The sequence below is a fragment of the Falco cherrug genome, chromosome 1 (genome assembly GCF_023634085.1).
Source record: "Falco cherrug isolate bFalChe1 chromosome 1, bFalChe1.pri, whole genome shotgun sequence".
Classification (NCBI taxonomy): domain Eukaryota; kingdom Metazoa; phylum Chordata; class Aves; order Falconiformes; family Falconidae; genus Falco; species Falco cherrug.
The window spans coordinates 91,509,564-91,652,716 of NC_073697.1; the positions used below are offsets into that span (position 1 = coordinate 91,509,564).

Here is a 143,153-nt window from a genome sequence, read left to right on the forward strand (position 1 = left end):
GGCGAGGGTTTTTCCATCTCCACCCTGCTATGGACAAGTGTGAGACCACTGGGAGCTTCCCACTGCCCTTCCCCACCAGTGCTTTGGGGGAAACATCACCATGAAGTGAGAGATGGATGCGTCCCCGACAGCCATCCTCCACCGTGCTCCTGTTCCTCCAGCAGCCAAAGCAGGCAACACGGCCATTCTATAGGGAAAACACAGATAAAGTGGCAGTGAAATCAAGGTGGGAGGAAGAGAACATCCCACCCAGCACCATGCAGGTCCTGCACTCCCCTGCCTCCGTCAGTGAGCTGTGCCGACAGGGGAATCAAATCCCAAATAGCGGCTGGTGAAAGCTCACAGGAAGGAAAAAAAAAAAAAAAAAAAAAGAGGCAAGAGCAGCTCTGTCTCTTTCAAAATAAATAAATAGATAAAGACTAAAAAAATGCAATAAGTATATGCAAATGTGTTGAGCCGAACATCGCTGTCTGTGAAACAGATGAGGGAGAAAGTGCTTGAAGCTAGAGAGGAATGAGGCAGCCAGTGCTGACCTCGGGGTTAATAATTTTTACTTCTCCATCTCATTCCCTCCATAAAAAAAATAACGAGGGGGGAGGGAGGGAAGAGGCGTCATGGGAGGGAAGGGCTGGGGCTGGGGAGTTGTGCCAGCAAGGGGAGCCAACAGTGCCCAGGGCTGGTCCCACCCATGGGCACAGCTGGCAGCACCCATGGGTGGGATCAGAGGGACTGGGGGAAGGAGCTGATGCGGTGTGGGGCTGAGGCCTGGTGCTGAACGAGTGGTTTGCAAGAGGCATCTCACAAGGAGGCACGAAAAGCATTGGAGATCCAGGCTCCAGCTCCCCTCCAGGTGAGGGTGGCCATCGGGAATGAAACATCCCATTGAGTCCTCCAAACGTTGTGACTTTACCAAAGCTGCTGTGCCCCCGTGGCTTACTTCAGCCTTGCAAAGACGACAGCGGACAGTGGGCGACAACGGAGGGGAAATGCTGCAGCATCCAACCCAACACTACACTTTTTAAGGAGCCGGCAAAACCCCTCTGCTGGGAAATGTTTCTTTTCCCTCAAATCAACAATTCTCCATGGAAAAGCCATCTGGTGCCAAATTTCCACCAGCTTCAGCATCTTGCATCCTGTGGTTCCTGCTGGACTTTCACATGCTGCACCCAAAGGTGGCTTCAAAAGTGGATGCACCAAAGAGGATAAAGCCTCAACATATTTATGGATATAAATATTTCTCAGACCCCTTTGTATTCCCAAAACAACTGATCAGCCTTAAATTTTGCTGTGATACCTGGGCAGACGAGGCTGCAGCGCAGCACCCGAGATGGCACTGCCACATTTGCTGATCTGCAAGCGGCTGAGCACATTAATCAAACCAACATTTCTGGTTTCTTTTTGACCCAGGCTGGTTTTTAGCTACAAAACCCCTAAAAATCCTCCCTGGGTGCAGGTGGATTCCCCATATTATTATTTCTAAGCTCTGCAGTGTGCAGAGCTGTCTAGCAGTCATCATGTCTCCAGGTTTTTGGAAGTATGCACTCTTTTCTTCTTGCTTTTCTACATGAAATACAACACTACTCCCCAAATACTGAATTAAAAGACAGGCCCTCTCATACCCTGAATAACCCCAAAACCTCACCTGCTGCTGCAGATGGGAGTGGGAGACCTGGCACCGGAGCAACCCTTGCTGCTCTCCACCCACAGCCCCCCAAACACATCTCCCCCTTCCCATCTCGGGGCAGACCCTGCTGGAAGGTTGAGCCCCACGGGGCCGCGGGGTGCCCAGGGTCTCGCCGGCTTTTGTGGGTCCTCCCAAAGCTCAAGTCATTGGGATGGTGAAACCCAGACCTTCTTCTCTGCAGTGCTCCCCACACCCTGTGTCCCCCTTAACTCCCCCCAGGATGGGATAATGGGAACAAGGGGAGCCCCACAGTGTGCCAGTGGTTGGGGCAGCCTTCACTCACCTCCATCCCTGAGGGAGCTGGTGCTGCGCAGGAACAACTGCAGGCCTTGAGAAACTGCAGAGAGGAAACCCAGCTCTGCTCAACCCTTCCTCCAGCCAGTCTCACCAGCAAGCCCCAGCAGCTGCCTTTCGCCAGGGGAGCATCCTGGTGGAAGGATGGAGCCCGAACCTTCCTGAGCTGGGCTGCCTGCCTGGCCAAAATCAGCAGCCATAGCAGGAAAGATGCTGCTTGGCTCTGACTTGGCTGTCCCCTGCCTCTGCAGCCCTCTCACCAGCCTTGCTCGCCTGCCTGCCAAGGGCAGCATCCGCGCTGCAACCTGGCATCCTGTGCAAGCCTGCAACCTGCCTGCATCCTTCATACACAAGCCTGCATCCCTCCCATTGCAAACTTGCATCCCTTCCTGCATCCATCCCCATGCAAGCCTGCATCCCTCCCTGCATCCCTCTCCACGCAAGCCTGAACCTCCCCTCCCCAGGCACCCCCATGTCCCACCATTTTGCATCCTCCCAAACCTCAGTCTGATCCAGACCAAGCCCCTCACAGCCCACTCCCCCCCACCCCACCATCACCATCCCCCTCGGCTGAGCCTGTGACCCTGCGACCATCACCGAGGCGTCGCACCAGTGATGCTTGGGGCCACGCTGAGGAAGCGCCTCCTCCACCCCCACGCTCGGGCGCTAAATGGAAGCGGCAGATCGATCCCAAGTGTGCCAAACTGACACGGAGGCTCATTAGGGGTTAGTTTTCATCCTCCTGCTCCCTGGCAGCCTTCACATTATCCCATAAAATTTATTTACTATTTCATGAATACATAAGCAGCAGGCAAACGCCGGCTTTTTATATATTTACACTGTATATATTTCACGGGAGAGTTATGTATGTCTCTGAGGCAGAGTGGAGGGAGCGAGAGGGGAGCAGGAGCAGAAGGAGAAAGCAGCTGTGAGGGAAGGAGGAAAGAAAGCTGTGGGGGAGGATGGGGATGGAGCATGCTCAGCCACCACCGGGCGGGAGAGGTGGCACGAGGTGGGAAGCAGCTCGGAGCATCCTTCACCCCAGCCCACGTACCTGTCTGGAAGCCCCCTGCAGCTGGGGAGCCCCAGGATTTGAGATGCAGGGCACAAGGACTGTGCGCTGTGGTTGCGTGATGCCAGGGCAACTTTGGGGATGCTTCCCCAGCCCCAAAACCCCATTTACCCCAGCAATGGAATGGGACTTATACCTGTGCCTGCTGTGGAACTGGGCTGGAGCATCACCCCACAGTGATTCCCAAACCAACCCCGAGGCCATGGTGAGAGGCTCACACGTGTACTGGGCTCCATCACACAAAAGCCCTGCAGCTGACAGAGGGCTTGGGGGGCAGCTGCCCCCTCCGGTACGATGCCCCAGCCCAGCAGCACCAGGCACAGCTTCTGCCCCATGCTCTGAGCTGCAGTGAGGCAGCGCTGGATTAACAGGCTGGAGTTTACTTCAACAGCTGGCTCCCGCCTACCGCTGTCTCCTAAACACGCTCCATACTCAGGAATCACTTAATTTTGAGTGTATTAAAATATTGTGGCTGTGAAGCCGCTCTATTTGTTGGGGCAAGGGGGAGAAGAAAGAAATGGCAGGGAGGGGACTTAATTGATAAAGCTTTGGCTTGGCAATGCTATGTATTTCTTTACAATCCAGCTGTGATGTTTCTATTAACCCCACAGATTACAAAAGGATTGATTGCAATCTCATTTGGTTTTCCCTCATTTGCTCCATGTTCAGCCTGGCCAGAGGAGGAAGATCTGTCACGTTCCCACATGGTTTGGGGCAGGCTGGCTCCAGGGTGCTCTGCTGTTGGGATGCTTGGGTTGCCAGCGCAGCAGAAAAATAGTTCAAAAAGGGGGGAATAACCTTTTCTTTTGCCTGAAGTTTGTCAGTTTAACTTCTGAGGAATAAACTCTGAGGAACCCAGCTGCATTAATTAATTCCTAATCCATCTGTAATGTGTGGATATGGATTTATATAGTGCAGGTAAAGTTCAGGGCCACAGCAACGTGTGTCAGCATCCATCACACCCCAGGGATGGTTTCAAGCTGCAAACCCCATCCTATCTCCACTGAAGCACATGTGATCCTGCAGCCCAGCCAGGAGTCACATTTCAGGGCCACCCTGTGCTCCCAGGACCAGTACAGAACTTACCCTGGTTCCCATCGCAAGTCCAGAAGAGCACAACCTCCTGCAGAAGGTGGGAGCAGAACTCGGCCATCTCCATCCCAGCAGGATGGAACGTGGGGGATTTCAAGCCAAAGCGAGGAAAGCACTAGAAGCACAACACAATAAGTGGGATCCACACAAATCCTTGCCCGGTGCCTCAAAATTTGATTTCCCCTATCTGCATGAGCAGAAGAGCCAGGTCCTCCAGCCACAGGAGTGGTGGTCACCCATCCCCACCGCTGCTCCCCCAGCAGAAGCAGTCACTTTGCTTCTCCTAGAGTTTTATTCTGTGAAGACATGAAAGGATCTTCTGCACATGCTTGCCACCCCCAAAGGCAGGGGAGCACCCCATTTTAAGGCCTCTCCCCATTCACTGAATTTGGTTGATGTTTGGTCAATGGGCTTAGCAGGGGACAGAGGGAAGGGGACAGACCCCAAGCTCTGGGAACCCAGCTAGAGAAGAGCAAAGATCCCTATTTCCAGAGTGAATGTAGGGGAGGGGGGGGGGGGGTGTGCAGAAGAAAAAAAAAAAAAAAGGAAAAAAGAAAAAAAGCTTGATGGTGTTCATTTTAACTGTTCAGCCACTTGTAGCCTGATACTGTTAGAGAAAATAAATAAACAAGAGCCACTCGAATGGTACGTGCAAAGAGGAGATGGGAACAGAGACAAAACAAGTGCTGGAAGACAGAAGGAGGCACTATGGCTTTGAAGAAAAGCAAAGAGCTGGAGCGATGCTGATGCTGCCTCAGCTGCCTGCCCCGCTCCCGTGGGGCTCTGCAAAGTTGGCAGCAGCTGCCCTAAAACTCCCTTTAAAAGGCTGTGTGCCATGAAGCCCCTTGCTACGCTGCCCAGCCTCCATCCACCTGTGTCCTGCGTGGACCCGTCACCCTCATCACCTTCTGGCTGCTGTGGCAGGGAGGGAGGCAGGCAGAGCCCTGGGCCAGATCCTGCCACTATCAAAGCATCCCTGAGCTCTTCACACTTGATGCCGGTGCCGTCCCTGGCTGGGTGATGGACGATGGAGGGTGTGTGTGTGACACAGCCAGCACCTTCTCTGCAAATGCCGCTCGATACCTCCTAGAGCACGGCCATTTATACACGGTGATAGATGCCGCCATCAAGGGGGAGCAGCCGCGGCTCCTGCCCCCCCCCCTTTGCTGGGAACGGGTGTAAATTTGGCAAAACAGCTTCACTAACCTTTGGTTGTTTATTATCGCCGGGCTTCCTGGATCCTCTGCAGCCCTGCGCCAGGCATGCTGGCTGTGGCATGATCTCAGCCCCTGTGCCCAGGGAAAACCAGGTGGGAGATGCTGAGGGGTGTTCCTCAACTGGAAGAGAGCTGGGAAGCATAGAGCAGTAGCAAAGCATGGCTATCCAAACATACTTTGGCGTGGGTGGGTGGGTGTGGGTTTTTTGGTGTTTGTTTTTTTTGGTTTTGTTGTTTGGTTGGGGTTTTTTTGTTTGGTGGTTTTTTTTGGTTTTTTTTTTTTGGGGGGGGTGTTTTTTTTTTTTTTTGAGATCTTCTGTTCCCCTGGCACAACCAAGCAGCCAGAACCCCTCTGTGCCACCCCCCCAGGTCCCCATCACCCACAGCAGAGGGGCAGCAGGATTAGTGCCTGGCAGACTGCTGAGCTCCAGGTTATCTTCCTGCAGACCCTGCTGAAGAAATCAGTGTTTGGTCCCACCTCTGTATGCCCCTACCAGCTGTGGGCCCTCACACACCCCGAGCCCCCCCAGTCTCACACCTCCTCACACACACAGCTGTCTCAGCAGGACCCAACAGCTCTGCTGCTGAGGCAGCAGCAACATGGAGCCATCTTCTGGTTTCCCACAGAGAAATGAAGGTATTTCTCCTCTCAAGCTGTAGACAATTGCATAAGTGGGTTTTCTTGGCAAGACACCCACTTTCTTCCTCCTCTCCACCCTGTACCACCTTTCACCCCAGCTCACTGCATCCCCAAGTCAATCACCGCTATGCTCTGCTATTGCATGATGCTCCTCAAGCACCAGCTAGCCCAAACCTGGGCTCCCACGCTAAATATTGAAGAGCAAGGGGGAGATGGAGCAAAAGGCACAGAGCTGGGCCAGCCAGGGCTGCAGCTGTGCACAGAGGGGAGATGTTACAGGAGAAAAGGGGAAAATGGGGAAGAACTGCAGGAAGGATACAGTGCCAGAGGGTCAGAGCAAGCAGCACAAGGCGAGGGTGGGGAAAGCCCCATCTGGACTGAGAGGCACTGACCGGCTGAGGCTGTTGCTGGCGAGGGGTGATGGAAGAGGACTGGCCCCATCTGCTCCCCATGTCACGCTGTCCCTCCTCCCAGTGCTCTCCGGCAGGCATGTGCTCCTGACAGGCTGCAGAGCTATTGATGCCATTTGCCTCTGCCCTGGAGGCTTTTTGGTGATGGAAGATGCCTCCATTAATACAAGGGAAAGCAGCAAATGTCTGGAGATAAAAAAAAAAAAATAAAAAATCAGGAGGGTTCAGGAGATAGATTTGACAGCCACTGTCGCTTTGCTGCTGAGGGTGTGGAAAGGGTTAACCGGAGGTTCATTTTGGGAAAAGGACATCAGATGAAAGCCATACTGGGAGCAGAAGAGCTTCATTCAGTTCAGCAGCCGGTAAGAGGAACGACACAGCAAAGCCCATCCACTTGGTCCCTGACTGTCCCAGGCATCCCGGCGTCCAGCATCGCCTCCCTCCCTGCCATCAGTCATTTCTGCGCTGCTGCTCGCTGGAGCCACAGCTGTGAGGAGCCGAACAAAGGGGGAAGATGGCTGTTCCTCCTCCTGGAGACGTCACGGGCAAGAAGGATCAAAGTCTTGGTGGGAGGTCACAGGCTCTGGCACTTTGCAAACCCAAGCTGAGAAGGTCCAGGGAGATGCAGAGGCTGCCAGCCGCTGGCTCCAGCAGCGGCTCCCGGCTCCCTGTGCTTTGATCGAAGCCTTCCTGGAAGCAGAGCTGGGACCTCTCCTCTCTGCAAAGGTGGTTTGCAGATCGGAGGAGCACAGAGCCACTTCCCCAGCTGCAGTAGGACCATGTGCTATAACCGAGCAAACCCTCTCCCACGGCGCATCCCCACCAGCCTCCAACGTGCTTCCTCTACCACTGCCAGCTCCCCCCACAAGCCAAGCTGGAGGCTACCCTTTTTCTAGCCCACCAGGTCCTCTCCCCAGCACTTGTGCTGGATTTGGCCCCGCTGTGCCCAAGCGGAGGCAGTTCTCCAAGATAGAAAGCTTCTTTGAAGTCGTGATGCTGGGAAAGCTGCGGTGTAACACGGTTACACCAGTGCAACAGCATCATCTCCCAGCATCTGTGGCAGTTGCCAAGGATCAGTTTTTTCTACAGCCAGCCCACCACAACCAGCAGCTTCCCTTCCCAAAGTCAAGAGGTTTGCATTAAAAACCAAGCTGCTGATCCCTCCAGCTCCCTGCATGGTTGTTTTCCCCTTGGGAAAGCCCTCTCCGCAGCCAGCCCAGCCTTAGCAGACACTTCAAACGATAGCTGGGGTGCAAATGCAGCTCTTCCCCCGCTGCGCCCATGTGGCCAGCAAGGAAAGAGGGGAGCAGCTGGTGTTACAGGGCAGAGGGAGGTGACAAGGGCTGCCTCTCCCCATCCTTGTTCCCAGCCCCAGGTGGCGTCTCCCATGGAGGGATAACCAGACATGGGTGGGCATTTTAAATATCAAACTGAAGATCTAAAAGGAAAAAAAAAATATTTCAATGAGTGCTGAAGTGGCTCCTGTGACAGTCCTGCTGGAACATTAATATTTGCCAAAAATAATTAGATTTAATCAGATGCAGCAATATATTTAGTTTTACGTCCATTCTGTATCTATCTTTATTACCTCGGGCCACTTCAGCTCAGGAAGCTGCTACTTGATGCTCTACCAGGGACCAACACCCCAGGAGGATACAGGGGCTGGTGTAGGTGGTACTCCAGGGAAACATTTCCAGGGACCCTGTGCTGTAGGGGTGGGATGAGCTGAAAGCAAGGTGCTGCAAGATAAAAAAACCCCAAACCCCAAACCCACAAACCCAAATCCTCAAACAAATAATAAAAAAAAAAAAAATGTTTGGCATTTTTGTCAAGTGACTTAAAGCTTGGTGGGGGATTTGTTGCAGATGATGTTCAGTTCATTTCTGATCCGAACCAGTTACTTTTTCCTCCTGGCCCCACCAAAAAGCAACTGTTTTGGTAAGAGGAGTTCCCAGGGAAAGCTGGGGGCTTGCAAGGCCAGCATCGGGGACCAGAAAGGACACCTTTCCTGGAGAATTTCATCATGACTTCCCATAGGAAGATTGCTGCATTTTGGGCAATACACAACCAAGAGCTTTATCAAAGCTACCAAAGCCACTTCTGACACACTTGCCATGCCGACCCCTGGGGACACAGGTTGAAGTCTTCCTCATCAGCACATGGACCTGCCCCGTGGCAGGGGGGCTGCAAATTCCAGAGGAGCGTCCTGGGCCCCACCAGCATAGGGGAGCATCAATGAACAGAAACATACCTCTCCCCACTGAGGGGTCTCACATCCTGCAGGGAGGGCAGGAAGGCTCTAGGCCTCCAAGGGAAATAGAGCAGGAGCCAGGCTAGAAATCTTGCATTTCAAGTGTTTGCATGAAGCAGGCTGAATGCTGTAGGAGGAGCCCCCTAAAGCAGCCTGGAGATGCTCTACTAGGGCAGAGCACGGCCTGAGACCATGTGCAGCCACTGACTCTCTCCTGTCTCTCCCTTTCTCTCCCACACTCCCACCCAGCAGGTTTCACAGCCCTCTGCACAGGATGGAGAGCGGGAGATGTGCAGGAGAACAAGGAGACATCATGGCTTGTATCCCTCGGCTGAGGGCACAGCCCTGAACCAGCAAACCACCCCATGGTTTGGTCACACAAGGCAGTGGAATTCCAGGAGCCGGAGGGTGCAGAAGAGCATCCCTGTGTTGCAGAGCATCCCTGGCCTGTGCCAGCCACCACATCCACTGCAGGACCTCTGGGACCAGGGCAGGAGCCTGCCTGTCCCCCAGCACAGGGCTGGGGCTTGTCCCCCTACCCAGTCTGGCTGCAGGGGGAAGGAAAAGCAAAATGCCTCCAGTGATATTCCAGGAGCGCTGGGGGTGGGAAGCAACCTGCACCAGCACTAACAAAAGGGGCAGGAGAAATTACCATAACGAGGAGCTCCGATGGCATGATTGAATTGAAATACCACGACTGAAATACCACAATTAACCGAGTCCCATCCAGCTGCAGGGCAAGCTGCCTGTGATTAACCCTTATTCACTGCCCAGCCAAGTGGTTTGATTTGGAGGGAGGGAGGTGTTTCCAAACACTGTCAAAGGGAATCTCAAGATTTAATTGCCAGGCTGTTTCCCCAGGAGGACTGATGGGTGACTCTTGCCCTTGCTCAGAGGAGGGAACAGCTCTCCGTGGAGCAGCACATCTGTAGCCAGCTGGGCAGACCTGCCCAGGACACGGTGGCAGAGGACTTCAATGTATAGTGCATTTAAAACTGCCATGCCACCACTCCAGCTGAGCCTAACAGCTCAGGACAACACAGGTGGAAGGCAGCAGGGTAAGCATATTGGTGACAGAAGGGGCTTCATCTAAAGGTGGGGTGGCGAACTGGGGACTGCAGCTTTAAGTGAGCACCCAGAGGGGCCTTGCAATGGGAACCCACAGTGGTTTGAGTTGTCTCTGCATCCTTCACCGAGCTGCAAGTCTGCTGAGAAGGGTCATCTCCTCTCCTGGGTTCCTTGTGCCTGGTGCTGCTCCTGGTGAGGGAGCACCCAGGTTGCCTGATCAGCCCTGGGCAGCACACAGCCGCCCACAGCAGGGGAACAGGGATGCAGGAGGCATTTCTGAGCCTACAGAGCATCAGAATAGCCCCCAAGAGGAGAGGCAGGGCCTGAGCATCCTTCCCCCGCCACCATGGTGGACCCAAACCCTTGGACTGAGCGCTCAAACCAGAGGCAGGTTACCCTGCCTGTCCTGATGCTCCTGCTCTGTGTGGAGGCACTGACTGCAAAGTGAGCCTCAGGATCCCCGTTTTACAGCCAGTCCCTATTAAAACCCACCCACCCCATGCTCCACAAGCCTCCAAGGGCTGGACATCAGCAAAGCCCATTCCAGAGCCCTGCACATCTCCACCTGGGCAATGCAAGAGGACAGCCAGCCTTCTGGGTGCTGGTTGCCACTCAGAGCTACCCTATTACAAACCCAATCAATCCAGTGCTAATTTAAAAAGCAACACATTTGTCCAGCCTCCACCCTCAGCATGCTCAGATCAGCCTGCTGGAGCCAGTGATGGTCCAGCAAGCGAAGGGCAGGTGCTGGGCTCCTGCACACCACAACACTGACTTTTCTGCTGACCGCCTCCACCATCGGGTCTGGAGATGTGCAGCAGCTCTAACCCAGTGTGCACAGGGTGACACAGGCATGCAGAGCTGCAGGACACCTTCCCACCCAGCACGGCGGGCACAGACCTGCCGATGACAAGCCCGTTCCTGTAACGGGTTTGCACTTGCAGCATATGTGCCAATTACAGGGGTCTCGCTGCCAGCACCGCAGCTGGGGCCCAGAGCTGGCCCTGCACAGCATCTCCTGCTCACATGCCTCCCAGCACCGCACGTCACCTGCCTGCAAAGCCAAACCAGCCCCTCTTCCCAAGCAGGGGGTGCACAAATGCCAGAGGATGGGCTGGAGGAGGAAAATCGAACCCCAAGAGCCCCTTGGTGCCAGCCCTCTGGACCCTGCCAGAGCCTCGGCAAGCACCAGGGTGGCTGTGCTGCCACCCACCCAGGTGTCCTCCCAGAAGAGATGCTCCAAAGCTGAGCAAAGCAGCTATTAATTAAAATAATGCTCCCACCCAGTGAGGAGCAGCACCACTCTGCCCCTCAAGGAAGCAAGCAGGAGCCTTGCCCAGCAAGCCTCTGGCTTCCCAAGCCCATTCCATTTGCAGAGGCAGAGCCATGAGGGGGATGACTCCAGCTGACTGGGTTTCTTGTGGTCCTGGTCTGACCCACCTGCCCCCCCATGGCTACGCTGGCTCCGTGGCTGTGCACAAACACAGGACCAGTGATTTTGCTGCTGGCAAAGCTCCCAGCTTGCTCGTGTAATTTGGGGAGCAGCCCAAACACCACACTGCCTGGATGAGAGCTGTGCTGCGCGTTTAAGGAATACCTCAACACCACTGTGACTAGAATATTTACCGACTAAGCCAGCGACCCAACAACTCAGTACAATGCCACAGACTTCACTGGAGACACCGTAGATGCTCATCAGTGATTTTATAATTGCAGTGAGGATCACCAAAACCACCCAGAGGTGTCAAGGAGCATCTCCCAGCCACCAAGCTGAGCCCTGCGCATCCCTCACCCTGGCTAACACAAAAGAAACCTGCAGATCTGAAACCCGATTCACTCTGCAACGTTTTTCCTCCCACCCAGCTCATCCTGCAGACATTCAGAGAGTCCATCCGAGACGAAAGACTGTCAGAAAATGGAAAGCCCACACCAAAGCTCAGAGCTTGCACGCAAGACCCATGCTCCCCTCGGCTGAATTCTTTGCCCAAACCAATGGGCAACTGTAGTTCGATTTATAGGGTGATCACAACCCAGAAACAAGACTTGGAGTTAGAATATTCATGACCAAGCCGCACAATTAGAGCGGTCAGGAAAGGTTTGTTGAATACATTCAGATAATTAATACATATGAGAACATTGCAATTCCCTCTTTGCTGGTCCACAAACAGAAAGAAGTTAAATTCATTAGATTAATATTTGTTGAGACTTATTAGTTTAGCTCTAATTTCATGATCAGATGGCATTTTCGGGAAGTTGAAAAGCAAGCTCTAAAGATTCATTGAACCTAAACCATGGCATTAAAGCGCAAGCTATTTAAAAATTTTCTGAGAAGAAAGTCTATGCCCAGTTGCTGGGGTGCTTTTAACGCCATTCCCCCACCGACTGGGAAACCAGCCGCTTTTCTTCCTCCCTCAGTCTCAGGCCAGGGCTCAGTCTTGTTTATATTAAAGCAAACACATGGCTTCTCCTGCAGGATGCTCGGTGGAAGGAGTTAATACTGGGTTCCTCCTCGAGGACGGCTGGCAAAGCATCTTGGTCAGGCTCAGAGTGATGGAGCTCCCATGCCCAGCTAATGGAGCGTTTCCCAGCCTCCAATACCTGAACCAGCAACTGTTGTTCAAGAAGCCCCCACCCAATGCACCCAAGGCATCTCCTGTGGGTAGGCACCAAGAGCATGGCAGCACAGGAGCCTTCTCCAAGGAGCCAGCCTTCCTGAAATAGGGTTGCCTCCTGGCTTTGATGGTGGCCATCCCTGCACACCACTCACCTCAGAAGAAGGTCCAGATGCTTTTATGTCATCTTCTAATGGAACTGGATGAGCAAGACTGGTTTAATCTGAGTGGAGTCCTTGGCAGCTGACAACCAGAGCGAACCACAACCCCTTTGCACCAGGAGGCTGCAGCAAAGACCTTGCACCCGAGCTGACTTTCCTGCATTTCATTACCACCACCTGGAGACCTCCTTCAATAAACCCGGTTACTGCGGTTTTGGCATGACAGGAACATAAACCACGGCTGCTGACCCAGTCTCAATCTCCGTTGCTCCATGCGTGAAGTCCTCCAAGCCACTGGAGCCAGAAAAAAATACTTCATCACATGGGAGAGTTTGTACAGCAAAAAGGACTTCGCTACATGCATCAAGGAGCTGGAAAGAGCAAGAAATGTCTAGTGTACAGTTGTCCAGCGAGATTCCTGCCCCAAACAGCTCCTCTAAACAGGGCTGAATGCTGGAGAGCTTACCTGGGCCATGGCCTGCGGGTGGTGGGGAGAACCTGGACCCATCCCTGAAGGCAACCTGGGCCCTCCTGGGGCGGTCACTCCACTTGGATGTAATAACATGCTTCATTCCTTGCTCCTTAAGGAAACTTTTAGGGAGGCAGAATTGATTCTGAAATGTTTTTATCTTAATTAGAGCACTGAAAAAGCCAAGGGCCAGGTTCTCAGCTGGTGGAAGCCATGGGAGGATCTTGGTGGCTTAGCACCAGCTGGGGAAAAAAAGCAGAACTCAGGTGACGCTGTCGAGATGCCAGCTCCCTTCCCAGGGCTCGGATGCAGCATCTTCCTCCCCCGCCATGTTTAGTTTGGCCTCAAGCTCCCTTTTCTCCTGGCTGGAAAGGTCAGCACCCCCCCAGCAGAGGGAAGGGCAGGAGTAATGCCCCCCCCAGGCGACCCCTCGCCCCAGTCCCCACGCTGCCCGGGGCTGACGCGCGCCCAGCCAGCTGCTGGGTGGCTGACCCCCGTGGGTCCCCGCGCTGACAAAAGGCCTATCTTCTCTCCGCCTAAATGATTTAAATTCTAATCAAACATCATTTATAGCACATCTCGGAGCCGTCTCCCGGGAGCTGGTCCCACGTGAGCCGTTGCCAGGGCAACCGGGGGGTCTCATTTCAGAAATGTCAGATTGCATTATTGTCTTCACACTTCTCTGATAACCCGGTGTCTCTCCCTCTCCTGCCATCCCCCCCCACCCCCCCAGCCGTCCCCCCCTCCTCACCGCTCCACTCCCCGGAGGAAATCGCCAGCTCAGTTTCATGCCTTGCCCTGCCAGCACCACCCTCCCAACGCAGGGGACCCTTTGGGCTCTGCTGCCTGGCCGGTGTCATCTTATTTTTGATGGAGAGGAAGAGGAGAGTGTGGTTTGTGTTGACTGTGCTGCAGTGGAGGGGGAGATGCTCCCATTGTTGTGTCTGCCCCCCCCCCTCCCCCCCCCCCCCCCCCGTACCGCATCCCCTGCCTTGGCATGGTGGTACCCAGCATGCCAGGGTGCCATGGAGCTGTACAGGGCTACTGGCTGTCTTCCAAAAAAAAAAAAAAAAAAAAAAACCCAAACAAAAAACCAACAAACAAACAACAGGACAAGGATGGACAGAGTTCAGAGCAAGCTTTTGTATCTGCCCACTTTTCTGTAGCCTTCACAGGGGACCTTCCCTCCCCAGGGCATCTCCCAGTACATATAAAGCAGGATGTCCTGCAGGATCCCGCACTGCAGGAGGACCCAGCGGCTTCTCCTGCCAGGGCTTCACAGCCTACCCCAGGGCAGGGGGGAGCATTTGGGTCCATGGACACTTTTGGGAGCGTGGCTGCTCCTCTACCCCGTGGTATTCCCCATGGGGAGGCTCACCTTGATGGTGGGAGCTCAAAGCCATCGCCCTGCCCTGCAAGAGCTGCCCATGGGTCCACAGGAGGACAACCAGCAGCACATGGAGGAAGAACACTTTTGCACAGAGAAACCTCTGGCCTAGGGAACCTTCCCCCTCCAGTTAGGCTGGCCCACGAGTGGAGCTCCTGAGCCAGCTCCACAGCTACATGATGAGCCTGGCCAGCTTCTCCCAACCAGCCCTGCTTCCAGCAAAGCTACAGAGCCCAGGTCAGCTCCGTTACTTCCCTACTGCCTTGTAAAATGACACACAAGAGCCACATGATAATGATCTACCAACTACTCAGCCAAGGAGACCCCCCAGCCCCTTGCCCAGTACCAAGTGGGAGCTGATGAAACAGACATCAAGTCATAGACAATATTCACAAAGGCCACAACCGCGTTGAGCCAAGCACCCATCTGACACAGCCAGGGGAAACAGCCACCAGCAGGCAAGGAGAAGAGTCACCAGAAGAAGAGCACTGACACCTCACCCAGCAAAAGCTGGATCCCAGCCCCCACCTATGCACAAAGCCTTCAGGCCCATGCATCTCTCCCCAGCTCAGCACCTTCTCCTTGACACAGTGGTCACTCCGCTTACTCTTGTTGCTGCCATCATGACCAGGACACGCCACTTCTCCTTGGAGCACCAACAGACCAGCTCAATCCCAGGAGCCACATCTCACTGCCTCCCCTCGAGAGGAGCCTTTATCAGCCTCAGGTTCCACTCATTCCCACATCTTCTTAAGGTATCACAGGCTCATTGCAGCCAGCTGTGCTGCTCTGGCCCTCCTCCAAGCTGTGCCTACCAGCAAGGTCCACCTCCCCAGAGGTCCTTGCCTCTGGCTCTCAAAGGCCAGGCTGGTGCATCAACACCATGGTTGGCTGATGAACCCTCAGTGAGGTCCTGCACAACTCTGAGCTGCCAAAACCCAGCCGAGCCTCGTCCAGCACAGCTGTGGTTCTCACAGGCCAGCAAGGACTGCCCGCTGAGCTGCTGGGATAGCATCCTGGGGGACAACAGTCCTGTTTCCACAGCCCAGGGCTGTTTCCATGACCCCAGGGCAAAACTGGGGTGTTTTAATGATTATTCTGCCACAATTTAGGGCGGGTAATCTGGCTGGATTTCAGGCTGTTTCCTACAGGAGCTGATGTGATGGCATGCACTATGCCTGCCCATCTCTCACGCTATCCCAACAGTTCCCAGTCACCTATTTTTAACCCCATTTCCCTGCATCCCGCCGGAAAGTGATGGGGGGTGGCTCCAACGAGATGGGGCGGTGGCAGTGCCACCCCTGTGGTCTCCAGGCACTGACGTGAGCCCACGTGTGCTGTCCTGCATCCCTCCCTCCCTCCATCTGCTGGGTGCCTTGGCTGCCTGATAAACCCCTAATGAACCTCCCAACACTGCCTCTTCCCAAAGAATAAACCAGCCCTGGCCCAGGCGGTTAATATTTAACTGAATAAGGGCCATAAATATGGAAAATGGGACTTTTAATTAAATAAGCAGCTTTTAAAAGGGCCCTTGGGCCGAACAGGCTTTTGTTTAAATATGATTGATTTGACATGTCCTTTCCCTCCCGCTTTCTCTCGCTCTCTCCCTCTCCTGCTCGGTGGAAGGACGGGAAGCAGGCTGGTGCGTCGCGGTCCTGCCATGGGACCCAGTGCCCTGCCTGCACCCAGCCAAGCTGCTGTTCCCCTGCCTGCTCCCCGAAAACCTGGCTGTAACCTCAGGCACACACGTTTGGGAGCGTGGGAGCACCTGGGTGGTGCCCGAGCAGGGAGAGCCATTCTGCTTATTACAGCTCATCTGATTTTTAGGATCCAAATCAGAGTAAAAGGTTTCCCCTGGCTGCCGAGCTGCTCTGACACACCTCAGCCAGTGATACCCTGCCTTGCATCCCCCGGGGCAGGATCTGGCCTCTCCCATCCACACAACTGTGTGGTTTTCCCCACGTAGGGCACAGCGGATCCCTTACAGAGCTGATGGAGGGGAAACTGAGGCAGGGAGCAGGTTGTCAGCAGCACAGCCAAGGGAAGGGCCTTAGCCCAGTGCTTCGGGGCTGGATTCATCCCCCCCAAATTTCAGCGCACACACGGAGACTTCAGTGGCAAAGGCGCAGTAAAAACAGGTCTTAATAGCTTTGCTGTTCTTTGACATTTGGGTATTACTTGCCGTAGCAAGCGGCACTAATTACTTCTTAGTTACCCAGGCGTCGCAGTGCAATGGGAGCAGGGGTTTTATGGAGTGCCACGGGTTGCTGGTGGGCACTGGGATGTTTCCAGGCTTGGGAAGACGCTGGGCAGGTGTTGGGGCCGGGTGGCCCTGCCTGGACCAGCAGCATCACCCCATGCAGCAGGCGGCTGAACCGCCGGTGGTGACCCACTAGTTTTCCCCCCCCCCCCCCGACCACTGGGAGCATCTCCAAGCTATCAGACTTGGCCCTGTAAGAAACAGGAGTGGGGTGAAGTAATAGAAAGCTGAAGGTCAGAAATTACTGGGAAAAGCTGGGAAGACTGGGAAAAGAACCAAGAAGGATCATTGCTATGTCACGGTATAAACCAGAGCTGTGTCCACATCTGCAGGAGGGGATGCAGTGCGTGTCCCCAGCTCGAACGGGGCACAGAGAAGCTGGAAAAGGCACCGAGAACAGAAAAGGATGCCCCTAAAACTGAGTGGCCTTGAGCTGAGGGATAATTACAGACTGGGAGAAGCGGCAGCCTGGGCTGGTGGCTCATCCCAACCTGGGCAAACGCTGCAGCGATGGTCGCTCTCAGCTGGCTCCTTCTGAGCATTTTCCACCCGTGGTTCTCCCCCATCCATCCCCCACCCATGCCGCAGGCCTCAGGCTCCCTTCACTCCGTGCAGCTCTGGCAGGTTTCAGCTGAGAGAGCACACAGTTAATTATCTCCACAAACAACTCGAGGAGAGCAAGTATTCCCTGGACCTGGACCTGTTGCTTCAATGGGATTTCATGAGTGAAGATGTGGAGGTGGTGAAAGGAGAACACTAACCTGGAGCAGAGCCGCTTAGGCTTCACAGCGCTTCTTGGTGTCCTCAGGCATGAAAATGCCCAACCCACCAGGTGCCCAGAAGGATGGTGTCCTCAGTCTGTAGTCAAACTGTGCTACTGGTGAGACCTTCTCTCCCAGAAACGGCAGGGAAAACCCCTCTGATCAGGCGGATCTGGTGGGATCACCAACGCTTGAGGTAACCACAGCTTCTCCCTGGGTCTAAGCATCCCCAGTGGTGACACAACTCATGGATGGTGCTTGGCTCCAAAGTCTGCTCAACGCTGGGGTCACCAGCAGCCTTAGGAAGCAGGCTGTGCTAGCTAGCATCCATCAGTGGTGGCAATGAGCTGCTTGCACTGTGGGGCCCTTCCAGGCACCCTGCTGTGACCCCGGGTTTTCTGGGACACATGAAACCCCACGCAAAAGGACAGGCTTCTGCTTTCGGTTTGCTTGGAGGTAAAATCGAACCCTGAGTCTTAACCTCATGCGGTCAGCAGGTCACACATCCCCATGGCATCTAGTCTGGGTTCCCGTCTCAGATGACATTCCCCAGCTAACATTCCTCCTGGAGGACAGCTTTCTCCTGAGCCGCCTTCCATCTACAGTGACATACCCCACTTCTTCACACAGATCACTAAACATCTTCTATTTTCCTTTAAAGCATGCAAGGCACTGCCCAGATTAGTTAGTGAGGAGCACGCACACTGCACCCCTCCCGTGGCACGGTGCAGAGTATCTCCTCTCCTCCAAAGCACCCTCCAGCTCTGGCTGCCCTCTCTAAGACTGCACAGAGTCCTAATTTTTCTCCCTCTGAAATCCGGGCATATCTTAGCCCTGGTATGTACCTTTTGAACAGTGAATCCTGGCATTCTCTTGATCCTTGATGCCTAAAAATCACCTTCTCTGGGGCCAGTGCTGCCTTCCTGCTGCTGGGAGGACAAGGGACATTTCTGGAAGGAGCAGCCCAGGAGATGGAGCCAGGGAACAGACACCCTCCTTACCGAGCAGGAAAAGGCTCTGCCCCTCTCCCACTAGAGCCAGCTGAGGTTTTAAGGTTTTGCTTTTAACACCTGAACAACCTGCTTGGAAAGCAGAGCCCCCACCCCTCCCAGCTGGCTCCATTAGAGGAGATGGCAGAAATCTATGGCCCATGTTTGGGTTGGAAAGGGGTGTCCTGGATGTCCCCAAGCCACCAAGTCCATCACACACAGTCCCCTGCTGCAGCTGCCAGTGTGAACCTTGGCTCTCAGTCCTCAGCAGCATGAGGGCATCGTTCCTCTGAGTCCTGCTGATCTCCATGGATGCTGAGGATGCTGATACTGAGGGGTCCCAAAAATCCCACCCCAGACCACAGCCAAAACCCCAGGCCAGACCAGCTGAAGCACTCAGCCAGCCCTGACAGAATCAGCAGCATTTTTGCAGGTTCAGGCTCAAATTAAGTTCACATGAGAAAAACAATTTGGACACACAACCCAGAGGGAGGCATCATCCCGGGAGGTCTGATGCCACAAGCAGATCTGAACACGGGGCTGTTCCTGGGGACACAAGGCAAAAGGCAGAGCTCGCCATGGCAGTGCAGAGATAGAGATTTTTTTTTTTTTTAAGGTATGCAGTTCTCAAAAAGAAAAAAAAAGGGAAAAAAAAGGCCCTGTGTTTGCAGCCAACACGTGTAATCTGTTGCAGCCCTTGTCAGACAAAACAGTTTTGCCGTAAGACAGCGATTCCCAGAGGGGAAAGGGGCGAAGTGAAAATACTTTATCAGCTGCGTACATATGTAAAGCGGTACCCTGGTTGAAAAGCAAAGCCTCTTTCCCTTTGAAAGCTGGGAAGGGAGAGACGGGAGGCAATTGCCTGAGAGTGGGGACAGAAATGACACGGGCACAAAGCCGAAAGCAGCAAACCCCAGGCCTCCCTCCTAAAATATGCTTATCTCCCTATCAGACCAAAATAACTACCTAGCTGGGGCGAATATGTATTAAACAAACAAATTCAAACAAACCTGAGATGTGACTCAGGTTGGAAAACTCTTAAAATATACTCTTGGCTTTTAATGTACAGAAATTATCATTTAACTCAGGCATTAAAAGCAGGTTCTGCCAGAGTCCCTGGGGTCAGCAGGGGAAGTGTCCATCTCCCCGGGTTTCTGTGGCACCAGGTTGGGCGGTTTCTGAGATGAGGGGAATTGCATCCTTGCCTGGATTTAAGAAGCAATCCTCGGGCAGGAGCTGCTGGCAGACAAGGGCTCTTCCTCCTGCTCCAAATTCAAGGTCTGTTTAAAAGGCTGGGAATACTGAGACCTGGGCACATGGCATAAATCAGCTGTCGGGTTCACAGGACGAGTGGACTCTGCTGGCAACAAGTGTGCTGGCTGCCGGGTCCCCAGCAGAGGCTTCTCCCTCTCCATCCATCAGCGAGAGACCTGAGAAGATGGAAAAAAAAATATTAATGCCACGTAGCAGCTCCCTGCCACCGCCGGTGAGACAGCGAGGGGGACTCGAGCACGCTGCTGCTGGGCTGGGGGACACACAAGTGCCCAACTCCGTACCCGGCACAGCCGGCTCCTCCAGCGGGATGGAGAGCCCGGGCAGGGGATGAGATGCTGGGTCACTTCCCGTGAATACAGAGGCACACAGGCAGGAGGGAGGTAAGAAATGGGATGCGGGGAGAAACCGGAGAAAAGAAAGGAGAGAATGAGGAGAAGAAAGGGAAGGAGAAGAGGCAGTGGGGGGAAAGGGAAGGAGCACGCACGCGTGCCCATCTGGGCAATGCATCACATTGAAATTGTCCCGCATTAAAAATTCACCAGCCAGTGAATTTTCAAGGGATTTGTAGTAATTAGATGACAAAATGCTGGCAAATCTCAGGCTTGCCAAAGATGTTACTCAGGGGTCAAAGACTCGACACTTTTGGCTGGGTAATTTGTAAGTGTCAATCACACTCAGCCATCAGAGAGAAAGGAGAGATCTAACGGCTGAATCCTAACGAAGTCCAAGGCCCCTGCCTGCCGTCGCCTTGCCTGCCATCGCCCCCGCTGCCCCCCTCCCGCCTCGCGCAGCCGCACTCGCTGCCGGGCACATGGGGCTCCAGGCACACCGGCTGGAACACACAGTGGGTTTCTTTTTTAAAAAAAAAAATTAAAAAACAACTTTTATCCTGCTGGGGGTGGGGGGGCAGGGGGGATGGTGAGCTGCGAGCCCCCCAGGGTGACCCCTCCACAGTCCTGTATCACTTCTGACATGTGGTTAAAATTGCTCCTGGGATGGTCCATCCTCCTGTTTCCCAGGGCTCGCTTAGCCCAGGCTGACACACTGGGCTGCATTCAGCTGAAAATGAAATTAAAACAGCTCCTGCCTGCGATCTGCCCGTTTCTGCCTCTCCATCAGGCATTACGGAGCCACCAGCACCACCACAGGGTCTGTCTCTGTGGAAATAACCTGGGTTACTTTAGACACCAGCGGGATGCTCCTGGCCACGGGCAGTGGCAGCGGAGTGCCGGAGGGGGGTCCTGCTTCGGGGTGGCAGCTCGTGTCACACACCCACCCGGAGCCTGGGGGAGAAAGGACATGAGAAGGTTTTCTACTTCATCAGCTTAGAAATCAGACCACAAAGTGCTAAATTAAAGCTTTACCCCACATGCCATGAGAGATCCCTGCCCCGGCCATACACGAGGTCTCTGGTGTGGGGCTCAACTTTGCTGAGGCTCGGCAGGAGGGATGTGCTGAGGTTAAACCCGGCCTTTGCTGCCGGGTTCTTGGGACAGGGTGGACCCCACAAAGGCAGGGTATGGCCCCATGGGGCCGGCTGCCTGGAAACTGAAGTGTATTTTTGCAATTTCTGGTCAGATTTCTAAGCTGATGAAACAGAAAATCTCTGGACTGATCCGAGGGCAGCACCCAGGAACTTCTGCAGCCCCATAAGCATCAGTGGGATGGCTGCTAACATGGGCTACACTTAACTCCGAAAAGATTTTAGGTCACCAAATGCAGGAGAGGCAGGAACATGATTTCCTCTCCATCTCTGGTGGCTTATAAAGCTGTCCTCATTACACCTGCTAAATCCCACCTCCGGTTTTGGGCCGTGAGGGATGGTTTAAGCTGTAGGGAAGGGATGAAGGGATGCTGGGGGGTCCAGACACCAGCTCTGTGCTGCTGCAGCTGCTGGGGCATCAAAAGCATCCATCACACCCCAAGGGAAACCACTCTGCACACCCAAACCCCGCTTTCTGATGCACTTAAATAAGCCAAGTCACAGGGCACAAGAGAAAAAAAGGTTTGTTTGCTCCACGCCATGCAGTGTGCTAAATATTGTGAGCATCCTCAATCCAGCGGCACAGGGAGAGGAGAGGTGGGGAACGGGTGTGGAAGGGTGGGAGGAAAATCGCCTTTGGACAGAGTTGCTGCGGTTTATTTTGAATCCATTGCAATTCCTTGCTGTAGGACAGCGGGACTGTAATATCTGGTAACTCAGCCAAGCAGCAGCGTGGTGCTCTCCAGCCACTGCGCTGCCCTATATAAGGGAGCTAAGGGGACTGTAAAAGTGGCTATAGGTTTCTCCTCAATTTAAAAAGTCATTTAGCAGCTGCAAAACACCGCCTGGCAACAGCTGGCCCTCAGAGGGGCATCCTTCCTTCAGCTACTCATCAGCTGCATTTTGAGCTTCTATTCTGTGTATTTAAATAGCCTGAATCACAGGCTCAGATCTGCAGAGGTGCTTTTCCATTTTTTCCTTTATCTTAACTTTATCTAACGTCATCTTAAGATGCTGCTAGAAGAACATTTGTTGGGAAGCAGCAGCTGATCTGCATAGGGAAGGACTCTGTGACCTCCTCAGCACCCACTGCTGCTGCTCTGTCGGGTGTCCGGAGCTGTCTCCCATGGTGCCCATGGGGCAGTGCCTCCTCCCCACTGGAGCCTGCTGCCAGCAGATGAAGACCAATAGTCCACCTCACTGCGCCCGAGCGCAACTCCTACCACTGCCTCGCTCGCTGTTGCAGGAGAAAATTAACCACCAAACAAAGCAAAACCTGAATTTTAGTTGCGTGAACACAAAGAAAAATGTTTTTCCCCCCAGATCACCTCTCCTGACACATGCTACAGACCTCCCTCTTACCTTCCTACTCTTATTCCCCTTGACAGGCAGCACTGCGTGCAACCGCTGTCCCAGCAGCTTTGCTAAGCCCTGAGCTGGGGATGTCACACGTGGGGATGTGATGACACCGGTGCTGTACCACCCGGTCCACGTGGGCTGCAGGGCAGAAGCGCTGGCGGGATGCACAAGCTGGGCACACTGAGGCCCGTCAGCCCAGCACGGTCCTGCGGCTGGAAGGGAGAGCTGCGCCTAATTATGTGGCACTAATTACAGACTGTGGAACGTAGGGCTCGAGCTCATGCAGGTCTGAGCCTGGCCACCGCTGCCCCGCGGCAGGGGAGGCTGGATGCCGTCCCTTCTCTGGGGATCTCCCCTGCTGCTGCTGCTGCTCTCCCCTCTCTTGCTGGCATTGGTTTCTCTGTTTCACCGATTCACATCACACCGTGTGCACACCCGCCTCAGCCAACGTCTGTTCGTATTCTCTCTGCCTTTCTTCCTAGCTCCAGTTTGGGGTGAAAGCCTCCCTTATTAGCCAATTTGGATACCTATTTACTGTGAATTACTGAGCCTGATTATTATTCATGAATGGCTAAGTCTGAAATCTCAAGCCCTGCCATGCGATTTCTCTCCCTCTCCAATGCATATATTTAGGGAAAACAGGAGGCAGTGTGTCTCAGTCACACGCAGACACACTCCGGAGAAAGGAAAGCTGCATGCTCACTCTCCTGTTTTATTTCCCATCAAGGAAGGTGCTGGTGGAAGCTGGAAGGTGCTGGTGGAAGCTGGAAGGCAGTGGTGCTGAACACTGGTTATGGTGCGACCCAGGGTAAGGTCCAGACATGCTGTAACATGACAGGGAAGCTTGTGCTCCCCAGATCTGCAGCCAGCATCCCAGCCAACTGTCCCTGCAGGTGGCTGCAGCCTGGGGCGATGCCAGTTTGCTGCTGCCCCCTCTCATAATGGGGTCCAGGTACTGGGAGTCACCTTGGCTGTGGCTGAGCCCGGCTGACCTGTGGCAATCAGTTACCCAGCGGTGACTTGTCTGATCCCTTAGACACAATCAGAATATTTTAATGCTGGCTGCAGGGAAGGAAAGGAGGTTTCTGTGAGAGGTGGGGAAAAGATGGGGCAGCATCAGCAGCATCCCTTGGCTAATCCTCCACCAAAGGAGAAGCAAATGGGGTTTGCAATTGCAAAAGGCTGGTGGAAGGGAGACGATTAGGAGCTGAAGAACAAGCCCTGACTGTCAGTTAAAGCAGGAGTTTGTAGCAAACCTGCATGCCTGGCAGGGAGTAGGGCTGCTCCTGGCAGGGATACAGCAGTGGGCACAGCACACAGCTGCTTCCACCTGCAGACCTGTCCTGTGCTTTGCAAATGGGGAAACCAAGGCAGTGAGGGAAAGTCTCCACGGGAAAGCATCGCTCCACCAGCAGCACGCACGCCTTCATACTACTTCTTCTATCTCAAGGGAGCAGCAACCAAAGCACTGGTTTTTTCCAAGCCCAAACCCTTCCTGTGTGTTTCCTGCCACATCTTGCTCAGGAAGACAACTCTGAGCATGCACAGACACCTCACTTACTGCCTCTGCCAGCAGACAAGCAAAGCTGGTAGAGTTGCTGGGGAGAAGGGGGTGGCTGCCAACACCAACAGGCAGTCAGGAAGGCTTGAGATCCCAGAGCTCCCGCCTGGAGCCGGCAGTGGGGCTGGAAAGCAGCAAGCACAATGCAGCGGGATGCAAGCTCTTCCTGCAGCCCTGGCAAAGGGCTGGTGAATGGCACCTGCGGTACTTGCTGTGAAGAGACAGGCTTGCTCGGCCCTCCAGCGCTTGCGGGGCACACTGGGGAGGAAGACTTTGCAAAGGCAAGATGGAATTAAGGGGATGAGAAGAGCTGAAATTTGTGATCCAGTGCTGTAGGCAGGACCAGTGCAACAGTGATGAAAAGAAACCACTTGTGGAGGGGGCAAAGGGATGGGGGCACGTTCTAAGCAGCAACATTTCAAGCCCACAGCTCAGGAAAAGAGCAGCTCGCAGAGTGAGATGCTACCTGCCTGTCTATGTCGATGCTGAGTCCCCCTCCTCCTTCCAAGGGACAGTGGGAAAAACAACACAGATTGTGGTCAAGAGTTTTCCAAAGGTGATGAGTCGCTTTGAGCAATGAAAGAGGGCACAGCAGCACCGCCTGGCTCCGAGGGCAGCGGGAAGCATCACTCAGCCAAGACACCCAGCCCTGGGAGCAGAGGAGCTCGCAGCACCCAGCCCGACCCCAGCCCGGTGGATATCCTCTGCGCATTGACTTGCTTGCTGTCCCCTTAAGTAGATAACAGCCCACACAGGCCTCTGGCAACAGGCAGCAATAAAGTAAAGCTAGTTTTACATTAAAACCCGTTAACCCTCTAATTCAGTAAAAAGGCTGCATTTGAATAATATCCTAATCCAATTGCGGAGCCGGCCCTGGGGAGGGGGATACAGAGGGTGCCCGGGGAGCAGCCGCAGCTGTCACAGCTCCAGCTGCCATCCAGCTCACCGGGGTCTCGCCCTGGACAAAGCCATCACAATCTGGCGAAAGCCCCCCTGGCAGGGCAGTGGTCTTCAACCTGGGGTCTGCAGACCCCACAGGGACCCTGTACCATATCCTGGGGCTTGCAGAAGACAGGACCGAGTGTAAACTACTGGTTTCAGTAATCCGATGGGGAAAGCATGTGCCAAGCACCAGCCCAGAGAGACTTCCCCAAGCCCATCTGCCAGAGCCTGAAATAACCCCTGCAGCCCCACGATGGCCACATCTGCAGCTCCTGCCCAGGGCAAGGGGTGATGGCTTGGCCAGGAGCAGGGGCTTGCAGCGGGCTGCTCCTCCTCTCTGCCACCAGCACAGCCTGGATGCAATGCACACCACCCCCCTCCCCAAAAGGACACCGAGAGCAGATGGGCATCGCACCCTCAACATGCCCAGGTCTCCCCAGGGAGCACAGGGCAGCTGAGGGGTGACCAGCGCACACGGTGACCCCAGCCCTGCGGTGTCAAGAGCCAGCAAAACAAGGGGACCAGGGCCACAGCTCATCATAGCCCAATTACAACAATTAGCGTGTAATCATTTGTTATAGATACAACCTTTCTGAATAATAGTTACTGCTAAAAGAAACTATTATCACTCTTGAACAAAATAAGCATATTGTGATAATGTTCAACTAGCGAAGTACCGCCAGGGTTAAGGACCAGCGGGAGGCTATTTCCCAGGTTTAACTACACGGACAGTTAAAAGAGTTTGCATTATTTTATCATTAGGATTGTTTCACATCGGACTAAAAAAAAAAAAAAAAAAAAAAGGGGCAGCAGGGAGTGATGAATTTCCTGCAAACCTACTTAGGCATTCATTTTAATTCAGGGTAATTAGCAGGTATATGCTCATTTTCAGAAAACTCCCGTTAAACCCACTGTAATTTTAGGGGTGCAATGTGTGGGATTCTCAATACGTAACAAAGAAGTCGAGTCTTTGCTTGTGGAGTAGACATTAACTCAAACTGTTCTCCAGAGCTGCAATCAGCACTTTCATAATTAATGTACAGGCATACGTATCTGTATACACATACACAGCCCCCCCCTGCACACATCAAACAGATTTCCTTGATACCAAATTGCCTGAAAAATTAACCAATGTCAAACTGCTCAACAAGATAAGTATCATTAAGGGAAAAAGAAAATCTTCATTATGTTTGAAGGTACGGAAAAGAAAAACCACCCTCATGAATGTTTTCTAGCCTGCTTCCAGACTGGGAAATATGTTTTAAAACATATCAAAGGGTTAAATTAATTTTCATTAAAATTTAAATTTGAGAAGGCTCCTTCTCCTCTTTCCTCCCTCCTCCCCCTTTGAACGTTTGACTGGCAACCATTTCATATTTCAATCTCGGCAGAACAAATTGAATTAGATGTTGAAACCAAACTCTGCTCTGTTCTCTAAAGCCTACATGCTCTGCTTGCGCTAATCCTTTTCGTCGCCACTGCAGACCTCAGAGACACTCAGCAAGAAACCTGCCCCACCACAAAAGACAATGAAGGGAGAGAGGGAAAAAAAAACCACAACAGGAAAAAAAAACCCTCAGGAAAATCCAACCCCAACCTGCAACGCTGCAGAGCTTCACTTAAATCATGTGCTGGGTGATACATGTGCCTGGAAGGGACCCTGCCCAGCTCCTCTGTCCTCCGTGCGGGTTGGTCCTTCACCCCCCCTGGATGTTAATGTCCTGTTTCCCTGTAGTGACCCCCCAGTGCGGGGCTGCCCCAGCACCACTGAGGGGTCCTGCTGCTGCTGCCCCCTGCACCGGCACAGATGGCAAAGGCAGTGGGGAGCCACGGAGGGAGTGGGGATGGGAATGCCACTCATCAACGCTGAGCAAAAAAAGGAAAAAAAAAAATGCTTGTCACCATTTGGCTGACGCAGTGACACCCCCTTTGACAGTGCGGCTCTGACACCCGTGACTCAGTTTACCCACCTGTCCACTGAGCACGAATGCCTGTCTGCTGCAGGGCAGGGTAGATGTGCTGGAGCTGCCATAAGGGATCCATGTTCTACACCACAGCCCTGAGGAGGGGGACACCCCTGAATTTTGGGGGTCTGACCCTAAGCCAGCAGCCCCAGGTTCTGACAGCAGGGAAGCCAGTGCAGGGGGCTGGGAAGCCGCTCGGAGGCAGCAGCAGGCTCCCGAGCTGCAGCGTGGTTTAGGGGACTGGCACAGGGTGTTACAGGTCTGGGTGCTGAGCCATAGCACTCAGCCTCCTCCCTGGGGACTGCATGAAGAGCCAGGGACCCTCCAAGCCCACTGGTCTGTAAGCACAGGGCTTGTCCGGGCTCTGAGCAACACTGCATGTCCTGCCCCTCCTGTGCTGCTCCATCCCTCCCCACTTCCATCATTCCCCAGCTCCATCCCTCCCCACTTCCATCATTCCCTGGCTCAGTCCTCAGGCTGGCTGTTGGAGGTGTTAACAGCACGTACACCTGGAGGCATCCTTAAATCAGAGCGGTTCCAAGGGAACAAATGTTATCTCGAAGCCCCGGCACTTACTGCAGACGCACCGCATGAAGCAGGCAGTTATTTAACCCAACTCGGATTACTCCTGCGGTCACGTAAGCACCTTCCCTTTCATCAGGAGGGCCCCGGCGCTGTGCTCGTGCCTGACACTTGCTGCAGCCCGGGAAGGCAGATGTATTAGCAGGGTTATTGGTCGGCTCCAGGCCCAGATGCGCTCGCTATTCAGGCGGCCAGCGGTGTTGTGGGTTGAACAAAAGTCTGGTAATAAGTAAGGTTATGAGCATCCCACTGCTAGGTGTATTGGGTACCACCTCGCAGCAATAGGCAGATATTGCTGAGAGGAAAACAGCTTCTCCGGCAGTAATGTGCAACACACACACAAACACACACCAGCAAGCGTGGGGAGGCTTCCTGGTGCTGATAGACAGCCCCAGGTTCACCCCAGCACAGTGGGCTCAGTGCCGCTTCAGACATGTGCAGCATGCGGCCCTAGCAGCACCCCAAAAACCAGGCTGGCCCTGGGCCACTTGGATGAGATTTAGGAACTGGTGTCACTTCTTTGGTTGTAAAAATGGGAGCCAGAACATGTCAAAAATCACTCCTTCGGTTGTGTTGAGCGAACACAGCGCTGCTGGAGAAAGCCCTGCAGGGAATTTCTCCCCAGCGTGAAGGATTCGTCAATCCAGTACCCAGAGCCACCTCCCTACGGGCAGCGCACCAGTGCGATGCACTTCATCTCTCTTGGCCCTGCATGAGTTTCTCGGCACCGGATGGGGTTTCATCACCGTGGAGGTGGGCAGCGAGTTCCTCAGTGGATGGAAAAAGGGGGGCAGAGTGCAGTTCAAAGGGACCTGGGAGCCTCCCTGGTGATTTTATTGCACTTCTCCGGATGCTGTGGCTGGGGAACAGGCTTCCTACCAGCAATCCGGTTTCCACCACGGCCACAAACACGCACAAAGGAGATCCACAAGCCTGTCTCACCTCTCTTGAACCCACAGAGGGTTCGCTAAGCAGTCTCAAAAGGAGGTGGGGAGCTGGCTGAACTGCACATAGTTTGACCACAGGGAGCTATTTAATCCTGGCTCCCTCCAGCAAACCTCTGCCGTCCCACACTCTCCAGCCTCAAGATGCTACTCCAAGGAAGACACATGCTAAGGAGGAGCGAGGCCAGCCAGGACTCAAGACAGCATGAACTAGACTGTGGGGCTGCGTGGTGCCCTTGGAGGGAATGAAGACATGGAGGCTGCGGGTGCTAGCAGGGAAAAGGCCTTTGCCAAACTGTTTCATGGTGGCAGCTGCAGGTTGGTCTCCAAACAGGCGCTTTTTTTCTGGCAGCCCATCTGTTCTCCCCCAGCCCCAGTGAGGGCCAATTCACAACTCAACAGTGATTTCTGCTGCAGCAGCAATTCTGCTGGCTTCCCGTGTAGGAAAGCAAACACACTGGGGAGCATGCAGAAGCACAAACAGTGCATGCACTCACTTCAATGCAGAGCCTAAACCGAGCCCAAATCTGGGCTGTACCTTTTGAGACCATGGCTATGAGCCTTCGGGGTGACAGGGAGGAAAGGCAGCGGATGGGATCCTGGCTCGGAGGCTGATGAGCCTTTGCAATGCCGCCTTCTCCTCCTCCTGGCACTGCTGACACTGCAGCAGCCCAAGGCATTTGACCTTTAGGGCCAGCTGTGCCCGCCACAGCCCCACTGCCCTGGTACCCACCTCACCAGATGCCAGGCAGCTGTTAGATGGCCTCGTCTTTGTTGCTCTCCTCCTCTTCCAGATGCTCCAGGATTTCATTCAAAACCTCTGATCGTTTTCTCTTGTTTGGGGAGTCTGTCCAGACCCGAGTGGTAGTGAAGGGCATGCAAAAGAAGAAAAGCAAAGATTATAACCTGGGGCCCATGCACAACCGCCTCCACTTTGTGCTACCTCCAGCACCCCTCATCCTCCTCAGTTGTTACTGCAGCTAAGGTAAAGCCCCTCAACTATCATTTACTCTTCCTCACCAGGCAGGTCCTGGCAGGGCACCACAGCTGCTGGTGTGACCCCACACCTACCCCCATACTTTAGTTCACACGCTTTGGTGGAAGCAAACAGCCTCAGCATCCAAACAGGCTCACTGGTGATGCCAACCCTTCCCATTGAGCCCAGTTCACCCATTCCCTGTCCAAGAATGGTCACCCTACCAACCTAGACACCAGCCTTGGTTCAACAAGGCTTGTGGCAGGACACAGACCCACCAACATCTTTGCTGAGACATACGATCTCGGTGCCTGGCCCCGCAGCCCAGCCCACATCTCCCACATCGGCTGGCAATGGGTAAAGGTGAGGGGCTGGCTCTTCCCTGACAGCTGGGGCAGTGATGTCCCCACCTTGCTTTACCTGCCCCACACCGACAGCACTGTCCCGTGACCCACAAGGCATCATCATGCTCCCAAAACCACTGTGGGGTGCAACACCATGCCTGCATCCATCGTCAGGGATGTCAGAGTCTGCAGGAGGGCGAGAAACCCCCGGGGGGCTGCCAGGACCCGGCATCAGCACCCGGGTGACAAAAGCCATTTGGCCCCTGTGCTGAGGCTGAGGGCGGCGCTGCCTGCTCTCCGCTGGGCAAGAAATGCCCTCCCAGCAGGAGCCGTGGTGCAGCCCCTTCTCCCCCCGCTCGCTCCCCAGCCAGCGGCTCTCACTTGCGAGCAGCACATGGAGAACAGCTGTTTAAATCCTGCTTTCAGACATCAAAAGCCTCGCTGGGTTTCTCAAACAAACAAACATACCATAGGACTAAAGAAAAGGTGTAAAATAAATAAATGGAACAAGCTGTGCATTTTCTTTTAGTATTACAGCTGCTGTGGGAGATAAACAACAAGTAAATGTCACAAAACATCAATACAGAAGAAATTAACCTCACAAAAGCTCACATCCCCCCCTCCGCCTCCCCCCCAACTCCCAACAATTTTGCATTTCTGGAGTTCCCATCTAATGATTTTATTTTTCAATTAATTCCTTGACAGAGCGCCAGAACCTGCCTCCTTCCCCGCTAGTGGCTGCGGGGATGGGCAGGGGGACGGGGGTGCCAGCAGCCCCAACTCGCCTCCTGGCACCCATGCCGCTGAGCTCAGGGGAGGCAAAGGGGCTGCAAGGTGCCACCCCAAGACCCTGGAGCGACTCTTCCCAGCTCAACCATCCAAAAGCAAAAGGCACAACCCACCTGGGAGGAAGGTGCCAGCTCAGTGGATCTCCCTCCCCTTTACTCTGCCCTCCCAGCTCCTGCAGCCCTAGCCAGGCTCATGCTTGGGGCTCAGAAATGGCACCAAATGTGGTCTCAGCTCCCAAATCCATAGCAAGGAAGAGTGTGTCCCCCACCTGCCACCCCTTCCCCACCAGCCCCTGATGTGCCCCATGAGGAGACCCTACACAGAGGTGATGATGGGGGTTGCACGGCGGAGGAGATGCTGGATGTGGGGTGCTGGGTGCTAAGGGAGCAGCCCTAAGCAGTGCAGTGCAGCCAGAGGATCTGCTGTGGTGTGGGCAGGGGGCTGGTAGGGCAAATGACCCCCGCCGTGTGTGCTCCAGATTCACCAGCTCCCCAGCCACAGCACTGTTGGGGAGCACCAAAGCATCCCTCAGCACCACCTAACAAGGAGGAAAAGGGGGGTAAAAAACCCCAGGAGGGTGGGGAAGTGAATTGGTTCAACTTCAGTTCAGCCACTCCAAGCTGGTTAAGGTTTGCCCGCTAACGATCCCATTTGCTTCCTTTAAACAATAGCCAAAGCCGGCGGGGGTGGGCCGAGAGGGGGATTACCACGGGATTAGAACGTGGCAGGGTTGCGAATGCCACGCTAATCCTGCAGGGTTTTACTCTCCGGCTACGGCATGTGTTTGCATTAGTTACAGATGCTCTCTCTAAAAAAAAATATCTAAAAAAAAAAAAAAAAAAATAGAAGAAAGGACTAAAAAGGAAGCCCAAAAGGCTGGGAGGTGAGGGCAGGCGTGGTGGGTCTGTAATGCAGCCGAGAGGTAAAAGAAGCAGCGTGGGGGTCTGCAGCCAAAGGAGGAGCAACCTGGGAAAGATGACAGGGATGGAGAAGAATCTTCCCACCCTGCTGGGGAGGGCAGGAGGATCAGGTCCTGAGCAGAGCATGCCTTCCTCTGCAAACACTCTACTTCCAGCAAACAACTGTAAATAATCAAGGGCAAGCCACGCTGGGGCTCCACCGCTTTGCACGCACCCACAGCCCTCTGCTGAGACCGGGGGCCTTGCTGGAAACGCTCTCACAACTACAATACAAGCCAGACCCCCTCCTCACACACCTCTCTCATTTGCCTGCCCTGCAGCCTCCACACCCCCTCTTTCCAGCCCAACCTTCCTATAACCCCCCCCCCGCACAAGTCATTCCTTCCCCTTCCCACGTCTTACGTAAAATTCCCCATCTGTCAATTTAATTCTTTGATCGATGGGAAAGAGCAGGAAAAAACGGCCCAGCACAGCTGGCTTCCCAAGTTAGCCCTGGCAGGATACCGCCAGCCCCGCTGGTGACGGCTGAGTGCAATGTTTGTGAAGCGCAGAGAACACAAGTCAATAGTAATTTAACTGGATTGGGAGCGAGTACCTTCCCTGCACGGACTGCGAGCTCCTGGGAGAGAGGGAGCACACGCACGCTGAGGGTATCACTGCCTTGCTCACCAATCTTCCCCCAGTGAGGTTTCCCAGGATGGAGCTGTGCCGGCAACCGTGGTCCTGTGCCAGGCGAGCAAAGGAAGGGGGATCGAGCTGTTACAGACTCTTTGTGGGCTGCAGTGATGTGACTGTGGGGATACAGGAGATGCGCAGGTCTGCAGTGGGGCTCTGGATGTGACCCTGGACTGCATACCTCCAGATCTGCCTCTCACCCCAGGGCTGGCAAATTCAGCTGCAGGGCTTTGGGATCCCTTCATCACTATTTTGGCACAGCCAAAATATTCTCTCTGCTGGTTTCAAAGGCATCAGTGATCCTTGTCTGCCAAAGGGAAGATCCACCTGCCGAAATGAGGGCCAAGATGCTGCTGGTGGCAGAGTCTGTGCATCCCTCGCTGCTCTGATGTAGCGCTTGCCACGACCCTGCTCCACGTTATGGGCTGGATTAGAGGCCCTAAGGCCAACCTTCCCATGGCTTCTCCTTACCTCACTACAGTAGATAAGTCTCTTTATCCACAGTAGCATCAAATCCTCCCCTGTAGCTGGCCAAGCTCTCAGGCTCTCCAGCCACCTTGCAGCAGTGGGTCCCACAGATTAACAATGCATGGTGGGGTGCAATTAAAGCTCAAAGAAAGCTTCTTTTTTGTCCCTAACATAAGACACTGCCTCACGATGAAAAGAAGGTGCACTCAGAAATGAGCAAAAAGACTTAAACCTCTTACAGACGGCTCAGAGGCAGGAAAGCAAGCGCAGGGTGTAGTGCCTCTGTCCCAGCCGTCAGGGCTAGGCTGCGGCTTCACTCCTGATAGCATTACAGAAACCATCTCTGGCAGCTGATGACCACTTCTGGGCTCCTCACTTTCTCCTGGAGCATTACAAAGACTTAGAATAAGCCATGAAGAATAACCTGAAAACTACACAAAATGGGAAGGAAGCCTATTCCATTTTATTGCATCTATTAGACCTATTGAAAAGATGGCTCAGAAATGGCTTGATTGCCACTACAAATGCTTGCACAGAGAAAAGACTTAGGAGACCAGACCTCTCTTTAACCTAACAAATAACAGCAGAGTGAGACCTGGGAACTGGAAGCCAAATCTCTATAAATGGTGTCTAGAAATATGGCGCATAATTGTAGCACAGAGAAGTCAGTGGTAGGACGTGTGTCCCGCAGCCCAGGTCTAGGCTTTACGAAGTATTTCCTTCCTAAGACAAAAATGGCAGGGATGACACTGGCACTGCTGGGTGAGGGGTCTTGGGTGGTGCTACCCAAGACACCAGCCTGAAAGATCGAGGTTGCTCTTTCAAAGCTGGCAATGCAGAAATCTGCTGTGATGGCAGCGAGACGGAGCAGGATGAGCTCATGGCTCAAGTCAAACTCACCACCCAACCCAGGGGAGTGCAGGTCAATGTGTTGTCCCACTGGACCTGGGTGACAGCAACCCCCCAGGCCTTAGAGCAATCTTCTCACCCTCTGTTAGCACTCTGCAGCCTCTCCTACATGCAGATACACCATGTGCTAACTGTGGAAACATCTGTGCATCACTGTTGTGCCCACAGCAAACCAGAAACTGCACAGAAAAGAGGAAATAAAAGAAGAAAAAGAAGAAGCTTTTCAAAACACTTAAATTCCCATTGCATAAAACTTGGGAGAAATGTGTCTGAAAGCCCCGTGAGATGGACAGTCTCAGTCCCTTGTCCTGCTTTAACACTTTCACCTCTTCTGGTATGTGCAAAGTCCTTGGCATGCTCCCTGGTTGCTTTTACTTCTGTGGAATAACCAGGAAAAGGGCCAGAAGCAGCAGAGGCCATGCATCACCCTGTACTGATGGCACAGCACTGCCAACACGGCTTGATACAAACACACAACGCTGCTACAGCAAGACCAGCCTCTCCAAACAGCACGGGTGGCTTGTGGTGTTGTAGGCCTCCAGGTCCAAAAGGATCACAAAAGGCTTTCAGAGAAAGGAAAAAAAGAAAAAGATTCTCCCGTGGGATGGCAATGCTATAAATGCAATAAAAAGAAATTTAGGGCAGGAAAAAAGGAATAAGCTGAGTTAGGTGGTCGGATAAGACCCACTCCATCCACCACTGCACCTTTTGATAGCATCTGCCTCCACGTCCTGCTTCTCAGACGCTGCTGGCTGGGCTTGGCTTGGGGAGCAACACAAGGACTGCAGCAGCAGCGGCTTTTGGTGGTAAAAAGCAGCTGAAGACACCAAAGACCTCAGGGTCTCAACTCTTTCCTGAGCCTTGAAGACACAAAATTATTTTTTCTCTCCCATTCCCAGCCTGGTCCCTTCCTACCTGACAATAAGGGACCACAAGTGCCTGACCACTGAAGCCTGCAAAGCTGTGGGAAGACCCTCACACAACATCCACACTGGGGAGGGAGAAGAAAATTCATGGGGACACCCATGAACAGTGCAGGGATGTCTGAACTGCTCCTGTGCCTTGTGGGGAGAGAAGGAAAGTGGGTGGGTGGGAAATGGGTATTGGTAGGAAAAAATTAGCTTGGTTTCTGGTTAAGAGAATCCAGTCTGCAGCACCAGTGCAATGAGATGTGCGGTTTCAGCCCAGCTGTTCAGCTGGCTGCAGGGATGAGGAGGATTCAAGGCAGGGCAGCAGTGCCGTGTGTGCTCTGTATCCTCTGCCCTGGCTCCACGTGGGAAAACCAGCCTCCAGCTATGTTGGGGAAGAAATATGAAGGAGCATCCCACGGGGGCCGAAGTCTGGTAGCTGCAGTTTTCCCCTCTTTATCACTATCGCTTTCTGCACACCCACAGCAAAAGGGACAGAGCCTGGCTCCCTCCCCTCCTCAGGGCCGCTGGGCATCACTGCCAGAAACCCTGCCGCAAGCCTGTCTTGAAACCAGGAGAGGGCACTTCCCAAAGAAAGAAAATCCCACTCATGAAACTCCAGCCTGCCAGTGCGGTGCAGAATGAGACCCGGTCCCAGGCACCAGACAGCGCCGGGTGCCCGCTGGCTGCCCCAGATGGGCTTTGTTATTGAGAAACGCTTCTGGCAGATCCCGCTCTGCCGCAGGATTAGCTACCAGCAGTTTTGCAGTGGAGGACGCGCCTGTGCACCAGACAGGGCTGAAGTCATTGGATGTTATTTCTCTCTCCTCGAGATGGGCTGAAGCACAGCAATGACGGCCGCCTTCAATCACATTTTCAGTCCCTAAAGATGGGGAGTGATAACCTTGCTCCTGTTTTTCAGCCAAGCCCCTGGGGCCACTGCAGCTCCAAGGCTGCATCTCCCCTGGGATGTGAAAACACTCTTCCTGCCGCTCTCCCAGAGTCCCCCACCTCCACGAGGAAGACCCCAGAGAGGGGGGCTGGAGCAAACACAAACAGAAATCAGGAGGCAAGCTGAGCCTGGGGGAGATGGGAGGTGACAGCTCGAAGGCAGCAGCCAGCATCTGCTGCAAGTCTGCAACTACCGTAAAGCCAAGACTATTCCCCCCACCTCCAGATTCAGCAGAGTAGAAAGGGAGAAAGGAGATCCCGAATATAAAATGGGATGCATGAACCATCACATCTTCTGCCTTCTCCACCCAGGTGGAGACTCACATCACTATGATAAAGTATGATCTGTCCCGCTTCCAGTGGTGGGTTCTGGGTGGGCACATGCACCCCTCAGCTGCGCCCATCCTCCCTGCTGCCTCACGTGTGCCCCCAGCAGCACAGCTCCATGCCCAGGCTGTTACACATCCCTGGACACTGCCGTGCTCCTTTTGGTTTCCTTTTTGCCACCCCGTTGGAGATCAGCCTGTGGATCCCAGCACATCCCACTTTGCTCCCCGCCTCCCCGGCTGTACCCACCCTCAGCCCTTGCACCACCAAACTGCAGCTTCCCCAGCCTGTAACAACCAGCACTGCACACACGACTCCACGAACGCGAGGCCACGTCCCGCTGGAGTCAAGCTTGCTAAATAAGAAGCCTTGCTGCTCTCCCATCGCTGGGGATTGCAACATGCAGCCCCACAACTGCTTATGCCAACACCCCAGGCAATGGGCACGTGCGTGATGGAGAGGGGAAGCTGGGAGGGGATGCAGGAGGAAGAGCATTGATCTTCAGCTTAGCCCTCCAGCCCAGGGGAGCCCTTCCTACATAAATATTTGCCAAGCAATGCATTTGTGCCTGTCGATGGCTGTCAATAGGAGCCTGCAGTGCTGTTATCTGCGGAGCTGTCATTCTCGGGAACCTGGTCCAAACAACCCTCTCTGCATCTCAACCAACGGCCAAATTACTTTGTCCTTTTTAATCTGCGTGCTGCGTGCACAGAGCCTGTCCCTACATACAGAGCACCCTGGGGTGCAGGCGGACGGAGCAAAACCACTGCAGCTGGCAGGTGCCACTGAGGCGCCTCGGCAGTGCCAGCACATGGAGAGTTAACCGGCTCACATGCACACAGAGCTGTCAGACAAAGCCCTGGCCTGGATGCCTCCTGCTTCCCCCTGTGCTTGCATTGTCAGGCTTCAGCATCTACCTGCCAGCTCCAGCAAGCCGGCAGCAGTGGGGAAAGGGCTGGCGTGGGCAGGCAGCATGTGCCAGATGGGACGGTGCCAGCCAGGGCTGTATCAACAGGCCAGAAGGATGCTGCTACGTTACCGTGGAAATGGTCTGCCGTTTTCCGTCTCAGGGCCTCCACCGTCTCCTCCGTGTCTGCCCACTCCAAGACCAGCCTCCGACCGTACAAATGTGTGCTGTGGCACAGGGCGTTGAATGCTTTCTGCAGAATTAAGAGAAGAAAAAAAATTAATAAGGGAAAAAATAAAACCAGGCTCACATGAGGAAAAGCAAAAATGTCCCTCCCTCTGCCCTGAATCCAAAAGGTCACCAGAGAACATCCTACTTTGAGCACTTTGCTCTGATGGGGCAGGATTCATCTCCATCAGTAGCTTTGACTTGATCATTTATCTTCTACATAGTTGCAGCTGAGCAAATACCCATCGCCATTCCTGCAGGCTGCTGCTGCTCCCTAGGGAGCAGGCTGAAATCCAGCAGAGCAAGCACCTCAAGGTTGGCTGCAGCCTTGCATCACCCCGGGACCACACCTGAGCCAGGAAAGCTGCCGCCTGGGAAGGCTGCCGAGAACCGGGGCAGTGCTGGGTGGGCTGGCTGCAAACCAGGACCCTCACAGGCAGTGCAGCACCACTGGGTTGGCACAGGCAGAGCAACCTCACAGCTCTCCACCTAACTGTTCTCTGCTGGCACACAGTAAAGCACAGCTCCAGCATGAGTAGGGAGGTTGCTTTCTGCTCAGGGGCACAAGTTTGAAGAAGTACAAGCCCGCCAGGGAAAGCTGCTTTCCTCTCACCAGCCGTGTTGGTGCTGTCAGCCATGGTGGCAGCAAATGTAGCAAAGCCAGAAGCCAATGCAGAAGTCCTCTTCTCTTTTTGCCTATGGTGGTTTGCTACGTTACAGAAATCCACAGGTTTCCTCATTGTTAGATGCTGCTTAATAACATCCGTACAGCTATAATCTCTCGCTGATGTTTAATACAAGAACGTGAGCCAGCACAGTAGCTCAGACGGCTTTCTGTGCCTGTACGCAACCAGCTGAAGCATTCAGGAAAGAAACTGACTTGATCCAGGGAAGGTTGATTTTGTCTTTATTTCCTACATAATACTTTCAAGGAAATTTAGGACTGAGCAGGATTTGGTCCATAATGCAAATACACAAACACACTGGTCCAATATTTTCATCCCCAACAGGGCTACAGAAAAGGGGCCCAAAATGTTCTTTTAAAATTCCCAGCTAAGGCTGGGATTATGTCAGGTTATAGGCTCTGCAAACATGCATCCCTGGAACAAATATGGCACCTAGAGGACCACAGAATCACATCTCACTGTCCAACAGGGATGTGTTCTCCCACATGGAGGCCCCCAAATCAGCACCAGTCCTACAGAATATCAGACCTCTCCACTGAGTTGTCCACTAAATGGTAATTTTGAACCACTGTGGCTGTCCGCAGACGTCATGCCTCTGGGCAGAGGGGCAAATCCTGCAAGAGCCTTTGGCTGCCCACGACCACTCTGCAACAGCCAGGACCCTGCCTGAGCTGCTGGTTACAAAACTCAAAAACCTCCCCCATTTCCAGTAATCAGCACTCAGTAACCTGGGTCTTTCCCTCCTTCTGACTCCCTTTCACTCATATAATTCTCATTCATTATAAAAAAAGAGAAAGGAGAAGCACCAGTTCCACCTGCTCTGGAGCATTGCTGGGATTCCCCACCTTCAGCTGCTGGCTCCCCAGGGCTGGCCCTGGCAGGGTGGCATGCCTCCTTTTTGGGGAATCTGTTACTTTCTGAAGGGCTGCAAGCCTGGCTGGTGCTTTTGCAGCTATAGCTGGTTTTATTTGCTGCTGCTGCTGTTTTAAAAGCCTATCTTCCAATTAGCAAAGCAATGTGTTGGCTTAAATAAACACTCGGGGGGAGGTGGCAGTAGGGAGTTGTGATGGCTGTTTACGTTGGCACAAAGAGCCATTTCCAAAGCCTGGCAAACAACTACAGCTCTAATCACTGGGTCTCATTTGTTATACTTTCTAATTTCTCACTTCCTGAAGCACAAGGAAGAGGAAGGTGGGAAGACAGCAGACAGCCCCAGCAACCTCACTGCACTCTGTAGCAGGTCATGGGAGGAGGGCAGATCATGCCGAAACGTGTCCACGATCACAGTGCAACGTGCGGTGCTTGGTGGGCTCTCATCCTCCAAGCCACTTGCTCTGCCACATCCTCCTTGTTGCAGGATTGCTTCCACGCCCTGCCAGGCACACGCATCTGCTCAGCCCAGTCCGGGATGAGGCATCCTCTAGTTTTGCAGGCAGCACTGGGAAAGGTCATGGAGCAAGAGGGAAGGCAGATGCTGCCATCAAGTTGCATTGCATGAAAGAAACCCACTGGGACAGATGTGTCTGCCAGCAGTCTGATGACACTGGTCCTTCCCAGCCAAATGCACTCTCAAAATGAGCTCTTTTGCACCCAGGACGAAGCAAAGCTCAGCCCACCACTGCTCCAGCCCATGCAGGAAAGGGCGTGCTTGGAACCCTGCTCCCCACAGTCCCATCTTCCAGATGGGTTCCCAGAGATGGGGCTGCAGAAGAGAAGCCATGCATTTCAGGTGAGAAACACTTGAGTGTCACTTCCTTCGGAAATAAGCTAAAAAATAAAACTTAGTTCTTCATGGCTGAGAGGAATGAAAACTTTTCCAGAGGGGAAAAAAAAAAGAGAAACCACTGATGATTTAAAAGACAAAGGGATGAAGAGGACAAATGCCATCCTCATAGATCCATATTGCTGGAAACCTTCCAGCGAGAAGAAGAAATTTGCCACTGCTGCTATTCCAAATGAAAAGACAGGTAGGGAAAAAATCTATTCTAATTACATGAGAAATATGAAATGAGGACAAGAAGGCTGACTTTCAAAGAAAGTGGGGCTGGAGGCAGGAACTATCCTCAGGGCGCAGCTCCTCCACTCGAGTGTCTGCCTTCCCAGAACATCTCCTTTGAAGACCAAAGCATTGGCCAGAGGTTTGTTTAGCTGTAACCAAACTAAGGATTAAGAGAAGTGTGGTGTCCGCTCATCCGAGAGAGAGTGAGACTCACCTGAAAAGACCTCTAATTACCACAGCTTCGTGCCAGCCTACACACTTAAGAAAAGGAGAGCCTCCACCATGCAAGGCTTGCTATCCTTAAATGTCAAAAAGAGATTTCATTAAAGCTGCCACATTTGGCAATACACCCACTGCCAGGTAACACCAAAAGCTGAAGAGCTTTGGCAAACCTCCTCGCAGGTCTCTTTTGCTTGCCAAATACTTTAGGGGTTGCATGAAAACCCTAACGGCCTTCTCCCCCTAGAAAATAGGATTTGAGTATGTTTAAAAATGTCATTTCTGAGCTCTCCTGAATATGATTTTGCTGAGTTTGGTTCAAGCTTAACGTTATGGCTCAGCGCGGCACAATTTTTGTTGCTAGCTCCGAGTACAGCTTGGGCAGAGCTGGAGCCCAGGCAGAGGATGGAGAGGCAAACAGAGCAGGGAAAAGCAAAGAGAGAGGAAGGGGAGAGGCTGGAACAGCAGCTTAAAAGCGTTTGTGGGATTCAGAAAGGGAATTTTAAAATTAAGGGGTGGCTGATAAACTGACATGAAGCCCTGACTGCTGGGACAAGATAGACACTGCTTTGGAGCACAGCCTGCTGTGCTGGGGCACTGGAAAGACAGAGATCAAGAGACTGAACCATTGCGTCTGTCACCCCTGAGTGCTATGGCTCCATCTCTAAATGCTATCTTAATTTGGAGGACAGTGCTGCTCTGCCTATAGATTCCCCCTTGCCCTATTAAATACTCAAGCCAAAGAGCCTCCGGGCTGGAGTCATTAGAGGGACAAAGGGTCAACAACATTAGGAGACTGATAAATTTGCCTTCCTCGCAAGAGCCAGTCCCAACTGAGGATGCTCTCTGTGATGCCAGCTGCACACACGGATTTTTCCTTCTGTGTACATGCATTTTTAAAGGGTTGACTGTCTTTCCCGAATGGGCAATTTCTATTTGGAGACCAGATGTATTTTTATATCAACAGGGGAGAAAAGGGGAAACTCAGCTTCCAGTTAATAGTTCAAAAATAAAAACAATCCCACAACAATTCTGCACAGGGAACATCAAGAAACATGTCAAATAGTTAATGCTTCCTTAACCAGAGTTAATTTGTTATTGCCAGTGGATCAAAGTTTCCCTTCTCATCCCTTAACTTCTCTGCACTCCCACTCAGTGATCAGCTGGCACTGCAGATATAAACCCAAAGGTCTCATCAGCAGGCATACAGACCCTCTTTGGGAGTATTATTTTGTCCCTGCCCATTGCAGCCTTTGACATGGGTTCCCCCCCATTTCCTGGCTTCGCACATGTGCGTGCTGTGATCTGTTAAATGCTCACGACAGAGAACAGAGAGTGCTGCTAATTTCATCTGATGGTGGTGTAACACTCCCGGTCGAGGTCCATCCATCACCCTGGGAGCCGTCAAACGACCCAAGAGATGGCCCCAGCTGCAGACGTCACTGTGGGAAAGCCAGGCGTGAGACTGGGGCTCTGAAGGATGAGCAAATGATGGGGAGAAGATGCTACCAGCAGCAGCCCATGCCCTGCCCGAATGTCACCTCCCCTGCAGGCAATGCAACCCGCTGCCTGAGGAGTGTGGCATGGGTGCTCACCCCTCCCAAGAGAGCACCTCTGGGCAGGGCTGGCTATCCTTGAGTGGGTCGCAGAGCATCAGGGGAGGCTGAGGGGATGACACCCAGCCCCACGGGACAGGTCTGCAGGCACAGCATCAGGGAGTCTGAAGGGGGAGCGCCACATCTCTTGTGGCTTTGGAAAACCTCCATACACTCTCCCACTGCAGCTGTGATTGCTCAGAGAAAAAGACAAACACGGGAGGTCACAGGCTTTAAATGCCCAACAAAGCCACCCTAACTATTCTATTACAAAAACATCATGTTTTATAAGATGCTTATAAGCGATTTCCAGATTACCACTCTGAGCAAAAACGCCATTGACAGTCACAGCTATTCAGCTCAGAGGTCTCCAGGCCCACTCCCCTCCTCTCTCATTTCACTTAGCAATAAACTCTAAGCCAATTATGTCTGTGTTTACAATATTCGGGATCCTATTCATCAATACACAGCGCATCCTCTTCCAGACAGCCAATGGAGTGTACTTGATGTGCCACTTGTGAGACAATGAAATCCCTCAGAGAGATGAGGGTGGAAAAGAAGGAAGAAGAGCTGCTTTGCTGGAAAAGAAGCAGCACCCCCCGAGTGCTCTTCCACAGGGTGGCTCGCTCCCCACACGCCTGCCTCCCACGGCCCCTGCAAGCTCCGGGAGCGGTGCCCTGCGCTAGCACCCTGCCTAGGTCTCTCCCCTTCAGCTGGGTGCCAGTGCTCACCAGCCACAGACGGGTTTCCTGCTGCTGAGATCTCTATTTGTAGCTGGAATCAGCCCCCAAGGGGCTGAAGAGGGATGGGAGGCAGACACGAAGCCTGTGCCCTGTTTCTTCCAGAAACCAAGCAGAAGAGTGGGTGCTGTCTCATTCACCCCCAAACTGAGCAGCAGTAACGAACCAGCCAGGTCCCTGTATGCACCTTTCCACCAGATGCTTAAAGTTTCCTCAGGAAAAGATTAATTCCAAACCCAGGAACAAAGCCTGAAGGACTCTGGAGTGAAGCAGAGGTTAAAGCAAAGCTGCCCAGAGCTGGGGTTTGAGCAGAGCCACAGGCACAGCCCCCCATGCAGGGAGAGGAACCATGCTCCTGGGGGGCTCCCTGCACCCCACGCTGCCCAGGGAGCTGGCTCCCAAGGGGAGGATGAATGCTGAGCAGAAGGAAGTTTGAATTAGGATCAATAAAGGACTAACAAAGAAACTCTATGTACTGTGTTATACGGGAGGTCAGACTGGAACGGATGATCTAATAGTCCCTTGTGATCCCGGATCAATGAATCCTGTCTAAAAACATAAACACAGGCTATGCTTGCTACCCGCTCCTCTCTCTGTTCACAGGCTTGAGAATTTGGAGTCTCAGGGAGCCGGTGGAGTCATGTGGTCCCTTCCCTTCAGCAATAACATCCCTTGGCTCATGCCCACAACCATTCCTTTTCCAGATACTGTGCAAATCACCAGGAGCCAGCATCGGGGATGAAAACCACACCGCTCTGGTGCTGGCAGTGGCCACACAGAAGCTTACAGTGAAGCTGAGGACCCTCTTCTGCCCAGTGCATGAGACATTATGCCTGGTCCAGCCTGTTCCTGAACCTTTGGCAAAGGGTAAAAGCAGAATACTATCAGACTGGCTACAAGCCCCTTGTTTCTTCTGCAAACATAGAACTTAAACATATAGGGAAAGCTTTAAAAAAAATAGAGCATTTTGAACAGCAACTTATTCTGGCTTAAAATGCTATGGAGTATTTTGCAGCATAAAGTGCCTACAGATTGCAAAAATGTCAAGACATTGGAATAATAGGATTTGCATTTTTTGGTTAAAGCAAAATGTGCTTGCACCCTGCAGGCTTTGAAAGCTCAGTTCTCGGTGCTGAGAAAGTTGTTTTGCAGGCACAGCTGCCTGCTGCCAACATTTTCCATATTGCTGTCAAATAGCCAGCACAGACCACCCTGAGAAAGGATCCTTGGCCAACCCAGGACAGATAGCTCCCCTCTTCCAACCAAGACAACGACTGTATCACAAAACTTGACCTTTGTTTTTGTGCTCAGCAAGGCAAAGCAGACACAGATCTTTCTCTCTGCTTACTCATCCTTTTGACCAATTCACAACTACTGCTCTTCTGTTGCTACTTGAAAAACACCAAGGTAAGGCTGCTCACAGGGATTCTCGAAGCACACAGAGGAACTGATGCACATGGGCCCTTCACAGTTCAGAAATCAGTAAACAACCACAATATCCAAAACTCACCTAAAACCGAAGCAGTGGTGGAGGTGAGACATGTGCTCAGGTTTCCTGATGTGTTAACACTGCGTCAAAACCATTCCTTCTCACCTTGCTTCAACAAATCTGAAAAAATGCCTCTGTCCTCCTACATTGCAAGAATTTTTAGCCATTTTATCAGTTGCACCAAACTTACGCCCCTTGCAGCTTAGGTTGTGGTTTCTGTGGTGTAACTTCCAGTGCTTACCCACATGAAGGTTTTAGCCTCAGTGCAGCTTTGCTAGTGACTGGCAACAGCCTGCCCCAAATCTGGGCTAAGCCTCAGTGGGACGGAGCCTCCGGGCTCCCTTCCTCACCTTCTGCTCCAAGACCAGGCTGGGAGGGTGCCAGAGGGGAAGGACTACATCTCACCTTGGCATCCTGCTTGGTGATGAAATCCACAAAGCCAAAGCCCCGGTGGGATCCTGTTCCTGCCATTTTCTTGGGCAGCCGGACAGTCTTCAGCTCTCCAAAGGTGCTGTGAATGAGAGTGGGAAAAGCAAAACCACTGTGAAATCAAGGGAAGAACCATTGTTTTATCACAAACCATGGCACTACTGGTTGCAGACCCACATTGCAGGCTTGCCAGTGCTGAAGATTCGGGTGAGTGGTGTCCCGCAGCTGCTCTGCTTCCTTGTAAGCCCCATGCCCAAAACACCTAGTAACAGCTAAAAACACAGCCTGGATTTCAAGGGTCTTCCTTTCAGGTCACAAACCTTAACAAAGCGAAAAACTTCTTTAATGTCACTGCTATTCTTCTCCTCCTTTTTGGAGATCTGCAGAAACCAGGGACCCAGCCTGCATGCCATACCCTGTTCAGGGCGGGCAAAGAGCATCTCCAGGTTACCAGGAGGTAGGACTGCTCCTAACTGCCATTGGAACAGATTTATTTGCACCTCTGAAGAGGGGCTGGAGCGCACAGGATAAGGCACGAGCCAGAGCATGGCCCCACAGGGACCTATTATCTTCCCAGAATAGCTCCTCAATCCCCAGAGCCCGTTGTAGGCACTACATCCACAAAGGTCTCATCCCTCTGCTCAGCAGATGCTGGGCATAATTTTTAAGATTGGATTCCCTCGCTCCAACACTTCACTTGGGCACCTGCGTTTCCCATCCTGCACCCAGCCTCTTTCATGGGCTCGAATAAACTGGTTTTACTTAAGTTTGCTGAATCTATAAAGGGAAATGGGTGAATTCAACAGACCCAAGTCCTACACAACAACCTCCAGACCTGTCGGCATTTCAGACAAGTTTTTGAGCGCCAATGGGACGGAAAGTCAGGAGGGGGAAGATAAGGGGGTTTCTATTTAGCTAGTGGGTGTGGGGTAGGGCTGGCAGCATCTGTGCTTGGCCGCAGCCCAGCGGAAACCTTGTCACAGCATGCCCATCCCTGGAGAAGGGACTTGGAAGCACACAGCCAGCCCACCAGCCTAAACCTTGTCCAAAAAGCCTGAAAACAAACCCAAAGGCAGCGCTCGTTGGACACCCCGCTCCAGTGCTGTCCCCTGGAGAAATTCCAGGACAAAGCCAATGCTTTCCCTGCATCCGAGCTCCCGCTTCCCCATCTCCTCCCCTCCCCTTACACCCATTTATCAAACACATATGCACAAACTGCAGGCAATAAATATTTAATGTGGACCGGGTCTGAATAGATGTGTTATTTTATTTGAAAATCTACACACACACGTGCATACACAAAAGGAGCCTGGGATGCAGCAGTGCCAAAGAGTGCCTGGGAATAAACACAGTAAAGGCCATAAACGCTCTCGTGAAATGATATAAGCTAAATCCTGGGAGTTAACCTGGTGCACTGGCAGCATGACCAGGCATTCATCTACCCAATTTCCTTAGGCAACGTGGTGTGTAAATGTACCATTATGAAGCCTCAAAATGAATCCGCACGTCTCCTCCTCGGTGCTTTCCCTCCCTCTCTCCCTCCTGCCCCCTTCGAGCTTGCGCTACACAAACAAACAAACAAGCCTGAGCGGAGGCGAGGGAGCAGCCTCGGCTGGCGGGGATGCTCGGCGCCAGGAGCAGCAGGAGCGCTGCCGGATTTCCAGCAGCAGGAGGGTCCTGCTGCCAGAGGGTGTGGGTGACAGGCCCCAGGAGCTCTGTAGGTGGCTCCTCTCCCTTGCAGCATCCCTGTAGGATCTCAAATGCCACAGCTGGGTTAAGGGAGAGGTAACGAGATTGCTCCTGGCCCAAGGAGATGACCAGCTAGCTAGGAAAGACAGCCAGTGGGTGGCAAGGGCAAGGGAGTGCTTGTTCCAATCTAGCAGTCCATGGAAAACATCCTGGGCATTGCCCTGGGGGAGCAGAACATTTGCTAAAGAAATACGAGCAGAATATTTGCTAAAATATTCTCCGACAACACTCGCCCTGTGCACCAAAACACCACGTGTCTCCCTTTGACACCGAGACCCGACGTGCAGGATGGGCAAGCAGGTGCCCAGCAGCAACAGGACAGATATGGACCCCAGGACTCCGGGTCCCAGGGGAAGTCATGATGACCCACATCAGCCTGGGCAGAGATGGAAGAACCTGCCCCTTCCTTTCCAGCTCAGAGGAGCCTGAGCCACCCACACTGGGAGATGTGTGGAGGCAGTGAGGACCCGGACCCGATCCAGAGCAGTGCTGGCCATGAGCATCTCCCTGGGCAGAGGGTTGGGGGCAGAAAGGACAGCGGTACATGGCAGAGGATCCCAGAGAGATGGGTCTGTCAGAGGAAGCTGCAGTGCAGCTCCCAATGGCGAGCAGGCAAAGTGGGGGGGTGAGGAAAGCCGAGGGGCATGGCAGAGACAGGGCTGACCCCACCCGGGCTGCCGAGTAAAACACCCTCCCCCCCACTGTGGCGCTAATTAGAAACCACAACACAGCAATTACCATCCCGGGAGCTGTGAATGAAGTGGCAAGCTCGGGCCTTTAATGTTCTCCTCTCCAGTGCCAGGCAGAGACTCACACCTCTCTTTTCCAATTATTTCCTCCGGATTTGGGGGGAGAGAGACAGAGGCAGAGGGAACCCAATTACCCCCCACAGTGCCAGGCTCCCAGTACCTGGGGAAGCCAGGTGCTGCTGTGCTCGCTCCCCCGCCGGCTGCATCAATGCTGCAGCCTTCCAGCTCTGGGATGGCCATGGATTCTGCCACAGCTGCCACGGGCCAAGCCACAGGAGCAGGGATGGTGGAAGGAAATGGGATGCAGCTCATCACCTGGGTGAAACCTGAGCCAAACGACAGGGGAGGGAAAAAAAAAAGCAGCTTTTATACAGGCTGCTGAACTGCAGCTCGCATGTAAGATCCCATCGGGCTGTTTTAGAACACGTGCTTCCCCGGGGTGGGGATGGCTGTGCAGGTGGAGGGGCTCACAGCACCTCAGACCCAGCATCGCTGCCACCTCCATCCCGTTCCAGCACACTGCTCTGAAGGACTCAAATGGCATGAAAACATGGCATGTGCCCCCAGGAGCAGGGGTCCCTCTTGGAGCTGACCACCTATCTTTCCACGGTAAACTGGACCAAAGCTTGCTGCTGGTGCAGAGTGCAGCACCCTGCCAGGCTGCTCCTTACCCTGAGCACAATGGTTTAGAGAAGTCCCTGGAGTCAGTGTGAGTGTGAAACCTGAGAGGTTTCTGGATTTGTACCCACTGGCATCCATGTCTTCTCTGAGTGCTCCCGAGCTTCTGCGCCAGCACCAGGGCTCAGCCACAGCACAAGCACTGAAGGACCTGGTGGTTATGGAAGCAAAGCCCCTTCCTTCTTGAGACGTTGACTCGTTTGCAGTCATAACCTCCTTTCTGGTGAGTCCTGTCCCCACCAGAGCCACGTGGCTGGCCTGGGGCTGGATTTCTGGCAGGGCACCCCTGCAGTTCTTGGTGGCACCAGCCCAAGCTGAGATTTCATCTGTAAGGAGTGCAGCCAAGGTGTCCAACAAAACCAAACGTCTTGTATAAAGAACCTCCCCGTGGAGCTGCTCACGATTCATACAGGCAGTTTGGAGAGGGGCAGAAGGAAAGAGCCAGAACTTTGCCATGGAGGCAGCAGGTTTGCAAAGCCCCCACTAACCCAGCACGCGTATGGCTCCTCCATTGCCTCCCAGCTTCTTTCCTCACATATACATGAAAACTGGTGTCCAAACAGCTGTCCTCTGAGATCCTGAGTGGGGGCCAAGGTTCTGAGGGGAGGACAGAGTGCATGTCGAGGTGTGGGGTGGGTCTGGAGGATGTGGCTCTTCCAGCCTCCCTCTGCCTGTGCTCCCCATGTGCTGCAGGCAGCTGCCAGCCAGGCTGGCAAAATCCCTCCTCACGCCTGTCCTCGCTCTCCCAGGCCTGGCACATTTTCATGCCGTTGGCTGAAAGGGATGACAGCCCCAGACAAAATGCTGCAACTAAGATATTTCCTAAATGAGAACCTTTGTTTCATGCCAACCCAGATTTACTGGGAAACCAGTAAAAGCCTGTACCAGCCCTGGCTAAGCAACGATCCACACGACTGCAGAATAAAGACAGCCACAACCTTTCCCTTGACAAGTCACCTGTCTTCAGCTCAGCAGAAACACGCAATGTTCCCAGAGATGCCAGAAGGGACATCCCTTCCCTCCCACCCACAAGGGATCCAGCACTTCTACATGGCATGCTGGCTATCAGCTGCTCTCCCAAGGCTTTGGCAGCTCTTCCAGTGGTGCTGCAGCCACCCCCTCACTTCCATGGCTGAATGGGGGGAAGAGAAGTCGCTGTCTCCTCCACGCTGCACAATGTACGGTGCAAGCCGGCTGCAGGTCACAGGAACATCACTCCTTGGGATTGTAATTATATCCTTCTGGCACAGGCCAGCTGGTAGGCAAGTCCTCTGCCTGCTAATCATAGGACATTACATTGCAATTGAACAGAGCACACTCCAGCGCAGTAGATAACACACTGCTCACTTGGCTTTGCCTATTTACTAGAAGGTGCTTGTGCATCCTTCATCAACATGGCCAAGGAGCCAGAAGAGGACCAGGGATACAGGTGGTCTCCAGAAACCTCCTTCCCTCCTCTGCCAGCACAACATGCAAGCTCCTACCCTGCGGCTCCCTCCCCTTCCATCACCGCTCTGCTGCTACAGGCACAGCCCCAAATCCTCTGCACTTCCACCCCAGTATTGCCAGGCACGCGAGTGCCAGCACCATCTTCTGCCGATGACTCCACCGTCTTTTCACTGCTCCTCTTTTCCCATTGGGTTTGTTTGAATTTCTGCCCCCTGCTTCCAAGTCTCTCCCCATGCTCGCTCAGCCCCCAACGTCTTGGTCTGGTCCCATCACTGCCTCAGGCAGCCACAACGGCCATTTGCACACACTCATTCATGGGATGGGTACCTCCAGGTCAGGGTAAACACTACTCCAGCTGGGAAGCATCCCTTCCACCTCATTCTGTTCTCTGTCTCAAACAGGAGTGAGCTCCTTGGGACAAGCCAAGACCCATCCAGCCCCGATCATTCTTTTCAACACAACGTTCTTCTCAAACACAAAGATGTGTTCATGCTTGATCTTGGTGCACCCTCAGCTGTAAGTTAATCAAGGACTCTTGGGTTGCTAAGTTCTGTAGGGGAAAGCACAACTGACACTGCAAATCCATGATTCCAACTGCCAGAACAACAGACCTCCTGGGAAAACAAACAAACAAAATCACTCTTTGGTTGCTCTAGACACGTGCAATGTCCCACTGCATGGGGCCGTCCAAAACACCTCTGGTTTATATCCCTTCAAGTAAAGCAAACTAGCAATAACCACGTTAGAAAGGTGATCATGAAAACCTCTAGCAAGGTTGCCAACCTTCTCATGGGTTGCCATCTATTGCCAACACCTCACCTCCTCCTCTCTCCCCTCCTCTCTTCTCGCTGCCTTCTAATCCCCAGGCCCTGCCATAGCCTAAGCCCCCCCTCATGACTGCTGGCAGCCCTAGGACAGAGCTCCAGTGAATGAGCCAGGCAGCATAACCACACGTCAGAAGTGGCTCTGGGCAGGAAAAATGAGACCGAAAGGGACAGCAGCCCTCCCCTTCCCTTACTGCACAACCTCTTCCCCAACAGCAGGCTGAAGCCACACGTCAGCCCAGCAGAATTCACTCAATCGCTTTGCAATGGTCGTCTTCATTTTATCATTCCCCCCTCTGCCTTGCCCCCAAATAGGACCTTCCCTCCCTCAGCAAATTATGTCCCTGCCAGTCTCTGCTTCTGCGCCGATTTGCTGATTATAGTGTGTGTATGGGGAAAATAATAATAATGGCTCTTTTTCTTTCTTCCTCCTTTAGGAATGCAGGACCCTGGCAAATGGTTTTGCCCCTGGGCTGAGCCGTGGCCAGTTCCACCCCCTGCATGAGAGAGTTAATGAAATACGCAGCGGAAGGTCCCTCCCGCCTCCCGCTCCAGGACTTCAGCTGACTCCAGTACGGCTAATCCCATTACAAGAAAATAACGTGGATAATTCAAGCTAATGAAATCGTTACAAGAATGTGGACAGCCAAGGGTGGACATTCAGAGCCAATTTAACACTCCTTGGTGTTGTTATCCCCAGCACAGGAAATATCTGAAAGGAGGAAGGGAAAGGAAAGGAGGAGGAAAAAAGCCCTCCTCTCTTGTTAGCTTAAATCCTGTTAGAGTTCAGGAATTAATCTGCCACCTATCTCCCCTATTATCATTATCATCATCATCAATAACGTCTCCTCGGTAACCTCTGAAAATTAGCAAACGAATGCGCAGGAGGGCAAGGCAGGAGCAAAGACTCCTGACACACTGAACTGAGCGCAAACTGCCACCGCTGCAGCCTCCATCCCTGGTGGAGCCACAGGAGCAGGGGATGATAAGGTGGAGGGACTTTGCAGCAGACCAGGTGTCCCAGTGAAACCCCAGCCCACGGCTGCACAGATGAAGCGATGCTGGGAAGCAGCAAAGCTGACCCTTCATTCCTGCAGTGCCTGCTCACCTGCACTGGACAGTCCTGCTGGATAATCAAATCAGCTTCAAAACCCCTGTGAAAAGCCAACGGTGCACAGGAGGAAGACAGCCACGTCTGCACCTTGTTCTTTACTACATGGATCATCAGTTTTTCCAGCTTCCTCTCCTCTTTGCCCAGGAGCATCATCTTTGTTTGGAGGCCTCTTGATCTGCTGCCACAGCAAACCTGGGTTTCACTTCAAGCAACTCCTGTTCTTCAGTGCCAGCCTCGTGCCGCGGGGCGAAGTGCTGCCACCTTCTCCAAACTCAGCTGCTTTCCAGTGACGGCCCCCTTCCCAAGGCCGGTTTTCCAGGGGAGACCTCGCCATGCTGCACAGAGCCCCCCAAGGCAGCTCTAAAGCCAGGCCCCCCTCCTGGCCACCCATACCGAGGGAAGCCGAGCGCCGACAGCACATGTCTAAGCTCAGCCACGGCGTTTCGCCCCAGATTGTTCTTTTTGGCACCGAGCATTTCCAGGCAGGAGGTGCTGGCTGTGCTGTGCTCGTGGATGCGGTGGGGTACCTCCTCCACGCCACCTGAACGAAGCACTGCTCTGTTCGTTGTGTTGTGGAGTTGTGGGAAGCCTCACCATGACCAGATTTTCTGAGCTCACCGAGCCTGTACCGTATCCTCAGTTCATGTGGGATCACGAGTGTTCCAACGCCTCCTGCATTTCCAGCTGGATCCAGGCGATTCCCACTTGTCCCTCTCCTGCGCTGCCATGTGAGAGGAGGACAGGGTTACACAGCCCCCATGAAGGGCGCACAGAAAAATGGGAATGGCATTTTCAAACCAGGAGGTTCTCTGGGACCAGTCATGACCATCAGGACCTGATGAGGCAGGAGTGAGCACCAAGAGATGCTGCAGCTCTTGAGCTACTCCTAAGGAGCTCAGCAGCTGGCAGCGATGCTGGGGAATGACGCAGGGACCCCAGGCTCTTTTTCAGCCTCCTCTCCCACACACAGGTGACCTCGCAATGCTGCACTTCTCCCATTTTTCCAGCTCACTGCCTGCAAAGCCACGGCTGCTATCTACCAACCTCACATGGATATACAATGCTTTGATCAAAACATGAAGGCAGGAGAGGGACTTGTGATTTTAAAAAACCACCACACAACGTGAATGTGAGCATCTTTGGTACAGGAGAGAAAGCAAAAGCCCCATGGCAAAAACAGCCAAAAAGCTGGAAGTCCTGCAAGACAGTGACCTGGCCTTACAAGAAAGAGAAGTCACCCAGGGATTTCAGATGGGATGGCAGAATCAGGGCCAGAGAAGGGCACATGAGAAGGCCGTTGCTCTGAGGGCTGTGGTGATGAGATGTAGCATACAACCTGGTGGCTGTCCCTTCCCTGTCCCATGTGGAGAGTCTCTGATGTGTCATAGAGAGAAATCTTCCAGTTTCTGCCACTGCAACACAGGTAACACCTTTCCCCTTTTCTCAGGCTTTAATTCCACCAGACGTGTAGGAAATCTACACCAGCCCAATTCCCACCTTGCATCCCCCCGAACTGGGCTGGAAGAGACCAACGCTTTCCCCAAGCAGCCCTGCCCGCAGCAGGGGAGGGGAGAGTGGGACAAGCCCCCTGGGATGCGCCTGGAATGAACGGCACCATTCGATGTCTCTGGGATGCTCTCTCGCAAACATGTCTAATTACATCCAGACGGTGCTTTCGGCACACCTGCCACAGCAACTGTTTATCTTGCTGACGACTTAAAGAGCATCATTTGCAAAGTTTGCTAGGAAGGAAAGCCAATTAGCATGTCGCCAGCTAGGCACAAAGATCTTCTTGCTTTATCTCTGCCGTAGCTGGTTGACAGAAAACCCTTTGGTGCTAACTCCCTCCTGCTGCTCCCCCCCACACCTCTTCAACTCCTCCAGCTGGAAATATACTACCATGCTTTCTCCCTGAAAAAATCCAGAAGCAAAGCAGGGGGGTGCAAAGGGAGGGAGCAGTGGTGGCAGCCCAGCCCCAGCTGCCAAACTTGCCTGCACAAGGAGATGTCGAGAGGTAGCAGGGCAGAGCTGTGCTAGAAGGACAGCCTGAGGTCCAGGGGCGAGGGGGACCATTGCAATACACATGGCAGAGCGCCTTGCAAATTAAGCACGTGTTTTATCTCTTTTTTTTAAAACTGGAAATCAAGGGAAGAGGTGAGTACCATGCCTGGGGCAGAATAAAGTGATGCTCTGCCACAAACACATGCCAAAAAATATCATCCTGGTAGACATAGTGGCCAGGGCGATGTGGTCTGGGAGCAGAGGGGAGGCTGCAAGGCTCCCATGTCCCCATCCTTATGCCACCCTCCCAGATTCCCCCTTCCAGCTGCCACACTGGGCTGGCACATCTGCACCAGCCCAGCCTCACAGCTCAGGGCCCCCACCGCACCCTCTGCCCAGCCTCTGCAGCACCTGCACCAGGCAGTCCTCCCCAGTCCTTCACCCCCATCATCCTGCTGGTTCCATGTTCCTCTGTCCCAGCTAAAGGCTTCACCGAGACTCTCCTCTGTCCTACCTGCCAGTGTTCGCATCTCCTTGTCAGCTCAGTGCCCATCTCTCACCAGGGATCACCACCCGACTCATTTATCCAAGCTGTTGATTTAAGTTTCACTGCAGTGTCTCCCCAGCATGCCCCCCATGCTCCCTGGAATACTGGCGACACTGGCTCCAGCTCCAGCACATGGAGGAAGCCCACAGGATCCACCTAGAAACCAGTCCTGGGGAAGCTGGTCCCACTTTGGATTGCCCTCGCTCCCTGTGTCTTCTGCCTAAGGAAAACTAAATAAAGTTTAGCTCTTTTTTGGATTTATTGAATTTTGGCACAGATCTTCAAAAGTTATTTAGATGCTCAATACCACAAATACTGCCAGCGCCAGAGACTATGTGGACACAGATGTGCTTCTTCCAAGCAGGCGTGAACGTACCCACAGGACTCCTGCTAACACGGAAAAGTCCCATTTTTTGTGGATGGCTCAGTCAGCAGCAGCTTCCCTCAGAGCTCGCAGTGAAGCGGGATCAGAAACGCGATGGCTTTGGCCCCAGACTAACGGGCAGCCATGGGACCTTCCCTCTCCTCAAGATGCAAGACCAGAAGGCAGTGGCTGCTTCCTGTCGCTTAAATGGCTTGTTTCAAAACGCAGCAAAACATTTTACCCCTTCTCGATTTATTTTCCTTAACAGTTGCTTATGAGGGACCTTATCAAAAGCTTTCTGAAATTCCAAGTAAATTAGTCATTAGGCAGGTTTTCAGAACAGTAATTAGGCCACTCCATGCCCCTGATGTATTATTTACCTGAGAAGATATACATAATTAGGGCTCTTCTTTATAACTGGTATTACACGCACTAAATTCTACTCCAGTCTATCGTGTAATTACGCAATTAGGCTGCATGCTAAACAGAAAGAAACCAATTCTGAAAACCAAGCAAAAAGAAGAAAAAAAACCCAACAGTAATTATTATTTTTTAAATCCTCCATCACCAGCACAGCGGCAGGTCTTAAAATTTTAATATCCCTCCACTTAAGTCATTTTTAAACAGGTGCTGCAACCAGGTTTGGTTTCTTAATTTTCCTGCATTTAATCCTACTTTGCAAGGTTTAACGTTGTGTGAGAGATTCAGTTCCTTAAAGAGATTTGCTTTCAAGGCTAATGTTAAAAGGGGCCTTTTCCCCTCCCTGGCTGGCACAGAACCGGTGGAAGCGGCACCGCATTGCCTTGCAGCCTCCCGTCGCCGCTCCTCAGCCCCCCACTCCTCCCAAATGATGATTATTTTCCAGCAGCTTCCCAGCTTGCAGCTGGTGGCTGGCAGAGGCAGCCAGGTACAGTTGCTATGGTACGACCACCACAGCCGTTGAGCCCGACAGAGCTGGCTCCCGCGCCTGGGTTTAACGGGGCAGCGGGGCAAAGGGAAAGGTGGGGAGAGCCGGTGGGGGACGAGTGCCAGCGGTGGGACGTGCCAAGGTGCAGAAAACCACCCTGCAGCCTCCGCATGCCTTTCGGCCGCAGGGACCAACTCAGGCACCTCCTGATTAATTTCTGTCTTTCGCCTGGTCCACCTGCAAAGCAGGATCTCGGCTCTTTCACAGGTCCCTTCCCACTTGTGCCTGCCTGCAGGATGTTGCGCAGCCACGTCTGTCCTGCCTTTGCCTCCTGGTGCTCGCTGATGGAGCAGCGTGTGCCATCAGGTCTAATGTACTGTGGGGAGGTTTTTTTAATCTACCTACTTTTATGCATCTATTTTAGAGTCGGGGAGATCAAGGAAAAGCACCCTTGGACTGGCTGAGCCTGATGACCTCTCCCCTGAGAAGATACCTGCATATTATCTGCATTATTTTCATGCTTAAAAGACAACAACCATTCACTATTTAGTTAAAGCATGAACAGACTTTCTTCTGAAACTTTACATCTCAATGCTCAAAATTTTCAAGCCAGTTCCCAAGACGCAGGGGAAGATGTGGAGCTGGCACAGGGAACACCGTAAGACTTAGGAATTCCCAGGTTTGAACTTGTACTGAACTCCAAAAGAGAGCTGGGGGCTCAAAGTCACTGGCTGCTCCCAAAGAGTGTCAGTAGCAACTCAGAGGACTTAAGATAACTGCTGTGGGACACCTGTGACTGACGAGGTTGTTCGAAACCAGTAAAGAGGTTGAAAATCCCGCTCTAATATTCTTTAGGTTTCACTGCTGCTTCTCTTTGCTTTGCCATCTCACAAAGAGGTGAGCTGTGCTCCCAGCCCTGGTCACTGCAGGGATCTCCTCCCCTCTGCTGCCGTATGCCAGCCCTGCTGCAGCTCCACTGGGGCTCTGGCCACTCTCCGGTTCCGTGATTTCACCTAACCAACGGCCCCCTTCTTGATGCTACTGTAATTATTTTTTTTTTTTTCTGGGGGAGACAGACATTCAAGTATAATGGAGACAGAACCAGCTCTATCGGGACAACCAAGAGGACTTCTCTTGAGCCTTCCCCAGCCCTCCCATCGCACCCACCTCCAAGGACCACAGCAGGACCAAACTACCCTCCCACGATGGCCCTCAGAGAGATGTACAAACGACCGCAGTCATGACCCTTATATCCCAAACCTCATGAAATTTCAATCCTTGCTCAAACTTCAATGCGTGCCTCCAACACTTGCAAAGCCTTTCGCAGAGCTTGCGTTCCTAAGCCACAATTCTACCCACACACAGCACCTTGCAGGACCTGGGCTTAGAAGCCACCAAGTCACTGCAGTAATCACCAGCGGGTCAGGATTTCAAAGGAACCCACAGCTCCAACAGCACTGAGATTTGGGGATTTATCTCTCCTGGGCTTTTTTGAAAATCCTGATCAGAGTGCAGCTCTGGTCAAAAATAACGTTACGCTAAAAATAGTGCTCACAGGAGGGCCCAGTACAAATCTCTGCTCCTCTAGGATTCTTATGAGTCAGCTTGTTTCAAAGACAAGAGGAAATTTGTACAACTAGCAAAGCAGTAAACACAGAAGGGAGATTTAGCCATACCTGGTGGGCCCCCAAAGGTGTACCTAGGGCATCCTTTGGAGAAATCAGCCTTGCTGTTAAGATACCAGCTGCATCAACAGTGGGGGAAAAAAAAAAAAAAAAAAAAAAAAAAGTACCTCAAATTCAACTGCAGAACCTCCTGCACTGAGCTGGTGGAGAATAAATATAGAAGCAATGAGATATTTATAGGCAGACAGCTATTTTAACACAGCTCTGCTTTAAAGAGAATCCTTATTTAAGTCTTGTCCCTGTAAAGCTGCAGGATGACTTAGAAAAATAACCAGATTAATTATTTTCATCAGGAGAACAGAGAAACACGTAGGGAAGATCAAATGCATGCAAATGCATTAAGAATGTGGGAGCTCAAGCAAAGTGCTTCTGTTCTGGTGACTCAAATACAATAAGGATCACAGATCTCCTGAGCGCAGGCTAGTCTCCAAAGAGCCCAGCCCGACCACATCTGAAGTCTGCCAGGGATCAGAACAAGACAAAGCATTAAAAACAGGCACACACCAGCTCACGGGCAAGGCAAGCTGGGAGCCACCATGCCATCGTGCACCCCTGACCAGCACCATCCTCTCCAGAGATGCAACCAACAGCAAAACATTAGATTTCCTCATTGTACCGAAAAAGCAACGTGAGCAGAGGAGTATTTCTAGATGTACCGTATTTACTCCAGTAACAGTCAAAATCCTTCTTGCTCCTGGCGTGCCCTGTCCTTTGGTCACCCTTGCCCAACCTGCAATGCCTGCTAAAGCTCAGAGGGTAGAGTGGGACACGTCTTTACTGGTCACTTGGAAAACTCACAAAAGACAGGAGGACAGGGAGTGATCGCACAGTGCAAGCATTATCTGAGCCACCATGGCATTCAGTGATGATGCTTCTACTCTGTTTCTGCAGAAAGCTCACTGCTCTCCACCCACTGGTCTCAGAAAGCGCTTGCAAGGACTGGATGAAGAGGAGAGAGATTTGTACCACCGCAACCAGCAAAGGGCTGCAGAGCCCAGGGTGGAAGCTGACAACCCCGGCTGATCCACCTGCGGGACTTTCTGAGCAAAGAAAACTGCAGTGGAAGTAACTGCATTTTGTTGTTTGTTTGTTTTAGATTTGTTTCCTTATTTATGCCTTAGCATGGAAGAGTATTATGCGTGCAGTGGGGCTGCAACTGCAGTAACAGCACGATTGAGTCGAACGGGCAGGAGTGTTCATGTCCACACGTAAAGAAGCTGAAGTCCATCCCCACGGGTGCTGCCCTGGGGCCAGGCACACGCTCCCCACCACCGCAGCAGAGGCAGATCCTCCCCGTGTGGACGGACCTTTGCAAGGCATGGAGTGAGCCACCACCCGGCACCCACCACCTCCTCAAGGGAGGGAGATGTCCCAGAGGTGGGGACATGCCTCCCTGCGCTGTCCTCGCCCGGCATCCTGCTGTATCAGTATGCAAACATCGGCAGCTGTGAACCCTGTTGATGCAACCTTTCTAATTTAATAAATGGACTTTGGTGAGCCCAAGTGTCTGCTTCAGTGCTCCCCATCCCCCTGCCCCAGCCCTGGTCACCCTCACCCAGCTCAAAGCCTCTTCAATAAAACAAATTAAACTCCCCACAAAAACACACAGCTGGAGCATTTTACAGCTCTGCTCTCCAACAGGAGCCAGAAAAACACACAACAGGGCAGAGCTATGCAGGACAGTTCAAAGGCAGCATCGAACACTGAGCAGGGCATCTGCACAGTGGGGTGCAAGCTCTCCCCATTGCCCCCCTTCTGCTGTTCCCCCAAAACCTTCAGGAAGGCTCATCACAACACCCTGGGTGTTCACAATCGATTGCAGGCAAACGTAGACGCTTGTACCTTGCTGAGAGATGCTGTCAACACAGCGTGGCAGCTGCAGGCTTGCTGAGAATTTGAACGCAAGGTAGAAACAAGAGGCTACAGAAGAGGAAAAGAAACCATGTTCCTCTGCATCTGCCGGCAACGCCTGCACCAGCTGACCTGTACAAGCTGTAATCCATGCATGGATGGCGGGAGGAAAAAAGACAGGCAGCGACACACCTAAAAATAACCTGCCAGGGCCAGCTGAGATCCAAAAAGGCCAGAGTTTGCCCTCCCCAGAGGGAGCATTTCAAGCAGCTTTTGACTGCTGGCTGCCCAGGCAGGGACACCCAGCTTGCTGGGAGCTGGATGCAGAGCAGGAACCTCATTCCTCCTTGCTGCATGGCTTCCAGGCCAGGGGGCTTTCAACAGAAGATCCTAATTTTTAGAGGCAAAACAGATAGGTACAGCTCTCCAAGCTGGTACACAAGCTGCCATGCCCATATTGGAGTTGAAGGATTAAATGAGATGGGAGCAGGTAATGACTCCCCAAGCAGAGATGCTTTGCTTGAATAGAGGCACTTGCCAAGTTACAAGCTTTCCTCTGATTCTTGCACCGATACCAAGCAACAGGGCTCAGGAAACCACCTCCCACCATTGCCTGTCTGCCTCTGAACGGCTACAATGTCCCACGCACCTCCCAGAAGCAACATCTCTGCTTCAAGTGGAAGATTCCCTTACACGGGAAAGAGTAAAAGCTGATGCTAAGAAGCATCACCGCCGTCTGGTCACATACAATGTGCCAGATGACAGCCAGCTGCTAGGTGCAGTGCTTTAGCCCTGCAAAAGGAGGTTCAAAGAGCTTTCCTGCCAGCACTTGCTGCTCGCAAGGCCAATGCAAAGGTGGGGGAACTGCACCACGGCAATGCCAATGTCCCCAATGGCTGTGTCTATGTAGGGTGAGCCTGCTTTCAGCCCACACATCAGAGAATGGCCTGTTTGAGGAAGAAGGGACCTCAGAAAAGAATCAGAGCCAGAAAAGCGCAAGCATAGTTGATCAAAGAAATGGAATAACGTCTGGATTCATAGATCCTCTAAGGTTTCATAAGCATGAGAAAGCATTGATAACGCCCAGCATGCGGCTGGGGGAAAGAGAGGCTGGTGCTGCTGCTGGCAGCAGATTTACTGCTCATTCTCCTCTCCCAAGGGTCCAGGGCTCTGTGGACGTAAGAGCCGCAGGTCCGGGACTCCTCGCACCACACAATCAAGTAACTCCCCTCCCAAAATTTTCTGCAAAGCTTGCTACTCTCGAATAGCATGGGCCATCAGCTCTCTGCTGTGGGGAGAGTGCTGTGCCTCTTAACATGCTGTTTCCTTCTCTGCATTGCAAACATAGGGAGACCTGAGCTGCTGCTGCTGCATTTTGCCAAGTGCTGCAAGAAGTGTGGCCATAGGGTACACGATGAGAGAAAAGGGGAGGAGATGATCCTTTCAGCTCCAACCCACAAAAAATAAATAAATACAGAAGCACACATGGAAAAAAGCTGAGATGCCTTCTAGGGATAAGAATAATAAAAATTGCTGGGGATAGAGCAAATCCCTGTCTTCGGAGAGCCTTACAGAGGGAGTGAGCTGCCAGCTGGGACAGGCTCGGGAGCGCTGAGCCTGCGTGGGAGCTGTCAGAGTCCCAGCCCTACCTCATGTGATGGCAAGAAGTCCCTGCAGAGGTGACAGCTCTGGCAGACGCAGTGAGCAAACAGCTGGAAAGGGGCAGAAACGAGAGAGGAGGCAATGGCAGCTGGGGAAGCAATCCTTGCAGGCAGAGCCAGGCTGCACTTGCCTGCATTAAAAAAGGAAAGGGAGGCAACTGGTTAAAGACCAACTTTTAAGCAGCATCTTTGCTGCCCACAGGTAGGGCAGGGCAGGCTGGCAGCTCCCCTCCCTCCCTCCTTCCCTCCTTGAGACTTCCCCGCTGCAGCAGACCTAATTTCATGGGGTTTTTGCACAAGCAGTGGGATGGAAAATGATCATCAGGAGGCAGCACACAGCAAGGCACCCCCCGTTCCCCAGTTCCCCCTGCAAGGTGAGCAGCCCCAGCCCAGTCCTGCCAGGTCAGTACTGCAGCGAGGCAAGAAGCTACCGATGAGCTTTCCAAATCACAGCCGTGCTACAGAGGGGGGACCCGTACTCCCCCCATCCCCGTCACCCTTCTGGATGCTGACGAGAGAGACAGCGCAGTCCTGCGTGACAGCATGAAATTAATATGATTTTGGGGGAAGCTGGCAGTGAGTAATGAGCAGCTGAAATACCTCATCTCCACCCCCTCGCCCCCCCCCCCCCCCCCCCCGCGAACTCTTTTAACCCTTCAGCTGCTAGCACCGCTGCAGGATCAAAGGGTGGGATGAGTAAGACCTGGGTTAAAAGGAGAACCGAAGAAGGGTCACGCAGCCCACCCGACAGCTGAATTTGCAGGGCTAGTTTTGGCACAAATCCCAATGGTGCTGCTTGCCATCAGGCCTAGCCCTCTTAGGTGCTGAAGTCAGTGCTCCTGGGCTTGGAAAAGTCATCGTTGCTGCCCTTCCAAGCAAGGCTCCACAAGGAAATTGTTTTAAAAAAACAATAAAAAATGGGTGGCTGAAAGGAGACTAAGACTGTCCTCCAAACATCCTGGGGCAAGTGCCAGTGGCCAGCCATGAGGGGGACAGCCTGATGTGCACAGCGCACCGATGCAGAGCCCCTCCACTAACAAGCAGGTCTGTGAGAAGCAGAACAAAGGAGATGGCTTTCCCAGGGTCAGTATCCTTGGGTTCTAATAAAACGAGAACTTGGTCAGAAAAACTGTCCCAGCTTCAGGGACAGCTTAGGTGAACTGCTGGATGTCTACTAAGGGTCAATCCCATAACATGACCTTTCTGGGAAGACAAGCCTCCAGAGCTTCCTCCTATATTTAATTGCACCAAGTTCACAAATTTAAGATCTCCTCTCCTATGCCAGATGCCTGGAAGTGGTCAGGATACTGCTGGGGGAGGAGGAAAGGGAGGTGAGAAGACAGATGGTCAGCCCAATCCGCCTCACATCGGCTCCTTCAGGAAAAGCAGTGCGCGGGCAGGAGCACAGACAGAAACACTCATGGTGCCACCAGCTGCAGAAGCCAACACGGTTCAAACGCCTTTGGTGGGGATTCTGCCCCGGGGGAGGCAAGAGGCTGTGCAATAAAAGGTCCTTAATCGTAACCATATCCCAAGGCTTAAAATCACTGGATTAGAAGAGGTAGAAATGCCGTAGCAGGCTTGAGGTTCAAACAAATAATAATGCAAACAGAGATGCAAACAAAAGGACACAATGTCATTCCGAGGAGAAAACTGTGATTCATTAGAGGCTTGTTCAGGACCTTCTCATGAAGTGAGACTGACAAATACCCACATGTACATGCTAACGAAAGACAGGAAGGTCTTGTCACTGTGCAAGAGCTCTAGTTAAGAAATGCAGCAGAGAGAAGAATTTTAAGATCAAAGGAATAATTATCTTGATTGCTCCTTGACTTAAAGGCTAAGACAGAAGCTCAAAAGTTAGTCCAGTGACATTTCAACATTGTCGATTCTGCAACACCCAAAGTAACCCCACATTTTTCCTTCTGTAGATATAGACGTACACATACTCTTAACAAAACAATTCAGACAAAAGGAGACCTTTTAATACTAATAGCACGGAGTGGGTTATTTAGAGGAGACAGCAGCTCGTATAGGCTTTGTTTTTTGCTTCTTATCAAGGAGAAAAAGCCCACAGGTATGCACACACACACCTGTGATGGTCCCATTTGGCACAGAAAAATGGCAAAAACCCCACAGCAAAATCCCACAGTTACATCTGAATAAGACATTTAAAAAAAGCAGCCCCTTCCCCATCTTCTCTCCACCTCCCTGAGCCCCTTCGCACTGATGATCAACTGAGTCTGTGCATAAAACTAATTAAGTTCCATTGGGAGGTTCAGCTTGGTGCCCTGGTGAGAGATGTTTCAGAGGAGTCAGAGGGAAGCAGCCTAGAAACTCCCTTCATTTGCATTGGACAACTGGACTGCGCAAAAGCAGGCAGCTGAAAACTGCTTGGCAGAGGTTTTGGGCGAGCAGAAAAGGGGACCTGTGGGTATGGAGTATGTGGAGTGCAGAAGAGGGGGGGGGAAAAAAAAAAAAAAAAAAGGAGTATTGCAATGAATATTCAAGACAGGGAAAGATGTGCTGAAAAAAATCTTCCTTCTGCTCTTGGGAAGATCCACCTTTTAAAGCAACCCTGCCAAGATAACACAGAGTTAAACATTTCCTTATCTATGTTAAACACCTTTATGATTCAAACTGAAAAAACAGCGCTGAAAACCTATTTCACTCTCCTCCACCCCATGGCTCATTTTGGATAGTCAAATTAAAGTGGCCAGTTACATTTCTGGTCTCTGAATATCAACCCAACGTTGCTGTGTTTGGGTTTCCAGCGCATAAGGGAAAGGCTTGAAGAAGGACCAACAACAACAAAAAGTTTAATTTATGCTTTTTGAGATAGTAAGAGAAATAAACCAGCCCAGCAGATCCCTGTACTCTCATCCAGAGCTCTCAGCTCATGAAGCTGGTGCACGTACATGCAAGTTGCTGCCCAGAAGAGCACCTGCACCTGTATTTCCCTGTGCACCGCTCCTGGGCACCTTCAATTTGGACACAGGAGCATGCAAGGATTAGTAAATCCCCTGTGCTAAGCTGGGTCATAAGGATGCACCTGGGGTAGGCTGTGCAGAACAAGGTCACACACAATCCAAAGGTGTTAGAAGAGCAGATGGCACTGGGTGGTCTGGGGGTCCAGCCTAAAGGGCAAGACAGAAATCTTCCAACAGCTCCCAAAAAAAGGAGAAAACCAGGGTGATAACAGAGCCCAAGGGTAGGAGGAGAGCCAGGTTATGCGGTGGGATCACAGGGGCGACCACAGCAGCCCAAACCAACAGCACTGCAGCCAAGATCTGTTGCAAACACCAGCCCAGAGTCTGCTGGAAGAAGCCACTACCAGGGATGCTGGAGGGCAGGGGAAAACCTAACGGTGAAGAAACTCCATCTTCCCCTTGCAAACCGCAAAAATACTAAAAGCCACCAGTGGGGCAAAGCTCCTCAGCCAGGAAGGAGGGAGCAATCAACCAAGCAGCTTCCTAACCACGCCGAACAAAACACACCCGAAGATGCACTTTTTGCCAGTGTCCTCAAATTCTGTGGGCAGACAGGGCCCGCACAGCAGGTGGGCAAGAAGGGCAGAGCTGCACCAGGGTGGAAAGCTTCAATCCAGAGCAGCATCCTGCAGCCCCCCACGCCAGACATGCTCCTCCTCAGACACTCAGCAGCCCAACACACAGACCTCGCATTCTAATTAGAAAGCTGAAGTCGCATTAATGCAAAGCGCCACATCATCTGCTGGCCTCATTGGAAGCCGTCTGCATTTACATCTCCTGAGGATGTGGCCTTGAACCAGTTCATTGATGCTTCTTGCAGTGCATGCAGCCCTGCAGTGCTCCAGGCATGGGTTTGCACCATGGTTTTGGGAAGCCACCTCTAAAATGGGAAGCAGACATTATTATCCCTAGGGATAGACCAAAACAGGGCAGAAGTGCTGTTGGCAGGGGAATCCACCCGCATGCTGAAGACACCAGAGTACATACACGCTCCTACACACGCACTTGGATGCAAACCACCACACCATCGCGTGCCGGTAACCTCAGGGCACTTCATGGCCTGGAGCAGGAGCCTGGGGATGGCTCTGGAGGTCTCAAAGGCCAGGTCACTTTTTTAAACTACTGATTTGTTTCCTGGAGAACGCAATACAGCAATTCTACTCAACACCAAACTAAACTCAGAGGCATCATTACTGCTGTCAGCACTCAAATGTGTAATGACACATGTTTCAGTTCTTGCTCCTAAAACTGTTTTTGACAGGTTTCTACCTGAACGCATGCCTCTCGGCAAGATGTATGTTCCACAGTCCTTCCATGTGCTGACACCAATGTCCCAGGGGAAGCCAGAAAGCCAGGATCCAACACCGACCTGATGGCTGGGTGCAGAGCGCCCACCAATGCTAGCTGCTTTCCTGGTGTCTTTCTGCTTGTACAAGAGTCATTTTTGGGCATCCTCTTCATGCACAGGCTTGCAAGTACAGAACGAGCAAAAGTGTGAGTATTGAAGAAGAGCTGGCAGCTCACTTCTGCACAGACACCTTCTGGCATGGCATTAGTCCCGCTACTGAAGCATCTGAGCATTTTTTTTAATACACTTCTCCTACCAGTCCTTCTCAGGAGTTATGTCCGTCCTCTGAGGCACCTAAGCCCCAATCCACAAAGTTCGTTAACGTGAGTGATCAACACCAGCCTAAGAAACTCGAGCAAAGAATCCAGGAAGGTATCCAGACTGGAACAGCCTCTCTCTGCTCATCTGCAGATTGCTCCAGTACAGGATTTGTTCATCTGACTCCACGCCCAGCAACAAGGGGGATTGCTGGGCCACAGACACCAGACTGCTGAAGAACAAGAGGTTCTTCCCTTGGTAGAAGCAGCCTCCTGGGGAGAAATCATGATACAATCCTCTGGGAAACATCTGCATATTCACCACTAAGGAAGCTGAAACTATTAGCTTTAAACCAGCGGCTACACACAGGTAGGACAAGAGACATTGAACTGGCAGGCTTTGCTCATCACCTGAACAGCCACTCACTTCTCCGAGCCCTTCAGACTGGATCTAGCTGCAGACTGACAGTTAGACCATCATGATAAAACACAGCTTAATCTGTTCATGGATATAACCCAGATGAACAGGGCATGAACCCAGCAGTGGTTTCTATCATAAGGAAGGGTTGATGATCTGCTCCACATGCTTCCATCCGCGGAAGCTCAGCGTGCCCACTGCCTGTGCAGCTAGCCACTCTGCCCTGTAAATAATATTCACAATATTTTAGCTATGCCAACTCAATTTTGTTTTGGATGTAAAGGGCTAAGAGGATAATAAATAGGAAGTTTTACAGTCCTATAAATCACAGCCATGTTTGCAATGCACACGCCCTTACCTTACATTTGTAGGATGCTGGGGGCGGTTTCCAGCTGTTAAACAGTGGAGCAAGATCTGCACTTCGGTGTTTCACAGGAGGGTGCAGGACATACTGGGGGACACTGCTCCTAGCGAGGAGTTAAGCAAGTAATTCAGCCAGAAGGAGGCCATCAGACCTAGGACAGATCTGCTGATGTGCTAGGGTGGCAGGAGGAACAGGCAGACCAGGGGAATCACTGAGCCTGTCCCACCATCTCCAGACCAGACCTCCAGCACAGGTTCAGCAGCTCCTGGAGCCTCTCCTCAACCTCCCATGCACCAGCTTCAACTCGCCCAGCTGCAGCCCCTGCCCGACCCCCAGCAGACCCTTACACCATGAGGAGGTGTCACTGTGACTTCTTGCAGCTCCCTCCCCATTCATAGGCCGTCTAACTGCAGGGGATGGTACAGAGAGAAAAAATTTAAGCAACTAAGAGGAAGCAGATACGTATTTTGAAACATTTGTAGCACATCATCTAGGGTTTCAAAAGTGAAAGCATCACTTGGAGAGTAATCTGACATAAGACTGTTCAGCAAGTGATGCTTATAGTACTGCACATCCTAGGGCTGTATGCACTGAATATTCTGATTAATACCACCCAGCACTTTCTTAACAAGCTCACATGTTTATGAAGGGACTAATTTTTTTTCCTCCTCTGGCTTTCAGTAGCAACGATGCCCATGGCTTCAACAGGACAACGTTATTCTGGGAAGGAGAAATTGTCTTCAGTCATGTAGACTCCATTACTGGGAGAAAGGTGTGAACAGCAAGCATGTCTGGCAGATGGATTCATTATACCACTGTGTCCTTTATAATGGGAAATGAAAAGCCCATTCTGATAACTACACTTTATTATAATAGGTCAGAAGAAGTGAAAGGCATCATCTTATAAAATTAACTTCATAAAGACTAGACTTAAAAAAATATCTCTGCCAGTTTATCCACTGTATCCCTCTTCAAAGATTTTTCTTCTAGAAGAGACATGACTCCCAAGTCTTGTCCCGTTGGCTGTCTTCAGTTTTACCTTCTATCAGAGAGAATAGATCTGTTTTCTCCTAATCAGTACCAGGCACTTGTTTTGCCAGATGCAACAAACGCCATGTCTTTGTCAAGACAGAGAAAACAGTCAACAAAGGAGTTAAAATTAAAAGAGACACCCACCCCCCAAGGTCTTTGCAAGAAGCAGCATTACTTTCTTTACAGGAAAGTCAGAATACAGAGATAAACGCACCCGATAACCTGTTCTGTGCTCTGGCATACCTTTCAATTGCTTTTCCTGCTAGCTGCTGCTTTAGTCAAACTAAAGTCCAGTCTCTCAACTGATAATAATAATTCTGTGATTTAACAGCTTTATGCAATGTGTTTGATTGCAGTTCCTACAGGTGAAAGGCAAGGGATGGCCAGACAGACAATAAAATCTCTTCCACACTCAAAAGCGCTGGCACTTGATCTTGTTCTGTATTTTGGGGGCTAGTGTCTACTTCAGCTAAATGGCAGGGGAAAGCTGAAAGTGATGGTCATTGCAATCTTAGGATAATTTATAAACACAGACCCAACAATAAGTTCTCAGATATATTTTACAAAGAAAAGAAGAAACGATGCCAGCCCCAAAACATGCTATTTGAGATGCAACTCTAATAACTACATCCTTTGGTGGTACAAGCATCAGTTATGTCAGACAAGGCAGACTCTCAACTATCTATCTATCCCTCAGGTTGCATCTGATCAGGCAGAAATCTTTTAAGAAGTCTTTTTCTAAATCTAATCATTCCCCCTTTGGGGAAAATAAAACACATCTCCTTGAAACATTATATGCCAACTGCAAAACAGCTGTATTTTTAATATTCATGAAAGTTGGTGCAGATAGGGAGAAGGAGGATGCAAGAAGATGCTATGAAACAAATAGTTAATTGGAACTTCCAATGAAGGCTGCATGGATCTAATGCAATAGATTTTAAAAGGAGCCTAATTTTCAGAAATTGCCAGAGCTCCAATCTGTGAAAATGTGGCCTTTCACAGATCTCCAATTCAGCTTCCCACATCTAGAGTTCCTTTTGAAAAAAAGTCTTGCCATAAAAGCCCCCCAATTTGGTAGCAAAAATTAGCAGCCTTCATGGGATATCAATCGCTTTGTCTCTCCTCCCCTAACTATGGCTCTTTGGAAAGAACTAAGGACCATTTATCTTTTGTTATTTTTCCAGGTAGTAAAGATAAGAGTAGAATCTAATAAAGAACAAAAATGGGGAAAAAAAAATACACCCACAAAAGCTAAATCTTCACACCTAGCCCAAAAGCAGCCCCTATAATTGAAAAGCATTTCTCCCTCTGAAGAAAATAACACCTATCGGGTCAAAAAAAAAAATTAAAAAAAAATCCCTTGACGGTGTGAGAGGCCAACTCCTCCAGCAGAAGATGATGGCAGGACACATTCTGAACTAGCACCACACACCCCAGCAAAGCTGTTAGGTCTAGTGTGGAAGGTGGGCTGCACATAAGGCTCACGGAGCCCTGCAATAAGACATTTATTTTGCAGGCAGAGGATTGTTAACGAGAGCATTCATGACTCTCATGCAAAGAAAATTAAGCATCACCTTTCTCCAGCCCAAGAATGACAACTCCATATCCCCTAACTCCAAAATTAAAAAAACCCACATTTGCTTTGAATCGCCTGCAAACTATGAGCTTGGGGGGAAAAAAAAGTCAGTTTGAATTTTACGCCCACTTACAGACCTTTCCCAAGGAACTGCATGGCCTCCTTCCTCCCAGGAATCCACCTCGCTGTTGGGGACAGGCAGGAGGAAACTCCTGGGGAACACAGCTCCCCAAACCTGCTGGTGCTCATGATGCAGAAGATGCATGTGGTCATGCAATGGGAAGCACGCATGTCACCAGCCACTTCAAACCACAGCAAGGTCCAGCCCAGAGCCTTTCCCTGCAGTTTGCACAGGTTGCCACGGTCTACATTCAGCTGCTGTAAGAACATGAACGACGGTGCAGGGCAAGTCTAAGCATTTAAGCAACAGATCCATAAACAATGATATTAAAAAGCATAAAGACAACCAGGGCAGGATTTCCTGAACTGCCGGTGCTGAGCAGCACAGGTACCATGGCTTTCAAAATTCACTATTCAAAACACCCAACTCCCCTGTTAGGCTGTTCCAGTGTCATTAAAACCTAGTGCAGGTCCATTTAGAAAGGAAGACACAGCTTCTTCCCAAAGCTCAAAACATGGAAATATTTGTTTGGGGAAATATATTTGGAAATATGTATTTGCATAACATATGTATTGGGCTGGGGTAATATACATACACACATATACATATATATTTATAAAAATTATATGTGTGTGTGTATGTATGTATGTATATTTATTAATTTTTCTCCTGCCCAGGCAATCGAGAAAAGAAAAAAGTAAGCACAGAAGGAAGCAGGTTGGGAGACAACATCAGCTGCAGGGCTGGAAAGTGGCTTTTGAGCATGTGAAACAATAGAGGAGCTGCTTGCCCTGCAAAGCCTCCCACCTCAGCGGGCCCAGGCCTGCTGCCCTGCACGGCAGTGCCCGCTGGTGTGGCCCGGTGGTCCCCAGGCTGATGGTCCCTTGCTAGCCCCAGGCTGGCGGTCCTGGCGCGGTGGTCCCTAGCCAGCCTTTCCTGGGCAGGCTAAGAGTGCCCCCTGCAGCCCTGCCATCCCTGCTGCCTCCACTGCCAAGCAATTGTTTGCAACTTCAAATAAATAAATAATGAAATACAAATAAGACAGGTTACTAAATGCAGAAAGAGCTAAAAGCTCCAGAGCAAAGGCATCTGATTTAAAAACCACCAAAAAAGCAATCTAGGAGGATGAAGTGTTTAGTAGTGCTCCGTCATGCCTTGTTTTAGCCACTCTGAAGGGAAGGAGGGATGGCAGGGGTGGAGGGAGGATTGTGCACTCCCCCCCCCCCCCCCCGCAAGCTGTTGGCTTTTGTTTTCAGGACAAAACCCACATCTCTGAATATCCTAGGTAAATGGAACGGATGTTCACGCATCACTCAGAGCACTGTCAACAGCGCACGCGGCTAGAAGCTGCATGTTCCTTGCAGTATTAATCAGACTGCTCCTCTACCCCTCCTTTCCACAGCACTACGGTGCCAGAAAAAACACCAAAAAAACACCGCAGTCTCTGCTGGGATTGTCCATCCATACATAAGCCTCCCAAGCTCCTTGAACTTAACCTGGGACCCTAGAAGGCAAGTAGATCTCCCTGGTTTTGTTTCCTCCAGCTTTACAAAGGTCATGTCTGTTGCCACACAGTGTTAGGTTTTAAATTAGCGGTGCCCCATGTGCTATGAAAACTCAGCACAGTGACTTAGAAGTCTGGGTTTTTTTTGCCCTGTTTCAGTACAGCCTCTCAGGGCAGCATTGAAATAAAAGCAACCAAGCTGCACAGCACAAGCAAGAAAAACCTCTTGCTCTTCTACAGGGGTCTTTTCTCTGTACCTACCATCACCCTTCCAGCAACGCGAGTCCAAGAGCTGTTACGGTCTGCGTTCATTAAATCCTCAGAGTCCACCCCAAGACAGTGTTGCAACACACAGCTTTCCCTCCCACCTTACACCTTGCAAGGAAACAGCCTACCAGCCATGCAGCAGCCACTGTCCTCATCTGTGGTCAAGCCAGGAGAACATAACACGCTAATTAAGTAGGTGGAATTCACTACGCATAGGGAAATGTGGAGTTCCCCCCACAACAAACAAATCACTGCCCCATGGTTTCTTGCAAGGCAGCTTTCACTGCATGGTCTGCAGGGGTTTCAAAGGGTTAAGCAATTCCTCCATTCAGTCCCTTTGGAAAAAAATGCCACAGCCCTGGCTGGACAAAGTGCCTGCCTTCTGCTTAGACAGACCCACACAGAAAAGCCACCTCCTAACACAGTATCCACCGTGCCCTGCAGATGTGAGCTATCACCCTTATTTTGCAGATGGGAAAAACAAAGACAGGCAGAGCTGGACACGGATTCCCCTAAATTCCTTCTGCAAGCCAGCAGTGGAGCAGGGACCATGGCCTGGGTCAATGAGTAAAAGATTCTCATCCTGTGAGCAGAAAAAGTCCTGCATGCTGTATTTTACAAAGTTTCACCTCTTTTCCGGGATGCATTACAGGGCTTAACAAGTCACTGCACAAAAGGCTAAGGATACAAAGAAAACAGATCAGCCAGCGCACAGAAGAATGCAAGCCGGGATCCTAAAATCCCTATTCAACGCTCAGCACTATCCCAGGCAGGTCTCACAGCTGACAAGGAATTTCTTGCCGGAGAGGGTATTACAGGCAGCACAGTCCCACATCCTTCCAGACCCCGGGTTGCCAACCACAGGGCAACAACCCACTATGTGAGACACAGGCAGTGAAACACTTGTGGAAGGGAAAGCAAGATGTAAGTGCTCCCACCGTGATGGGAAGGAGCTACACCATCACGTGGGCAAGGCAGATGGAGGAGGGAGACAGCCCCAGCTAAAACCTTTCACACCAGCTGTCTGCAGCGGCTCTCGGTGCTCCTCCCCAGCCAGGTGCACTGCACATCAGGAATAGCTGCTGCACGCCTTTCAGGCAAGAGGAAAAATAATATCCAACGCTATGTCATTTACTCGACAGGCGGGGAGATCTCTGAGCTCTGTGGATGGCTGCTGCACGGTGATGGGCCACCATGGCCTGACAGCTCACAGTGGCTCCAGCCAAAATGCTGGCTTAAGTGATCTCTGTCTCACCAGCAAAATTTCTATATTGGTATAACCTGCCAAGCCATTTGTATTTACATTCAGTAAAAGACTTGTTCGCTTCCACAAAGAAAACCAAACTGATAATATTTACAATCCGATAGCAAGATCTTGTATGAAAACTGTACCAGCTCCAGCCCAGAGCACTCCGCAGACCTGACGAAGTGCTTTCCTACCTGAAGAGTTCCCTGATTTCCTTGACAGTGGCCTGGAACGGGATGTTTCGGACCAAGATCTTGGAAGTAACCTGCTTCTTGACGGTTTGTTTCTTTCGGGACGATTTCACAGCCGGCCTATTTAGTCAACAAAAAGGGAAGGTAAGGATCATGATGCAGCGAAACACTCCTCACATTCTCGCTCCTTCAAAGTTGGGAATGCAGAAAAATTAGCCAGCTAGCTCACGTCGACATCCTTGGTGGCAGCAATGGAAGTGTCATGCAGTACACTGAGAAGGAATGAATTTAAGTGATTTAAATCCTACATCAGAAAAATCAAAGTTTCCAGCTTGCTAACTGCAACCTCATGTTAGGCCGCACGCCTGGATTCACACTTCCCACTAACTTCTGCTTTCACATCAAATCTTGTCTATTCAATTGTCAGGAGACCATACTATTTGATACATTTTAAAAAACACATTAACGTAAGCTAATTTTGATTCCTATTCTTACTAGCTTAGAAAATAGCAAATTTAACTTTTTAATAGATTATTGAAATTTTTTTTAAACTTCAGAATTGTACTGCATTTGGACAAGATAAGAATTTACCTAATACAAAACACAGCAGCTTATTTCATAAAGCAAAGCACTGCACATTGTAGGCTGGACACTTACTGAAGGGATTTTAAAAATCAAAATGGACGAAAATTGTTTATTAAAGAATTGAAATACAAAGTGCAAACAGGGAGCTGTGAAGACTGCTTCTGGTCCCCAGGGACCAGATTTTCAAAAAAATTTTGACATTTAAGAGGTACCTCCTCCAGCAGCATTCCCAAAGCGTCTAAAGGACAGGTTTTAGGTGCCAACATTCACCTTCAAACATCTGGATTAATTCTGAATTTGGTACTTTGAAGACTCTGTACTGACTAAACGCTCAGAAGGAAATCCTAAAAAGCAGATCTCAAACTCCAAGCAAACTGATCCAGAAGTAACCAGCTCCTCTGCACCTGACTCGCCAAACAAAAGAAGTTAAATCCAATTATTTTTTTTCAAGCAAGAAAGAAACCTCTGTTTGTCTTTATTTGTTTAATCAGAACTAGCAGCAGAACATTATTCTTAAGCTCCTGTTCTCCTTGATGAACTAGGGTAAAAGATTTTGTTACCCAGAGAATATTTGTCTTCAAAAACTCTTTAAACACACTGGAATGTGGGCTACCAGTTGATTTTGCAATGCTGATCAAACTATTGCCAAAGCAGAGGTTTTAGAGGAGCCTTCTCCTCAAGTGTTGAAGAAAACTCAAGTGCCTGGTTCTCACTTTGGGCTCATTTTTGGGGTCCCGCTACTGCACGCTGCTTAGGGATTTTATAGGGAAACATGTCATTTAGTGAGTGAACACCTTTGCACCATTTCTTTTTTCAAGACTGACTGAATTGACTCTGAGTAAAGCACAGCAAAGTCTGATGTGTTCACCAGTCCAAATACTAGTGATCATATCCCTCATGATGCAGAGATGCTAGGTAAGAAGCAAAGAACCTACCAAACATGTAAGCATGTTACAGAGGTGAGACATAAGCTTTACCTTACAGCTCTCTCTGAGATTTTCACTTGCAGCTTATGGCCATCTACAGTGCAGCCCTATAAGATAAAACAAGGAAAAAACAGGGGAGGGGGGAAATAATTAAATAAATAATTTAAAAAAATATCAAAGTCACAACAGCTTCCAAGATACAAGCACAGCGTTTCACATCTTGCTTTTTCGCATACATTCCTTGCCTTCTCCCTGCCAAAGTTTTTCTCTGTTGAACACTGTTCATGCAAGGCAAGGCTTCTGCTATGAGGTTGGAGACAGCTTGACTGACTGAAGCAGCAGTCGACATCCCTGATCCAGTTGTCCATCAGCCTCAGCTCTGCCGCTAAACTGGCAAAGATGAGCCATTTCACTGCTTTGGGCTATGGTTTCCTCTACCTCTAGACTGCAAACTCTTCAAGGCAAGGACTGTGTGATTATTTGTTCGGAAATGAGCCAGGGATGTCTTGTCGGCCATCAGCAGCCAATACAGCAAGACAGTCCTCTGTCTCTCGCTTCCTGTGCCTCAAAGAACTTCCTAGAGTTCAGCACTGAAAACAAACAGCCTCTTGCCTAACCATCCCTGGCAGGGCACACGAGATGCAAAGGCACTACACCAGCAACCTGGAGCCTGCTGCCCAACTCCCTCCACGAATTACCCATTTCCCTGTTTCTCTCTTCCCAGGGATTCTGCCTTTCAACAGGATGGAGAACACACATCTACCCCCAAGAGTACCTAGGCTGTGGAATGTGAAATAACTACCTGTTGCAGGTGACACAGATTGCGGTCACTGAACATGGACAGATTACACAGAGTAATTCCTTCACATCTGCCTAGATAGAAAGGGATCACTCCAGCTGTGTGGCCCACACCACCCTGCTAGTGTGGACCAAACACCTGGATGTTTTTCTAGAAGCAGAGAAAATGATTTATTCCTTCAGAGTGCAGCCAGACCCTGTGGCATGGAGAAGGCGGGAGGCTGGGAGACCCTACAGCAATGGCAGAGTCACAGACAGTAAAGCCAGCTCTGCAGCACTAAATTACTGAGCAATATTTGTTCTCGTTGCAAGTGGGGGCCTGGGTCTCCATTACCTCTGCAAAGGGCACCTTGAAGAATAAACTTGTTAAACTTCAATCACAGCGGATTTTCTGCCGCCTCTGTATCGGACCAGTGCTAGGAAACAGTCTTTTGCATGAGGTCTTGTCCCTTTACACACCCTCTTCCCTCACAGATCTGGCCCATTTTAGAGGTTTCTCTGTCTGCACAGTGTAACTCATAGCACTGGCATCCTCAGCTACATTTTGGACTTCACAGTTCATCCAAGCCTTTGCCCACCATCTCAGGAAAGAAATCCAACCGACAACGTTTAAGCTTACCTGGAGCTGGCGCAGGGCTTTCTGCGCACTCTCCGGCTTCTTGTACTCCACAAATCCAAATCCCATGGAAAGCAAAGTGCCTGTCAGAAGAGGAAGGGGACTCAGTAGACTAGCAGGCAACAGTGACAATATTAAGCAAAAGATTTAAGAACAAATCAAGAGCAAGCAAGCGCTGATTGACAAAACTGGGAGGGGACAAACTAATACCCCAGGCAAAGTGCCAGCCTGCCCAAACCCTGACCCTAACGCTCCTTCCAAGCACCCCTTTCTGATTTGTTTTGACAAGACCCTGCTCTAGAACAGCTTGGTTTGGTGCCAATGTCGAAGAAGAGATAACCAGTGTTGCAGGCAAACCAGATTTTTTGCTTTGCCTAATTTCAGTGCAATCTCCTTAAATAAACCACTAAGTCCTATAAAACAACTGCTGGTCACAGTCAAGGTAACTTATCCCATTATGGACACACAAACATTTGTTTATACACAGGACTTTTCCCTCACGACTGAAACAAGACCTTCATTTGGAAAATGTGCCAACAACGCAGAAACGGGTGTGACTTTTGTTGCAGGACAGCAGTATGCAGGTTGCAGTTTGGTCCCCAGAGGAGACACTTCTGATCTGCGACTGCTTCAGAAATACATTTTGGCCAACACTTGGCAAGCAGCTGGTTACTGACCACTGCGGGGAGCCGAGCATGAGATCTGTTTCCGTCTGGACTGCCACATGCTTTATTTCCCATCATCACAAAGTTTTGCTTAAGAGACAAAATGCCTTTGAGGACTGTAAGGCACAGAAAGAGCAAGTACTTCTATAAACCTGGGCGGGCAGCTGCCAGTTCCACACCGAAGGAGGAGACACCTATTCCACGTTCCTGTACACCAAAGGTTTGCAGCGCCTACAGTCACACCACGCTTCTGAGGAACAGCTGACCAGTACAAGAGCCATAAATAAGGCTGAGCGAGGAAAGGGAAAACCAGAGCAAAACCACGTCTGGTTTCCAACTTCAAAACTTCAGTGGTAGCAGACTGTGGAGATGACCCCACAGTGACCAAAGGGGATCACTTTGGTAGGCGGTATGAGATCAGCCTAGACTCAAGTGTTGCTGTCTGGTCAGAAACATACCTACAGCCAGATATGCAAACGGTACTGAAGAGTTTGCTTTATTTTTTCCCTCTTTCACTGGATCCGAGTTTTCAAGTATCCCATGCAAGAGGAGCTCTGTTAAGGCAAAATCCCACAAAGCTGTTCAACTCCCTAACCTAAAATCTGGAAAGAAGGCACAGGCCATCCAGCCAGGGCTTGCCTTAAGCAGTCTTCCCTGTCCAACCACTCAGAAAGCAAGTGCAGTCAATGCAACAGGCATAACCACTCACCACCACAGCCTGCTGAGTTTGAAGCTGGCAGGCAGAAGGCGAACGAAGCCCACTCAGCACTGTACTCAGCCAGGCATCCTTGAAGATCCTGGCCGTTATTGTGGATAAAGCATGCCATACACAGCTTTAATCATTGTGGGACACTGGTCCCTTTCAACTTGCATCATGCTCTCTTCTGTGATCCTGAAGGAGTTGGCTTCTCTATCTCTATCTCAAAAGAAGGCCACGTCTCCACAAATCCCACAATAGAGCTTAACCTTCTAGACTGAACCCCAGGATATTTTTGGTTGCTGCTTTCAGCCATTTCAACAGGCACACTTCTAGAAATATTAAGGATTTCGCCAACGAGAACACAAATGCTCAGCCAGATGAATGCTAAAGCAATGCCACACCTGAGCCCTCAGCAACCAGCCGAGGGAAGGAATTGAACAGCAACATCTAGAGTACCTGCTTTGTCTTTCTTCTTGGATATCGTGCAGCTCTTCACAGCTCCCACTTTGGAGAATGTCTGCAAGGAATTTGGACACGTGATTCAGTTCCTTTTGTCAGAGGCTTGCAACTCGAGTGACAATGTAGCCCTCTTCCAGAGCCAGGAGCACATGCTCACAGGTCCACGTTCCCACAGCACACGCCTGACAAGCAGTCAGTGCAGCTGTGTCTTCTATTATAAAATTATTTCTGTACAAATATACCCTCCCAACACTCACACATGATCCTCCACCACTCCCCAGAAACTGTGCGTAGATCTGGGATGGCTTGGGAGGAACACTATGGGTTACAAGATGCCCTCAGCTGGGTAGGGACCTTAGGGGTGGGTGGCTCCTGTGATGCCCCCAGAACACAGCTCTTTCCAAGGACACGCAGGACGGACTGGAGGGCAGCAGGGGCTGCAAACCACCTATTCGACTCCCTTGTAAAACTGCAGCCAGAAGGCAGAAAAAGAAGAGGGGACGAGTCCTAGCCCTCCTCTGAACACGTACATTTGTTCCCAGACGCAAGTGGACCAGGGTCTCTACACAGTACCATAGTCCCAAGGTAGAGAAGCACAGGTCGAGGAAGCACTGACATTGCACCAGCATTCTTGGGCCATGAAACATGGCATTTTCCATGGCTACAAAAAACGGCAGAGATGACAATTCCCAGTTGCTTTTCCCTATTTGCTATTAATATCCCACGTGGCTTTAGAAATGCTATGATCTCTCCCAAGTGCTTTACTGAGGTAAAGCAGCACAGACAGCTCAATGCTGGTAAAAGCTTAGATGAAAAGCACATCTTAGTGAAACTATCATTTATTTATTTATTGCTTTAACACACAAAGCAGAATCACAGCTGCAGAAATGCTTGTCCCAAGGAAAAGCATCACAGAAAGCATAAGAAATGAGGAGTCTTAAAAGATTTCCTACTGCCTCCACCTGTCCCGAGGTGGAATTAAACCCCATCAAAACTGTTTCAGATACATTTTGTCTTAACCGACGCCTGAAAACCCAAAGCAGAGGTTCCCAGTCCCAGTACAATCCAGTGCTCCCTAATCTCCCATTAGGTCATACTGGCTGCAATACAACTCCTTTGAACATTTTATCCTCAGCACAACAGGTAGAGAACAGCTTGCCCCTTGCCTTCTGCAGCAGAGTAGAGCCCTTTCTTCTAGCCCACGCTGGGAGTGGGGGCTTTACTCCATCAGGCACCTCAGTCCAGCCCACAACCCCACATTCAACCCCCTCCATCACGGTGGACTGTGCTAAGGAAAACCCAGTCCCTTCTCCTCGCTTATAGCTCACCTCCTTCAGCGTGTCTTCTGTGGTGGCAAAGTTCAGGTTTTTGATGAACAAGGTACAACCAGGGATGCTTTCTTCTTCCTCCTCTTCTTCTTCCTCCTCTTCTTCCTGTGCTGCTGTTTCCTCCGAGCCTTTTATAGCTTCACCTGAAAAAGAGAATGAACCAACCTTGTAAGATATAACAAAGCCAAGTTTTGGGGGAGCTTACCCACTACCCCAGCTAACAGTTACTAGCCCAGCAGGAGTAGGCCACCTCTATTGGCTCCTTCTGGGCAGACATGGACTGAAGCAAGCTCAACACACAGTATATGAACATGTCCCCACGAAAACCTAAAATATTGCCTATTCTTTGAGTGTAGTGCTTCCCCAGCACTCATTGTCCCACCAAACCCAGTCAGACACCCGCTGAACTAGGCAAGAGGCCCCAAATGAGTCTGAACATCCTTCTGTGCTGCTCTAAAACCTCATCTCTGTTTAATACGTATCTGCAGGACATGAAACGAGAACTACCCCATCAGCATGTGAAGAAATATGGTCTGTTAAGCCCAAACACATACCGAAGGGCAATGAAGAACTGCACCCAGCACTGAGGCTGTGGTCTTAAAGGGCTTCACTATAGCATTAACACTTCCAGAGTTCGCACTCTGTGACCCACAAACCACACTCAGGTCAACAGCAGCACACAGTATTTTGTACAAATCTTGTTGTGGGATTCTGCAAAGACAAATCCGTAAAAAGAAAACCAAATAATCAAGCTGCAATTCAGCAGTCAGCATAACAGCTTCTTCTGGGGCACCAACCTTAGTACTGTACAGCTGCTCAGGGGGCACATCATCTGGCATTTGCGGTTGGCCTTACCAAGGAGAAAGGCTTTGCCAACTGCATTTTGACTCTCTCCATCCATATACCCATTCATCCATTTCCCTCTTCCCAACTCTTAACGTGGTTTAATAATTTCCACTGTACTTAACACAATGAAGAGGCCTCAAAGCTACTGAGCTTTTGCACACGCGGGAGGGTGGGGAGATACCTGTTGGATCCTGCACTGAAGTGGAGGCTGCAGTGGGACTAGGCCCTTGTTAGACATCAGAGAATACACACAAGCGTGCTCTCTCGCTTTCTCTCATGCATTGACTCATCAGCTCCTTTCCTCGCTAGACCGCTTGTCTTTTAGAGCGGCTTCATCCCCTACAGCACAGCTGACTGTGCTCAGACGGGGTAAACTATGTACCTCCCTTTGACATCAGCAGCCCCCGCAGTGATTTTTCTAGGCTTATTTTTCCCTCATTCTGTACGAGGAGAGCTTGCACTGGGCCAGGGGTGTGCAGAAGTCCCCCCGGCTCCATCCCAAGAGCTGTCCTTGCACAGCACGTAACAGCACACATGCTCAGGTCAGGCCCAGCTTACAGAGAACAGCTACTGCTCACCCAACAGCTGCTGCCAAGACCAGACTAGACCAAAAATCTCTTCCCAGAGCCTGTGTTTGTTAGCCCAGTCCAAACTGAGCCTGTGCACTGCAAGCAGCACTTCACTGCCCACGCTGCACCCAGGAGGCAAGGGAAGCAGGGGCAGGAACAAGCACAGTGCTTGTGTGACGTGATTAACTAACGCACCACAGACAGGGTGACACTAAGGGCTGTGCAGACAACTTCATTGGGTTGGTTTCATCCCCAAAGGGTCAGGAATATCAGCATTGCTGCTTTATGCATAAAGGAGCAACGGAACAACCAGAGATCTCTCTGTCCCAAAGTCGAAGTTCTTACCAGGTACCAGCCTTGTTTTGCCCTCCTTTTCTGGAGCCTCAAGGGTTTTTTTCTGAGGGGCTGGGCTGAAGAAGACACCCATGGGAGCCCATTCCAGATACAATGGCACAGAATGAAACTGTAAAGAGAACACAGGAGAGAAAGGAAGGTGGAGGGCAAGAAAAAGCTCTGCTCTCAGCTTTATTTTGCTTTCACTCCGTAATGGAAAACAACAGTGGAAAAGCTGAGCAACTTTTTTCAGATGGCTAAACTCTTTCACCGAAGGACAGTCTGCATCCAGCCTCACACTGGACCACAATCTACCATGGACCGCTCCTGTATTGCAAAAGGTAAAAGAAACCCTCTCCAGGCCACCGAGATTTTTCTAGAAACATCACAGCTCCCTCCTCCAGCCATCTCCTGCAGGCTGAGAGCCCTACTCAGCCACTGCTGCACTAGGATGCACCAGACATCTCCCTAAACCCAAGGGATCAAGGGCAGCAGCAGTGGCTCTGGGATAACTCACTTTCCTCAAAAGTCCTCTGCCCCTCATATTTGTAGCAAGCACTCCTTTCTGCAGCTTCACAACTAGCCAAGATCCACACTCTCCAGGCAGCAGCCCACCCCTTGCCACACTCACCTTGGAGTAGGCCAGCCTGGTGAACGCTTGCTTTGCCTCAGTTGGCTCCAGGAACTCCACAATGGCCGTGATGCCTCCTTCTGGCAGCAGCACCCGGCCCAGGCTCCCGTGTTTGCCAAAGACATCCTCCAGCTCCGCTACACTTGTGCTGGCTGGGAGGTTCTTTACCAGGATCACTGTTTTACTCCGTTCACCAGCCGCCTGCCATGTTCAGCGGGGAAAGAAAGGGGAGATGGGATTTAAAAAAGCAAAACCTAGTATCTTACCAACTAAAGATGATCTAACACACTGTGCCCTCTCACTCCACTTCATCCCTTTCCAGGATCCAAGAGGGCCAACAGCCACTTGGAAAACACTTTGTATAAGATTCACCCCCCCAGTACAAGCTCCCTGTTCCACAAATGCTCATGTATGGAGGTTTCAGCTCCACATCCACCCTGGTACAGACACAGGACTCCTCCTCTGCCCACAGCAAGCTGACTGTCATACTGGAAGACATCATACTATGTATTTCAACCATCCCGAGGGTAGCTGCATTTTCAAATAGACAGAATACTTCCTAACCCATGTGAGGGTTCGATCCCGCAAAACACTGAGGACTTAACTACTAATTTCAAAGAAAGCTGAGGACACTAAGATTAGATCATCACATAGAAGAGGTAGGTCCACGTAGCTGCCGCCAGTTGGGCATCTCACCTGACTGAAGGAATCCAGGCTGACTCCGTTTTCAATGAGGAACTGGCGAATTTCCTGGACCAGCTCAGTTTCTCCCAGAGCAACCCTCACTGCCACACTGTCTTTACTCTCCTGCAAGAACATCAGTCACCTGTTATTCCTGCTGCTCTCAGAAGCAGATGCAAAGGGAATTTGGCAGAAACCTTGAAGGTGAAATGCTCCAGCTCCCTCTGAGGCTGCTGGGAGTTTTGCCATTGGAGTCAGAGTGCTTCCCAAAGCAAAATGAAATTTCCAGGAAGGATCTGAACTTTAGGATATAAATTTCCATCAGCTTCTAGTTATGTAGAAATGCAAAATTCAGCCATAGAAAAGCAGAGTGGGAAGGAAGGCTGGGAGTGTCACTGTCCTCCAGTGACAAAGGGATTGTTCGGCTCAGATCCCACAGGGAAGCTACAGCACCACAGAAGCTTTTGCTGCACAAAAAGATCAGGAAGGCCCTGGGCACAAGGAAGCAGATAGGAAAGTGATTTCCCACCCTAGCTGATCAATAACCCAACTCACATGATCCAGCACTTGGCTTTTGGAAGCATTGTACTTCTGAGCAATGGCATCAGCCACGGCATTTGTCCCCACAAACAATGTGTTCCAGTTGTGAGAGCTGGGAAGAGAAAGAAGAGCCAGGTTCAGAGTCACGCGGTCCCTTCTTCCACTGGTGTCTCTCTATTCAACAGTCCCGGGTAAAAAACAGCTTTGAATGACACCATTAGCAGCCAGAGTGCAGAGTTAGAGCGAAAGAAGAGTAGAATGTTCTTAGAGAAGGGACAGGATGAGGGAGATGTGACTGGAGAGTAAACAGAAAGGCAGCTTAGCTCTTCTTCCCTAGAGAACCTAGGTCACAGCTCTGCAGTTACAGCTGGAAGCTCAGATGTTGGCTCAGAGGAACACACGCTTTTTCAATTGGTTTCCTAAAAGCACAAAGCCCAAGCAAGCAAGGCTGTGCTCCTTTCCCTTCAAGTTTGAAAATATCAGCCACTACTTTCAAATTAATCTGTCACATAGAAAGAAAAAGTTCCTACAAGTTTTAGAAATACAGGTGGCCAAGTAGAAAGACCCAACTGATCTGAAACCACTACCCTGAAGAATTACAGCATCAGACCAACTTACTAGACACCAGAGAAATAAAAATCATACTCAAAGCTGTTCAAACCCATGTTTTTCTCAAGTTATGCTGTTCACTGAACTATTAGAGCTACTAACACAGAGGAATCAAGTAGGTAAGAGAGATAAAGGCAAGAGAGCTAGACAGCAGATGCTTTCTTGACTCTGGTAATTTATACAGCCCTCACAAAGACCCCACATGCATTCCTGCCACCTGGAAATTTGGCAGGTTGTGTTTGTCTTGCTCCACTACAAGACATCTCTGTACCTGGTACTCTTGGCTTTATCCTTGGCCTCTTTCTGCTTTTTGTAGGAGGAAGTCTCTTCTGCATCTACATCTTCAATTTTTTCCTTTTTGATTGTGGATGGTAAAAGATGCATCATTCTACCCTAGAAGAAAAGAAGAAGAGGTCCAGCAGCTCCAAAATAACCTACAGACGTTCATGAACTAAGCAGAGTGGAGGAGATTTTCTGGCACCTTTACTTATCAAGCAGGACTTCCTAAGTGGAAGGAGGGAACCTTCCTTCCCAAAAGAGACGTTACTGCAAGTCAGAGTAGCTACACAATGTGAGATACTGAGACTCCACTTCTAGTTCAGATTTTGGTACCTGCAAGGCTGTTCAAATCAGGCTACTCTACCAAAAGTACCAGTGTTCCCATACAGCAAGGTAAAAGAAACTAAACCTTTCCAGCCAAGGACAGAAGCAAACACTTGGTCACATTATTAACAAACAGGCTCACCAGCTGCAATCCAATACCACAGGAAAACCATCAGTCACTGTACCTGGAACACTTGCCCATCCATTTCTGTGTAGGCCTTCACCGCATGCTCAGGAATCATATAGGTGATGAATGCAAACCCTTTGGGTTTCTTGGTCAGTCTGTCTATAGGGAAATGGATCTCCGAGAGGGGTCCTGCAAAAGGCAAGGCTTTACCATGACAGATGTCCTGCACAGCCATCATACACTCTGAACTGGCACCTCCTGGCCAAAACCGGGGAGGAGGGGAGCCAGGGAGGGCAGAGCAGCCCTGGATATTGCAGAGGGTGTGTGGTGAGCCACCAGCCTGAGTGAGGAGCAGCTGACTGCAGACTGACAAGGCAGGTCCAGCAAAAGCACCCCAAGTCCAGCTGTGCACCACGTGACTTTGACACACAACACAAACCAGGCAAGTTCTGAGCAGCTGCATTTACTTTCAGTCAGAAATAAAGATTTCCACAACCTAACACTGTGTTCCCCCGCAGGATACTCTAACGCCAAGACAACTTTAAATTTGTTTAACTTTGAGCTAGAAAAGGGAAGCTTCAAACTCCCACTCGACATGCCAAACACGAGCATGAATTTGGGGTGTACCTCAGAGATTCACCTCTTACCTATTGTATCCAGCAATCTCCTGCATGCATTTCATGCAGCAGGTGCTTTTGGTTATCTTTTCCTCCTCCCCATGCCACTAGGACTCAGAGCCTTCACTGACTGGCAAGAGTTTTTACCATTGCATCCGAGATGTGACAAGAGGGGCGAGGGCAGATGCACGCAGCAGTATGTGCTTCGAGCAAAGAAGCACGGAGCCAGCATCATTACAAAGCTGAGCAGCCACAGCAGGCAACAAAGGCAATGGGAGTCAGTCCACATTCAAGATGTGTTGGACACACAGCTTTGTCCATTCACACCCAGCAAGAAAACCTCCATGTGCATGAAGGAACGACGTAGCCCTACAAATCCCAAGCAGATAAGCAAATACTTACCGTACTTGGAGAAGATCTTCTCCAAGTCCTCCTCAGTGCTAGTAAAAGGAAGATTCCTGACAAAGAGTCTCCCCGATTCAGACAAGTCCTCCTCTTCTTCATCATCCCTCTTCCTTCTTTGCCATGTGTGCTTATCAGGTTTTGCCGTAACAGTTTCTTTTGTGGTATTCCTGCATCGGAATACCTCAACGCATCGCCCACCTAATCCACACACACAGAGGCACATTAGATGCTTCCCAAGGCCATGGGCAATCAATATCAATGCACAAAGAGCCTGGGCTTACAGCAGCAACAGAGCTCCAGCCTTTCTGCCTGTGCCAACCTAGTCCACAGGCTTCCAAGTAGATATTCCCATTCTACACAGGATTATTGCAAATATAATGTTAGTAGGTACACTAAGGGTTAGGCCAAGAACAGGTTTCAAACACAGGCTTACAGGATCGTTTGTACAAATCCCCTGTACTATCCCAACCAGATTTGAACAGTATCATTTTTATACCAAGAGTAAGATACACTTCAAGCACATGACAAAAACTGAGAGCCAAAAAGCAACACGCACAGCTCAGTCACTCGCCAATTCTATGCCGTTCCTGACACGGCACCTGGTTTATCCCACATCAGCTGAGCACAGGAAATCACCCCCACCATCTGCCTGAGAAAAACTGAAACAGGAGATACTTCTGCAGTGAACACTTCAGCAGCTGAGCACCCTGCCATCAACATCAGCCAGAACAAGAAGGAACAAATAGCCCTTACCTATGTATTCTTTCTTTCGCTTCAAGGCTCTCTGCACTTCTGCTTCACTCTTCAAGTCAACAAAGATATAACCTTGGAGGAAGGAAAGGTTCAACTGAGCATCATGTGGGGACTAATTGGCTAATTAAGGGTAAATTGGGCTTTCTTTAATATAGATTCCTATAGATAAAGCATTCAGCTCCCATTGAAGTTTCAATCCAGCCTGAAAATGGCCATGTCAGACTGGAAGGCTGCCTTTTAAAAGCTTATTCTCTACATGTGAACCAAAGAAGCCTGACTTAACAGCTGAAGTAGGCTTTCACAGGTGTCTCCAAGAGCAAATAAAAGCGCATCCGCTGTTAGGCTACGAAAGGAAAACAGCACATAGCCAAGTTCCCTGCCAGCTCTGATGACCAGCAACACACTCCTCCTGATGGGCACCTCCAGTAGCCACAGCCTGTCAGGAGAGCCACCTTGGCTAAGGACGGCTCTGCAGCCAATACGCACTGGTCAGCAAAGTCCCTAGGTGCTGTTGCAGCTATCCCAGAGGAAGAGACTTTTCGTTAGTGTGGTTTGGGATATTTAGGAAAGTTCCAGAGACACATCAAAGAAAAGGCTCCTGCTGCTACTCCTAAGGGAGCACAGCCAACATAACTCTGCCCGCGGCATCGTATGGACAGCAACTAGGGCAGGTGAGCTGCAAAGTCATAGAAAGGTCTGTAAGAACCAGGACATGAGCCACCAATTTGGAATTGCAGATGAAGAGAGCAGAGGTGTGACCGAGAGGTCCTCTAACTCCCACTTCCACATACAGACATTACCTGTATTTTTCCCCTGGGCATTTTTTCCTATCCGGATTGCCACTGGCTTCAAAGGCAAGAAGAATTCACGAACTTTTTGCTGCAGGAAGAATTAGAATTAAGTAAGTTCTCAGATACAGGAAGAAGCAGGTTTCAGACTTAGGTTGTTTCTGTACTTGATAAAAAGAATACACCATGTGCAACACACAACGTATCTGCACAAAGCCAGTTCAAAAGTTCCTCCAAGCACCCGCACAACCCTCAAAACAGCTCCATAAGTGAAGATAGAAGCCTTTGCAAAGATCACACCACATTACACCTGAGAACACCCTTGAGCCTCCCTTCCCAGCTTGGTAACAAAGCTTGCCTCAGTGATGTTCAAGGGGGCACCACGAAGTTTCACTGTGTATGGTGTACTGGCTTCTGCTGTGCTGCCTTGATTCTGCACAGAGATGGGAGAGGGAAAAAAAAAAAAAAAAAGGCAAGCTGAGTGAAAAATAACAAAAAAACCCATAGCAGAACAAGCCAGTCTTCTCCAACAAACAGGAGGCTGAAGAGCGGAAGAGAATATCAAGAGATTCTTGCAGCTGCCTCAGGTTAGGCAGGAAGTGCCAGGTTTGGCTCGGATACTCAAACCCAGTCACTAAAAACTGATTTCTGCAGAACAGCGTTTCCTGCACACAGAGACTGACACAGGAAAAACAGAAAAGCCTCCGAGAAGTGCATTAGCAGCACCTGTTTGGAAGTCCCATCTCTGGGAATTCAAGAAATACTCACAGGAGATCCAGCAAACTAGTTTAATGGCTCCAGCCCAGTGAGCCAAGAAAGCTGGTACCTACAGAGTCCCACAGCTTTCCAGCTTTCAGCTCCTGCTTTAGATAAGACAAAAGTCGAATTCAGCTATACCTCTAGAGTGGGCCCTTTTTTCTTCTTCTCCACTGTTCTCTCTTGCTGTGTTTGTTGGGCTTTTGGCTTCCCCCTTTTATCTGTGCAGGTGCTGATGGTTTCTGCAGTGCCCAGATCTTCCTCATTCTCACTTTCCTCTTCTGTCTCCTCACTATCTGTTTCTTCCTCTGTACTGGATGGTGAGGACGAATCCTTGACTACTTTAGATTTCAAGTAATCCATATCCGAGAGGTCTTTGCTGGTAGCTGCCTTCTTACCTCCTTTCTTTGCTGTTGGAGAGACCAGAGAAGTTTTGCACACAGATGCTGCTGCACTCTCCTCAGCCAGGTAAAAGCTGAGAACTGACACAACCATGAGAACCACACCTCCTTCTCCTTTACCCTTTCCATGGAAAGGAAAAGTTTGAGAATAGCAGAGCAGTTTCATCTCAGCACTTCCAGACTGACAGTCTGGATCACTGTTTTTCAAAGCAACAGTTCACATATAGAACAATTCAGAAAGGAGCTTGAGGAATTCCATGGCAAAGTATTTTGACTCCATTTTAATGAAATACTTTAAGTAGACCCCGGAGAAGATTTTCGATTGTTTAGTTTAGTTTTGCAGGGAAAAGAACAGAGGAAGCAGTTTCTCCTCAACACCCCTCTACCAAAGATCAACTGATCACACCTACATTTTAACCCAAGGAAAGATGAGAAGCAGCAGAGAAAATGCCATTCACAGCCATAGGACAGCATAAGGAAATACCACATAGAGAGGAGAAAAGCTTCAAAACCACATTAGTTACTGGTGCAGGGAGACTGGATTCTAACACAACATACACCAAACTGCAGCCCAGATTTCTCAGTCTTCTAAGTTAACCCACTGCTCCACTAGGATACCGTTTTCCTTTCAGGATCCAGGACACTGAACTCTGCCCCTTCTCATCAAATCTGACAGGGTGCAAGGACACACCGTTTACAGAAATGTGCATCAAAGGCAGACCAGACAAGTTCACAGACAACAGCTATAGGTTACTAAAAACGGTTTCTCTTTAGAAACCACATCCAGCTCTGGAAACCCTGGAGATGAAAGAAGCTGCAGGCTAGGACAGCATTTAAGGGAAAAATGCAGATGTTTGCCCTGTTACTCTTGCCTAGACATTGACTTAAGGACCCAGGGGAAAGCACAAATGCCATCCCCTTAATATCAGAAACTGCATTTCCCACATTACCACAAATTTGGGAAAACAACCATAAATCCACAGCACACAGAATGAATCCCATGCTTGAGAAACCACCTTCCTGATTACACTGTCTCCATTTGTAGGCAAGACTCAGAGCTGGGTCCTATCAGCACACCTGCCCTCATTCACCATGACAAAGACAAGCAAAGGGCGATAGTTCATTTCAGTACCTTCAGTTTCCTCCTCATCTTCAGAGGGTTCATTCCCATCCTCACTCAGCTCCTCAGACTCATCTGAATCAAAGTTGAGATAATCAGCTGCTGGCTTTGCTTTTCCCTTCTTGGGCTCCTCTGCCAAAGTGTCATTAGCCCAAGTGGCCACTTGAGACCGTTTCTGGTGAACTACCAAAAACTCCTGGAATGTTTCATCTTGTTCCAACTGTTGGGAAAGAAATAAGCACACAAGCTGTGAAGAACTAGCAGCAAGTCTGAATTTAAAGATATCATCTAATTCCCAGCAACATAAAAAAAATCCCTTAAGGGGAGTTCGCTTCACAGTAATAAGGTGAGCACTTAATGTGACTAAAGTCTTCTCGAGATCTCTCAGTCTTACTGTTTCTGTTTTGTAACTGATGTTTAGAAAGCACTTTAAAGAAGGAAACAAACATTAACAAGAAAAAAAATTATACAAGTTAAACATGACAAACTCACATAGGGTTAAAAAGCAGAGTTGTTCAAACAGGATTGTCCTGGACACAGTGCATGGTCACACAGGAGTAGCTGACAACTAAAAAATTGGTCTTCAGTGTTGGGATTGTTCAAATAATGGTTTTTTTATAGTAGAATCTGACTGTCACTGAGTTGGTTAAATCATATACCTTGCCTGAATGAAAGCATGGGAAACAGTACAGAAAATACCTATTCAGCTCTTGCTTTTAATACAAACTAGCAACAATATAGGGATTGCAATTCAACCTCAACTCACCTCCTTTAAGTTTTCCACAGGATCTTTCTTCTTTTTATCCTAGGGAAGAAAAAATCATATTTTTTTTTTAGAAAGGCTCATTAGAAGCATAGCCAAGATAATTTCAGGTAACCTAACGGCACAGGGAACACAGATCCTAAGGCAGAAAATACCAGAACTAGGACTCCCAACAGCCACTGTCCCAACTACTCTGTCCTTTTCTCCACACACCAGGCTACCCTTCTCGCCGCCAAGTCACTGACATACACCAGAGCCTCCAGGAACAAGCAAGACTCACTTTTTTTGTGCCTGCAGGAGCTGCACTTGCCATGGGTTTCTTGGTCTGTTTTTCTGGGGTAGGGACCTTCTGAGAGTGTTTACTCCATGCTTTGGGTTTTGAAGGGTCACCAAAAGACTTGCATAACTCAACCTGAAAATAATCAGATCTTTAATTAAACATATGCTTCTGTTAACTGCTGGATAAGCCTCCATCAGGAACCTTTCTTATAACCTTGACAGGATGGAGGGGGCATGTGCAGGATAAGAACAGGCACCTTCATACAGACATTCATTTTAAAAGCAGAGAGCCACATATTCACTCAACATGGGGAACAGTTTGTTGTGCTCATTTAAGCACAGTTCTCCTGTTTTATCATGAATTGTTCTCTGTCAGAACAAGATGGATGACTTGAAATGAAAAAAATGAGCTTAAGTTCAAAATGTTAGATTATGACAGCTCAAAATCTTAACACCGCTGTTCCAGCCAGCACTGAATTCACTGCTAGTGCACAAACACAGCCCATGGGAATCAAGTACCTGCTTGAGACACCAGCAATGAGGCCTGCTACCAGGCTTTGCTATTTTGCTGCAGGGGACTTAATCTTTAGACTTTCTTGGCCCCCAGCTATTGACCCCTAAGACCACCAAAATCTCCAATGACAAACTTTCTTAAGAATCAAAAGGAGGTATTTTTAAAGATCAACTCACTGTGATTCTGGAAGTGTCTATAAAACTTCTGTTGAAATGGTTCAGGGCTGTCTGAGCTTCATCTTCAGACTTGTAGCCAATGAAACCAAATTTCCGGAACTTGCCATCCTTGGTGAACTTCAAGCAACAATCTGTCAGCGTACCAAAGGCAGCAAACAATTTCCGAAAGCGATCTTCCTTCATCTGGGAAGCGCAGAAGGACAGCAGGAAGGCAAATCAGAAATGTAATACAGTTAGAGCCACGCTTTGTGGACAAGTCCAAAACAAAACATTTTCTATCAACAGGCTTCCAAAGTGCTGTAGGAACCACACAGTCTCACAGCAACACGAACAAAAACCCAACACATGAGCCACTGAACCCTTTCATCTCCCCAAGAACCCCCACATGTGCAGATCTCCACCTGTAGTACCCCTGCAGCTCAAGGGGGCACCCAGCTCTCGGGGAGCCCAGGGCCTGCCACAGTGAAGCCCCCAGTTCAACCCCAGGCCCGGTGGGACCTCACGGGGGACCCAGGTGGCAGCAAAGCAGCACAGCGAGCACCTGCACCCACCTCCCTGACAGCGAGCGAAGGGCCGGGGCCCCGACAAGCGCCGCTCCCCCGGCCTGAGGGGCTGCCAGCTCCCTTCCCTGCGGCTCTCCCCCAGCCCATGCCCCACACTGCCCGCTCCCCGCCAGGGCGGCCCCCTGAGCTCTCCTGGGGCACCCCCTGCCCAAAGGCCCCCACCATCCTACCCCCAAGGGAGCCTCCCCGCTCTCCCACAAGGACCCCCGCCCCAGCACACCTCCAGGACCCCTCAGAGTCCCTCTCCCCAGCACATCTTCGGACCCCGACCGGAGGACCCTCTCTCCCTAGAATCTCCCCGCTCCCCCGCGTCCCCACCACACGGCGGACCCCCTCCCCTCCTGGGCCTCCCCCCGCTCAGGAGCCCGCGTCCCCCCTCAGACCCAGCTCCAGAGCCGGCAGTCCCCCTCCACCCCGCAGACACCGCACCCATGCGACGGGCTCACCCCGTTGGGAAGGTTCTTCACGATAAGCCGCGACATGGCAGCGACAGCAGACAGGCGCCACACGGCACAAGGCGAGGCCCCGCCGCGCTCAGCGCCGCACACGCCGTCCCGCGGGCGCCGCCATCTTCCCGCCGAGTCACGTGGGCGAAGGACTGCGCTGCGCAGGCGCCAGAGGCGGGGCCTGGCAAAGGCCTTAGCAACCGGCCCCTAGCAACGGCGCGCGGGACACCGGGGAGCATCAACGGAGCATCGAGGGGGCAGGCACCGGCAGCGTATGGGGGGGCGGGGGGAAACGCGGAGGGGACTGGGGACCCGGCCGCATGCGGGGAGAGCCGGCAGCGCCGTCCCGGGGGTCACCGCGACCCCCCGCCAGCCCCTGTCAGCCCCGCCCCGGTGATGCTGCGTGCCCCCCCGCCTCCGCATCAGCGGGGACCCCTGCTGCCCACCCCCGGCTGTCTCCGAGGCGTGCGGCTGCAGCCCCGCGGGCCGGCCGCGCTGCTCCGTGGGGCCGGAGGAGGGAGCTCCGCGCCCGCCGCTGCACGGCAGCGCCCACCCGAGCAGGACCCCCGCGGGGGCTATGGAGGGGTTGGGGGTGATACGGGGGGACGCCGCAGCGTGCCTCGCCGCCCTGCTGTCCCACCCAAAGCCCCCGCGGCAGGAGCAGGGAGGGAAGGGTGACAGGGCTGAGCAAAAGCGGCCTCTCCCCGAGGAACAGCTGAACACCACAAACAGTGGATGCTGGGTTGCAGAAGCTCCAGCGGACAAAAGAGGCCAAAGATGATGGAAGATAAATTCCTTGAGGGTTATTAAACACCGGAGGTTCTCTCCTACCTGGACATCTGTTGCTGGAGGGCAAGCGTACTGTGGAAAAGTGGGACTCCTACCCTTCAAGCATCCCCTCTTCCTCACAGCCCTTCAGTCCAGCTCTGCCCATTTCACATGAGGGGCAGTGACCTGGACCTGAAATCTGACTTTACACCTTTCTCCCCAGAGGAAGATGCTCAGGACAGCTCTCAGCTTCAGCACAGCTCTCACTAGTTTTTCACCCTCATTTGGCTCCACACCAGGGATGCAGGCTGCCCCCACCCAGAGCAAGCCACCCTGGCACTGAGGTCTTACACCCCACAAACAGCTTGGGCAGGGACACCATCTCCTAATGCCCTTCTGAGGCTGGCTCTGCCCGTCCCAAAGGCTCAAAGAGCAGGGAACACATGGCCACAAGCTCTTTGATGGAGGCAGCCCTAAACCCAGCCACACCACTGCTACATCCCAGTGTCCTGGCGGGAATGGGATGCAGGCTTGTTAACTGGAGAGCCTAGCCGGAGCCCATGCTCTCCCCCCAGGTAAGCAGCAAGGGAAACACATTTTGCAGGGAAGGAGAGCTGAGGCAACGGCCAGGCTCAGTGCATGGGAAACAGGAGAGAGCAGGATGCTGCTGGGTCTGTCACCTGGTGCCTTGCTCAAAGGGAAAATGTCCAGCACAAACCCCTCTCACCCCACAGCCCCGACTGAAGGTACCCAGAAGGAGATGCTCCTGCTTCTGCTCACCTGGCCCTTCAGAGGGGTCTCTGTGTGGTGTCACGGTACCAAGGACCAAGCTCCCTCCCCCTCTTGCCCTCTTCTCCTGCCTCGTCCTTGGCCAGGCTGTCAGGCCCATCACTTGGGATGAAGGCTAGCACTGACAGGGCTGCACTCACACCATCACTAACACATCCAGACCTTGCCCTTGTCACTCCTATCCTCTCCAAGACACTTACTCTCTCTCCCCTCATCTTCTCCTCACATGCTGCTTGTAGCCAGCAGCAGTGCCCAGCTCCTGCCCACACAGCACTGTCCATGCCTGTTCCTGCCTCCTAACAAGGCACCACTGGGACAGAGACACACCTTGGCCTTGGCCAGCCATCCTGCTCTTGACAGGTCCTCATCTCCAGCCACAGCTTCACCTGGGGCTGCAGTTTCTCTCCTATTAGCCTCTCCTGCATTCAGGGTTGATTTTCCCCAGGTGAGAGCTTGGCCCCAGTGCTCAGCACTGTTGAAGGTGCCTGGGACTAGAAAGAGCCAGTTCACTGAGGCCTGGGAGAAAGGTATTTAAGTGAGCCAGGCTCTGGACCACTACTCAAGTTGACTCTTATCCAAGACTCACCTAAAAAGCCTCCGTTTCCACGTGGAGATGTGGGTTTTGCAGAGTCCATGGAGATGCTCAGCTTTGCTAGCCTCACTTCTTTGAAAACAGCATATTTTAGCCCTCCCTAAATGCAGAGATTCAATACAGAAGCACAAGCTTTACTAATAGTGATTTTAGATTTGATTTCCGTTGTGGTTTCTGCTCCCCAGGGTGGGTCAGGGGTTTAAGTTTACGAGTGTGAGAATTAGAATGTTCTTTTTTATGGAAAACTGGAGATTTTGGGGGCATCAGAGAGGTAAAAGAGTTTCTCCTTCAGCAGGTGGTTCTGCTGTGCTGTGGAAGGCCCTTCCCCAAAGTGGAGTTGTTTCTGATCAGATACCCCAGCCCTGGGCAGACAAGAGGGAAACTGAGGTCCTGTCTGGAGAAAGCTCAAAGGAGGTATTGGAAAGCAGATCCTAGAGCTTGAATATCTGTCCTGAAGATCATCCTTAACCCTCCTGCTGCTGGCACATGGCATGGGCAGGGGATAGACCAGCCACTGTACAGTCAGCTTGGATGGTTCACTGGGTGCAGGTCGAACACCCCGTGCTCCAAAGCAGAGACTGGGGAAGAGACTGAATAAATTGTTGGTTTGTCTGTGGGGGGAGAGGGTTTCCCTATGGAAACTATTGTCTCTGATGATGTTAGTGTGAGATATTCCTGCCCCTGTGCCACTGAATGTACCTGCAGCAGTGCCAGACCTGCTCCTGGCTTGGTATCCCCAGCAGTGGTGGGACAGATGCAGGCAGCCGCGCTGGGTGGGGAAGCAAAGGCAAAAACAACTGTGCTCAGGTTTTGTTTCTTAAACTGGCTTATAACAACAAGAGGCAGAGGGTAACTGGGAGGTGACATGCCTGGCAAAGGTGACACGACATCAACCCACAGCCAGGGTGCCATCCAGAGAGAGCAGCAGGTTTGCCCTCCTGTCCCCTCCAGTTAGCTCCATGCTGGGGTGTCCACCAGGCTGGTGGCAGGGTCCGGGTGATGACTTTCCCTTCACCCTCCCTGCTCCAAATCCCCATCCCCCTCGGCAGAGAGGGGCACCCAATGCTCTGTCAGCCCCACTGCCGAGAGGAGGGGGAAGACGTGGTCCCTCCGTGAGCTCCATCCAGTCAACCTGTCACAACATGTTAGGTGGCCAGCTTGTCAGCCAGCCGGACAGGGGGTTGCACAGTGCCAAAGAGCAGGGGTCACCTTGCTGTAAAATGGTATTACGGGCTGCCTGCAGCCAAGCAGCTGAACTTTGGAAAGCAGGGTTAGGGCAAGGGACTGCGGTGTCGGGGGCATCTCTCAGTGGGGAGAGGCAGATGTGGGCGGAGGGGCAAAGGGTCCCCGACATTGTGCTCTGGGAGGTGAATGCACTGGGGGTAAAGTGCTGTTGAGGAGAGAAAGAAAGAAGCTGCTGCAGATCCTGTCTATCCCTAGGTATGGCGAGAGAGAGGTCAGATGCAAAGCCTACTGCGGCCTTTGGAGAGATGCTTCTCTTGGTCTACAGCCCCCACAGTGTCCAAAGGAGCATCAGAGGTTTCTCCCCAATTTCCCCAGGTGCCAGAGCACAGCCTGTCACTCCTGCCACCCCGGGCAGGCAGAGCTGTGACCCCAAGACAGGACGGCTGCTGTGATGAGGCAACCTGCCCTGGACCACCCGGGGCTGGAGGCAGGCGCTGCCAGCCCTGTCCCAGAAGGGCGAGTGCAGCCCCAGGAGCCCCTCATGCCTGTCTGAGTGGGAGCACCCCGGCCCCCGCTGGATGCTGGTGAGGTGAGCAGGGAAAGTAAGAGCCATTTGAGCTGGGATCACCCTTGCTGGGACAGGATCCCTCACACCAGGCAGCCGTTCTGGCACTTGCAGGATGCTGCTGAGCACGTCTGGGGAGGTTCTGAGCATACCCAGACCTGTCCATGGCAGTAAGCACTAGAGATGCTCAGTTCCCTTAACACTCAGACCTTGACTCCCTCCCTTTTCTTTTAGATATGGATAATGAGCAAAATTCAGCCTTGGGGGACTACTGCAGAGGGCTGTAACCCGGCTGAGGACCTTCTTTAGTTGATTAAATTAACCTGCAGATACCAGCAAGGACAAGGATGAATGTGACCTGGCCACACTCACCACCTGATCTTGGTGTGCTGGCACCCACAAAAGCAGTCTGCTTATGTGGGTAATGTTATATCAACAGCATCATTGGAAATGCTGTCAGAACCTCCTCAGTTTTTGTGCTGGAGATGTTAGCTTTTGGGAGCAGAGATGGCTGGACCCTCCTCGTTTGAGCAAATTGTCCTGCCCAGACCTAGAGAAAAGAAATAAAAGGCTGCCTTTAATGATATAGCTGGTGCTTGCCAATGTGGTGTCCGATACATCTGCCCCGCCGTGTGTTGCACGACAAGATGGAGCCAAAGGAGGAACAGGAGGACAAACTGCCCTTCTGATGGACCTCATCCCTGGGCAGCTGGGACTCTGCCCAGGCTGGTCTGCCCGACCCTGTGCTAGAGGGAGAGGATGCTTTCGTCCTTGCCTGGCAGATGCGATTGCTGCAGTGTCACCGTGGACAGAAAATCTGGCTTTCGACCAGATAACCCCTCACCTGAACCTGCTGCCTCAGCTAAGGAAACAGTCTGCAAGCACGGCCCGTGGCCCTGCTCTCTGCCCTCTTTGTGTCTGTGGTTTTGAGGTGGAGATTGTGTCTTTTCAAAGCCTTAAAGCTAAACTGTAATACTGAGTAACAAACAGATGGGGGTGCGGACAAGGAAGGGCAGAAGAGATTTTCCCCATCCTGTCTCCAACCACAAATGAGCTGCTGATGCCAGCTAGGCTTGCCATGCAGAGGAACTCAGAAAGAACTTGGAAATCCAGATAGTCCAAGTCCTTTGCAATACAGGAGCTGGGGAGCAGAGGTAAATCATATGCATGAACAATAAATCATCTGCCAACACAATTAATAGGACAACACTCACCCTGGAGAGCAGCCACTAACCAGAGCGGGTCTCAGGCTTCTTGCTTTGAAGCAGCTGATGCTGCTGGCTGGCAGAGCTGGAGGAGATGGTCCATGAGAGCAAACCCCTCGTGGCATCACCCTGCCCATGGGCTGGTGAGGAACTTCACCACCAGCCCACGTGTCTCCAAGCAACACATCTCTCTAGCAGAGCTATCCACGCTCCTCCAGAGGGGACTGTGTGGACCTTAGTATTGAGCACACACAGGCTGCTGAGATCCGAGTGGGCTTAAAAGAAAGGTTTGTCCAGTCTCCCTCCTGACCCTACCTAAAGCCATAGGAGATGTTGGCTGTGCTCTGCTGCAGCTGCATCCAGCCCAGGCAAATGCTGTCACCCACCAATGACGCAGTTTCCTCCAGATGATGGATAAGGTCTAACTCCTTCCCCAAGCCAGCCCTTCAGCATCCCTCTTTTAGACTCACAACAGACTCACCATCAGCCTTCCTGACTGGGATGCCTGGGACCCTCCATGAAAAGACCAGGCAGAGGGATTTTGCCTGCCGCTGTACCTTGCCTGGTCTCTCCTCCATCCATCACCCCTTCTACCTCCTTCACTTTCCTTTGTATTTCTGTATTTTTGGGTGTGTTTGTGTGTGTAAATGGACTCAGGGGAGGGTCCAGGCAACAGCTGCCTTTGATCAGTGCAACATGTGGGAGATGGAGCACTTCAGGAATGCCGACTCCTGATCAAAGGTGGGAACACAGTGACAGCCAGGACTTGGCAAAAAACCATCCCTGCTAATCCCTGCTGGGGAGCTGGGGGGTCGGATCAGCGACCCACACAGGCAGGCCAGCCCTCAGCCCATCGAAGGGAGTGATCCGTGCCCTGCTGCAGGGTGGGGGGCAGGAGAGTAACTCCTGTCTGCCCCACAGGGCTCTGTCCTGAGCAGGACAACACCCTCTCTGCAACATGGCAAGCAATGGGATTTCCACCTCTTCTTTTCCTTTCCGTGGTTTCATCCCTGCTCCTACATGCTGAACAACCCTGCCTGCCCCTACCAGCATCTTCACCAGCCTGGCACACGCCAAACCCTGCAGCTGCCCCTTGGAGAGGGTGCTGAAGGAATGTGGGTCAGTGACACCCTAACACTTTATCTTTTCTGTAAAGATAAGGTGAGGGTTGAAAGGTTGCTTGCTATAAAAACAGCTGGGAGGAAAAGGGAAGACAAATTAGCCCCCCCCGATAGACATGCGGGGCTCAGGGACAGCAAGGACACAGCTCACAGCCACCCCTCCATCCCAGGTGCTCAGTGGCAGCATGCAGGACAGCCCCATTTTGGGCTGAGCCACGGCACTGAGCCTGTCCAATGTTACCTTACCCCACAGATGCTCTTATTTCCTGGTGGGCTCTCCTGATAACCCCAGTGGGAAGCCAGGAAGACCACCCCTGCACAGAGCAGGTGGACTCGGGTGAGGCATTGGGTGAGGGTGAGCTCAGCCCGCTGGGCATTCCCCCAGTCTACCACCATGCTTAGCTCTTCATGGGAACCGGGTCAATGTTTTCACCCTGGCAAAGGCTCTTCCCAACCTCAGCAAACACCCCGACACTCTGCCAGCAGAAATAAACCCACCCCACGTGCCTGATGCTTCCTGCACCCTCTTGTCCTCACCCTCCACACACCTTCCTCCACCTCATTGCTATTTAGGTGTTGCTTGGCTTGGCTGAGGCTCCTCTGTCATGTTAAAAAGGGAAGCTTTTAAAAAGGGCCGATAAGGTTTACTCCCCCAGGGTCACCCCATCTCCCTAGGCAGGGTCACAGGTCGCTTCCTCAGAGCTGCGTTGCCTGATAATGAGTCAATCAAGGCCGGGGTTATGGAGACAGGATTTATCAGCAGACCCTGGGAAAATAAAGACGAAAATGTCTGCTTGTGCACCAGGCTGTGGGATCTGGCAGAGATGAGCCTCTCATGTGGATGGAGGGCTTTGGGCTTAAAGGCTGATGGGGCCGGCACAGAGGAAAGGGAGGGGGGCATGTGGGAGGTAAAGAGCAGCAGGAGCTGACCAGCAGCTCGGGGGTTAAGCTCCCAGCTCTCCAGGGAGGGGATGCTCTGTGCTGTGATGCTGTTGACTGTCTCCACAGCAAGTCAAAGGCTTGTGGAGGGGCTGCCATGTCAAGTGGGGATGGCTGAGATGTCCTGCTCCAGACCAGGACAGGTGGCAGCCAGGGAACTGGGAGCCCAGCCCCAGTTCTGCACTGGTGGGACAAGGCAGTGCTGTGCCCCCTGTGTCAGACCTGCTTTATTGTCCCGGCTTGTGCCAGCGTGATGTGGGGCTGGGGGGTGCTGGCTCTTCCTGGGGGACAAGTGAAACTGAAGACCCCTGGGAAAGATTTGCATGAAAAAACATGAAAACCCAGCAAGGGGAAGCAAGGCAGAAGGCATGATCAGCACTGCCACATCCCCACAGACATAGTCACATCATACAAGTCCCAGCCCAAAGGATTTACCTGCCAAAATACCCCACATACCAAAAAGTGCTTTTTTCCCCCCGCCTGGTAACAAACCAAAGACCTGCAGCCTGTCTACAGCCACGCATGCACGGTCCTGCAGCTCGGCATGGAAACTGAAGAGAAGAAGGGGAAACTGAGGCACGGAGAGGGGCAAACCTAGTGACACAGCCCCCCTCCTTGCTGTACGTGGCCTGTTTTTGCTCCAGCAGTAGGAGCAACCCAAGGACCATGCCAAGATGCTCACTTTTGTGTAGGTTACGGGGGTGGCTGGGGGCTTCCCGAGCTGCAGAAACCGCCCTCAGTGCAGGGATGCAGCTGCCCATCCCATCCCAAACAGGCAAACCAAAGCTGGCACCTGGGCACAGACAGGTGGAGAGAGGATTTAGGAGAGCGGAGAGGCAGCAGCAAGGGGCAGGGGCTACGGGAAGGGAGAGGAAAGCATGGGGCACCACTCAAGCTTCTCTGAGGCAGCATGGGGTGACAGGCCACCGGTGACACACTGGGAGAGCCGCACACAGCAAACACATCAACGGGCAGCACGGGAAGGGCAAGACATGATGAGAGATGCATGAGGCCAGGGGACAGCCCAGACCAAGGACTTGCTACCTACCCAGGGTGAACTCCCTCCTCAGCCTCTCCTCTACCACATGCATCTTGCAAACACTTTTCCCTATCAGAGAGGCTTAGCAGGGTGAATATTGAAAGCACCTGCCTCCCTTGGCCAAGAATCAAAGGCCCCAGTGCTGGGATCCTGCCGCTCACACAGCACAATTATCCCTGACCAAATGCCGCATGCAAGAATGTAGGGCACCCTCTCTCCTCACTAACCCTCCATCGGAGCACAATGCAATTAAAATAAGCAATGCCAGATGGTTTATTAGCAGCTACAGAACTGGGAGCCAACACTTGTTTTCTTGTTCCAGAACGAAGGCATCAGAAGCAGGTCTATCACAAACGTGTTTCCCCTGCCAGCACACACACCTCCCTGCAACAGGGCAGGAGAGGTTGGATTTATTCGGGAATGCAGCACTGATACTGCAGTAATGAGTTCTGCAAGTGGAAAGATGTGGTTAGATTAGGTTGCAGCATTGAGGAGGCAGATAAGGGAGAAATGGAAATTGTCACCTGGGTTAATAGCCATTTGTTCTTAGCTTTAAAGGCCAAACATGGTGCAAGGTGCTGAGCGGTGGGACTGGGGCAGCCTGCGGCACATCATCTTGTTTGACCTCCTCACCAAGCAGGGCAGAGCATCAGAGTTTGATGCAAAGACCAGGAGTGATGTCAGCTCCATTGCACCCCAGGGTCATTTCTTCCTCCCACCCCATCCAAAGCACACACTCCTTCCCTAGGGAGTCAGCCTTGCTCCAGCAGCCTGGGCGAGATAACACCAAACGGCTGGCTTCTCAACAGGCTCAAAAAAACCCAAATTGCATTCAGTGCCTTCAGGCTTTTTTCTAAGCAAATTCTGTCATTTCAGCAGTGGGTAGGCTCTGTCTTCTTTGGCCAGACCAGTGTGGCCAGGCACCATGTTGCATCTCACTTAGCATGGGTTTGGTGGCAGCAAATACAAAAGTTCAACAGCAGGTGCCCCAGTGGAGGAGGAACCTTGCTCTGTGCAACACAGCAGGGACTGAAAAAATGCCAGTCTGAAGCATTAAATAGAAGAGAAGCATGGGAACCCTATGACAAGATTTTCACAATGAATATAAAAACATTTAGGGTGTCTTGCACACTCAAAGCCATTAGCTTCTATCCCCACACCAGGTCCATCTGCAGAGATGCAAAAACTTGTATTTTTTTTGCCAGGGATTTCACTCCCATGTATACCTTTTGTACAATCCCGACCACTCACATCATTGATGTCTCAACCATTCTTTACAAACAGGGAAGTTTGCCCTAAACCTTTGATGCCGAGAATGCCAAGCCCCATCTTTTGTGTCACCTACAGGCTGATGCTGAGCTAATCCAGTTCCTTAGAGGGGTTCACCAGGCCCCCAGATTTTGAAGCAGATTTTAATTGTCTTCATTTATGTGCCTGTTGCCTTCACATCATTAGAGACAGTGTCTGCAGCATTAGGAGGCAACCTTGGACTTGACCGGGATGCTGCAGTCCCACACAGGGCCACCCCGAGTGTCTCCTGCCAAGGTGCTGCTGAGGCTGTGTGCCATCTTAGGAGAGCGTGCTGCACCTCCTCAGTACAGCAACGTGCAGGAGCGAGCAGCCATCCAACACTTTCAATCTGCAAAAGACCCTTCCTCTGCTTCATTGAGCACACCTGCAAGGATGTTTTGGTTGGAAGGAGCGGTTCCATCCTGCCCAGGAGATGTTACCCTCTGGGCAGAGCAAACCACCGCTTTGCTCCCTCCTTTCCCTGCAGCTTGGTCTTCAGCATCACCACCGCTGTGCCAGAGGGCCTGTGCGAGCTGTTGCAGTCCCAGGGCTGCCCTCCACAGCACTTCATCCTCCCCGGTGTTTACAGTCCTGTAAGCCACCGCATGAACCCCTCACCAGACACCTCTGGCAGTTTACAGACCATGCTGGGCTTCCCCGCCACTGGGAGGGGGAATTTTAGTGCCCTTTTAAGTCGGGTGAAGTATTGCAGCAGAGCAAGTGGGCGAGGGGACAGGAACAAGCTGTTCCAACGGGAAGAGCACTGTGGCTCTCCTCTGGCACACAGGCTTGGAGTCTCCCTGGGAAGTATCACTCCATCCCCAGATGCTGACAAATGGTACCAAGCTTCACACTGAGCACAGCAGCCAGGTGGGCTGCAGAGGAGATAACAGGCTCCCTGAACCTCAAACCACCATGGGCAGGACGTAGGTATCTATTAGGTGGGGGCTTGGTGCAAGCAGTTTGGTTTAAGCTGGAAAGGATGCTCCATACAGGTGTATCAGCCTGTGCATCCCAGCACACAGGGAGCAGCCTCCTGTGCTCCTCAGTGTCCTGCCTAGAGAGGGTTAGGGGTCCCCCAAAGCAAATCTGCATCCTGGCTGTCAGCAAGTATGGTGCATTCAACGTGCTCATGCTTTTTCCCTGAGCGAATCCTGAAATTTCAGCAGTGGATGCGCTCTGCCCAACCAGTGTGGTCAGGCACCACGTTGCATCTCACTTAGCATCAGTTTGGCAGGAGCACATAGGACTTCAGCACCTGGTGCCCTAGTAGAGGAGAAGCCTTTGCTAGTGCAACAGAGCATCCCTGCATGTTTTCAGGCCAGGCTAGATCTCAATTTCTTTTTAGCAGGGTGATGCTGCAACTGCAACTCTCTCTTGCAAAGACGTCTCGTGCAGTTTATTTTTCTGCTGGCAAGGCTGGATGTTAGAAGTTGCCAGGCAAGGGTCTTTCTAAGCGAGGAACTACAAAGCGGGCTGACACCTCTAATTAATTACAATAATACCAGCTCGGGGTGAACTCTAAAGTGCCTGTTTACACAATCACTGACCTCCCTTCACCCGCTCTCTGGTGCGAGTCCCCCTGCCTTGATGGATCACAGCTGAATGGAGGCAGACCCCAGTGTTTATCATCTCCCAGCTTTGGGAAGGGAAGAAATAGCAGAATCCTGGCACACTGGCCACCACCAGCAATAAAATGTCCACCCAACACTTGTTCTGGGAAATACTCTCTGCATCTTCTTTTGTAAATCCCTTTTTTTTGGACAGGGGCCAGTGCACAGGAGGTGTTTTTTACAGCATCACGCACCAGGACCCACAAGCAAACCCTTCACATGGGGCAGGGATGGGTGCTGGCTCCAGGGATGGGTGCCAGATTGGGAGCAAGGACAGCCCCTGTGCGATGGAGCCACAATGCCCTGCAGAGATGCCACAGGAGGACCTGCTCTTGTCCAGGAGACACCCTTTGGGGTGTTAGTTCTCTATTTTTTTTCCCCACTTTGGTACAGGATTTTCCTGTGTCTTGGTGCTTGAGGGCTGTGCCAGCTCCTGGGTCTCTTGGTTCAAGGATTGCTGGCACAGCCAGCTGCTCCCTTTGACCGGCTCAGTGCTAAGCTGGAGGGAACAGCTTCTTTAAGAAGCCCTGAGCTTGGTGTAAGGGTGGGAAACTGGTGTTTAGACGAAGTGGGGGGAAAAAAAAAAAAAGAAGCCAGCAGGGCAGCAAGTTCCTCCTTCCATCACCTGTGACACTTGCAGCCAGAGCTCCCCCATGGCCAGCAGAGACCTGGCCCCAGCACCTCTCTCTGTCAGAATGAAATCCTGTTCTGTAAAGGGGAGCTGGAGGCTGGTCCCCAGTTAAGGGGATGTCAGATGTCCTCATGCCTCTGCCTGGGTTCACGCACAGCAGACCCCCATCCTTTCCCCTTCTCTGCTGATGTCCCCTCCAGTACGGGCAGAACCTGGTGGAACCCAGAGCATTTCCACCTTCTAGGCAATCCCATCCTGTCCCATCCTTATCTCCAAGACAGACAGCCTGTGCCTGGGCACAGGCCAGCGCATGCATGGGCAAGGGACCAGTGGAGCAGAGAAATCCCTTGGTCCCCCTCCAGCCCTGTGCCACCACTGCCATTGTCATGGGGGTCCTGGGGTCAAAGCAGCTGCAGCATCACCCTGCAAAAGCCAGAGACCCAGGCAATGAGAGGTCCCTCCAGGAGAGACATGGCCAACACTGTGACGCCACTGCAGCCCTGTGTGGCTGTGCCATGCTCTGGCTTTGGCCACACAGATGAGAAAAATTTAGTTAAAGGACAGGCTGAAGGAAGCTTGACGGCAAACAGCTGGTGGGGAGGAAGGGCAGTAAGATGCTTTGTGCTTTAGTCACCCCTGTGCTCTCACACATGCCTGCGCTCACCGTGCCACAGCTTGTTTTAGCCCTGGCAGGGGAGGACGGTCTTTAATAAAGCTGAGCTTTTCTTCCTCAGGTACTTGGAGGATGAGAACTTCAATGCTGGCCCCTGGGGATGGCACTTCTCTGTTTCCCTGCTCACCCTCCGACCTCTTCATTTTGTTCCAGAGTTATTTTTGGAAGTAAAAGCTTTTTTCTTCACCCTTCCCCTGGCCCCCCATCTTTCTGCCAGCCAAAGTGGCATTTTAAGCCTCCTGCCCACCCGACCAGAAAAATGGTGGCTGAGGCAGGGTAGAGTTAAACCTTTCCATCTGCCGAGGAAGCGGGAGGCCTTTTCAACTCATTAACCCTCCGCCAACTCAGCTGCCCAAAGAGGTGCTCTCAAAAGTCGCTATGGGAAGTACCTGCCCCCCACATGAGTCCATGGGGGAAGAGGAGAATCACGACCCCCAAAACAGAGGTTCACCCCATGTCTCCTTCCCTACAGCACTACAAAATCCACTTGATTAATTGCAGCACTGAAGTACCTACAGCTCATCATACACAAAAGCCCACCTGTACTCAGAGTCCTGCTTCCACCCAGAGCTGTATGAACCAAGAGGGTCCTACCCCAAAAAGCCACGGGACTCAAACCAGGACCCCATGCCACCAAGAGTACACATGGACAGCAGGAGATTGAGAGTCAAGGAAGGGATGTCTGAGCCAAAAAGCAGGTGCCCAGTAGTACCTACATGTACCAAAAGCCCCAAGATCATTTCATTCCTTGCTTGCTGCCAGGCAGTGCTGGGTGCCTGGGGGCTCACACGCCAGGGACACGCTGGGCATTGCTGGCTGCAAAGGTTGAGATTGCTCCCACGGCATCTTGGAGGATACAGGTCCCTGCCACTTGTGGGGACGAGGACAGTGGCAGGAGGGTGCCGAGAGCCAGAGAACAAACCATGCTCAAGGAAAATAAGAAAATCCATGGGTTGCTCAGCAGTAGCACAGTCCCAGCCATCACCCCTGCTTGGGGATTAACCTTTTCCTCTACAGAATAAGCAGCAAGAGCAAATCCCTAAAATGTCAGACACTTCTAAGCTCTCCCCACCTCTTAAGAAAGTAGGGTGCTCGACCCTCCTCCACATGCCAAAGCCCAAGGACAGGCACTGGCTGCAGTTTGGGATGCCATGAACTTTCAGTACTCTGTCTCAATGTTCTATCAGGACTGAAACATTCCCAGAAGAAACAAGGTCCATAAAAACAGCCACAAGGAGCCAGTCCAGACACCCAGCCAGCTCAGCATCCTCCTCCTCACGCCAGCCAGCACTGAGCACTCAGACAAGGAAGGACCACGCACATGGAGCTACTCCTGCCTCTGCTGCTGGTGGACAGTGCTCTAGGGACATCCCAAGTTATCTCCAAAGCACGGTGCTTAACATCCCCTGATGGGCAACCCTCTCCTTTCTGAAGGCTTCCAGCCCCTTGTGAACCCACTGGTATCTCTGGCTCCCATGGCACCTCACAGCAGCGAGCTCACGCTTGGTTACAGACCCTCTGCTGGGTTTTAGCCCCGGGGTAGGACCAGGGCTAGCTGCAGGACATCAGGATGGACTAAACCCAGCGCCCCTTCCCAAGGCACCAACCCGCTTAGCCACGTCTGTGCGTTTTAGGACGGCTGAAATTGTCACCCGCTGGCACAGATGTTGGTTGGCAAAAAGGGAGAAAAGGGAGGGATTTTAGCCTCGCACCGGCTCTGCTTCACCCGCCTGTCCCGGCCGAGCCCGAGCCGTAGGGATGCTTCGGGAAGGAGCCAGGCACGCAGCCGCCGCCACAAGATGTCACCCGCGTCCTTCGCCCCCCGCCAGCCCCGCAGGGCCGGGGCCGCCCGCCCCGGGGGTGTCCGCCCCCCCTCTTCGTCCCCTGCCACATCAGCGGGGACCAAACTGTATCCTGGACTTGGTATGTTCCCGCTTCCGTGGAACCCCCCCGGCTGCAGCATCCCCGCAGTGATGGGTGCTGGCACAGCATTAGGGGACCAGCCCTTGCAGTCCCAGTCCTGAACCCCTTCGTAGGCTGGAATAATTTTGTCCTGAAGTTTTCATCCACCCAGAGACCTGCAACCCAGATTTCTTAGACCAAAATTGAGTAGAATAGATTGCTTTCATACTCATTAACTATAAGCTTTCTGGCCAGGAGTGCAACAGTAGGTATCTGTGCAAGAGAATGTTCAGCTGTATTAGCACAGAGGGGATCTGACTAGTGTTATCCCAACTCAGAACAGAAAACCCTATTTTCACAAGTAAATAAATCTGAAATTTCTTTAGAGCACAGACTCAAAGACATTTTGCTCCAAAGCAATTCATTTCAATGTAAGCAAGAACCTCAAACCCGACAGATAAAATAATAAAAGGAAAGATTGCTCCGAACCAAATAGGGCTATTCCACAAATGTGAAGAGGTGAGCAGTTTTGACTTGAGGGGAAATTCAGTTTTCTGAAGCAATATGCCAGAGAGCCTGCTGCTCCTATAGCATTCCCAGATTGTCAGGTCTGTATTTTTCCTAGCTAAAAATATTTGTAAAAACTGCAACCAGTGCCAACCTCAGTGTTAGCCCACAGACCTGTAGCAAGCCTGGAGCATTTTCTAGTGACCCTTTTTCCTCCCGCAGCCCTGGCAGGGAGTAGAAGACCTGCCAACAGGTAAAAGCCTCAAGCTCAGAGTGAAATACTAAAAGCAGTCGCAGAAGGACAAGCAGGCACAGGTCTTTCCTCCTTGTCTGGCAGGAGGCTGCTCAGCTCTGCTCAAGCCACAACAAATGACAGCAGCTGAGGACCAAGGGCAGCTGCTGCAGAGAAAGGACACCAGTGGGGTTCATTAAGGCCAAACTTCACATAAAAATTATTGGTTTCTCTTTTCTGCTCTTTAAGTCCGCCATAAGTTTTGCCGCAGCTGGGTGATCTGAGCCCTGCACGCAGCAGGCTGGGCACTGCAGGATTTCTGTCCTGCTGCCTGTGAGTGGAAGGGCTGGAGGCAAAGGAAGAATTCAAGTGCTCTGGGTGTTTTTTCTTGAGAAAATGCCAATGGTTTCAGAAAGGGAATAAGGCAGTGAGTGCCTGTGTCCTTCGCACGCAGGCAGGGCACCTGGGGGCTGTGCTCACAGGGGCTTTGCCCAGCAGCAGCAGCTCCTGATTGCTGTGAAAATTGCTTTATTCCTTCTTTTCCCCTTTGTAACAAAAACAGATAAGCAGAGGAAAACAGATGGGGTAGGGCTGCGAGATGGTTATTTCCCACCTCTCAGCCCACCCAGCCCAGCATTCAAATAAGGAACCCCACCTTTCCTTGGGTCTCCAGGTTTCAGGGTGTTGCATTTTCACCCTGAGCTGCTCCTGCCATTCACCCACCCCCCAGCAGCTGCACATCCAGTGATGATGCAGGCAGCCAGACTGGGCACCTGTTCATCCTCCCTCACAGTGCAAGAAAAGGACCTTGGGATGCTGATCAGGTGGCAGATTTTATACAGGAAAGAAAGGTTGTTTTTCCCCCTTTAAACCTGTAATGCAGAGAACACCCTGCCACAAGCCATGGAGACCAACTGAGAGCTCAGAAAGATTTGAGAAGTTCAAAGGAAGGACAGCTGCCTGTTCCAGCTTGGGACATCCCTCAGCCAACATCCCCTAGCACATGCCACCAGGGTCTGCAGAGACTGGCCACAGAGGCGTTGCACACTGCTGGCTGTGGTCCCTGCCCAGACAGCAAGCACACCTCCTTTCTGAGATACCCCTGCCCCAGAAGGATGGCTCCCGCTCCTCCTCCCTGAATCTCTCCCAAACACACCTTCCCCCAGTGCCCCATGGGGCTGCAGCTTTCCCATGGCAGCTGCTGCTCTTCCAAAGACTCACAGGCTTTGCCTTGCAGCCAAAGCCCACCCGGGCAGAGCTGGGAGCCCAGGTGGAGACTGCGCCATGACCAGCATGAGTGCCCAAGAAATGGAGTTTCAAAGGAGCTGGAGCCAGAGAACAGGACCCACACGGCCCCTGGCAGGACTGCACTCAGGACCATCATTGCCCATGCGTCAGAGGGTTGCAGGCAGTGAGGGGAGAAGAGGCTGAGCTCAGCAAGATGCTTAGTAGCGCCAATTACAAATGATACATGAAACACTTTCCCTGTCTCTTTCCCCTTCTGCCCAGGAGCTGCTGGCTGCTACAAGACACACCGACAACAGCAAGCTTTGGCATTTCTTGGTGTCCTTGGTCCAAACAAGACCATAGGGACTTTTGGCTTGGATATTTTAGAGAAATGGATTTTTCTAAGACTTCAGAAAACTGACTTCTTCATCCAATACATATAACATCCTTGTGCTTGCCCCTGCTCTTACAGTGCTATTTTAGTGATCATCCAGAAGCTTCTGCTGTGCTAGCAGAGATCCTGACGATTGCCACCCCAACCCCAGGTTGCTGCCAGAGCTCCTGTGCCACCACACTCTTGCTGCATGCAAACAGCTCAGGGGTGTGCAAGTCCTGCACTTGAAGCCGGAAGGCAGCAGGCCCTTCCTTCTCTTACAGCACAAGAAAGATAATTTTAGTCAAAATTGATACTGGCTTTCTTTGAGGCAGTTTCCAGAAAATTTTCCTCTCCCTATATGGCAGCTACCTGGAGGGGCCAGAGCCACCGCAGCCACGCTGTGCCCAGCAAGAGATAGGGACAAAAAGTGGTCCATGGTCCCCTGGAAGGCTGAGGGCCATTGCCCAGCACATGGCCACTTCTCCTGGCTGCAGGCCAGTGTAGCACCCACAAGGTCACACCAACCCTCAGTGAGGGAAACCTTCTCAACAAGGATCCAAAAATCACAAACCCAGGGCTCAAGGCACCACCAGCAGTAAAACCAGACGGCCCAGCAGCATTTTGGCCAACTGATCCTGTAGCAACAACTAAACCCTCTGGAAAAATCCCAGCCCAGGTCTTTTCACACTTGACCTTCTCTGCAGCAATACATTAGCCTCTCTGTACAGGCTTTTTGCTGCTTGAGCCATAAGTGGGATGCTGCTGAGTTTATTACAGAAGCAGAGGGGTCGGCTTAGCAAGGTCCCCGGAGGCTCCATCCCCCACCGCTGTTTAGCTCAGGTTGCGGTGTTTAATGGACTGGTTTACAAAAAGCACGTCTGTTGTAAGCCCCCACAGTGTCTTATAAAAGTTAGCACCAACAATAAGCTGCAAGCTTGGCTGTGTGGCTTCGCTGCTCTGCTTCCCAAACAGGTTATTGCTTGTAAAAGCCCCTTGCTGGAAGGAGCAATGCTCTATGAAGGCAAGTCAATGATGTCTTTTGATATGTTAAATAAAAAGGCCCCTACACTTGATTTCTTTCCCAAGGAATATTTGATATTTGTTGCTCTGGGGTGTCCTGAAAGGAAGAAAATTACTGGCCCATTAACAACTGCCCCTTGGCCTGTTTTTCCGGATTTAAAACAATGTACTCACAATTGGCAGTCAAGTCAGCCTTAGACATTTGTTTTGCCTCAGATTATTTGCAACACCCTGTAAACTCGGTGGCTTTTCACTCCCTCACTAAGGGGATTTCTCCTATGCATTTTTCCATGTGTCTCCAACATATGGAGCAATAAAAAAAAAAAATCTAGCTCATAGCTGGTGTCACGAAATATTTTGGGGGTGGGGGGGCCTTGGGGAGGAGGTGTGGGACTCAGATCAGTATGACCTGGCGGAGACCTGGGCCTGAAGGAAGCTCATGTTTTTATGAGCCAGGAAATTGCAGGCTCAGCTTGGGCCGTGCCAGTTGTCCATACGTGTTCAAGTTTCACATCATAACTTGGGTCTCAGTGGAGTTGCGGAGGTGGAGGGAGACAGATGTGGGGACAGAGGGCAGCTGCATGGGAGGGTCACCTCACTGAGAGGTGGGCACCAAGAGATGGCTCAGAGGGACGGCCAGGAGAAGACAAGTTGTTGGTTGGGGAAAACATCTAAGAGCCAGTCCAGGGAGAAAAAGAATTCATCTGATTTCCACTCCCCACAATTGCCAAAAAGCTGATCAGTTGGGAACACCCTGCCAAGTCTCTCCACTTATTAGGGACATGAACAAGCCTGGAGCACTTCTCCATGCTGTTTAAGCAGAGACAACCACCCTTCTGCAAGGTACCAGCTCTCCATGAAGTCGGTCTTCCTTGCCAGGGTACAAAAAGGGCTGGCAGAGGAGATTGCCTGCTTCTGCGCTGCTCGTCTTGCATACCACGAGGTGGGACCAAATGATGAAGAACTGCAGAGTTCAGGAAAAAGAAGAAAACCAACACACACTAACCTATATAGAGCAGAGCTAGTGGCCAAGGGGATCCCTGAAGAGTACTTAGAGCATTTTCCTCTATACATCAGCAGAAGAGCTCACCAACGCCTGAGTTTCCCAAACACATTTTCTCTACCTCTGCCTGAAACTTTTACCAGGCTCAGGGATTTGTCGATGCCTCGCTGGCTGCCCTGAGGTCTCAAATACCCACCTGGGCACTGCCCGTGAACCACAGCATCGCTGGCAGCAGTGATCCAAACACACTGATGCATGCAAGACGCATTAGATGAAGGACACTGGGCACAGGCAGCAAAGCTGGTATTTCCCGCAGCACAGCATTTAACATGCACTCGCCATGCTGCCCACATGCACATGCTGCTCTCTAGGAAATCCTGCTGAGCAACGTAGAAATCTTTGGTGAGACACATCTCAACATTTAGCATCACTAAACCACAGCAGACAGTGAAGACTCTGACGAGCACAGCTGGTGCCCAGCCTTTCCAGGTGTTCCCTCTGCTCCCACCCACAGATTATTCCCACCAAATTACAGGGCTGCGATTTAGGTTTTCCATCCCACTGCTCTTTCAGTGATGGGTGGGCATCCAAAAGTGCAGGCAAGCTGCCAGTGTATCTCAGCTGTTCCTCCCACCCCTACACATCAGTGCTGTAAGTAGCCCATGCACAGTAGGTGTGACACAGACCTCACTTGAGCACCATCAGGTACCTGCCAGGTAAATCCTCAGCAGGGCTACCAACCTAAGGAGATCACTGCATTTTGCCTTCTACGATTTTCTGTCTTTTATTTAAATAGAACAGTTTGGGTTGGAAGGGACCTTCTTAAAGATCATCTAGTCCCACCCCCCTGCCCCAGGCAGGGACACCTTCCACCAGACCAGGTTGCTCCAAGCCCCGTCCAGCCTGGCCCTGAGCACCCCCAGGGATGGGGCACCCACAGCCGCCCTGGGCAACCTGGGCCAGCGCCTCACCGCCCTCACAGGGAAGAATTTCTGTCTAGTATCTAATCTAAATCTCCCCTCTTTCAGTTTAAAACCATTCCACCTTGTCTTGTCGATACAGACCCTTCCAAGAAGGCCCTCTCCAGCTTTTTGGTTGGCCCCTTTAGGCACTGGAAGTTCTCCTGGAGCCTTCCCTTCTCCAGGCTGAACAACCCCAGCTCTCAGCCTGCCCTCACAGGAGAGGTGCTCCAGCCCTCAATCATCTCTGTGTCCCTCCTCTGGACTCGCTCCAGCAGGTCCATGTCCTTCTTACGCTGGGCCCCAGAGCTGGACGCAGGGCTGCAGGGGGGGTCTCACCAGAGCGGAGCAGGGGGGCAGAGCCCCCTCCCTCACCCTGCTGGCCATGCAGCCCAGGGTATGGTTGGCTTTCTGGGCTGCGAGTGCACATTGCCGGGTTGTGGTGAGCTTCTCATCCACCAGCATCCCCAAGTCCTCCTCAGGGCTGCTCTCAGTCTGTCTTCTAGCCAGCCTGTATTTGTGCTTGGGATTGCCCTGACCCACGTGCAGGACCTTGCACTTGGATTAATTAAATAACTTAAATTCTGGTGTTCCCCAGCTTCATTTGTTGCTTCAATGCAGGTTTTTGGGGTGACTTGTACAGCCCAGTAATGTTCCAGCAGCCACCCAAGGGCTTTTGCTCAGGCTTATCAGAGCAGGGAAAAAAAAAAATATTCTCCTCTACTCAGCTGCAGAGTCACCAGGAGCCTCAGCCCTGTCCCCCCTTGCCCAGGCTACCTCAGGTCCTCAGCACAGTGCCCAGAGCAACCCCATCAATCAGACATGCCCCTTTGGGCACCAGAGTGAGGGGTCTCCAGGGCAAAACACACATCTAGGGACAGATTTTGGTCGAAGCACTGGCACAGTCAGAGTCCAGGAGCCTCAGCAAGAAGTTTTCAGCCAAAAGCTTCCTACATAGTGAGGAGACTACTAACGAGCTTCTCTGCCTGGCTTCACTCCTTGCACTGGGGAGACATTACAGGGTGACAAAACCCCACTGTCCTTTTGGGAAAATCCCCATCTACCTGCTCACTGCCTTTAGCCGCCCCATTCGGTGACACTCTGCGCCCCATGCTGCTGGTGGGTTCCAGGCACCCGTCTCAGGGGAACGGCCCACGGCCAAGGTCCCACAGCTGTGGGCTCAGAGAGGGCTCTATGTCCAAATATCTCGACAAGGCAAAGGGGAAAGCAGCTCTCCTCCCTCGCCTCTCTTGGGGTGGGCGAGCTGCAAGCAGGGCTGGAGCAAGGGCGAGCAGAAGGCTGGAGTTTGTAAAGTGGCGTCCAGCTGTCATCACTGGCATTTGTCAAATGAAGTGACCACTCTCAGGACAGGTACTATTTCAAAAGTGGACATCATTTTAAAAAAGTGCTAATGTACAAGGCTGTCAGGTCCTGGCCTCAGGAGCAAGATCAGTTCTCTGATGTTTGGGGGAAAGATAAGGCAACGGCGCAATCACCAGCCGTGGCTGCTCCCCAGGAGGGGTGGCAGCCTGGGCTATTTCTGCAAGTCACTCAGCAGAGAGCACACAAATCTGGTCTTCCAGAAATGTTTGATCAACAGCCTCCTCCTCACGTTGCTGCTATGAGCAAGCCACCCTGTACTGGGAGGTGAGGTCCAGCCTGCTCAGCTGGTCCCCAACATCTCCCAAAGCTGTCACCCTCCACCTGCACCCCATGTGCAGGGCTGCCCAGTACATGACGGAGCCTAGATGGAAAAAAAATCAGAGGCAGCAAACTCTCAATCAAAAGCAAAGAACTGAAGCACAGGGCAAAAACCTCAGAGTTAAAGCTTCACATATTTCAAGTCACTCCCAAAGAAATGTGTGATGGAAGACTTATTTTTGTAGAGCAGGCAGTAGCTTCCACTCCCACCCCTCACTCCAAGTGCTCTGCTCACCAAGGGCTGCTTCACCTGAAGCATTTGAGAGCTTTCCCCAAAATTAGTATCCCTCAGAAGGCCAGGAGGGAAGGTACAAGCCTTACCCCAGTGTCCACCACCCCTGTCCCCAGTCAGGGCACAAGGCAGCCAGCCACCAGAGCCCTCACCTCTCCTTATTTAACACCACTCCAGCACAGAAGTTGCCTCACCTCTCACTTCTACAGTAAGACCACCTGAAAGCTGTCTACCCATCTTGTTTCAGAAGAAAGAGGAAATCAAAAACCCCAAACCAGAACCCAACACATCCATTTCTCCTTCCTACTTTCAGTTCTGGAGACAGCCAAGTCCCAGGCTAGAGGCTTTTGGGATTTTTAGAGCTCATCCACCCGTTTTACTGTGTTAGCTCCAAAACTGCCCCACCTGGAACAAGAGCTCTTGCCTTTGAAAAGCACGAAACATCCTCTGTCTGATGCAGGGACTCAACATTATTATCTTCTCTAGGGAACAGGCAATGACTTAACCCTGTGCCTTGGTCACCCAGGGCTCCTGCCTGCAGCCATATCCCAGACCATCACAGCTGCACAGCAGGACATCCCCTCCAAACACTGATCCCTGCACACCAGCAGCACCCAGGGCAGAATATTTCTGCCCCCCTGACAACACAAATGAGTGAACAACACCTTCCCACCCGGCATACCCTTCTCCCTGCTTGAAAAAACCACCTCCACCTACCTTACAGCAAGCACACCTTGCTGTCTCCCAAACACTGCCAGCATTGCAGCAGCTGTTATGGTGCTGGGCCTTATATAGGATTTACCGCCCCAGGGAGGGAAAGTCCTGCCCTTTCTCTAATTACCAGCAGGTTGTTCAGCTAATTAGCCTTCTTCACTCACTCCTGGGTCTTTACCAGCTGTGCTGATCAGGATACCCCCACTCTTTCTTAAAATCAGAGTGGAGGTCTTCTTACTTGTGTCTCTGCTGTGCAGAGCCCTGCAGCTAGGCTGTGGTGCATGGCTGGAAACAAAATGAGACTTAAAAAGTATTTTCCTTGAATAATGTAGTATTTATCATACATAGTGTAGCATATTACACTTACATAGCATAGGCAGATAAAACCCAGAAAAACAAAATGACACTATAGACACAGAGGACACCTTACTTCTTGTGCAGTCTTTTGATCATTGATCATTTACAAAAAATGTTAATTTTAGGGAAATTTAGTGGGGGAAAAAATCCATTCTAAGAACATTTTTTTTAATGTAAAAAATTCTTATCCATGCATAAGGAAATATATCTATTTATTTATAACAGAAACACAATCACTTAGTCCTTATTAATATAAGGAGATCACAACAGGAAGACAGAACTCAGTATTGAGCTGTAGAAAAAAAGTGAATTAATAAAGCACCCCAGATAGCAAGCCCAGAAAATCTGTCTGAGTCCTTCACCAGGGTGCTGAGCTGTGCAGGCGGTGCTGCGAACTCACCGCGCACCAGCGGTGGAGGGGTCTGCAGTTCTGCAAAGAAAAGCAAAACTCAGAAGCTGAAGCCCTGAAATTCCTGGGAGAAATGAGGCACGCATATTTAAGTGAGGGTGATTAACCGCTGGCATAGCCTACCATGGGAAGTGATGGATTTGCCATCTCTGGATGTCTTCAAACCGTGGCTGGATGCTCCCCAGGAGCCCTGTCCTGAAACCCAGCCCAGGGGCTGGATGTGACCTTCCCTGGCACTGCGATTGCTACCGTTCACCTTACAGCCCCCCCCCCCCCCCAACCACTTCTGGGATGTGTAGGAGCTCCTGGTTATTCAATACACAAATGCATAATTATCAGAGGCAGGTTTCTCATCGAGAGCTACTAGTGACACAGGCTGGGTGGGCACCGTCATGGGTTAGGAAAAGAAACACAGACTTTGAGAGACCCAGTTTCTCCTCCCAGCTCTGCCTCCAACCCCTGCGACTTTATCAGCGTTATTTCATCTCTCTGTGCTTTCGGCTGTCAGTTCTTCATCCTTGCTGTCAGTGTTTAGGGCAGGAATGCCTTGCGCGATGGGTTGTATTGTGCTCAGCGTGATGGGCGAGTTGGATTTTAGGGCTTTAAGACATTGTTTATACACCACTTTTCGAGGGTTACATACCTTTTGGTGGAGATAAGAAGTCTGGAGGTATTTCATTGCCAGCAGGCTCCATGAACATAGTGACTGTACAAAAACTCTGAAAACTCTTCCACGCAAAAACTTGTTTTCATCTGGAACAAAAATAGGAAATCACATAAGGATCAGGATTAGAGGATAGAGGACTTTGAAGAAGGAAGTGGATCAGTGAACAGGCTATGGGAGAAACCAGACCTCTGTATTGATGTACAAACAGCTTCAAATATATCTCAGCAAAGGTAGAGCATGAATTTTTAAGCTAACCTCCTCTGGGAGAAGGATGAGTTCATTCAGGGCCAAGAAGCCCAAAGTGGGTGTTTGCCATTACTGAGACATTCCCAGGGAATGAAAAATCAGGAATGATCAACCAGAACAGCACTTGTGGGCACAAAGAAATAGGGAGGGGGAAAAAATCTGACCATGGAACTGGGCTAGATCTGTGGGCTTGAATCAAACAGAACTAAGTCATGTATCTCACAGTGATTTTTATAGAAATTGTCGATATTAAATGTCATATAGAAGCAAAAGTTTTAACCAGCTGGGCTGGGAGAGAGGAGATGTCAGAGCCGAACTGCAAAACTTTTATTTAATGGACCTCTTGACAATTCAATGGTCAAGCTACTGTATGAGTTTTGGCTTCAAGCCATGGGAAACAGTTGATGCATCAACCCGGGGGCCTGTCCCACCAGCAGCAGAGGAATGAGGCAGTGGGGGACAGCTGGAGCAGGCAGGGACGGGTCTGGGAGGGTTGTTGCGCAGCATCTCGCTGATGTCTTTTCTCCATCTTGAGCTACAAAATTTTGTAGACTTCATAGTTGCAGAGAGAAGGTGGTGGTCTACAGAAGGCCCATGATATGGTTTTGATGGATCTTCAGAGTTATCAAGTACAGAGAGTAAAAAAATAAGGTTTTATTTAAAACACATCTTCATTTGCACACTGAAACAGAAGTGCCCCAAGCTGGTCACGTGTGCTGAGCTTTGCCATGACTTGGGCTCTTTCTGGGGCCCGAACTTCTGAGCCAAGCTGGGCATAAGCTGCAGGCGAGGAATGTTTTGGTGTTACTCCCCTCTCCCCACCTTGCAAGGGTCAGCCCAGTGGCTCTGTGAGCCCCGAGGATGAGGAAACCCACTGCCTCCCATCACAGCTCCCTGTTCATCCCCGCCATCATGGGCTGTTCCACTCCCCGTGCCACCGTCCCAGCTCGGACCACTTCCACTGCGCTCTGCTCTGTTTCCAAACCCCCTTTTTTTTTTTTTTTTTTTTTGGCAATGCTGCAGGGAAATATCAGAGGCACCCATGTGGCCTCCACTGGCTCAGAAAGGAGGTACTGGCTGTGGAAGAAACACCCAATTATTTAGCAGCTGTCAAGGTTAAGCTAAATAACCCCGGATGGGGAAGGCTGGGCTTTGTGTGTGTGTGTATGAGCAGGAGAGGCAGAAAGCATCTTCCCCAAGGCAGCTGAGGAAAGCACAACCCGCGAACCAAATATATTGCACAAGGCTGCCCGGCGGGACACCGGGTTTCCAAGAATGAAAAGAAGCCGGGGATGTCCTGGCAGACGCCGGGGCAGGACTATGGGCAGACGAGCTCTGCCCATTCATCAGGACCCGTCAGGCTCCCCAAGCTGGCCATGGGATAAATCAAACCACCAGAGGGGAAGGGGGAAAAAAAACGTCCAAGGAGGAGGTGGGGGGCTGCACGCAGGGGGGAGAAGAGGGAACGAAAAGGCAGTGCAAGGGAGAGGAAAAACTAGATCAAAGGCAGAAATTCATCAGAGATAACGGAATTATTTATTTTTCCTGCTGCTAGTGGGGATTTTTTTTTTTGTTCCCCTTTTGAGGCCCCCCAGGCCTTCTGGGCTCCTACGTCTCCAGCCAGTCTGTTATTCTCAGGCGTCCCATCACCCCACCCCAGCCACAAAGCAACATGTTCACTTCATCACACGGCTCTGCTCCGCACAGCGAGACCTTTTGATCTCCGTCTCTCCAGTGTTTATATGTGACAGTGCAAGAAATGTATTTACAGTACACGGGGCTCTGTTAGACACTGCCTGCCTTCATTTGAACATTAATATTGGGAGCAGGGGAGGGGGGGGAGCAGCTCTCCTTTAATTCACCCATCATTTATTAAAATGTTTATTTGGAAATCCGCAAGCCCATTTATCTGGTTATTACTCAGAGCAGGATCAAATAATAACTCAGGTTCTCTGTGTCACACAAGACAAACCAAATATACGCTGGATGAGGTCTTTCAATGGCCCACGTATCCATCCTCACGCCTGGCACTCGGCCGGCTGTAGGGCCCTGGGTGGGCTCTCCAGCCCTGCAACACAGCTTTTCATCTCTCGCTTCACAGGATCAGAGCCAGCCCGAGCCAGTTGCTACTGCTGGTGGTGCCCCTGGAAGCCCCCCGATAGCGGTGGGTGCCTGGCTGGTCAAGGGGGACTCTGTTAGAGCTTTTCCCCAGCTCTGGCTGACTCACACTCTGCTTTTAAAACTGTCTCCTTCCATCTTCATCGCCTCTCCCAGGAGCAAACGGGTGTCTGCAGGAGGACCAAGCCACGGAGGACCGTGTCAGCACAGCCAGTTTGCTATCACGTGTTGGTGGCAGCCGGAGAACCTGGAGTCACCACAAAGCTCCTGTTCTCAGACCCTGACACCAGGAGAACCACCCTGACTCTGGGGTATTCTGGGATGAATTCTGTATTTCTGGAGGTGAACACAGTTAATGGGCACCCAGTGCCAGTGGCCTTCTTCCTCTCTGACCCACCATCCCCTTCCAACATTCACTTCCCTGTCTTATACTTTCTACTTTGTTTTGGGTTGCCCAACACAACCACGTGATGAACGATGAGGTTTTGAAAATACTAATTTCAAGCTCTCAGCTGCTCTGGGCTGACCTGTAAGGCCACATTCAGATGGTGTGAGCGCTCCTGGCACACGTTTCCTGGTGGTGAGCTGTTGGTCTTCAAAGGCTAAGAAAACACTGCAACCACTTTCAAGTGGAACTTGGTGCTAAATAAGTTTTGACCAAACAGCCTTTGGCAATAAAACAGCATTTCACATGGTAACAGTGCGCTGAAGACCCAGCAGGGTTGGTCAGGTAGCACTTCCCACACACATCCAGAAGAAAGGCTGGAGGTGCCAATATGCAAAATGCTTTGGAGAACATTGATGCTTGAGGAAAAGAATAATTACAGACACTGGCTCGTGCAAGGAAAAGTAAATTCAGTAGATTAGCTTCGACACATAGGCTCTGTTCTTCATGCAGCTAGCTCCACGTGCTTCACATGCATGAGTAATGCGACTCTGGGCTACAAAGGATGAACAACCCTCAAGCCCCAGTTCTTCTTCAGTGCTTGACATCATGAAGTGCTTTCCATCAGCAGCTGCTTGTGAATTTTGTTTTAAAACTGTGTCATGCTCCAGCAGATGCTGCAGCAGGCATTATCTCAAACCCAGCTTGCTTGGCATCATCAAATAAGTGCTGAGATTAGCATTGGGAATGAGGAATGAAGGAACAAAGCACCAAGTCTGGAGCTAGAATGATAGACAACATACTTGACCAGCACATTGGGCAGTAACACAAACCTCTCCCAGGCTCCACCACAGCAAAAACATTGTAAAGATGCAAAGGTGCTAACCTGTGGTCTGAGAGCCTCTGCAATCCACCCACTTCCTGACAGCACAGCTCCACCATGGCCTCGCTGCCACACGCAGCCTCTCTGGGGTCCCTGGTGGTGTTATGAGGTAGTATTTAACCATGAGGTCACTCTGCCTTGATGGGTCCCATGAGCTCCCAGTGCAGGGTGGTCCCAATGGGAGCCTCAGAGCACACTGGGTGCACAGACACTCGCGGGACCCTCACCACACTCTCACCAGCAACTTATCTCCAAAGCTAATGGGGCAAAGCCTGTAGAGGGTTGGGCTCGTCCCCATCCTGGAGTGTGACATTTTAAAATAAGTGAGGCTAGGAGCTGGCACCGTCACACACGGTGTAGCTAGTCCTGCCTAACTCTGAGCGGGGAACTGCCCTTAGGAAACATCCCGTCCACTGGTAGCATCCTGCTGCTGACCCAGAGACAGCACCGGCGATCATCAGTCAGTTATAAATGTTCATTTTTAATGCCTGCTTTCTCTACATGTGGATTTAAGATGCATACGATAAGGTGTCATAAAAATATCTGACAACAGAGGAAACACTGAGCTGCTGCACGCATATTCTTTTGACACTATTTGTAGAGTTGTCTTGGTTAAAGCCCGGGATTCTGTAACAGAAGCCAGCGGCAGCGGGAGCACAGCACCCTGTCACCTTCCCGGGGCTACAGTGCCTCATAACCCTGGTCACCCCGGGTCCACCCTGGTCCAGGGGATCAGGCCCAGAGAGTTCAGACCAGTTCCCAGGCAGGTGGTACGTCAGGCTGCTCTCACACTGGTAAAAACAGCATTGGGAAGAAAAGATGTTTCGGTAAAATTATATAAATTGGAGGAATTTTTTTTTTTAAATAAAAAGGCATACTCACATTTGCAGAGGAAAGGGAATTTCTCTTCTTCTGTTCAACAGATCTTTTCTGTCTGGAAGTGGGTTTGTTTTACCTATTTATACAGATGGGTACGGAGAGAAAAAACAGCTTCAGTTTCAAGCATTTGCTACATAAGCATAGATACCTTTTACCTAAGTGCAATTTTTGGACTAGATATAAAAAGTTTCAAGTGCCTTCCCCCTTTCCTGCCTTACACTTTGTAAAAAATTCTGCATTTTGGCCTCCCAGCTTCATTTACTATCATTTTATGTCTTCCAACCTACTCTTTCCAAGGAGCAAACATTCATTTTGCCATTCTCACTACTGAAATCTTGCAGCGCTTCTAACCCTTCCTGTGCACACACACACAAAACTCCCCAATAGCCCCTATACAGAGACCTCACAAAATACAACTTCTTAATTAACTGCTTGAAAAATGTTTATTTTATTTGTAATTTTTTTATTATTTTCTTTTTTTAACCTTGCCTTTCAGTTCTAGCTCTGCAAGAACGGGTGAGTCACAGCTTTGAAATCTGCACTGGATGCCAGCTGAAAACAGAGGCTTTACACGATCAAATTGACAGATGATCCAAAGGCAGCCCTGCTACGCACAGACCCATCCATATTCTGAGTTAAAAGAAATATTGCATTTTTAAGGGTAAAGAAACATATTTAAGAGATAAAGGAAAAGAAAAGTTTGCTGGTCATCAATTATCATAATAAAACGGGGGGGGGGGGGGGGTGTAGCGGGGAGAAATTCACTTTAAAGACATTTTAAAGCCCCCTAATCTTCAAAGAGATAAAGGAGGGCAGTTGCCCTTGAGCGAGCCACTCCGCCAGGAGGTGGCCACAGTCCCAGCGCTCGGCGGGCGGCTAAGCTGGCCACAAAATTAGCCCAGGATAAACTTGAACCGAGTGTGGTTAGGTTCAGCGGATGACAGGAAAGGAGGAAAAAGGGGACAGAAGGACCTGGTGGATCCAGTGGGGTGGTGGCTTGTGAGGCTGTTGGAAGAGCCCTGTACTTTGGGGTGGCACCAGGGGACACAAAGGGAAGCCTCAGTGCATTCTCCCAACAGGGTCTGCCCCTCCTGACAGGCAAGCATACGCACAGCTTGAGCTCAAAGCAGAAGACAAAAAGTCATGACTGCCAACAACCAGCTTTTTGGTCCAACTGGTTGGACCTGCAGGAACAGACCTCATCTGCAGACCTCTGAAGTCCACGGTATCCAGCTGAGTTCAGATTTAGCCCTTGGGGCATTTCATTGTCTGGGGCTGACAATCAAGGGATGGATGAGAGAGGAGAATCGAGATGGTACACGCCTTGTGTGTCTGAGCACAAAATGGGCATGCAAAGACCATAGTCACATAATAGGTCGGGAGGGAACTACCGCATCCTTAGATCTTGTGATCACTGTTGTGAATGTCAAAGCCTGGACTCTTGGCACAGGATTGCTTACAGAAGATGCAGCACAATGGAAAACTGTGCACAGATTTCCTCCCTTTACAAGTTTTGCAGTTTGAATTCAGAGGACACTTCAAAATCCATGGTCTAAGAAGCCCCCCACAATGCCTTCAGCCTGCCTGTCCAAGCAACATGTACAAATGGGGAAGCTCCATCCACAAATTGTATTTCATAGTCCACCTGGTGGAAAAGATGTTTGTGCAACTCTAAGTGATTTCCCATGACAAAAACATGCCCTTTCTTTTTAGACAATTTGAGAAAGCAAAGTTCAAAAATCCAAGAAAAACAACAAGATGAACAATGCCAAGGCTGTGGGGAATGGGCTCCTCTGCTGGAAAGGTGATGTACATTACAGCCCTTAAAGTCAATCAACCATGGAAGCAAAATTGAGACCATGAACACTCCAGGTTTTGACCACTGGTAAAACGGTGTAAGCACGGAGATTTGGGTCCATCTGCTTAGTGTTTGCTGACTAGGGTAAAAGGGTCCTAAACCTTGGTGGAAGGAGTGTCCCACTCTGAGCCAAGCAGCAAGAGACATCGGAGGGGAGGAAAGGACCACCAGGAAATGAAAATCTGCATTCAGCAAAGGGAGGTTATGCCAGCTATTTGGAGAGCCCTGCTGAGTCATGGGGTAGAAGGAGCTCAGCACAGCAAGATGCTCACTTCTCCCAGTGTCCTCAGAGGGGCTGCCTGGATACCGAGTGCTCAAGAAAATGGGAATTTGCTGCAGCATGCCTGGATTATGGATAATGCATTGTAACTGTTATTGGATTGTTAATACTAATAGAGTAGTGTTCCCCATCCATCAAACTGGACTGTGTCCCATTAACCACTCATTAGGTTTTCCACAGTATCTTTCCTCTGTCAGAGGAAAACTGGACCAGCTCCACTAGGAGCTATCCAGGCCGATGTTAAAGCTTGGAGAAAACCACAGCAAATTTTAATCTGGTTCCTGCAGCTCTGGCAGATTCAGAGCACAAAGACCATTTTATATAGATGAGCTCAACTATATTAGAGCAAAGCTGGAAAGAAATCCACCAAGGACAGATGATGGGTGACCCATCACAAGGTGCAGAGGAATCCCAAAGCATCCAAGTGAGGTATAAAGAAGCTAGTCAGAACATGGAAATAGCTGGATACTTACAGGTTTAGCTCATTTACTTTGCTCCTCAAGCGTGTGGTGTGGAGACCAGCCCCAAGGAGCAGAAGACTGCAAGTGTCCAAGCTTTGGAGAGCCCCTCCAGCAGTGAGGTCTTATCCTGCCCCATGTCCTAAAACATGACCATACCCCTTATCTAAGGCATAGTGTTCATTCAGCTTGTGATATGCCAGCCTCTCACCCTCCTGGGCCCTGGAAGCTTTTAAAAGTAATTTCCAACCTCAGAGCCCACTGGTGTGGAGAGTTTATCATGAAGTTCAACACCAGAATTTTTCTTCAGCTTGCAAGCCAAAACTAACATAAACAGCCGGCTCCTCATTCATTATTCTAATTCCACCATAAAACATGCCAAAGCCAGTTCTGACGGAGGTTTTAGCTGATTTACTGCCTTTTCAACAGGCAGTGTCTAATGAATTGGGTAAGCTCGTGGGTCAGGTTTGCACCAGAGGAGCAGCTGTAAGGAGCTCACCATCAGCACAGCCTCTCCTGGATGGCATCGCTGTGCTGAGAGCAGCAGAAAAGCTACTGAAAAGGGACGTTTCCAAGAATTTCCTATTTCCCACCACACGGAAGGGGCCGCCTCCAAAATTTTTCTGTTCACACTGTAAAGAAAAAGGCAAAGGAGGAGTTGAAGGGGTTCGGACTGTCTCCTGACTCAGGCCGAAGAGTTTGTTTCAGGATGGGGATTTGGGGGAGCATTGCCCACTGGCAGTTTGTTCAAGACACCATGTGCAGGACAACAGGTTCTGGCATGCATTAGACTGCTGAGAAGGACACGCCATCAAGCAGAACACGGTGGGTCCTGCCACCACATCAGGGGTCTTGCAGGAGTTGATGGGCAAGGATTTCCAACACCCATGGTGTCAGTGGCAGCCATGCCTTGTGCTTCTGACCACTGCAGAGAGCTGAAGCCAACACTCTCAACCTACGTGCACTTGCACAAAGCCATTGTTTCTCCCCGATCTACTTTTTTCCTTCCTTGCTGATGGAGGAAACCTTTCCCAGTTTCAGCTTTGGCAGGCACCACATGTAGCTATAAGAAGTTTCATCTGACCAAGAAACTCCAACACATCTTTCATCAAAAAAATTCCCAGCCAGGTCTGCTCCCAGTTGCTCCAAAATCTCCTTGCAAGACCTGCTCCAGTGAGTAGGGTAGCAATGCCATCTGTAGTACATATCAGAGCCTGGTTTGCCTCCAGCTCTCCCCACCAGAACCCCTTTGAGAAATGGTGCTGCCTTTGGATGCTCCCTCCTAGGTTAATCCCACTCAAATATAAAATGTGTGCCGTTTTTAAAATTTTTCTGTATCAGACTTCAAAACTGTTTCCCAGGGAGGCTGGCACATGAAAAGAGGAGGAGTTCAGCTGAAACAACCCTTTGACATCCCACGGCAGGTATTTTGGAGTTCCTTGAGGAATCTTTTTTTTTTTTTTTACTTGAGATGCTTCTACAGCCAAGCTCATGTGTAAAGACTCCTGAGCAGCATTTCACAAGTAACATATCATCATTAATGAATCCAGCACCTTCGCAAAGGTACCAACCTGCTATTCTGCTTCCTAGGCTGCAAGAGGGAAGGATGAAACAAGCCAAAAAAACCCCATTTTCAGTAACAAGCATAAATTTCTCCCTAGGCAGAGCAGAGAAAATGAGAGCAGCCATTATCTTCACCAGGGAGAGCTTCCACATTAGCAGCAACATGCATTGTGCAGGCACCCAAACGGCTCCACATGATGCAAAATCTTTCACTGGGGCTCTGGGCCATGCTCCCTAATGCTGGGTGCTTCACTAATGCCAGAAGTGAAGTCTATAGAGATGGACACACAGACACCCATCTGCGTATGCCACCTCGGGGAGCCCTAGAAGAGGGAGGGAATGCTGTTCCTCATCCTTAGGCTGATGCACACTCATGATCTTGGGTTGCAGGAACTCTTGATCTGATGCCGCGCTCTGTAGCCCACTGGTCTGTCTTCAGGGATGTGCTGAAAAGCTGCCGATTGGGCATCTTCAGACCCCCCTGGGGCAAGATTCAAAGGGGAAGGAGCCAGGCCAGGATGAGGGAGGGCCATGGCTTCCCATCACTCCCATCACCAGAGCCTGAAGGAAGTCCTTTGATCCCCTCTTCTTGCCCGGCAGCAGTGGCAGGGGGATGCCTTGGGAGCACAGTTCAAGAGCAGACTGACTGTCAAAAAGTCCAGGAGGTCCCAGATCTGGCAGAACATGGTTCAAAGCGCAGTACAGTGATTTTTCATTGTTCTATCAGCCACAAACAACCCTGACACCAGCCACATGCTTTTCCTTCCTTGAGCTGAGACAGCAGAGTGAGCCATGGCCCTGGGGAGCCTGCGAGTTGGATAAGCCCCAGTCAAGCTGCCAGTGATGAAGCTATTCCAGCAATGCTAGCAGGATAACAAGGTAACTCTCATCCAGAGCATCCATCAAAGGCTTTTAAGCCATGCTGTGCACCACAGCCTGCCTTCTCACCTGCAAAGCACCAGAGACCTTTGCACCACACTGTGCTCGAGACCATCTGGCGTGGCTTGTTCCTGCTTTGTTTTCTCCCGAAGGCACCAGAAGAAACAGCGCTGCAGACGTGTTCAGGGGAGGCAACCTGGATTTCCCATCAGGGTTGTGAGGTGAGGGATTTTCAGTCCTTCAGCTTGCTTTGGCCCAAGTGAAAACATATTTCTTCTTGCTCCATGGGATGGGTCTTATAACAGCGCAGACACTTTCACGTTTCAGTCCATCTCTTTCTTGTTCCTGCTGCCTAGAGCAAGTCCAGTCTGATTTATGGTTGGCTACATAACATTAAGACCAGGAATTTGGGTCCTTCTCACCTCACTGGAGTAGTGGAAGATGCAGCTTTCTCCAGCTGTCTCCAGGCTGCCTGGAGATGCAAAGAGGAGAAGGCAAACAAAGCCTTACCTAGATGCCAATGTTGTTCTGGCTTGGCTAAAATCAGATGTAAAACCGGTTCAAGGCTTGGCGTGAGGAGCTTCTGTGGATTTAGCTGTATAAGTCAAAGAGGCAGCCACTCTGTCCCCTTCCTGCAGGGACCACATGGCTGCACGTTGGTGCTCAAGCCCTCTCCAGTTGCCCAGGCCTTTTGCATATTGGCCAACAAGAGCAGAAGAAAAGCTTGTTAAGCTCCTTCCTTCACCCTGCAGTGCCAAGCACCGCTGCTTTCCTGCAGCCAGCCAGGAAGGATCACTGCTCGCTTCGGTGTCGTGCACCCCCAAATCACACCCAGCTCTGCCCCTATCCTCGAACAGCTTTAGGGCGCCTTGCCTTCCTGATCTGCCCAGATATCTACTCTTTTCACTAATGAGAATATTTGAGGACGATTCCTTGCATACCTGTGGCAGCAACGTGGCATTTTAGACCAGCATTTGTGGTTCTCTATAGCTTAGGTGGGAGGGCACATCTCTCTGCCAGGAAGGGACTGCTCTCCCGCACCGCTTGCATCCTGCAGAAAACCAGTTGCTTGCCCTTGGCCCCTCCAGGACGGGAACTTGCCCTGGGTTTTCTCTGCCTTCTACCTTATCTGAGATGAGAGTTGCCAGCAGCTCAGCACTGTGCTCCCCCAGGAGCTCGGGGAGAGCTGCGAGCCCTGTCTGCTAACGTCATCCCGGCTCTGCCGGCACACCGGCTCTGCGTTATACCAGCCACAGCAGCTCTGCCAGAGGAATCAGCTTCTCCAGCCAGCAGCACTGATCAAAACCCCTGCATCCCCTGACTTCTGCTGTAGATACAGGGGGAAAAGGTATCACAGCGTGTTCATTAACCAGGTGACATTCAAATCCAGCAACCTCCCCCACCTTCCTCTAGGCACAACCGCTGCGATTTAAATTACATGGAGGGGTAGGATTTAGTGGGCTGCTGGGAGTGGACTTGGCGCACAGATTCCCATATCTGGAAGAGGTCTGTCCTTTGTGTATTGTGTTATGAGACAAAGGCGGAAGAAAACACCTGGAACATTGAGGCCGGGGTGGGGGGAAGAGATGTTGCCATGGCTGCTGACAAGATTTGGGCCAGATTTGTAAAGGTCCTTGGAGATCGGCCACCTCTGCCAGTGGGACCTGTGCACCGTGACTTGGAGCAGTAACCTGATGCTCAGGGACCTGGGTCAGGGCTTGCTCCGGATGGTCAGAAATCCTGGACCAACCTCCCATGAACACATGCAGAGCAGCTCTGTGTTACATTTGCCCCGGGGCTGTTGTGTCCCGGAGGCACTGACCTGCTCCATATGTCAAACAGAGTCAATCTCTGCCTGTGATGTGTTAGATTTGCTGCATACACACAGATAGGACCACCTCCTTCCCCATGTGTTGACAGGACTGTACTCAAGCACCTAAAGATATATAAAAATGCGCCTGGTGGGATGGAGCATGGGGCCGAACTTGCAGGCTTGCACCTTGCAGACTTGCTTCCTCCACATCTCAGCCAGTACTTCATCTTCCAGAAACCATGGCACCCTTTTTGGCCAGGAGAGGAAACTCTAGCAACGAGCTCTAACAAGCCTTCAGTTCTGTTCTACCCACAGGACACTGCACAACTATCTTTTGCGGCCAAGAAGATGGATGCAACAGCCGAGGGAGGAGAGGAAGGAGAGCAAATGCAGATAAAACCTCTCCCCTGGCTCTCCATGGGAAATCTCCCATTGCCAGTGCGAAGAGGGGGGCAAAAGGTTTGTCAGACACTGATAATGATCTCCCCACCCTCCCGACCCTGCTGTGTCACAAATGTGAAAGCAGAAGGTCAGAGGGTGGGTTGGAGTTATGATGTGAAGACACCCAGCACCAGGGCAGGGGCCCTCCTTGTCCTTCCTGCAGCCGCTGCCCACCTGCCCCATGCAGCATCGCTGCCGGGTACCCCAAGGCTGACGGCAATTTGGGGGCTCTGAACAACAAGCTGCACAGGCTTTGCCATATGAGAGACAGCACCTCCCTTCCTACTGGGAGGAAGGGGAAGCCCCAGAAATAAATGGTGATAGAAAAGATATTACAGGTCCTCCCAGAAAGTGCCTGGAAGCCGCCTTGGAGGCGAGGCGGGGGGAGGAAGGGAGGCTGACTGACAGCCTGATTTAAGACCTGCCTGAAAAGCAAACAAAAGCAATTGAAAACTGCATCATCTAGGAAAACTTAGTAGGTTGTATTTTCACAAGTGAGGACTGATGGTAAGACCAGCTTAATCCCCCAGTGGACTTTCCACACCTCCGCACTCTGGCTGACGGGGCCAGCTGTTTTGTCTTGCAGCTGATTGCTGAAATAACATTGTCGGGCTGGCGCGATTGAAACAGGATGGGCTGGGAGGGAGCGACCCGCGACAGAGGCAGCCAGCACGAAAAGAAACACACTTGGTTTCCAAGCTCTGCTTTCTCCAGCCAGCCCTCAGGCCCCCGTAAGAGCCGGGTGCACCTCTTGGCCTCTGCAGTGGTGAGCAATGATGCTCCAAGCATTCAAGCCTAGGCACAGCCTCTATTCATTGAAAACTGGAGAAAAAAATCCCAGGAGAAGTCTTCCCTGGTGTTTTCGGCAATTTGGGGTGAACAGGAAGCACAGCCAAGAGGTAGAAACATAACTCATGGCCTTATCTCTCCTTCTTGGGGACTGAGCTGGGGACCTGCCGAGCTGAACATGAGCTTTCGCCACAACGGGCTGACCGACCGCAGATACGGTGCTTTACACAAACAAGTTTTAAAAGATTACAACATGTACATGCAGACAAAAAAAAAACCCAACCCAAGGCATTCTGAAGCATTCTAATGATAGTATTTCCATTTGCTTTGGGTTTGAACAAAACTGCAGAGTTCTCTCCTGTTAATTGCAGAATCCCCATAAATTCCAGAACAGGACAGTGAAAAATACCACCTTGCCCCAACAAGCTTATATGCAGTGCCCCCAGTTCCCTCTTATCCCCTTCCTGAAGCCTTCACTGAAATTAAGAATGAGGATGATGTTTCTTTTTCCAATGTCAAACTTGTTAACAAAGCCAAAACCCCACGTTTTAACCAGCTCATCAAATCTGCATGGATCAGACATGCAAGCAGCAAACATATGAGCCCCTGTTACTGAATCCTAAATTTTTTTTTGTCTACATGTGGTTCAAAATCTATGTCTGATGGTTAAAGAACAAAAGGCAAAGCAAACATACTCTTACAACCGCTCCTTTCAAAGTCATCTATTCTAACCTACAAGCTGCAAGACTATATATGTTTATGTATGAGTATAAAGATATAATTAAATGAATACGAGAGGTGGTTCACCTGGGATATTTGAACATTTAGGGCTGACAGCCTAACAAGTTCCTGCAGGGTAATAAGCCTGAGTCTGGCATCCGGGGGATGTCCCTACAATTAAAAGCAGCTGAGGCACCTCTTGGTAGCTGAGCCTTAATGACCATGCTGTGAAATTAACTCCCTCAGCTTAAGCCATTCGGTCAGAGAAATCCTTTAAATAATAACTTACGCTTGCAACAGGTAAGGAATGTGTATGCAGCTGGTTATGTCCGCTGGGCTGATGGGTGGCCAGCCCCCCAGGAGATAGGGCTGAGCCCCTCCATGCTGTGGCCCACGATGCTCTGGAGTGTGGAGCAGGTCTGTCTGTGCACACCACCTGCGTGCGTATGGCTGCCCGTGCACACCTAAGTGCTGCTGCCGGCTCCCGTTAACAGGAGCGCGGTGCTCTCCAGACCCAAGGACTCTGATAATACGCACCATCCCTGCATCCCAGGTACTGCCACCACATATGGAATCCAGACCGGAGCCAGTTTGCTCCTTTCCTTCTCTGAGAGGGAAGATGAATGAACCTGCCCGGCTGACCTGAGATTGTTCAAAGGGACAGACAATATATCAAGGTCTCTCCCTGCATCTATGCAGCGTGTGTAGGACCCGGTCTCGAAGCAATCTGTCCTCCACTCCGTCCCCGGTAAGCAGCAGCACCAGGAAAGCCTTCTCTGCTTCTCGCTCTGCAGCAAAACCCCCATGGCTTTCCACCGGAGCAGGAGGAGGCTGCTGCTCCTTAGGTGACACGGGCTGCCAGCAGAAAAAGCAGCTTAGCAGAAGCCACAATGTTCTGCTGAAATGCCAGTGAAATTTTCACTGGGAAAAATCTACTTGTTTCATTCAAATAACAGCAAAACACTTTAGCTTGGGTGGACAAACAGCTTTTCTCTTTGCCCCTGCTCTTTCATTCCCCTTCGTTGTGACTTCTTAGGCTGAATTACTGGTTTTGCTGACAATTAGGTGGGTGAAGTAGCTTATTTAGGAGCTAACATTCTGACTCGGGTGGTTTTTACCTTATGAAAATGTGACATCAAAGTCCAGACCACCAAATATGCTGATGTTTTCAAAGCAGAAAGTTTTTTGAAATTTAATTCCATGGTAATGTCTGATTTCTTAAATTTATCTCCATTTTTGCAAAGAACACAGATCTCAAAACAAAGCAGCTCCTTAGCTAAGGCAACGCCATCACTTCCTCACATGCTCAGGTCTCTGTGCAACCAGCTCCAGAAAGGATCGGGCAGTTTTGACCTTCTGGGAGTTAAACAAGGAGCACGGCAGACAAAGTCATAAACCACCAAGAAGGGCAAGTGACAAAGAGGATGTTAACAACCATGAAAAACAAAGACTTGGTGACAAAGCCAGTGGCTCAAAGCCGGGTCACGCTTCTTCAACTTGAACTTCTAGTTCCAAGACCCTGGGCAGGTCTGCTCGCACATACACACAGCCCTGCTGAATCCATCAAGCGTGACCCATCAAATACCTTGCTTTTCCTATTCTGACAAGGAAGAAGAAAAAAAAAAAAAAGAGGGGGGGAGGGAGAGGAGAAGAGGAGATGGAAATATTTATTCCACCTCCACAGACTGGATTTTATTTCTATCATTCAAGTCCTGCCTCTGGAATACCACCTCCAACTCCTCCTTAATCCAAATTAAATAAACTAACCCACCACTTCCAACAAATTAAGATTCCTCAAAGACTTTGCAGCTTAGGTAAGATCATGGAAGTATAAGGAACAAGTCAGGAAAGCATAAGCAGCAAAGCAGAATTTCAAATACCTGTTTACCACAGCTATGAGTTCACCCAGGACACAAGCAAATGCTCTCAAGGTGTGAGGTACTCAGGGTTTCTGTAACATCTGTACTGCCTGCCAAAAAAAAAAAGAAAAGAGGTGAGCTATTTCAGACGCATCATGCTAATTGTAATATCTTGATTCATATAATTATGATCAAAATCTGTTTGGAAATTTTAGGGATGAGGGAGAGCACCAGTTTCCCCCAACACACAGTTTGGGTGGCTCTCGCACCAGACAGGGTACCAATGAGCAACTTGGGGGGATGTTGTAAATGCATGAGGGAGACCACAACATCGGCTGGAAGGGCAGAAACGTTTATAAACAGGAGGTGAGGAGGGGAGAAGGGCTGGGGAAGGAGCATGGCAGGGGTTTATTGCATCACTGCTAAAATGCAGATGCGTTACCTTTGCCTGGGAGGGGCTGGGAGCTGAGGTCCTGGAGTCCCTGGCAGAACCGCGGCTGCAAACAGCCGCAGGTGGGAGCTGAGGAAAAGCTCAAGGGAAGCCATGCAGTGCCGAGGGCTGGGCTTTGATGTGGCAGGAGCAAACCTGACCGGTCACTGGCACAGCTGGCCTGAACCACTCTGCTCGGTCTTTTATTTGCCAAATGCCCTATGCTGCCCATTCACTTCCAGCACATCCCCAGCACAGCAGCTAACCCTGCTGTTTTTCCCCAACCAGAGCTGGATTTAACCCCTTTCTCAGCCTCTCCTCATCTCTGGGCAAGCTCAAAAGCCAAACACACCGCAAATACATCGCAGCTCACACTTCCAAACCCTCCACTCCTTCATCCTGAGCCTGAAAATCCCTAACACCTCGCTCTGGGTCTTGCCGGCTGGGATTGACTCCAAGGCTGATGCATCTCCTCCAGGCTGCAAGCATCTCAAATGTGTGACCCCAGCAACCTCCCCAGCTCCAGCCTCTACCGGCCCAGCTTCCCAGCGGATGGGGGGGGACGGCAAAGAAGCACGAAGCCCCAGAGCAATGGGCTTCGCTGCACTTTAGCTGTGAAGGGAGGGAACAGAAAAGCAACTGCCTTGAGAAGCAATTGCTTCCACAACCTTCACCTTAGACATCTGCCTGAAAAATGGAAAAAGAGGAGGGGAAGGGAGGAAGAAAAAAAGGAAACGCACACACCCCCCACCCGAAAGGCCTCACATCTAATTGATTTCCTGATGGAGACGGCTGTTTTATCGCTTGCTATTTATTGAGCATACCTGTGCTGGAGAGCTGCAGTGTTTCTGCTCCCCAGGGGCTGCTCCCTGGCTACCCCCTCCCAGCCGTCAGCGAGGATGATGGCCCCATCGGCTTCCACTCATGCTGTCGGCAGCCCTGGGCCCTGATGGAGATGGACGAGCAAGTTCAGGTCGTTAATACTGCCTTTCCCTGGTGGCCGTGTGCCACAGTGGCTCACGTGTGATCCTGCTCTGCTCCAGAGCTAAGCACCAAAACAGGCTGATTTCTTCCTAAAAGTGTCAGCTTTCCCTAAGCTATGTTGCGCATCCATTGAAAACTGAAAACCCATTCAGAAACCTAAAAGCGCATCAATTTTCAGCTTTCCAATATGAGAAAAAAAGCAGAAATTTTCCTTCCGTGGTTGAGAAAGAGATATTTTTTTTCCCCCCGACAGTTTTAGCGGTGACGCATTTGTTCATGTTTTCCTGATGTGGTAAATGCCCTGAAGCTGTTATTTTCTGTCCCTTGGCTCCCAGTGCCACCAGGGGGACAGCAATAACCACCAGGTCCCCAGCCACTGGCAACAGCACCTCTGACCCAGCCTTTGGAGAAAGGGAATATCCACATGGCCACTGACTGCTCCCTCCCATTTACTTCCAGCAAGCATCCTGCCTCCCTGAACGGATTTGTGCTAGTAAACCCAAAGCATGAATTTTAAGGTACCATCACATGAGACAAGGTGGGGTTTGGCCTGAACTCATCCTGTATCAGCTACTGAAGTCATTCAGATGTGTCTGAGGCTCACAAAATCCCAGCCCCACAACAGAGGCATGCAAAAGGCATCCTCCATGTGATCTGTGCATAGGGAATTATTTTCCCTCCCCATCCCTTTTCACAGGCCAGATATAAGCTGTTCCAGCACACACAAAAAATACCAGGAAAATTAACTGCAATTACTGCTATCAGACTGTTCAATCCATTTTCACACACTGGGATCTGTGTTATGTGGCTCAGTGTCTGCTCCCCACCATCCCTCTCCACCTCCAGAGCACCAGCGATTTCTCTGGCATTCCAGCAAACGGATTTACTGGTTGTGTCCCAGTGCCCAGCCCAGCTCAGCATAAGGAGCTGGCACTCTGGCACCCTGCCACAAGCAATGATCAATGCCTCCTGCTTTAAGGGTTCAGCAAGAAACCTTTGTTTGGGCTCACAGGCCATCTCCCCCTCCAAGGAAGCATTTCTCTGAGCAGGCTGGGGAAGAGCCGACTGCAGCACTTCAAAAGAAAAGTTCACGCATGGGTAAAGGTCCTTTAAAATGGGATTAAAAATTCATATTTTCATCCCATATTTTTCTGACATTTCTAATCAAACTTATCCTGAGACAGATATAAGAACGTGTTTAGCTCGCTGTTTTTCAGTGATAAGACTGTCAGTCATGGGGAGCCTTCAGTGGGTATTTCTAATAAGCATTTTTTAAAATTCCTATTAAAAAAAATACCCCTTACCTGAAACACTTCTTTAAAGTCAAAAGGTCCCATTGAAAACTTTAGGTTTTAAGTTTTTCATGGAGAAAAAAAAAAAGTCTCTCCACAACATTTCAGTTGCTGTATTTTCACCAGTTTTGCCTGAAGCCTGGCTACACCAGCGTTCCTCCCCTCCACCAAGTCCTAAGCCAAAACCTGGACACATTTAGTGCTCCAAAACTCTCACTTTAACAGATCTGGCTATGATGCCCAGAAGCTCAACGGGGTCCTCTCTGCCTTCTTGTCCCATCCGCCCCAGGGGACCAAAGCCCTGCATTGCGCTGCCCTTTAAAGCCATTATTTCCAGCGTGGGGCAGGACTGCCGGAGGGGGTGTCCCGGGGGATTTTGTGCTCAGCAGCAGGTAGGTGGCCTTTGATCCCACACGCCACCCGGGGCAGAAGGGCTGGTGGATAAGACTCGGCGGAGACGGGCTCTGCAGCCATCCCTCCTTTCCTAATTCCCTTCTGAAGTGCTGGAGCCACTGTCACCTCTCATTAAAAGAAGCGAATGCCCTTGTTTTAATTTCTAACCAGAGCGAACTGGATAATAATATTAATCCCGGCAGGGGGTGGCAAGAGAAGGCACCTCCTTGCTTCAAATGTTTGGACAAAAAATTTGCTCTCATTAGGGCAGAAGTCCAGGAGATGTCGCCTTTGTAGGGCTGGCGGGATGGCACGCAACGGGGCTTTGCCGCGTTTGAAGTGCTCCTCATCCCCTCTGAGAGCACCCAGGCTGTAATTGGGGCCGGGCAATGGTCAGGGGAAGCGAGGGAAGAGACAAAAAGAGAAAGGAAAGCTTCAGATCGCCCAGTATTGCACCAAGGCAGATCTCCTCTGTAAATCCGTCTTCTACTGCAAAATACGCTACTAGACAGCTGGCCCTGCGTGCTCCCAAAAACCAGGAGCAACGTGGTGAGCAAAGGCTATTTCCTTAGGGATAAAGGCAGGGCCAAATCCTGCCTAGCACTCAGGCTGAGGCATCCCTGCTGCTCTGGGAGAAGCATCTGAGGTCGCACCAGGAAAGCCCAGTACTGAGGGCAAAGAGACTAATTCAGCTAAAAAGATTAGAGCTGGAAGGGGATACCCATGGGAGAAACCCAGAGGTGTCCACGGGTCCTTTTTACAATAAGTGGGGACAAAAAAGGAGGGGGAAAAAGGTAGGACGAGCACCTAAGCTGACCACTCTATGTTTCTATTTCTCCTTGGACACAGATTAATTTTTACCATCATTTTCAGAAGGACTTTTCCCCAAACTTATTTGTCTTATTTACTTATTTATGGTTATTTATTTATGTGGGGTTTTATGTTTTTATGTTATTTATATAGAGTGAGTTTCTCCCTAGTATGCAGGTGACAAAGATGCTGCAAAGCCAGCCAGGCACACAGCTCTGCTGCTAGGGGATTCCCAGTCTCAGGAACACTAAGAAGTGAGAAAAAGCTCATTTTTCCACAGCAGCAGGTATTCTTCTGTAGCTGGCCACATCCCCCGGGGAAAGGAGCTTAACTTGCAAATCAGCTGCTGCCATGTTCAAGGATCACAGCGTCTCTCTCCAAAGTCACACCAAGGTCCAGACCAGGAGCATCCACAACTGAAACAAGGGATGTGGCAGGAGACATGGGAGAGCCAGCTCTCCTGAATCAGAGCTGCTACAGCTCATGGTCTCTGGGTATCACGCAGGATGCAGACAGCAATAACAAGGCATAGCACTGACTAAACATTGCCACTACCTAGACCTGACACCATGAATGAAACATCTTTTACAGACACCACTAACTGTAGGACACTGCTACATGAAGTGACCCAAACATTCATCCCAACTCTACCATACTTGGAAAAGGAGCACCAAGAAGCAAAAGCCGGTGTGAAAGGACCAAAGAACTGGCAAAAACTGTCCAAGTCAAGCAGAAAAGGATGGAAAAACCAACCAACAATGAAAAATAATCACCACACACCTTTTCCTTCGCTGGGAAGCACATTCTTAGCCAGGGAGATGCAAGTTTGGCTCAGCCTCAGGTAAGGGGGGGGAAACAAAAAGGAAGTGTTCAATTAATTCCTCATTTATGGCCAAGTACCCAGTACATTGTTTCCGTCATTCCCTGAATCACCCAATGTCAGTATGTTTACAGACAGGTTGGAAATTAATGTTCTTCCTGTAGTGGCTGTCAGAAAAGATAGGGGATTTCTTTGGAGGGTCACTTTTTCATTATTGTGTTATCCTTACTGCTACGTGAAACCCCAAAGCTACCCTGGATATGTACATTTCCAGAAGCTGTTGAGTCACATGCATCTAAGCATGGCATTGGGCTAATGAAGATTTGGGAATGGACAGGTTCTCACCCATTTCTGCAATGACAACACAGCTCAAAACTGTAAAACTAGCAGTAGGACCGGCATTTAGTGCATTGGAAAAGGACAAAAAACTCCAGAAATACATTAATTCACCTGACCTTATGGAGATCTCTACATGTTAGCTCCTCCAAGGAGAGAAAGATGCAGTTCCAGAAAGTGAGACACCTCATCCTGCTCCAGGTACCTAAACCCATGCCCTTGGAGAGCTTGCCTCACAAAACGCCACCAAGGTTTTCGGTCAGAGGACCTTGTAGACCAAGGTTGATGCTGCTGTGATGGACTGTACATAACAGAGACTGGGAGAGGTGACTGCAGTCGGACGCTTTAATGAAGATTACATTCATTACCAATTTAGAGCTGACTCGAGGCACACTTTTCTTAAGCACGTGGCTTTTGCATAGAAGTAACACATCAATAGTTTGGTTATTAAAAGCTTCATTTTAAAGTAAGGAAATATAGCAGTGCCATTCTGTAAGGTTATTAATTTGTTTTCAATAATAATTTAGAAAAAAAAAGAAAGAAAGAAAGTAGTCATGTTCCTGATATTCCTTTTCAGCTTGAACCAGTTTTTAACAGTTGCATGTATAAAAATAGAGGTTATTCATTCACTCCTTAGGCTTCCCGAGTACGACAGAGATTCCCCCCCAGGTAAATCCAGACAGTTCAAAAATGAAAAAGAAACACATGCTTTAACTCTCAGAAATCTGGTTAACAACCAGCCCACTGCAGATCTGTTGAGGATAACTTGATGGGACAAACCTTGACTGTGATGGGACAAATGACAATTGTCATGTTATTTTCAGAAAGTTTCTTCTAACATCAAGATCAAGCAGAGCCTCAGGAAACGGCACTCAACCTCTGTTCGACCCTGAGCATCCTCCAAGCGAGTACCCTCCCCTTGCCTATCCCCACTTCCAGTTTTACAGAAAAAAAAACCAAAAACCAAAACAAAAAACCACACAACTAGAAAATTGAGCATTGGTGAATACCAAGCACAACCTTGGTGGTGCAGCACCTTGCCAGGGTAATTAGACTGGGCAATTACAAAACTAAACTGGGCCACCACAACATGTTGAAGTAACAAGCCAAGACACAGGTACCCGCTGCAGCGCGCAGACACCCAGGTTATGGAGGGCAGGACACAGCAAGACACACAGTGCTGTACCTCTGAGCGGGTTTAATGGACAGGCTGATTGCCCACAGTCCCTCCTACCACCCATCCTGGCCAGCACAGCCCACATGCCCCGTTTGGTCCTGGAGGAGCTGGGTATGATCCAGATGGGGGGGGAGTGCTGAGCTGGCCCCTAAGCCTTGGTGTCCCCTTCATCTCTCCCTCCTCGCAAGTGCTGGCCAAGCTCTCTCCCTACAACTTGGCTTCCTTGTCGGCAAAATGAGGCTGGTGAATGGTTTTTGCCTTTCCTTCAAGGGGCTGAGATAATTCGATTTAAGAAAACGATGAAAAAAAGCATTTCTGAGTACCAAGTGGAACCAGAAAGCCATGGATCAAAAGCAGTTGGTCCAAAAGTTATTGATGGAGGCCTTCACTCCAAAACCACATTTGGATTAAAATCAGAACATTTTGCAAGGAATTGTTGATTTCTATGAAATTTTTGAAGAGGGTCAAAGCATTTGCCTTAATTTTCCAGAGGCAGTGTTGGAATGTTTAATTTCATTTTGGATATTATTTTGTTGGAGCATTTTTTTTTAATATAGTAAAATATTTAATGACATATTGTTACATATTGAATGCCATAATGTATTTTATGATGTGAAATTTAAAATATGTATACAAAACTCCAAACAAAATATTTTCTCATATTAAATTGTCAGATGCTTATTTAAACAAATGGATTTTTTTCAGAAACACAGCCATGAAGCATTTGAGACTTCCAACAAACTTGTTCACTTTTGTCCCATTTTTAGTGTATGAAAAATGCTGGCTTCTAATTGCTTTTCAGAAGGTGAAATTTCATTTCATTGGTTTCAAACTAAAAATTGCAATTCTCAATCAGCTCTCAAGGTACTGGAATTTCTCAGATGCTTTTTTTCCCCCTCAGAAGGGAAGGAGGAAGGCAAAACACTAATTTCCATCAACATTTTGGAGTTATCCATTAAGCAAAAACTTGGGGCAGTTGATAATAAGGACTCAGCACCCAGCAAGCCAAGAAAAGGGAACTGGTGCCAAACATTTTTCTTAAAAAGCCAAAAATTTGCAAATGCACCCGAGATCCTATGGAAGATCAAAGACATATTACCTTTCTGGAATGGTGGACAGTACATTTTGGTCCTCAGTCAGCAACTTCTTTACTTGATGACTCCTGTCATTACCTATGGGACGGAAAAAAAGAGTAAATCCTCTTTGTTGTGTATTTTGCTTAAGCTTGGGAAAAAGAAAAAGAATAAAAAAGAAATACCCTTGTGCTATAGCATCTTCTGTTAAAGATTGTTTCTGTGGGAGCTAATGGACAGAAGGCAGGTGACGGTCATTAGTAAGAGATCGTTATGAACTATCTTCATAGCTGCAGATAACCCACTTGGTGGCTTGGCCAGCGTGGGTTTACAGCTGCACGTGGGGGAAAATGGTATTAATATCACAGATGTGATGGTGAAAGCCCTCCCTCAGCCCTCTGGCTGCAGGATCATGGTGCTGCTTTCAATCCCTCATCTAATGCTGACGAAGCTGAGGAGAGAGAGAAAAGAACCTAACAACTACTCCCTTATACTAACACGAGCGGCTTGTTCACGGATAAGTTTTCATGGAAATGAAAAGGCAAACTTTGCTTCTAAATGCTCCCAGAATGCCCAGTATTTCTGTGGAATCACAGAATGTACCTGCTCAGAAGGAACCTTGGGAGGTCTCTAGCCCAAAGCAAGGTCCACACTGAATTCAGACTGGGTTGCTCAGGGCTTGGTTTGGTCAGTCCTTGAACACCTCCAAGAATGGAGATCCCGTGACCTCCCTGGGACCTCCATCCAGCAAAAAGCTACAAAAACCCCTCTTCTTTCCCTCACACAGTCATATTAGTACATGGCTTTCCTCCATGACTAATAGCTTTTTTACTTTTTGTGTGCGTTCTTTGGTCTGGTTGGGAATGTCAGATCCCAAAGCCTCCAAGTACTACGGTACACCACGCTCTACATCTCTTTCTTGGGATGGAGAACTGATCTGACGACAGCACTACACTTTCACCCAGTCTAAGGAGCTTCAGTTTTTCCCAGCTGATGATTCAACCACCAAGCAAAACAAAGGACATAATGCAATGGTGTGGTCATCCCTCATCTTCTGCCAACATCGCTATTAAGTGAGTTCACATGACGTGTCTCACATCCAGAGCACATAGTGAAGTTTTTATTGGCATGAATCTGAACTGCCTGCATTACTCACCCACTAGCACAGCTACGAGGCATTCCCTGATGGAGTCACAACATGTGAGTAAACTTCTTACTCCTTTATCGGCTGTGGGGATTATGGCACCACCAAGAGAAGCTGTTTTGGAAAAATGTTCTGGTGACTTCATAGCAGCAACAGTCAGAGCTGTGCTAGAAGGACCAACACTGTGAGAGAGTAAGTCCCACTCTCCCTCTCTCAGTCCCTCAGCTGGAGGCTCAGCAGGCTCGCGATGCTGTTTGAGGACTCCAGCCTCAGCTGGGGAAAGTCCAGCCCTCTCCCACCAAGCAGCTGACCAATGCTGGCATCACCACTTTGCTTCTGTTTCTCATCACACCTCTCCTGTTCTCCAGGACAGACCTATTGCTGTGTGTTCATACAGCGCTGAGAACCTCTAGAAATCATGACATCCTAACCCACTGTTAAAAAACCTAAATATATATATATATATATATATACACATATTAAAGGCAGGATAGTCGCATCCCTGTGCTTTCAGGCAACTCCCTTTGTTGGTGTTGCCAGCCTTCTCTGGAAAAAAAATAATCTTGCTGCTACCTGGAAAAGAAGACCAAGCCCCAGATACAGCAAGCAGAGGCTAGGAGAAGGAGCTTCATCAAACTGCTGGAGTCCAGAACCAAAGAACCCAAGTGACAATCTCCCAGTGAGTCTATCCTGAGATACCACATCTCACACTCCACAGAAAGATACTGCCTTGAGCCTAGTTAAAACAGGAGAGAGATTATTAGCTCAAATAGTTCACAAGGTTCTCCATCTCATATGCAGGGGGGGGAGGAAAAAAAAAAAAAGTGAAGCTTTCTAATGAATGTGTTTAGAGTGAAGCCCTCTTTAATGTTTTGGAGGGTGTGAAATGAGGACAGTAGCCACAGGTGATGAGCTGTGATTCAGCAGAGTGCAGGTGGATCCCTCAAGCTTCCAAGGAAAGGCTGCTTCTCGCGGGGTCCTGGTTGCAGAAATAACAGCGTCCAGGGCCAGGCTGTCAGTAACACATGTGGGGTGGGTGAGCTGGATATAAATGATCCTCACAGTTTGGGCTGGAGGTTTGATTGCCTGACAGTTCAACCATACCTATGGCTTGAGTGCACAAGTTCTTCAATGTTTTCATTATTTTTTCATTTGTAATTTTATTTCATAATAGTAACAAGACACCCTGGGGCAATGTGTTTCCAGGGGATTATTGCCTTCAGCTTTTTGCTTTATGACACATGCCATAATCGCCAAGAAATGTACAGCCTGTCATATCTCATTACTTAAATGTGGGTTATATATCCATGTATTAGGCGTGATGGATAGACCAGAGCCATAAAATTATATGGACATTTGGTGGCGAAAGTTAGTTTGTGCAAGCAGTTCCTGAGAATGGCTTGCAGCTGGGCTAGTTCGGTTTGGACCCATCCTCAACTTCAGAGCTCTTACAAGTTGGTTTTGCTCTTACTCTGCCCACAGAGCTATTGCAGAAGGTGCATGAACTAATTCTGTGGTCTCACGCTCCTCTGCTTACCCCTTAGCTTGGCAAAGTTCACCCTGCCTGCAGACACTGCCAAGAAACACCCTCCAGGCAAGCTCAGCCCTGGGGTGACTTAAAAGGGTCCCCCAAGGGCTTGCAAAAAGCAAACCCCACATCAGGATCCTTCTACCTCTTACTACCCACCACCTGTAAATAACCATTCGCAAGGCTTCCTGGAGTCCCGTGGTGTGGATGGAGGAAAAGGAAAGAGCACAGAACATGGGGCATGAACTGTTTTCTTCCAAGGAATGGTGTCATTCTGGATTTATTTACAGTTTCAGCCAGCCCGGGCATCTGGCACAGGAAGCCAAATGTCTGAAAACAAGGCCAAACATAGATACCCTGGCTTTTGGTCAGCTGCCAAGGGACAGGAGAGTGGCAGTCAGCAGGTAACCCCCAGGTGCGCTCTGCAGGTAGTGTTCTCCTTGGCCGACAAGGCTGGGTGAGATTGGCGGGTCCCACATGCAGGGCAGCCCCAAAAAGCCCTCAACACTCCAGAACGCTTTAACCGGAGCAGTTGCACCATAGCCAGGAAGGGCTGGTGGTTATGAGCTCTTCTCTCGTGCTTGCAGGCGCTCAAACAGGAGGCCATTCATGGGGATCCAGTCATTCCCAGCAGCTGTACTGGCTCTGGCTCCCAGTACTCTGCTGTCCTCGGCAGACTGGGAAGTTCCATCACCCCTGAGGGCTGAGTCAATGGACAAGCTCCCACGTCTTTTCTCAGCAATGCACAAGGCTGAGGTTACAGCTGCCTGCAGTTTGCTAAATCAGGAGAACATCAGCACTCAGCAAAGTGCAGAATGAAACTGAAGTGGGTGAAGAGTACTTTCGTACAACCCTAACACAAATACTCTTCTGATGAGAGGTTCCCGACCTACCATCTTGCAAAAGAACCAAGATCAAACCGAAGACTAACTATGCAGAGACAGCAGGCTAGAGGAGACCTCTCTGGAAGGCTGTGGGGCAGGTAGAACTTCATTATGAGGGGGCCAAATCCTTTCTCGGTTGGACTTGATGATCTTAAGGGTTTTTTCCAACCTAAATGTTTTTATGATTCTTGAAATGCTGGTGCATCTAAGGGACAGCATAAGCAAGCAGGAGAAATCCCTCATATGTATCTGACTGTAAAACACAGTTATAAGATGCTGTAGAGGATGCTCCTAAGCCTTTGCTATACAACTGTGAGTGCCTTTGGCTGGGAACACTCACAATAAGGCTCTGAGAGCTGGACCACCAGCAAGAGCATTACTGAGAGGTAAACTGAGGTTCAGGGTTTGCCTGGCAGACTCCGTTGCAGCGCAAGTCTTGTGCTCGGCTCTGAATGACAGTTCTGTGCTAGCCTGGGTGGCACACGCAACTGCAGGCTGGTCTTCCAGCCCAGTCCATCCTGGACATTTCCCAGGACCGTGAGGAGGCTCAGTTAGACTAGGATGAAGATTTTTTATTTGTATGTTTGGCTGGAGAGAGCCTGCACTTAACCACAAATCCTGGAAGAATCCATGACCTAGCCCTTTAGAAACACGAGCATGAAATAAATTCACAACAAGCCTTTTCATCTCCAGGGAAGTTCATCTTACCTGAGTCCTGGAACAATGTCACGGGGGTAGAGTCTTCCTTTCTCCAAGGAGCATTGGCAATGGGGCTTGCAGCAAGTTTTCATGTGCTGTGCCTTTAAGCTCGCTATACTTCTGCCTCCATTTCCAAACAGCAGCCTTTTTGTTCTCCAGGCTGCTGCAACTCGCAGATACGTGTACCATGCCCTCTTTTGCTGAGTTTTTTTTTTTTTTTAATCTTTCTTGCTGTTCTCCATAATCTAAAGTTAAAGACATTCAGGTTAAAAATACATGACTGAAGTGTTTTTTTCCAGACCACCTCCTCCCCCCAAAGGTACTTTCTCAGCTGAGAAGGATCAGCCTTCCCCAGGTGACAAAGGCAATTTACAAGAACATAAACTACAATTACACATGGTCAAATGCTCCTTTTGGATATAGAGAGAGAAAATCCCCTTTGCTGCTACCCTCGACAGATACTCCGCAAATAAAGCGCCTCCATCACTTCTGCTATACTTGCTCACACTCAAGTTTCCCTTTATTCTCTGCTTGAGAGCAGCTAAACATAAATCTCGGTCTTCACAGTAGCTTCTAAAGGTTTTTTTCTCTTTGCCAAGTTTCCTCCCAGCTCCTGGAGGGCAAACAGCAGCCACACAGCCCCTTTTGTGCTCCAGGGCTCGGCTAACAAGCCCCACCTGGGGCGCAGGCAGGAGGGGTGCCCTTGGCCGTGCTTGGAGGGCTGGCACACCATCAAGGGGGCTTTGAGAGGGAGCTGCCCTGGGCCTCGGGTGGCAAGGGCACCTCCCCGAGCCCCAGCACTGCGAAGGGGTAGGGGTCTGCAGGGCAGGGGCTCAGGCAGCCCACGGGTACCTGAGCTTGGGCTGCTGGAGGCTCCAGGGGAGATGCTCCTGCAGGTGGGAGCTGGGGTGTTAGATCGGCCTCAGAGGGGAAAGCTGCGTGCTCCGTATTTCTGTTTGAAAAGCACAAAATACAAACTTGAGTCTCACAAAGTTCACTGTCACAGAAAATCAGAGCCTACAACTTCAGAAATGGGACTTCCTCACCCCCATTCTCTTTGGGATATAAAAACTGGGTGCGGACAGGACCCAGCTGGAGATGCTCCTGGCCCAGTTCTTCACCACATCACCAAACCCTCCCCAGTCCCTTCACTCTGCCTGTGGGAGGGGACACGGGAGTGCCCCCTGCACTGCAACAGCAGCCAGACCCTCCAGGGCACTGCTGACAGCAGCTAAAATCAGCTTTAAGGGATGCTCCTTAGGGCCTTATTCTGCTCCCAAGGGGCAGCACCTTCCAGGGAGGAACAGAAACACCATCCAGGACCCTGCGGTGCCCAGCACCCCACAACATCCAAAGCCCCAGCAGCTTTTGCTCCGCAGCCTGGAGGGCTCGGCACAGCGGACAGAGGGTCCCTCCCCTGTGCTGGTTGGGGCTTGGGCACATCTGTTGGCTGCTAGGCCAGTGGCTCTGCATGGTGATGGCCACCGGGGTCTGTCCTGGGCCATGAAACTCTTCTGGGGGTCACTCAGCAAGTTAGTGAAATGCTGTAGTCACCTGGGGACAGGTTCAGGTAATGGAGAAAGAAAAGAAAGGAAAAAAAAACCCCAAAACAACCAACTCCAATTAGTAAGTAAGAACAATAAATCCTTTGCAATGGCCTCTCTTTCTCTTGCTTTCTCTCAGCCTTCCCTGCCCCCCCCCCCCCCCATTTATTGTACTGGTTCTTCTTTCTTTTTGCCTTCTGACTTTTTCTGTATCACTTTCTTTTTTCAGCATCTCCTTCTCTTTCATTTTTTTTTCTCCTTTTTACGCACTTGTGTTTTTTCTGTGCAAACCATGGCGCATGTTTCATTTACACCTTACCTGGCATGCGTGTCTGCTGTTTGCATACAGTGTCGCTGTCTAGGTTGTGGTTTGCATGAGTTGTTTATGTGCTCCCACTTCTTTCCTCACCTTTTTTTTTTTTTTTTTTTTTTTTTTGGGGGGGGGGGGGGAATGATGTCATTTTCCTTAGTGGTGCCATCATTTGAAAAGATCCCACACGCTTTAAAGTCTTAGCTAATGCCCTTTCTCTCCCCCAGGTCAGGCGCTCACGACTGCAAAGGGACATGCAGGGACCACAGCCCCAGTGCATGGCAATGCAGCACTGCTGCCCATTCCTGTCCTAAGTAGACCAGTGCTGGAGGAAGAGCCCAAGACCTCAAACATCTCCAGACAAGTCTGCAGAGGATGGGATGACAACACGTTTTATCCTCTCTTGCATCATCTTCTCCCCCTGTCCAGCCCTTTGGGACCACTGCAATGGGCAGATCACACCAAAGAGGCAGCGTTTTGGGCTGCCAGCAGACTCAGGAAGCCTCCACTTATACTTCCATCATGTTTCCAGCCCTCAGAGATATGTATTTATAAATAAATGAAAAACGAGACTATGATCTCATGTCTGGGATGAAGCTGGTCCTGACAAGTCACGCAAAATTGTTCCCGTTACTGCAGGGACCAGAATAGCAACATCCAGCCCAGTGCTCTGCTAATGGAAGGATTAGGTCCAGCAAGACACTTTGGGAACATACCCTGGGAAGAGCAGGATATTTTTGGTTTCCAAAAGGTCCTTATGTTTTAAGATAAAGGGGGAGAGTGAAAAGGAAGGTGGGCAAAGCAGTTCTTCCAGCACCCTCGAAAATACATGGTGATTCTCCATCCCCTCCCTTTCCCCTGCATTTCACAAGGTCCTCCGCCAATCCCAGGAGTTGCACAAAGTCCCTTTGCAGACATCCCTCCATTCCCTGAGCTTGCCTTTTAGTCTCCTCCATTTCTTGTGTTGGGCTGATACACACACAAAGCTGCCCCAGCTCCTGCCCAGTCTCACCACCTCCTTCTTGGCCACATCATCACGAGCAGCACCAGTTTCCTAGATGTGCACCACCAAAACAGCGCTTCTCGCCTTGAATGGGTTAAAATGTCAGTCTCTTCTCCCAAGCAAGAAGCAACAGGAGAAAACAGCCTCAAGTTGTGCCAGGGAAGGTTTAGGTTGGATATTAGGAAAAATTTCTTCACCAAAAGGGTTGTCAAGCATTGGAACAGGCTGTCCAGGAAGGTGGTGGAGTCACCATTCCTGGAGGTGTTTAAAAGACGTGTAGAAGTGGCACTTGGGGACATGGTTAAGTGGTGGAC

General features: G+C 50.8%; 1 protein-coding gene across 1 annotated transcript; it reads right to left on the reverse strand.

The window, feature by feature from the left end:
- Positions 1-19,404: 19,404 nt before the first annotated feature.
- On the reverse strand, positions 19,405-89,669 carry RBM19 (RNA binding motif protein 19). Its single transcript, XM_055722905.1, has 25 exons — positions 89,526-89,669; positions 88,517-88,699; positions 87,828-87,959; positions 87,551-87,589; positions 86,797-87,004; positions 85,405-85,673; positions 84,866-84,940; positions 84,520-84,598; positions 83,720-83,791; positions 82,964-83,164; positions 82,003-82,133; positions 81,486-81,607; positions 80,621-80,717; positions 80,081-80,191; positions 79,385-79,585; positions 78,766-78,883; positions 77,006-77,148; positions 75,675-75,735; positions 73,857-73,936; positions 72,491-72,546; positions 70,932-71,048; positions 44,012-44,117; positions 36,783-36,903; positions 29,210-29,323; positions 19,405-19,796 (listed from the first exon to the last, which is right to left on the reverse strand). Exons 1-24 carry the CDS (start codon positions 89,559-89,561, stop codon positions 29,232-29,234), a joined length of 2,850 nt encoding a protein of 949 aa, XP_055578880.1. The 5' UTR covers positions 89,562-89,669; the 3' UTR covers positions 19,405-19,796; positions 29,210-29,231.
- Positions 89,670-143,153: the final 53,484 nt, after the last annotated feature.

Coding starts and splice junctions, on each gene's coding strand:
- RBM19 (XM_055722905.1), bottom strand. CDS start 89,561: ATGTCGCGGCTTATCGTGAAGAACCTTCCCAACGGG. Junction 87,590..87,827: donor CTCCTGCAGGCACAAAAAAA/GTGAGTCTTGCT, acceptor TTTCTTCCCTAG/GATAAAAAGAAGAAAGATCC. Junction 73,937..75,674: donor CAAGAAGAAAGACAAAGCAG/GTACTCTAGATG, acceptor CTCTTCTGACAG/GCACTTTGCTTTCCATGGGA.